This window comes from Elephas maximus, chromosome 15 (genome assembly GCF_024166365.1).
Source record: "Elephas maximus indicus isolate mEleMax1 chromosome 15, mEleMax1 primary haplotype, whole genome shotgun sequence".
Classification (NCBI taxonomy): Eukaryota; Metazoa; Chordata; class Mammalia; order Proboscidea; family Elephantidae; genus Elephas; species Elephas maximus.
Window position 1 is genome coordinate 55,796,129 of NC_064833.1, and position 144,179 is coordinate 55,940,307.

Consider the following 144,179-nt stretch of genomic DNA (forward strand, 5'->3'; position numbering starts at 1 on the left):
GTTCAAACTGACGACATTTTGGTTAGTGGCCAAATGCTTAACCGCTGCACCACCAGGGCTCCTCTTGGCCCGTAGTTGTTAAATAAACGCACGTGTTATTTTTTTTTTTAATTTCTGCTTTTTATGATTTTTAATTCACATAGTTCTTGCTTATTAAAAGCACACCATTCTGGGCCACAATAGATGGACCCCGATAGAATGGGAGAAAATGTGGAACAGAACGTTAAATTTCTAAAGAAAAAAAAAAAAAAAAACAGACTTACTGGACTAGTTGAGACTAGAGGACTCCCTAAGACTAGTGCTCTGAGACAGTCTTTAAATTTTCAACTGAAGCTAACCCCTGAGGTCACCTTGTATCTAAATAGCAGATTGGCTCATAAAATGACTGTCGCCTATAAGTACTGTGCTCCTTTAAAAAATCAGCTATATGAGACAAAACAGTCAACAATTACTTTAAAACAAAGATGAGAATATAAGACCGCAGGTAAACTAGATTAATGGAAATTGAACAACCAGAATGGAAATAATGAGAATGTTCACACACTTCGAAGAATGTAACCAATGTCACTGAATAATTTGTGTAGAAATTGTTGAATGGGAACCTAAACCGCTGTGTAAATCTTCACCAAATGCAAAATAAAGTATTATTTTTTTTAAAAAAAGCACCATTTTGCATAAATTATTTCTGGTCCTCTGAGAAGAAGATGCTAAGACAGAATTAGAAGTGTAAGAGGTTTAGTAGAGGAAAGACCTGTGAAAGATAAAATGGAGAGGTGGTGGAAGTAAGCTGAGAGAGCTTTCAAGCAACAATGCAGGCCTGACCTACGGAAGGAGAGGGAAAAGGGTGGAAGATAGGATAGGAAGAGTCTCAGAGTGCAGTGCAGCTCGGAGAAAGTCTCCACCATGGCAAAGGGGGAGCTTTAGAACAAAGATTGCCCCCTAGAGGAGTCCTACGTTGGAGCAGAAATGGCCCAGCCCCAGTACTCCTACCAGCTTGGTTGTTGGCCAAGAGCAGCCTAGGGAAACTGTAGCCTTGGCATGGATGCTTCTGCGGATCTGGAGGTGTCAGCCAACTACACACTTTGTAGCAGGCTCTTTTGAAGGGGCATCTGAGCAACTTCCCCAGTGGGAAAGACCCCACCGACTAGAAAGGGAAACAGGTAAACTGGAATCTTTTGGTTCCAGTCATTTTGCCTCCTAGTAATTATCATCATCATCCCCTTCAATGTAAAAAAGTATGGTACAATTTACAGTGTTCTCATGGAATTTATCTAACTTTATCATCCTCATTTCACAAGTGAAAGAAGCTCCAAGAGATTAAGTGACATAACCCAAATTAATTTTTTATCAGAGCCAACACTTTCTTTGCTAAGCCACAGCTGCCTCATTTTCATACAGATATAGTCTCGGATATTATTATTATTTTTGTAATATGATACTGAATTCTATTGGCTAGAATTTTGTTGAGAATTTTTGCATCTATATTTGAAATTGGCCTGTAATTTTCTTTTTTTGTGCTGTCTTTGCCTGGTTTGGGTATCAGGGTATTGCTGGATTCATAGAATTGAATTGGGAAGTATTGCTTCCTTTTCTATGTTCTGAAAGAGTTTGAGTAGTACTGGTATAAGCTCTGCTTTGAAAGTTTGGTAGAATTCTCCAGTGAAGCCATCTGGGCCAGGGCTTTTTTTTGCTGGGAGTTTTTTTTTTTTTTTTTTTTTTTAATTGCCTTTTCAATCTCTTCTCTTGTTATGGGTTGATTCAGATTTTCACAACATCATTTTGTGTTAGTTTGGATAGGTAGTGTGTCTCTAAAAATTTGTCCATTTCCTCTAAGTGTTCAAATTTGTTGGAGTATAGTTTTTCATAATACTCTTTTGTAACCCTTTTTATTTCACTTAGGTCTGTTGTAATGTCCCCCATTTCATTTCTTATTTGGGTTATTTGCATCCCGTCCTGTTTTTCTTTTGTCAGTTTTGCCAGTGGTTTGTCGTTTTCTTTGATCCTTTCAAAGAACCAGCTTTTGGTTTTGTTGATTCTATTGTTTTTCTATTCACTGTTTCATTTATTTCTGCTCTGATCTTTGTTATTTCCTTTCTTCTGGTGGCTGTGGGCTTCTTTTGTTGTTCTCTTTCTGTATGTTTGAGTTGTGTAGCTAATGTTTTGATTTTGTCCCTTTCTTCTTCTTTGATGTGTGCATCTATTGCTATAAATTGACCTCTGAACACTGCTTTTGCTGTATCCCAAAGGTTTTGGTATGATGTGTTTTCATTATCATTTGGTTCTAGGAATTTTTTTATGCCACCTTTGATTTCTTCTATTACCCAGTGGTTTTTAATCAGTGTTATTCAGTTTCCATGTAATCGATTTTTTTTTTCCTTACTCTTCCGGTTAATTTCTACTTTGATGGTGTTGTGATCAGAAAAGATACTTTGTATTATCTCAATATTTTGGATTTTGTTGAGGGTTGCTTTGTGGCTTAAGATGTGGTCTATTCTGTAGAATGTTTCATGTGCATTGGAAAAGAATGTGTACTTTGCAGCTGTTGGATGGAATATTCTAGATATATAAATATGTCTACGAGTTCAAGTTGGCTGATTGAGTCCTTTAGATCTTCTGTATCTTTGTTGAGTTTCTTTCTAGATGTTCTGTCCTTTACAAAGAGTGGTGTGTTGAAGTTTCCTACTATTATTGTGGAACTGTCAATTTCTCTTTTCAGTGCGTTTAGAGTTTGTTTTATGTATTTTAGAGCTCTGGCATTGGGTGCATAGATTTTAATTATGATTATGTCTTCATGATGGATAATCCCGTTAGCCATTATATAATGCCCTTCTTTGTCTGTTATGGTGGATTTTCTTCTAAAGTCTATTTTACTTGAGATTAATATTGGCACTCCTACCTTTTTTGGTAGCTATTTGCTTGATGTGTTTTTCCATCCTTTGATTTTTAATAAATTTATGACTTGGTTTCTAAGGTATGTCTCTTGTAGACAGTATATTAATGGATCTTTTTTTTTTTTTTTTAATCCATTTTGTCACTCTCCATCTCTTTATGGATGCATTTAGGCCATTTATGTTCAGCGTAATTATTGATAGGTGTGAGTTTATTGCTGTCATTTTGTAGTGCTTTTTTTTTGTGGTACTGACATTTTCTTTGTTCCTCTTATTCTCCTGTTCAATGCACTAAAATTTAAGAATGTCCTTCTTAGTAAAGCTTGACATCTATTTCTGGGAGAAGAAGAATATTTAATCCATTGTTTAATGGGGGGAGAAACAATAAATAATGCAAATCATCAATTTCAAATGATCCACGTTTTAAGATCTTCCTGCTATTTTTGACCTGATATGTTAAAAAAAATTCTTTCTAAGAATATTAAGAGTCAGAATATTAGATGTATTTCACAGCCACATTTACTGACATTTGTAGCTCTCCTAAAACATAAAGTCAATATGTCACAGGAAATATGTAACATGAGGCCTGTAGGATGATAACAAATCTGTGTGTCTTCCAAACTTCAGCCTTTATTAAAAACCAAAAAATCCAAACCCAGTGCCGTCGAGTCGATTCAGACTCATAGCGACCCTGTATTAGTATTCACCAAATTAGTCTTTGGGAGATGCTTCTGAAGAGCCCGTTTTTGTTGTTTCTGTTGATTTGTGGGTTTGGAGATGCCATTTGTTACAGAGTAAAACTGCCCAGTAGGGTTTCCAAGATTGTAATCTTTATGGAGCAGACTGCCACATCTTTCTCTCGCAGAGCAGCTGATGGGTTTGAACAGCTGACCTTTTGGTTAGCAGCTGAGCAGTAACCACTGCACCTCCAGAGCTCCATTCTATAGGGTTTACTTGGGTTTAGTCTTTAAGGAAGCAGATCTCCAGGCCTATTTCTTTCATGGTGCCACTGGGTGCATTCAAACAGCCAGCCTTTTGCTTACCAGCTGAGAGCAAACCATTTGTGCCATCCACAGACATTTGAAGAGCCCGTTATATGTCAAAGTTCTAGCTTTAAAGCATTAACTCATTACAACGTTAGAAGATGTGGAGTGATTTTCACACACATAAATTCCCTGGTGTCTCTCTAGAAGAATGACAAGTCTGAAGAGTTGGCGCTAATATATTTCTATTGCAGTAGCCTTTTGTATGTTGATCAGTGAAAAGCTTGGGAATATACAGTTGGCCCTTCATATCCACAGGTTCCATATCTGAGGATTCAACCAATTGGATTGAAAATATAAAAAGAAAAAAAATTTCCAAAAAGCAAAACTTTTATTTGCTGTGTGCTGACCACCATGCCGAATCCCCACGAATGAAGTGATGTGTCGGCATCCCCTGCTGTGATTTCCCACCATTTCACAGATCCTCAGTCTCTCTCCAGCACTCACTGTCTCAGCATTGTTTGCCTCCAGTTTGCTCACTACATATGTTGTGTGCACCCTTTGTTTCTGTGAAAAAATGGATCCTAAAAGCAATTACGTGGTCAAAGCAACCCTCAACAGCTAAGAGGGAGCGTAAAGTGCTATCTCTCAACAGTACAGTATAACAACTATTTACATAGTGTTTATAATGTATTGGCACAGTGGTTAAGAGCTCAGCTGCTAACCAAAATGTTGGCAGTTTGAATCCACCAGCTGCTCCTTGGAAACCCTATGGGGCAGTTCTACTGTGTCCTATATGGTCGCTATGAGCTGGAATTGACTTGATGGCAACAGGTTGGGGCTACATTGTAACAGGTTTTATAAATAATCTAGAGATGATTTGCAGCATATGAGAGGAGGGGCGTAGGTTATTTGCAAATACTACGCCATGTTGTATAACGGACTTCAGCATCTTCAAATTTTGGTATTCTTAGGGGTCCTGAATCCAATCCCCCATGAATACTGAGGGACAACTGTGTTTAATTTTATTAGACCTTAATTCTTTTCACAGAGATCATAATATAATAGGTCATACCATGATGACTCCTTACTCAGGATCTTTTAAATTTGCCCGTAGGTTTCATGTGCTGTGTTAAAGTGATATATTGGCTATTATTTATTGTTATCAATCAGAAATTCTTTTTTACTGAACAATTGAGTAGAAGCAGGTTTCTTTTATATATCCATCAAAGAATGATAAAGATGGTTAAGGCATCAGGTAATAAATATGTCACAGAGAAATGAGAGGGAGAGGGGCTCCTGCCCTGGGCACTGGCTGCATTTACTGGATAGAGGACAAAGGGGCTAAAGATTTATTGTCTTGAATCTCAAGAATATCTGGTCATTGTTATGCTCAGACTTTTATTAAGTGCCCTGTAGCTGTGTGTCTAAAAATAGATTTAAATTCTCATCAGCATGTGCTACTTTACTTCTCTTATATTTTCTTTCTTTTTTTCTTTTCATTTGCCCCCTTTCCTGATGAATTGATGTGAATAAGTATAGATTCTTCAACTGCCAGCCAACCCTACTCTCCTGACCCACAGGTGAACCCACAATTGCAGTATCAGGTGCTATTGCAGACAGAGAAGGCTGAAGTCTTCAAAGGAATCTTTTCTAACAGTCTCTCATCACAAATTTTACCAGACTGCCTCAACTACTGCCCACTCGGTTACCCTGGTGACAGCCCACACACTCCCTCTCCTCACACTCATGGAGGTTCATCAATAAAACAAAGTTCATTATTACCAAGAGAAAAAAAATGTTTTACTTCTCCTTGGAAGGGAACAAATTATCCTTGCATTGGACTGGCTGCCTACTCAAGCCCAGTCTCCCTCTGTGCCCTCCCCCTCCAACCCACGCTCCTCATTATCTCTCTGTGTTCCTGAACTTAACTGATTTCCACCTGTGCAACAGGTAAAATGAGGCCAAGCGGCAATGCAACAGATCTGCTTTGAGAGGGAGAGAGAAGGACATCTGGCTCCCCTTCTAGATCTGGGCACTTCGCTCATTTTATAATCTCCACAAACTCAGAGCCCGTATGCTTTCAGAGTCATGCATATTTTAAAAGGTTATTGATGTAACAGTGTAAGGCCATACTAAGGAACATTTCTTCTAAGAGAAATTTGTGATGCTAAGGGCAAAATATCAGTTATTTCAGGGGTTATTGCCAGTGAGTGAAGCTGAGTGGATATGAGACCACAAAAGAATGGAGAGAATTGTGAGGTACTGGATCCCTAAAACAGAAAACAAACGAACTAGTTGCTTTTGAGTCAGTTCAACTCCTGGTGACCCCATATGCTTCAGAGTAGAACTATGCTCCATAGGCTTTTCATGGCTGTGATCTTTTGGAAGCAGAATGCCAGGCCTTTCTTCCAAGGTGCCTCTGGGTGGATTCAAACATCTAACCTCTCAGTATCTGAGTGCTTCACTCTTTGCACCACCTAGGGACTCACCCCCCCCCCCCAAAAAAACAAACCAAACCTATTGCTGTCAAGTTGATTCCAGCTCATGGTGACCCTATAGGACACAGTAGAGCTGCCCCGTACAGTTTCCAAGGAGCAGGTAGTGAATTCACACTTCCAACCTTTCAGTTAGCACCTGAGTTCTTAATTACTCAGCCGCCTGGGCTCCAGGTGCTTCCTAGTGCCATCTAAAAGGAGTCAAAGTCAATTTTAAAAAGATGAAGAAAACATATTCATGGACCAGATTCTCCCTGTGAGGCTATCAATTTGTAAAACATTTGAATATTTTTGTGAAATGTGCACAAAACTAAACTTTAGTAACTTATGCTAAGTATTTAAGTGTATCTGTAATGCCATGATCACTCGCCCAGGAAATACATTGTCTATGCTCATTCGTGTCAGGTCTACAATGTCGACACCGAAATTAACTCTGTGTAAGGAGGTGAATTTCTACTCCAGCTTCCCACCACTGAGCAAATGAGCTGACTGCCTTTATGTCCAGTAGGCTTGTGGTCTACCAGCAGGAGCTGCTGCCCGGCTCCTGTGGGAGCGCTCTCCCTCGTGCCTCATCTTTTATACGTCTGGGGTAGGCGCACCCTGAGTGCTCTTGCGAGAGAGAACTTGATGATTCAGAAATGTTGCTGGAGTGCAAGGAGAGAAAGGCTTCTTTTTTGTTTCACTTGCCTCAGAAAGTACTTAACTGTGCTTAGTCACGGGGTAAAGAAATAAGCTTAGATTTTAAATATATAAATCAGGAGAAAAAATGCCATTGCTCCGGGCTTATCTTTTAGATTCTAGACAAAAGGACCTCACACAAGGATAACGTTACAGGAGTGGGATGCCACATCTCCCAGCCCAGAAATAGCTGACTCAGGCAATGGGTATGGGTTCAACACCCCTATAAGGCCCACAGGCAGGGCCAGATTACCCAATGAGCAGAGTATGCACAGGCTTACTTGTGTGTACTTACTAGTTTGTAGGGAAAAATTTCACCTGTTTTTCATCACATCCACCGTGTGAAACTGTTCAGTACAGGCGAGTAAGTAAACATAAATAAGCTGGCGCATACCTTGCTTAATGTAAACGGAGTCGGGGTGGGGGGCTACCTTGCTTACTGGCTAATCCGTCCCTGCCTATAGAAACATTCTGGACCACTCCGTCTTTGTTCTAAAAGACACAGGCCAAATAAACAAGGGCCCTTGGAAACAGGAAAGCAAACAAACAATAACAACAACAAAGATCTTCAAAAACTCTTTTTGGAAAACAAACCCCTAACCTCAGCTTTCCTGATTTCCATTTTTTCCATCCCTTTCAAAGAACTTGACTGTAAATCAGGGGAAGTTTACACTCAGAGGAGAGCTCGCACCAAGCTTGCCAGTGTCTTGTCTTCTCCATTTTGAGCTAGACAATGGCTATGGAGTGGGGCAGTTTGTCCTTTTTGAACTGTCCTGGCCTGATTCTGTGATGGCCCTGTAATTCAGGCTTCTAGCTCAGTGGGAGCTCTGTGTAATCCACCCTGCCCAAGCCAACCTGACTGAACCAGAGGGAAGGACAGCTGCTGCTTTTTCCTCAACTCTTGCTCAGTTTTGAGGAAAAGCTGTTTGCTAGCCTCAAAAGACTTCTGGAATACTGAAGGTCAAAAAAAAAAAAGTAGGATAATCTTCTTGTCTCTGATGTTTAAAAAAAAGAAAAAGGAAGAAAGCATTAACACATACAAAGTAGTTTAAAAATAGCATTTGTTGTGGCCAGTTCTGAGTAATAGAATCATGTCCTTATTAATTCCAAATTCAGATTACATAATGTCCATTCGCTGATACTCCTGACTTTAAAATAATTGTTACTATTTATGTGAGCAGAAGCCCTGGTGGTGCAGTGGTTAAGCACTCGGCTACTAACCAAAAGGTCAGCGGTTTCAACCCACCAGCCTCTCTGAGGGAGAAAGTTGTGGCAGTCGGCTTCTGTAAAGATTATAGCCTTGGAAACCCTATGGGGCAGTTCTACTCTGACCTATAGAGTTCCTATGAGTCAGAATTGACTCCATGGTATTGGGTTTTTATTTTTTTCAGCAGGGGAAGCATTTATTAAGCACCTACTGTGTGAGGGCACAAATATGTATTAACCCATTAAGCCCAACAACAACTCAGTGAGGCAGGTATTATTATTATCTTCATTTTATGGATGGGAAATTAAAGTATAAAGAGACTAAGTCAATTGCCAAAGGTCAAACTAGGAATTAAACCCAAATCTTTGTTCTTTCCACTCTGACATTCCATAATCTCAAATGGCTGAGGGTCTTTATCCTCCCAAGAGGCCCAGAACATGTTCCAGTAAACACAAACCATGGGTCTTGGCCTTAGCACTTGTTACCTGACCTCGCTTAATTCAATGCCATAGTTTCTCAGTTTTCCTTGAGGGAGGAGGAAATACGTCTAGTGTGTAACAAAGCACAGGGAGATCTCCCAAACTGAACAATATCAGGTCTCTATCTTCTCTCACAAAAGAAACAGATGATTGATATCTACATAGGGCTTTCTCAGGCTTCAGAGAAAAGGGCAAGGGAGAGAAAACGGTGAGAATTTACTTCTCACAAAACAGCTATCCTAGCTGTGTATTAGCATAGCCGTCTTTAAGAGATAATGCAAAGTGTTTGGCTCAGTGCCTGATAATTGGTGAAACACTACCACGAGTATGGAGTGTTTCTGTTCTGCAAAAGGACTTTGAGTGGGGTTCAGGATACGGGCAGTGTTGTGCAAATGCATGGATTATTAGCTTTTTCTTACCCATTTCTCTAGGAACATGGCAGTGAGAGCTTTGCTTACAATTTTTATTTCTCTCCACCTCCCTTAAACTATACTCCATGAAGCCAAGGCAACGTAACTTGAACATTCTCTCGTTCAGCCTCCATCTCTTGTTCAGCCCAACCTACATGTTCTGCATAGGAATAGCCTCCTGAGAATGGTTTTAATTATTATCATGTCAATCCAGAAAAGTTGGAAAATCCAGCAAAAGGCACTCTTCAAGAAAGGAGCACTCTGCTCATTAACAGGATTACTCAGTGAGGGGAAGCTATTAATTCTAAGACTGTAACTGGGAGAACAAAAGTTGCTGAACAGATGGGTAGGTTCAGGATGAAAAGATATAATATGTGAAAAGCTTTGCACAATTCCTGACACAGAAAATAGGCTGAACAAACGTTAGCTGTTGTTTTCTTTACAAAATCCTACCTCACAGTGTTTATGAAAATATTAAAATTGGTAATGTATATCCAAGTATTTTCTAAAGTGTAAAGCAAGACATAAACCAAAAAAACCAAACCCATTTCTGTACAGTCCATTCCGCTGACTCATAGTGACCCTATAGGACAGGGTAGAACTGCCTCATAGGGTTTCCAAGGAGCACCTGGTGGATTCGATCTGCCAACCTTTTGGTTAGCAGCCATAGCTCTTGACCACTACACCACCAGGATTTCCAAAGCAAGATATAAAGACACTATTATTACTATAGTTTAATGTTTACTTTATAGCTCACTGGTTGCAGTTACTCATGAACCCTCTCAGGCCACTTGTCCTCAATCCTCAAGGCTCCCAGCCACTCTGTCCTATGTCATTGTTGTTGTTGTTAGCTGCCATCTGGCCAGTCCCAACTCAGGGTTTTCATTAGCTTATTTTTAGAAGTGGGTTACCAAGGCTTTCTTCCTAGTCCTCCACTAACAGACAGGGGGTGGTTGTATATGAGGTGCACTGGCCAGGAATCGAACCCATGTATCTCAAATGGAAGGTGAGAATTCTACCACTGAATCACTGTTGCACTTTTTCTATCCTATCTTACCCCTATCATAATTACTGGAGCCTCAATATCCACATAAATGACTTTTCCAGGACCTTGGCCTCTCGGTTCCTTGACTTTCTCCCTTCCAATAGTCTTGCCCTCAACCCTTCCTCAGCCACTCACTTCACTATCTCAGTTTTAAGTACCGTACTCTTCACTAACACATCCTCTGTTTCCAGGTTGCTTCCTTTAGTGTTATTAGTCCAACAATCCCTTGACTCACTACAGTCCAAAGTCCTTCAGCTCTGTATAGCCTACCTCACTGTCTTAGTCACCTAGTGCTGCTATAACAGAAATACCATAAGCGGATGGCTTTAACAAAAAGAAACTTATTCTCTCACAGTCTAGCAAGTTACAAGTCCAAATTCAGGGCGTCAGGTCTAGGGGAAGGCTTTCTTTCTCTGTCAGCTTTGAAGGAATATTTCTTGTCGTCAATCTTACCCTGGTTGAGGAGCTTCTCAGGCACAGGGACCCCAGGTCCAAAGGATGAGCTCTGCTCTTAGCATTGCTTTCTTGATGGTATGGGGTCCCCCAACTCTCTGCTTGCTTCCCTTTCCTTTTTATCTCTTGAGAGATAAAAGGTGATACAGGCCACACCCCAGGGAAACTCCCTTTACATTGGATCAGGAATGTGACTTGGGTAAGGGTGTTACAATCCCACTCTTATCCTCTTTAACATAAAATTACAATCACAAAATGGAGGACAACCACAGAATACTGGGAATCATGGCTTAACCAAGTTAATGCACACATTTTAGGAAGGACATAATTCAATCTATGACACTCACCCAGATTAATTTATATGGCAAAGCTTTTTAATCAGCCCCTGGCATATGCATTCAACCTCTTTGTCCCTCGCTTGCTTTGTGGAGTGCTTGGTACCTTCCAGTCCTGGTTAATCTGATGCTCTCCCTCCTCTGTGCTCACAGCATGCCCAGGGTCTTAACCACTGCACTCTGCTGCCCTGTCAGTTTTCAGTAAAAGTGCTGGTTCTTCTTTATATCAGTTATGCCCAGGAATGCTGTGAAAGAAGAAAGAGGAACATGGGACTCAGTAATATTTAATGAGGTAACTAAAGGGTCAGCTTCGTAACAAAAGGCCCTGCAAGAGTGCTAAAGTAATGACCTTGGCTACAGCCTTTTTGTGGGAGAGGAAGGGATTACCCAAGTGGGCTGCTGGAGGTGAATCCTAGCCAGGTTGACTGCAGAATGTTAGCTCCCAATGCCCTTTCTTCGAAGGGTTGTGGTGGGGTGAGAGAAGATCATCCTAGGCAGAAGAAACACATTTGAAGTCCCCGAAGGGAAAAAGAGCCTTTTGTGTTGTGTTCCAGGAAATGAAAGGAAGGGAAGAAGGATTAGAGAGACATAGCTATGCAGACATGAATCACCTGTGCAGGCATCATGGGGCATGGTAAGGAATTTAGACTATTTTCTACGCGCAATGGGAAATCAATGGATGATTTGACCCATAGAACTGGTGAGTCCGCCTGCTGCATGAGGCAATCATTTATGAGGTCAAAAGAAGACACTGGAGAGCAGTAAGGAGGCTATTGGAATAAACCAAGTGAGAAATGATGGTGTCTTAGACTGGAGTGATGAGAAATGGAATGGAGAAAAATAGAACTGTCAAACATTGTAGAGGCGGAAATGACAGGACTTTGTGAGATACTGGGTATTGGGAAGGAGAGGAAGGATTCTAAAATAATTTCCAGGGATTTTGGTTTGTGCAGCTGGGTAGAGTCATTTATAACAATGTCAAGACTGAGAGACAAGCAAATGTGGGGAGAAGAGGCCAGAATCAAGATTTGTTTTGGGATATGTTAAATTTGAGAAGGCTGAAGGATCTACACAGTTACCTGGGTGGTGTAAACGGTTTGCACTCGACTACTGGCATAAAGGTTGGCAGTTTGAACCTGCTCAGCAGCATCATGAAAGAAAGTCCTGGCAACCTACTTCTGTAACAGCCAAGAAAATCCTATGGAGTAGTTCTATTCTGTAACATGTGGGGTTGCCGTGAGTCAGATTCTACTCCACAGCAGTGGGTTTGGTTTTGCTTTTGGAAGGACATGCAAGTGGTGATGCCAATTGGCAGTGGGATTTATGAGACGGAGACACAAAGGGGATAGTTTCACCCAGAAATAAAGTTGGGCATTGTCAGGATATAGAAGGAGCTTAAAGCTGCAGAAATGGGTGAGATAATCTAGGAAGACAGTATGCAGAAAGAAAAGCTCGGAGCCCGGAGCCAAACAACAGGGATCACAACTTTGCAAGTTGAAATGAAGGTTGAGAAACTAACAACGGATATAGAGAAAGAACAACTAGAGAAGATAAGCTACAGAATCTGAGTTACCAGAAAGAATATGTCATAGCATTCAGGTTTCTGTTTGTGAAAAACAGAAAGACACATGCTTACTAAGGTCTTTGCCTTCTTCTCATACTTTTTCCCCACCTCCCTTCACATCCCCTAGGCTTGACTCCAAATTAAACAGAGAAACACACTTTTAGGTATTAGCCTAGGAAAGAGGAGGCTGAGTCAGTAGGACAATAGGAGTAGAGAACAACAATCTAATAAATTGTCAAAAAGATTAAAAGATATTATGGATATATTCTATTATCTCTCAATACCCTTGTTTCCTATTTTTATTTTCAGCCAAATAGGATTTATAAGTCTTTTCTTATAGTTATGAAACAAAACAAAGAAAGAGAGAAAGGAGAATGGTATAGAGAAGCTAAGCTAATGATGGTAGTTTATTAATTAAAAAAAAAACTTATTGCTGTTGAGTCGATTCCAACTCATAACGACCCTATAGGACAGAGTAGAACTGCCCAGTAGGGTTTCCAAGAAGCAGCTGGTAGATTTGAACTGCCGATCTCTTGGTTAGCAGCCGAGCTCTTAACCACTGCACACCAGGGTATAATTTATGATCAAATCAAGGAGATTATCTTTTCTGCTGTTATTAATTTACCAAATATTGTTAATATAAACATTGTACTGGGAATTCTTTATGGACACACGGAATTCTTAAATAAAATTACAGAAGAATTAATAGCCTCTGGGAACCATTTCAAAGTGGTGGAAGAAGACGTCCTCTGACCTGCTACGAAGCAGTATAAACGGAAAACACACTGAGGTAGACTGATAATCTCAATAAGTAAGCAAGTATTCCCTGTCCTTCAATGACTTTCTTTCTCTATTTTCTCTACACCTTCCTAGAGTGATGTTTGATTAAATAATGAGCAACTGGGGATTTCTCTGGGCCTGGGAATGGCATCAGTAGTTTCCTATCCAAGACTGTAATTGAGAGAATTTGGCCTCTGAGAACCAAGAAGATAAGAGTAAGAGCAAGAAAGTGGTGAATCAGTAGGCTGGAATCTCCTGGGAATTGACTAAGTGCTAAACACATAATTATATAATAAGTGCTACTGTTCTTAATTTCCTTATATGCTGGATAAGTGTAGTATTTCAGCACAGTAGTCAAATATAAAGGGTTAGGGCAGTTATATTATTATTAATTAAGCTTTTGATTCCACTTAGGCTTTGTGGTGGCCCCCAGTAATCCCCACCAGGTTTTTATTCCTTTGGGTACTCTTCTACTACAGTGTATCAGGGTTGTTCTGTGTGACCAGCAGAATATGGCAAGTGTTAGTATGTAAATTCCAAGGTTAGGTCATAAAAGACATTGGACTTCTTCCTTGCTCTCTCTTTTGGATTGATCACCCTGAGGGAAAGCAGATACCATGTTGTGAAGACACGCAAGCAGCTCAATGGAAAGGTCTTCATGGTGAGAGGCTGACAGCTCCAGCCAGCAGCTATGTGAATCGACCATATTGGTAGCGAATGCTCTAGCCCCTTCAGAAGATTGCATCCAAGGACAACACATTCACAGCAAAGTCAAGGAGAGATCCTGAGTCTGAACCACCCGGCTACGCTGCTACAAGATTCCTGACTGTGAGAAAATATGTAAGATAATAATTTGTTATTCTATTTAGGCTGTTAGGTTTTAGGGTAACTTGCTAAACATCATTGTTGTTTATAAGGCTCCGACTCATAGTGACCTTATGGACAACAGAACAAAACACTGCCCCGTCCTGCACCATCCTCACAATTGTTGTTATGCTTGAGCCTATTGTTGAAGCCACTGTGTCAACCCATCCCACTGAGGGTCTTCGTCTTTTTCGCTGACCTTCTGCTTCACCAAGCATGATGTCCTTCTCCAGGAACTGGTCCCTCCTAATAACATGTCCAAAATACGTGAGATCTAGTCTTGCCGTCCTTGCTTCAAAGAAGCATTGAAGTTGCACTTCTTTCAAGACAGATTTGTTCTTTCTTTTGGCAGTCCATGGTATATTCAATATTCTTTGCCAACACCACAATTCAAAGGCATCAATTCTTCTTCATTCTTCCTTATTCATCTTCCAGCTTTCTCATGCATATGAGGCAATTGAAAATACCATGGCTTGGGCCAGGCGCATCTTTATCTTCAAGGTGACATCTTTGCTTTTTAACACTTGAAAGACGTGTTTTGCAGCAGATTTGCCCAGTGCAATGCATCTTTTTATTTCTTAACTGCTGCTTAGTTTTCTTTATGTTGAGGAGTAATCCATACTGAAGGCTGCCGTCTTTGATCTTCTCCAGTAAGTGTTTCAAGACCTCTTCACTTTCAGCAAGCAAAGTTGTGTCATCTGCATAACACAGGTTGTTAATTAGTCTTCCTTCAATCCTGATGCCCCATTCTTCTTCGTATAGTCCAGCTTCTTGTATTATTTGCTCAGCATAAAGATTGAATAAAGAAAAAAAATTTTTTTTTTTTATACAGATTGAATAGGCATGGTGAAAGGATACAACCCTAACACACGCCTTTCCTGACTTTTAACCATGCAGTATCCCCTTGTTCTGTTTGAACTGCCTCTTGATCTATGTACAGGTCCCTCATGAGCACAATTAAGTGTTCTAGAATTTTCATTCTTTGCAATATTATTCATAATTTATTATGATCCACAGTTGAATGTCTTTGCACAGTCAATAAAACACAGGTAAACATCTTTCTGGTATTCGCTGGTAATCTCTTTCAAGATTCATGTGACATCAGCAATGATATCCTTGGTTTCACATTCTCTTCTGAATCTGGCTTGAATTTCTGGTAGTTCCCTATTGATATACTGCTGCAGCTGCTTTTGAAAGATATTCAGCAAAATTTTATTTGTGTGTGCTATTAATGATATTGTTCAATAATTTCCTCATTCAGTTGTATCACCTTTCTTGGGAATAGGCATAAATATGGATCTCTTCCAGTCAGTAGGCCAGGTAGCTGTCTTCCAAATTTCTTGACATCAATAAACAACTAATACAGGCATTTTTTTTGCTCAAGGCTGGGAATAGAACTTGGCATCTTTTGAGCTGTGTTGGCATGGTCCTGAAGAAACATGCAGCAAATGAAGAAAGACTACAGTTCCTGGAGTTAGATAGGCATGTATAGATCAATCAACTTCAGGTACTAAGTGAAATTTATTCCAAGAAAACAGAATTGAAGAATGAAGAGCATGGCAACAGGTAAAGATGGCAGCCCAGGCAGCAGCCAGCATCAGAAGGATAGCCAGGGAATTCTGAGGTCAGGTAACCCTTACAAACAGACTGGGTGACAACTGGGAGCCTAACAGCAGGCAGTACTCTCACATCTAGACAGGCAGCACCAGGGAAAACTCTTAGACAGCAGGCTGGATTTAAGGAGAAGATGCCACTCCTTAAGAGAAGACGGACACAAAGAAAGAGGAGCCGAGGCTAAGGTGCCACAGAGGTTTTCAAAATGAGGCTCAAGTGCAGGGAACAATACAGGTAGTCCCTGACTTATGATGGGGTTTCGTTGCAACTACTCCATTGAAAATCGGTTCTGACTTAAGTCAAATACCTCATTTTTTTTGTTTTATTATTATTACTTTTATTACTAGTATCTTTATAAATCTGATTTTTACTTGTCTTTGGGGATTAAAAACATTACATGTAAACTTACAGTTATATTTTAATACACATATACATAAAAAATACACAAATCATAAAAATTTACTCTGACGATGAAGAAGAGTTGGATGACATTGGCATTTCATCAGTTGTGGTAATAACTCCACTTGTGGGAGGTTCCGGATCATCTGGATTATCTCTGGGAATGAGAATGGCTTTTCTAGTCAGAAAATTAATGCAAGTTATCTGCATGGTTCTTTTTTTTCTTCATATATATTGTGGTAACATCTCACTATGTCCTGAATCTGCCCATGGTCTTTAGCAAAGCAATCAGCGGTTGGGTCCATGTTTTCAAGCAACTGAAGCCTCTGATTTAGCTTAGAAAAAAACTCCAGCCAATCCTTTCACTGTAAAAATTTTTTGACAACTTCTCTTTTTCCTCTTCCTCATTATTTCTTTCTTCTTCAGCATTTTTTTGCCTCTTCAAAATCCATTAAGTCCTGATCTGTCAGTTCCCCTTCTTCATGATCTGTGAGCTATCCCACATTGGTGATATCGACTTCTCAATTCAGTGTTCTTGTCATATGGATGATTTTTCCACCTATCTCTTCCATCATATTATCCTGATCAAATCTTCCTCCCAGGAAGACGCAGATACACTGATGGTATTAAGTACAGTTCGTCGAAACTTGAATACATAGTAATATGGAAACTACCTGGATAAACAAGACAAGCACCCAGGGGTCTAACTGTTCTACAAAGTAGGGTCAGAACTTGAGAATAAACCCAGTTGCTAGAAAAAGCCTATGAGGTCATAGCTCAATTAGTGGAAAGGTTGATTTGGTGCTGAATGGCTCAACAGTCAACTAGAGTTCTTTCCATTCCACCTGACTATCATCAATGGCGTAGTGGTTAAGAACTATGGCTGCTAACCAAAAGGTTGGCAGTTCAAATCCACCAGCTGTTCCTTGGAAACTCTATGGGGCAGTTCTACTCTGTCCTATAGGGTGGCTATGAGTCGAAATTGACTTGATGGTAACAGGTTTTTTTTTTTTAATCATCAATAGTGGCCATAGAGATTTTCCTGCAGACAGAATCCAAGTCTGAATGGAGACAGAGATGCAGCAATAGAATATCAGGCATGCCCTATGAGCCTGGATAGTCTCTTTGATCCACACATATTGCTGACAATGACTGGGTCTTCTTTTCCTATTTTATCCATAAAGATGTAAAAATAGCATCTCAAATTTCTTGCTTTACTCATGAAGCAGAATTGCTTCCACTTTAATATTTGCTAGTTTTGAACATTTATTGATTGATTGATTATTTAGTGGTTCATTCTCCATGGGAACTACAGAGCGATAATAATACTACACATTTGTTGGAGCACTTTATAATTTTCAAAGTACTTATATCTAATTTATCCCACTCAATTACTCTGGAGGGAGACAGGACAAAGATTATTATTAATCTTAGACTCCAGTAACATTTAGATGTGTTAGGTAACTTCTATACAAGTGGGAAAAGTAGAACAAAAATGCAAGTACTTAGATTTCCAGTCTAGTGTTTGATGTCTTATGCTCTTTAAATGTATTCAAAATGTAAATCAATCATTAAAAAGACTTAAGATGAGCATTTGGGAATAGAATTTATTCTGCTTTTCCTGCCTATTATCTTAACCTCGTCCAGAAATCAAAAATGAAGCTGAATTATTAATTGCACAACACAACGCTCATTTTCATCCCTAAAGAGACTCAAAAACCCTCAGCGTACAACGGTGATTCAAGAAAGACTCGATTCATTATCCTTATTATGTATAGAAGTAGATAGTGTATAGAAGTAGATAATTGTGATGAAATCATTGAAGAATTTCTAAGAGCAAAAAATAGAAAGAAATGTTTTTTGTTTATAACATGTTAGAGATGAAAGATCTATCTAAAAACAAAATACAGTAATTTGTTGTGATTGTTTATTTTCTGATCATTAAATTTTCTTTTATGACAAAGGGGAAAAAAAAAAAGAAGTTGATATACCTTTAGATACTGAGTTTCATGACTCTATGGGTTCTGGTCTCTGATTCCTACAGGACATGGTCCAGAACCTTTAAATTACGAATAACAGATCCTGGCCCCTCATTTTAAACCTGAGGCTCTATGTGACAATGACATAAAACAAACAGGGGAGCACCAAGTAGGAAGTAAGGCTCTTGAACCTAGTAGGTCCATTGCATTTTTAAAAGTTAAATATCTGCTTCTCTAAGTCTCCCTCCATCTCTCCATCTGTCACTCTATTCATCTCTTGGTATTTCTTTATACATATATTTGGTTCTATATAGATATTTGGAGCCCTGGTGGCACAGTGGTTAAGAGCTCCGGCTGCTAAGCAAAAGGTCGGCAGTTCAAATCCACCAGCAGCTCCTTGGAAACCCTACAAAGGTCACTATAAGGAGATAGACTCCACGGCAACTTTTTTTTTTTTTTAAGTAGATATTTATGCATTTATCAAAATATTGCCTGTCCCTGTTGTTCCCTTTTGATGATTTTCAAGTGAATTTTTGTGAGAAAATCTTGTAATTATTTGCCCTAAGTAGGTATTTATAGTTTTGTTCTACGTATATGGGGAAAATGGAATGGGATAGGAAGAACCATTCAAATAAGAGGGGTTAAAAATAAAATTTATACAAAATTACATTTGTGTATGAACTCATAAACTTTGTTTTTCAATTCTTGAATTGGGGAATGTCCGGTCTGGAAGTCAAACAAGAGTTCCGAAGTGTGATACAAAGCAGAAGGGTTTTTGTAAGCACAGACACACAGGAGGGAGAAAGCTATACATGGGCAAATTTCCGATGGACTGACAGGAATTTTCATTTCTTATTTGGGATTAGGAGCCTTGGTGGTGGAGTGGCTAAGAGCCCGGCTGCTAACCAAAAGGTCAGCAGTTGGAATCCACCCGCCGCTCCTTGGAAACCCTATGGGGCAGTTCTACTCTGTCCTATAGGGTCCAACTATGAGTCAGAATCTACTTGACAGCAGCAGGTTTTTATTTCGGGTATTTGGGAATACGGAGAAATTTTGACCTGGGTTAAAGTGAACAGGCAAGTCCTGACTGGCTAGTTTAGGTTTCCGCTTCCGAGAGAGTTAATTGATTGACTTGGGTTTCAGCTCCTGGGAAGGTGAGGCATTTACAAGAAATAGAAACTTAGGTTTCAGTTTGCTGAAGTGGGGCTCAGAATGAGCGACCCCTTCTTGGGCCTGGTGTAGTCAGGTTAACGGAAGTATCCTCAGGGGATATGAATCTAACCGAGGCAGAGTGTGTAGATTGCACAGGATACTGTTGTGCGTATGAGCGTCTAGTTACGTGCTGACACATTTTCTCTATTTCCCAGAGGAAACTGAGGAAGACGCCATAACTTTTACAGAGCAATCTTGAAGTGATACCTGTCCCAGAGTCCATAGCAGGATTTATTACCTATTTCACAGTTTATGTAATAAAATTATATTTCAATTTTCTGGAGAAATGAGAAATTGGTTCCCAGACTCTAGATAATTCTTATATAACAATCATAACACTAACAAGCATTTACTGGGTATTTACTATGTGCTGGAAACTCTCCTAAGGACTTTACATGAATTATCTAACTTAATTTTCATGACATTCTCTGGTAGGAAATATTACCCGCCCCACTTCCCTGATAAGAAAGCAAGGCTTGGTGAGGTAAGAGACTTCTGAGGTCTCACTCTTGGTGAGTGTTGGCTGTGCCAGCATGGGACCGGGTAGCCTGGTGCCTAAATGACCTACTGCAGATCCCTCTGTTTGCTCATGAAGGCACTGGGGTTAGAATCCAGGTCATCTGCATAGACGCAGACAGCAATTGCAGAATTGTTAACTTGACCTCTTCAGTGCCTGCCTGGTTCCCGGCCACAGCAGTCACCTTCTCCTTGTAGCAGAGCACCTGATACCCATCAGCAGGCCCAGCATCACCCCCGGGAGGAGGGCTGTGAAGACCTGGCTTGGCGCTCCCTCGGGTCACACATAGGCCCCAGTCCATGGGAGCCCGCTCCTGAGCCCCCAGGCAGATTTAGACTCACCTTCCCTCTGCTCCAACAGACCTTGTATGCCTCTGATGTGATCTGTCATGTTCTAATCTTTTGTCAAAAGTCTCTTTGCCCTAATAGATTCTGAGCACATTGAGAGCAATACCATTTCTTTTTCACCTCAATTCTGCCTCCAGAATTACACACAGTGCCTGGGCTATGATAAGCTCTCTCTCCTTTCCTCAGCTACAATTCCATTACTCTGGAGGAAGAAGAGGGTGGTTTTAGTGGTCAGCTATCATTCTCTGCTGTACTTCGTTCCCAAGACAGCTTCCCTCTTGCATTCTACTTCTGATGACTAGTATTTCTTTCAATTCCTGTGCAGGAGACCTATTTTGGGGGTAGAACCTGCTGCCCTCCTCTGACTAGTTCTGAGTCCCAGTGTTCTTGCCACACTACCTCGTGGGGGCAGAATCCAGTGCTTGGGCTCCGCTGACAGCTATTAGTAAACTCTCCTGATGCTGTCTTTTGGCCAGAATGTCACATAAACACCAGCTCCTGGTTTCTTTGTCACCATATCCTCTGGGTTGCTAGATACCTTATACTTTATTTGGCACTCTCTGGTTATCATCTGTAGTTTCAAACCTGTAATCTGTATGCCACCTTCCACTGCCAGGCTGGATCTCCTCTCACACCTGGTCTGTCCTTCCAGTGCCCATGTAAACATGTCCTGAGCTCCCTGTGGTTGCCTGCCTTGCAATGGAAACCAGCAAGTGCAGTGGCTCTAAAAATCTGGGGGATCGTTGTCTCAGTTTCCTAGTGCTGCTGTAACAGAAATACCGCAACTGGGGACCAGAAACTAATTTTCTCACAGTTTAGGAAGCTAGAAGACCAAATTCAGGAGATCAGCTATAGGGATCTCTGTCAGCTCTGGGGGAAGGTCCTGTTTCTTTCATTTTCTGTAGCCCCAGCGCTCCTCAGTTCCTTGGCAATCTTCACGTGGCATCTGTCTTTCCAGTTTGTGCTTGCTGGTCTCTGAGTCTATGCTCCTCTTCTCATAACTCAGAAGTGATTACGTTTAGGACCTGCTCTGCATCGATATGGCCTCCTTAATGTAACAAAGAAAACCCTATTCCCAAATGGGATTACATCCATAGGTACAGGGGTTAGGATTCCAACACATATTTTGAGGGATTCCAATACAATTCAGTTCCTAACGGTCAGGAATCGACTTTGAGCAGCTGATGAGAACTATAAACCCTCTCTGCAGAAAAAAATGAAGGCAAACATACACAAAATCTGGCATACAATTTCAAGCAGTTAATAAACCTCAAGCTAAGAACTAAAGATTTAGTGGTTTGGCAGATCAGTAGTGGGTAGGCTCAAGGGAAGCAGGGCAGCCACTGAAGCCACCAGAGTGGTGGGCACCAATTGCCTCTTCAGTTGTCATTCCTACCAGGTGAGAAGGAGATTAAAGACTTTGGTTTGTGATGGAGGGCTGCTCGCTTCGGGGCGGCAATCATTCAGGACAGGACTCCTTTTATAAATGATTTGGTTTTATGCGTATAAAAGGAATTTTCAAAAATCACAGCTGCTAAAGTGGTTTCATGAATAGCCTACTGCAATGCTGTGATTACTGAACAAGAAAAAGGAGTGTGTTCTTTCTGTCAGCAGGGAATGACTACCACCTTCCTCTTAACGACTTCACTGTTGAAGGGAAGCGTGGGCCAAGTGAAAAGGCCACAATCTCAGCTTTAACCATCTATCAATAATCATGAATTAACGGGGAGTGCAAGGGAGAGGACCTGAATGGTCTTAGGCAGAGTGCTTCAGATTTTGTTTTCCACATCAGTTTTCTAAGTGGCTCTGAAGATTGAGCCAGCAGCGAAAGCAAAATCAAGAGAAATGTCTGGGCTTTATTGCTGTTCAAGAAAAAAAAGGAAGGACCTTGTGGAGGTTTGAACTGAAGTTTTTACCCAGAGGCAAATCAGTTCTGGATAAACAATTCGGAGGTGAATTTGGTGAAGGCTTTTCAATATTTTATAGATTAGTAATGAAGACTAAGTATACAGAGGCTATGTGTATGTCAGTGTCATATATTTAGATTTTTCTCAATCTGCAAACTATTGTGCATAATATATACGTATGTATATATAAACAACAGTCATTGAGTCAATTCCAACTCATGGTTACCCATGTGGGTCAGAGTAGAACTGTGTCCCATAGCCTTAGCTCCATAGTAGTTCCACAGTTGTGTGATACGAGTAAGACTCCAGGAATAGATTAGCTATTCTTGTGAATCTGAGTAAGGGCCACAGGCCACCAGGGCTTCAGTGTGAATGAAGAGTTAATTTTCTAAACGGTTTCGGATAATAGAAGAGAATTCAGTTCATCCACGTTAAGAAGTTTAATCTTGAAGAAAAGAATTGGTAATATAAAATGGGAATTAATAGAGAATTTAAATTTTCTGTTGATAACGAAGGCAAAGGCTATGTCTTGAATAAATTTGTTGAGTAATTATTCCCGTTTATTGTACATATGATCAACTTCCAAGATGACTGCAAAATATTTTCTTTATCAACTTTTATATCAGACATAAGAAAGGCCAATTACAGTTATTTCTTCCGTTTCTAGTGATGTAAAAACAAATTAACAAATGACTTTTTCTTGCATATTCTGTCTTCCTTGCTTAAGACTTTCATCCTCCAGTTTTGAGAAGGAAATAATCCTCTTTGTTGTTGTGGTATCTGCTGTTGAGTTGGCTCTGACTCATGGCGACCTTACGTATAACAGAAACATTGCCTGGTCTTGCACCATCGTCATGATTGTTGGTGTATTTGAGTGCACTGTTGTGGTTATTGTGTCAATCCATCCCACTGAGGGTTTCCCTTGCTTTTGTTGGCCCTCTGCTTTACTAAACATGATGTCCTTTTCTAGTGATTGATCTTTCCTGATGACATGTCCAAAGTAAGGAAGTCTGTCAGTTTGTTATAGTGTGGTGGCTTGTGTGTTGTTATGACGCTCAAAGCTACACCACTGATATTTCAAATAACAGCAGAATCACCCATGATAGACAGGTTTCAGCAGAGCTTTCAGATGAAGACAGACTAGGAAGAAAGGCGTGGCAATCTGCTTCCAAAAATTAGCCCCTATAAACCCTATCATTTACAACAGAATCTTCTTCGCCTTTCCCCAAATAATTATCTGTTTTGCTTGCATGGGCATAAGCAAGGAAAGCTCTTGATGAAAGCAGATGAAGAAGATGGTAGACTCTACTATTCACCAACATCTGATTTCCCCTCTACGTTAGGCATGTGGGAGTACTATGCTTTCCAGTCCCCTCTCTGGAGTTTGGGCAAGGCTATGTGACTGGTTCTTGCCAATCAGTCATGGGTCAATTACAGAGCTAGGCATTTAATTGCCAGGGTCAGACACTCCCAGAGAATTTTTCTGCTACCAGAGTAATCATGGAAGCATGTGTCAAGGTGGCTCTGCCATCAGTTTGGGTCCTTGAAGGACTATGATGAACAGAGAAATGAGCAGAGCCCTGCCAACCCACACTGGACATTTGGCATGAAGGAGAAAAAAAACTTTGTTGCTTTAAGCCACTAAAATTTTGGGGTTGTTAGTGCAACACAACCTAGGCTATCCTTACTAATGCAAAGAGACCAACTAAAAATAATAATTAATAATAATTCTAATAAAACTAATAATAAAAAAGCTAACATTGATTTGATGGATACTGTGTGCCAGACACCAAAACTAACTTAGGAGTAGTTATTAATGTAATTCCCATTTTATAGGTGATGAAATTGAGACACTGAGAGATTAAATAACTTGCCCACAGTTACTCGGTTAAGAGGATTAGAATGAAGATTTGCATTCAAAGAGACTTATTCTAGCACTTGACTATTAACCACAGTGATCTGATAATTACTCTCCAACTGTCCCTTCCAAGATTTTGTCAATGTGCCCTGGGGAAAATATTCTTGGCTATAGCTCTGAAAGTTCCATTTTTTAGATTCACCCAGGCAATAGTTGTACTTAAGAGACATTTAACTGCAAGCCAATTTTCTACTGTTCTTGTAATGCCACATGTATTAGCTTCCAAGGTTGAGCAAACATTTGGGGAATATCTACTATGAACTAGGCATTCTACTAGAAGCATTCTATATATGTTAGTTTACTTATTCTGCCCCTCCCCGCCCCCGCAGTCTTATCTTTTCAATTATGACATTATTACTCCCAGTTTATAACACGGAAATATGTCCTAAATCACCCAGCTTGTAGGTAGCAGAGCAGGAGTTCAAATCCTCTTTTTTATCTGACTCAAAATTCCATGTTTTTTCTATTAGGAAAGAATCATGCACAGCACGTGGTAAATGAAGCAATATTCTGTTAAGTAGATTTCTTTCAGGATGGAATGGGCCTTGAACAAAGTTAGCTTAACGGACTGGGAGAATCTCTGCCAGCCCGAATTCTTGGCAGTTGGAGCCTCTCTCATCCTTCTGGTTCAAACCCTGTGCTGTGTTCAGGCTAGTAACCCAACATCACTGAACTGTGAAATGACTCTCCCTGCAGCGCTTGAAGTGAAAGTTCAGAATGGCTTTCCAAATACGCCTGAAATAGCACTACAAAGGCATAAACACACCATCTGTTACAGCCTTGGGTTAGTCCACATGTTTCGTCCTGAAGCCCCTTTAAAATTTCTCCTTTTAGAAGAGGACTTCCACCAGATGCCAGGGATTTCATCAACTACAACATCCTAGCCTCCATAGCAGTCTGATTAAAGGTTCAGCACATGACCTGACTTCTATCATCCATTGGGTCATTCAGTGTAGACCTGCTGCCTTTGCATTTTCAAATTCTAATGTAAAAGAAGCATTAAATGAACATTTTCATACTTTGTACCTTAACAATATTACTGACTTTTCTGAAAATCTGGCATCACAACCTAACTGTCCACTAAAATTCAAATTTAAATTTAACACAAGATCATCACAAGAGCAGCAGTAAAACAAGGAGAACTTGATTCCTGTTATGCCCAATCTTAAATATATTTGATTTGTCAGTAAAATTCCCCAGCTAGCTGGCACTTCCTTGTTCTAAAAATGATAACAGTATATTTTATCGGAATACAAATAAGTGTAAAGCCTTGCCCTTTTCTTACTCTGAATTTAAAAGTCATTTTCTGGAAAGTTCTGAGTTCCCAACACCCTCTCTTCATGTGAAAAGCTTACTTCAGCTTCTTTTCACAGGCCTTGTCAAAGGTTAAGACTAATTATAGCTTTGACTTTGCTTTTTGAAACTAAACCAAAAGCGTGAACGTCTTTAAAAATTCTTGCCATGAGTGGCACTTTCAGAGTTTTCTTGGGTGTTTGCAGTTTACAGAGCTGAATTGTCCTAGTTAGACAGCCTGAGACTTGTTGACAAGAGAGACAAAAGCCCAGTGTCCGTAGATTCTCACTGATCCAAAAGCCAGATGCGTGATCGCTGGACGGCAACTTTTCCTGTCAGATATCCAGCATGTCCTATTTTAGCTGGTATAACAGGTTCACCATTAGTCCTTTTTTTTACTTTCTAGTCTTCTTTCCCACACATACCCTAACTGGTTACCGTGACTGTGAACCGTTGTAGAAAAATTGTCAGATTTTGTTCGGTGAAATTCATGAGTTGTTTTATCCATGATGATACATATAGTCCAACTGTGATTATATAAACTCTATTGAACATTTACAGGAAAAATTTACCAAGAAGATAATACAGGTCTTTTAACGCTGCTAATATATTTTAAATTTGTAAGAGACTCTTTCTTTGAGGTGTGCAAAGTAAATTCAGTAATCCCTAACACACTCTCATGATTGTAGGAAGCCTTCTGTCTATTTAGCAGATGAAATTGAGAACAGGATTGCAGGATTCAAAACATAACTCTAACACCCAAATACTATTTCAGTGTTTTCTCAATCTTTAAAATTAAGTGATTCAGTTTCAGATGTGCTACAATATAGTGGGAAGGCCGGGGGCTTTGGAGTCAGGGAGATCAGAGTTTAAACACCAAATCTCCCTTTTTGTGATGTTAGGCAATTTACTTGTACGTAGTAACCCTGGATGAGATGATTGACACAGTGACTGCAACAATAGGCTCAAACATAGTAACAATTTTGAGGAAGGTGCAGGACAGGGCAGTGTTTCGTTCTGTTGTACATAGGGTGGCTATGAGTGGGAGTTGACTCTATGGCACCGAGCAACAACAACAGCAGTAAGCCTAATTTTTACATCTACAATGATGGAAGCTTAATGAAGAATAAGCTTCAGGGGCTCTTAATTATATGGGACCTTGTGACTATTGGGAGTTGTCAGAAGCTGCAGAATGTTCTAGGTGGGGAGGGTAGCCAGATGGCAGTCAGGAAGGCTTCTATGTAAAGGTTGATGGTAAATTGCTTAAAGAGTTATTTGAAGAAAGGGACATGAATCTTTTAAGACTACAGCATTCTGTTACAGCTTTTTTCATTCTAAATAAATATTTACTTTCTTACTTAATTTTGTATTTATAATTTTGCATTATTTTTCTCAAAAAGCATCTCCCAGATGCTATTTATTTTAAGCACCACAACACTTGGATCCATCCCTGAGGGTGTGGATTAAATGTGTAGGTGGTACTCATTAGTTTTCTTCCCCCTTCCAGGGATAAATTATCCTCCTAGGTTTCATTTCCAATTTCCTATATCAAAAGCATGGAAATATCTAGAAACTTATTTTGATGTACTTTAGAAAAAAAAAATTATATTGAATGAAGGTTAGAACAAATACATTATTTTCACTGGCCTTGAGGTTAAAAAATGGAATCAGTTGTTATTTTAAAATCATCCAGTCTATTACATAAATTTAATTATCTAAATTTTGATTATAAATGGAAGAATGAAACAGTCTCTACCAAGAGGTTTTTCAGTAGCCTATCATGGAGGGCGTTGTCTTAGTTATCTAATGCTGCTATGTCTTAGTCACCTAGTGCAGCTGTAACAGAAATACCACAAGTGGATGGCTTTAACAAACAGAAATTTATTTTCTCACAGTCTACTAGGCTAGAAGTCCAAATTCAGGGCGTCAGCTCCAGGAGAAGGCCTTCTCTGTCGGCTCTGGAGGAAGGTCCTTGTCATCAATCTTCCCCTGGACTAGGAGCTTCTCTTCACAGGAACCCAAGATCCAAAAGATATGCTCTATTCCTGGCACTGCTTTCTTGGTGGTATGGGGTACCCCCTCTCTGTTTGCTTCCCTTTCCTTTTATCTCTTGTAAGATAAAAGGTGGTGTAGGCCACACTCCAGGGAAATTCCCTTTACGTTGCATCAGGGATGTGACCTTAGTAAGGGTGTTACCATCCCTCTCTAATCCTCTTTAACGTAAAATTATCATCACAAAATGGAGGATAACCACACAATATTGGGAATCATAGCCTAACCAAGTTGACACGTATTTTGGGGGGACACAATTCAATCCATAACAGGCACCATTTATCGGCAGGATATGGGTGAATGTTGTTTCCTCAGTCTGTGCAATGCATAACAAACCCAAACATGCAAGATGGTACTGGATATTTGTATTTGTCTGTTTTGGTTTCCTAGTGCTACTGTAACAGTAATACCAAAAATGGGTGGCTTTAAAGAATATCAACTTATTTTGCACAGTTCTGGAGGCTAAAAGTCCAAATCCGGGTCTCAGTCTTGTTGACTTCTTCCTTGCAGGCAGCCTAAGTTATTCCTTGGCTTATGGAGGATCCTCCCATGGGATCTGTCTTCCCCTGTGTATGCACACTCTTGTCTCTTTGTCTGTGACACTCTTTATATAAGTCAGAAGTCATTAGGTTTTGGATCTCCCTATACCGTTATGACCTCAACTGATTAATTGCATTACAGTAGATTGCATTATAGAAGGCTATTGCATTACATTAGATTACATCCACAAGTATAGGGCTTAGGGTTCCAAAACATACTTTGGTCGGGAGAAGGGGGGACACGATTGAACCTATAACATTTGAACTGTATAATGCATAACAAATCCAAACATAAAAGGTGGCCCTGTATATCCTGTATTTGCTCTAAGACTTAAAAATCCACTATGAATATGAAACTTCCCAATATTCTAGTGAGCTTTCAAAAGTGTTGAATGCCTTGCCTATAATTTTAAAGTCCAAGGGAAAGATAAACCTCAAGTCCTTTCTTTAGGTAGTGCTTATTGACAACCCTATAAAAAAGAATATGCTTTTCTTTTTACTGTGTTTATGGTAAAAAGAAATTGACATTCACATTTGAGGTGATTCCAAAATGCTTGGAATTACACAATATAAACAATCATTAGAAATTCATTTTTTTGACACTGAATAGACAATAGATAAGGGGTAACTTTGGTGAAGGGTAAGAGAGTACACAACACTGAGGAAGCCAGCACAACCTGTACAAGGCAAGGTCATGGAAGCTCCATAGACACATCCAAGCTCCCTGAGGGACCAAATTGCTGGGCTGAGGGCTCTGGGGACCATGGTCTCGGGGACAACATTTTATAAATAATATGTTCTACATTTTACTTTGGTGAGTAGGGTCTGGGGTCTTAAAATCATGTGAGCGGCCATCTAAGATACTCCACTGCTCTCACCCCTTCAGGAGCAAGGGAGAATGAAGAAAACAGAAGATACAAGGGAAAGAGTAGTCCAAAGGACCAATGGACCACATCTATCACAGCCTCCACCAGACAGAGTCCAGTACAACTAGATGGTGCCTGGCTACCACCACTGGCTGCTCTGACAAGGATCACAATAGAGGGTCCTGGATAGAGCTGGAGAAAAATGTAGAATAAAATTCTAACTCACAAAAAAAGACCAGACTCGCTGGCCAGACAGAGACTGGAGAAACCCTGAGAGTACAGACCCCGGACACCCTCTTAGCTCAGTAATGAAGTCGCTCCCAAGGTTCACCCTGCAGACAAGGATTAGACAGTCCCGTAAAACAAAATGAAACTAAAGGGGGCACACCAGCCCAGGGTCAAGGACTAGAAGGCCGGAGGGGCAGGGAAGCTGGTAATAGGGAACCTAAGGTCTAGAAGGGAGAGTGTTGACATGTCGTGGGGTTGTTGTCATAAAACAATATGTGTACTGTTTAATGAGGAACTAGTTTGCTCTGCAAACCTTCGTCTAAAGTACAATAAAAAAAAAATTCCTTTTTTGTAGTTATAATTGTAACTGATTGTAAATAACTTCTGTTTTCTAAGCAAATCGAATCTTGATACTGTGTTTAAGCTTTCATCCATGTTTTCTCATTTTTGTTTTACTCTACAAATTAGGCATTATTGTTATTGTTCTGTAGTGAGGGTTGGTTTAGTTTTACATATATTTACCCTTTATTTGAATCTTGGATTTTCCCTTTGGAATCATTTTCTTTATTCCTGAAATACATCTTTACATCTTTGTAAGTTACTTTAGTGAGAGTCTTGTTTTTTCTCTTTCTGAAAACATTTTTATTTTACCTTAATCCTTTAACTGTAGTGAAGCTGAATATACAGTTCTGGGTTCACAATTATTTTCCCTCGGTGCTCTGACGACAAAATTCCAACATTTGTAATATTTCCATTATTACCGATGAGAAGTCTGATGTTAGCTAATTTCCATTCCTTTGTAGGTGATCTGTTTTTTTCTGACTGCTTTTAAGATCTTCTCTTGTTGTTTACTCCATCTAAGAGTGTGGATATCTTTTATATTATTCTGCTCCTGCATCTTTGGGCTTCCTGAACTGAAATAGTCGTATTATTTATTAATTCTGGAAAATTTTCAGCTATTAACTTTTTGTTTCTCTCAATTAGCTAAGATGTACATTAGGCGTTCTCATTCTATCCTTCATTCCTCTTGTATCTTAAGGCTGCGTTTTGGATGACTCTTTTAGATCTTTTTTCAAGTTTACTAGTTTTCTTTTTAGCCAGACTGTGATGCAAATGGTTCAGCACTGGGCTGCTAACCCAGAGGCTGACAGGTTGAGTCTTCTCAGAGGCACCTGGAAAGAAAAATCTGGCAATGTACTTCTGAAAAGTCAGCCGTTGAAAACCATGTGGAGCACAGCTCTACTCTGACACACACGGGGTCGCCATGAGTCAGAATTGACTTGATGCCAACTGTTTTTTTTTTCCTTTTAATTCATCCATTAACATAACATAGAATCTTTAATTTTAATAGTATTTTACATTCCTAGATGTCTGTTGGTTTTTTTTTTTTTTAATGTTTATGGTATGATAGTTTCTTATTCTCAATCATGTTTTACATTATTGCTTTAAATATGCAAAACATTTGTTTTTATACTTTAATAATTCTAGAATAGTCTTTTAGCGACTGTCATTTATGTTCGTTAACTCCTGCTCCTTGTAGCTTTTTTCTTGGATGTTTTTAGTTTATTTGTACTCTTTCTCCAGAGAAGATTTATTTGCTTCTGTTCCTTCTAGGTGCCCTGTGACACTACCAGCCTGGAATCATCTTAATTCCAGAATTTCTGGTGCACTCGTAGAGACAGGCAGTGTAAAAGTGAACCGCAAATCCTCATGAGGGCATGCCTGTGGATCAGAGGAGAGTTTTTTTTTACTATTCAGAATCCAGGCTGAGCCGACAAGTTTCTTTGTCATTTTTCTTCCCTTAGGAGTGAAGTTTTCTCTAGCTCATACTTCTTCAGAGAGTGCAGTATTTGCATGATCTCAGCTTTATGTTAGAGTCTCAGTCTGCAGCTGACATATCTAAACAATACCTTGTCACTCACGTGACCCCAGAAAACCCTCAAACTGAAGCCTTTCGGTCAGGGAGGTTAGCAAATATTCTAAAGGGTAAGTACAGTTTCAGCTTACTTCTCTGATATTGGAATTCATCTTGCTTCCCCTCTCCTTTTTTTTTTTTTTGGTGCCTGGGTATTCTCTTTTTCTATCTCAGCTATGCTTCAAAATAATTTTAATATATGTCACACAGAAATTCTGGGTGTTTTGAGGCAAGAACATTTTTAGGTGGCCGTAGTCAATGTCTTTTGAAATTTTTTTATATCCCTTATTTATTGGTGTTTTTACAAGTAGAAATAATAAAACATAATAGGGAACATCATTAAATAAAAAAGAAAATTGTGTTAGAATTTGCCATCTTGTTAGCTCCAGAGATATCAAGACTATCTGAGAGAAATAACTGACTTTTCTTGGGGTAAAATTTCTGGCATTTCGGCAGTTCACATTTGAAACTATTTTTATTTTTTCTTTCTTTCATGGCCTCCTCCTCCCCCCACCCCACCACCACCATTATCAGTCCTGGAGCCTGAGGTACTCAACAGCTAGGTTCACATATCCACAGCCCCACCCGACCGGGGCAAGCACGTGCCTTCACTACCTGCAGGGTAACCGGCTCCGCCACCGCCACCGCCACCGCCTTCCCCTCCACATACAAAGAGCTTTGTGGTAAATAAGTTTGGGAAATTCTGCCTACTCTCTTCTTTTATCGATTCATCATATTGATTCTTAAACAGACTCTCTGACGTTGTTTACCTGAGCATCCTCCTCTCAGAAAAATTGTTTGATTTTTTGGTCATCACATTTTCAGAAACGCTGGGACACAGGTATAAGTAAGAATTAAACCCCAAACTTGCAACAATGTGAGCCCCAGCCAAACGTGGAACCCTGTGTGGGTTGCTCATAATTGTGGCGAAGAGGGTAGAGCCACTTGGTCAGGGGTGTGGGCTGGGCAGTCAGAAAGTCTTCAGTTTGAGTCCAGCTCAAATGACTAGTATTGTGTGATCATAAACAGATTACGCCACTTATCTCATTAGTAAAAAACTGGAGGTGATAAAATAACCTCATAGTGTTGCTGGGGGACAAGTGTATAGTAAGTCCTCAAAATAGAAATCATTCATGAATATTATTCGTAATCTAGAAACCCATTTAAAAAAGTTCTCTCTCAAGATTTAGCAAATGGCTCTAGAAACTTCAACCAAACCAATTCCCTCCTTATTTATTGGTAATGACAGGTTCGAGAGAGTATTTTTTTCCTTTTGGATCAAAGCAGGTATCCCCCACAAGCAATGCTGGCATGATTTCCTGGCTCCAAGCAAGTGGAAAGAAAGAGTGAGTGAGCTTTTCTTAGCCCAGGGAGGAGGCTTAGTGACAAATACAGCTCTGAAGGCATGGGGGAAGAAGGTATATCTCTTTATCATCAATGTATCTTGCTGCTTTTCATGTTAATATTGACTCTTATAATTACTAGCTTTCTCTTTTCACTCCCCCATGCCTCCCAAATACACAGCACATATTAATAATAAGAAAGTATAAATGAATCATTTTTTTTCTTTGCAGATATAAAAATGCTGATGCATAGAAATGTACCATAAAGGGAGGTTGAGAAGGGAAGGGGAACCCTGGGGAAAACATTAAAAACAAAATCCGTAAAGGGTCTTGAGTATAATGTGTGCCTTGCCCCTTCAGCTGGGTGACAGGGATGGCTAGAACAGTGTGGATGAGGCAGAGTACCAGAACATTAGATTCAAGAGGTAACCGAGAACCAAAACCAAACCCATTGCCGGCGAGCCGATTATGACTCATAGCTACCCTGTAGGACAGAGTAGAATGCCCCATAGTGTTTCCAAGGAGCACCTGGTGGATTTGAACTGCCGACCTTTTGGTTAGCAGCCGAGCTCTTAACCACTACGCCACCAAGGTTTCCAACTGAGAACCAGGGCATGCAAATCTTTGCTGTTCTGCTCAAGACTCAGGCTTTCACTCTGAGTGAGATAGAAAGTCATTAGAGGGCTTTTTGTTTGTTTACCTTTAGTTTTCTTATTATTCATTTATTTATTTTATAGATGAGAGACATGATGTAATGCCTATTTAACAGCATCACTTTAGCTGCTGTGTAAGGACTAGACAGAAGTAAGAAGAAGGTGGTTACAAAGAGATCACTTAGGAGGCCATTGCAATAATCCAGGTGAGAGATGATGGTGCCTTGGAATAGAGTAGGAGTAGGAAAATATTTTAAGTATTAAAAAATGCCGTGTATATTTTGAGTATATCCAGGAGGACTTTCTGGTGGATTAAATGTGTCCAAGAGAAAATGCCCACATTTCTTCTAGAGTTTGCAATCTGAGCAACTGAAAGGATGAAATGAAGTAGATTGAGGGACTAGCAGTTTTGGATGGGGCAGTAAAGATTAGTTCTAATAGGCATCTCATAAGCTTTAGATGCCTCTTAGACAGCCAAGTGATGAGGTCAAGTAGGCAGCTGGATATAGGAATCTGGAATTGAGAGATCCAGATTGGAGATATGAATTTGGAAGTTTATTTAAAGCAATAAAATTGGCCAGAATTATGTAGGGAACAAGTTTTGATACAAACGAGAGAAGCTCCAAAGGACAAGCCCTGGGTCTCTTGCAAACTTAGATGTCTAAAGAAAAGTGGAGACATCAGCAAAGGTGAGTGAGAAGTGATTTGTGAGGTAGTAGGAAAACCAAGACAGAGTTGAAGCCCAGAGGAGAAATTGTTACAAGAAGGAGAGTGGTCAACCATGTATGTCAAAAGCCACATATAGGTCAAGGAGATGAGGACTCAGAATTGGCCACTGCACTTGGCAACATGGAGGTCATTAAGGACCTTGAGAAGAACACACAGAAAACAGATAAAAATGAAGCAGTGCTCAAGTGCCCAATATGTGCACATCAACTTGACCTTAATGACTTCCAAATAGCACAGATCCCTGGACTCCATCCCCATAGAATCAGACCCCGTGTGTCTTGAATGTTGTCTGGGAAACTTTCTTTTTAAAATTTCCCATTTGACTCGACGATCGGCCAGGTCTGGAATTCTCCAGTGTAGATGACCCACAGTCAGGAGAAATAGTAATCACCGTGGTCAGCAGAATGTTGCTTGGAACAAAAAAGTTAACTTTGAATTGGCGAAGAGAAGCCGGGAAACCTTCTTGCTACCTCATGAGCAAAACAGCCAGTTGACAATAACGAAAACAGAAAAGGAGCCCAACTTGCTTGGGTCAGTAGGAGATGAATTTGGAAAAGGAGGTTAAAGTTGGAATGCTGTGAATCTTGTTTAAGTCCAGCTGTGTAGTGTTAAGGCTGTGTAGTTAACGGGGTCATTGCACAGTTCTGAACGTGAATAGGACGTAATGAAGTTAATGTTCTGTGAATGTTTTATATGATGGCATTTTGTAAAGAAAGGAATTTGAAAAAATAATCCATTGCAATGATTATCCATTTCAGCTTTGTTTGTTAATACATGTATTCTGTTTCTTGTTTATTTCTGAGGCTCACTTTTAGGGTTTGATAATCTTTCAGGACACTGCCATGTCTTAGAAATGACAATCATCACTCTCTTTGTTTCCTCTCTGTACATTTATCTTGAACAGTGATTCTCAGTAAATAAGCCCTAACATTCTGGGAAGCCGACACATTTTGATCAATGTGTAATATAATTTTGTTATCACTGTGACAATGATATTTGTCTGACAACACTGAGCTGAGTGGATCTTGTAATGGACTAAGAGGTAAGAAGTAAGGTGGCCATACAGTTTATCACCCAAAGTAGGACACTTTGAGAAAAAAGGGGGTTCCTTTAATAATTACATCAAGACAAAAGGCATAAACTAGCAAATAGAGACATATTGTCATGTAGGTAAGAGGCATATTTTAATGCTAAGTCTGATCAAGAAAAGAATGTTTGACTTGTAGAATTTACAAGAAGTTGTGGCACAATGGTTAAGTGCTCAGCTGCTAACAGTAGTCAGCAGTTCGAACCCACCAGCCGCTTTCAGGGAGAAAGATGTGGCAGTCTGTTTCATAAAGATTTACAGTCTTGGAAACCCGATGGGGCAGTTCTACTCTGTCTTGTAGGATCTCTGTGAGTTGGAATTGACTCAATGGCAACAGTTTTTGTTTGTGCCTTGTGAGTATATATTAGAATATGTCCAGAGCAACAAACAGCATTACTGAAACAGCAAGTAAATAGTACAGGAAATGTAGATACTTCATAAAAAAAAAAAATAGACACTATGAAATATGGTGGTTCTTCAATAGTAATTGTGCATTGTGATTATTTGGACTCTTTACATCTGTTTTGAGTCTTGTTCTTTACATGCTTGGGCTGTACTATAATAAAGGTTATAATCCTTTTGAGTGTACTGCTGAAAATTCTAGTATTTGGAAATATGTAGTGAAAACAAAGGGAATAAGTACAACTACATAGAAGGTTCCCCAGTAATGAGTAAGAGCAGTGCCATTGAAGATTTATTAAGAATAAAGATATACGAGCTGTGGCTAGACACTTCCACTTACTTCTAGAAAAATTCCCCTTAGGCTGCATTCCCTTGGTCTTCAAATCTCCTGGCATCTCACTGGGAATAAGAAAAGGCAGTATGACCTGACATTTCCACGTACACAGCCTTTTCAACAATTACCACATAATTCTTGAACCTAATGATATATTTTCAGTCCATTCTTTCTGTCGATCTCACAGTATTTTACACTTTTGATCTCTTCTTCTGGAAACTTTTTCTTTCAAATATGAATTGCTCCTATTTAAATCTTTGAGAACAGCTTCACTAATAGCTTTTCCTTCTCCTTTTCTAAAACCGATTATTACTTGTGGATAATTCTGCAGCTATTCTTCATGTTCTCCATTTCTAAATTACTTTTGTTCCTCCCTAGAGGTTCCAATATCACCTGGGCAGGTAACCCCAAATCTTACTCTGACCTCTCTTTGTCTCTCTCTCTGTTATTGGATTTCTCATCATACTTCAATTGCAACCTACCCCAAGCCAAACTCATATCTTTCTCATGACCAATCCTCATGTCTGACTTCCTTATATAGTTCTCTAAAAAGATTAACTGATAGATACTTTGTGACAGAATAACAAAGCTTTTCACACATTCATAGTGCTCTTCGAATGCTTAACGGCAACTGTCTCAGGACATTTTTCATCTTGTAATTCTGCTTCAGGGATCTCAGGAGCACTAGTCAATTCATACCATCTTAACCCCAAGGCCTGGGCAGTGCAGAACGGGGGCAGTCATCCCAAAGATTGCTTCTGTAAAACTTTTAGTACAGAGTTTCTGAGTAGAATCATGATTCGTGTGGGCAGTTTGTATCCAGGACAAAGAGAGGAGGAGAGGGTTGGACTTCATTTATCTAGTTTCTATTCTAAAATTCACCCATCAGGACAAATCAGAGAGAGGCCAGGAGTGTTATAAAAATGGTACTATATTCAGGTAAAAATAAATAAATAAATAAATAAAAGCAGGAATAGAAATTGTCTCTCCCCCCATGATAATCCCAGTTTTTTTTGTTTTTTTTTTTTAACCTACTGGGCAAATAACTGGTAATAGTCATCAAATCTACCATATAGGCTAAAAATATAATGATAGTGGTCAGGTGCCCCACATTTGAATATAAGACCCATCTTGTTACCAGATGCCAGGGGGAATTACAGTTCAAAAGTTAAAATTCTAAAATCCAAAGTTCAAAATCAAATCTCCTTGCCCTTGTGGGGTAATTTCACAGAAATTAAAGTCCAAAATTCATCAATCACCCCAACTTCCTGTTCTGCTCATTCTCAACCGGAGTGTTCTTTTCTTTATCTATCTATTTATTTATTTGTATTGTACTTTAGATGAAGGGGAAACCCTGGTGGCATAGTGGTTAAGTGCTACGGCTGCTAACCAAAGGGTCAGCAGTTCGAATCCACCATGTGCTCCTTGGAAACTCTATGGAGCAGTTCTACCCTGTCCTATAGGGTCACTATGAGTCAGAATCGACTCGACGGCACTGGGTTTGGTTTCTGGGTTTTTTAGATGAAAGTTACAGAACAGACTAGTTTCTCATTAAACACTTAGTACACATATTGTTTTATGACATTGGTTAACACCCCCACGACATGTCAACACCCTCCGTTTTCGACCTTAGGTTCCCTATTACCAGCTTTCCTGTTCCCTCCTGCTCTCTAGTCCTTGACCCTGGGGTGGTGTGCCCCTTTTGTCTCATTTTGTTTTATGGGCCTGTCCACTCTTTGGCTGAGGGGTAAACCTCAGGAGTGACTTCATTACTGAGCTGAAAGGGTGTCCAGGGGCCATATTCTCAGGGTTTTTCCAGTCTCTGTCAGGCCAGCAAGTCTGGTGTTTCTTTTTTATTTAGAATTTTGTTCTACATTTTTCTCCAGCTCTGTCCAGGACCTTCTATTATGATCCCTGTCAGAGCAGTTAGTGGTGGTAGCTGGGCACCATCTAGTTGTACTGGACTCAATCTGGTGGAGGCTGTGGTAGATGTGGTCCATTAGTCCTTTAGACTAATCTTTCCATTGTACCTTTAGTTTTCTTCATTATTCCTTGCTCCTGAAGGAGTGAGACCAGTGGAGAATCCTAGCCTGAGGCACATGGCTGTCTCACAGGCTTTTAAGACCCCAGACGCTACTCACCAAAGTAGAATGTAGAACATTTTCTTTATAAACTATGTTATGCCAATTGAGCTAGATGTTCCCTGAGACCATGGTCTCCATAGCCCTCAGCCCAGCAATTCAGTCCCTCAGGGTCAACCAGTGTATTCTTGATGCCTGGGGAGTGTTGCGATTCCTTTAGCAGTGACGGCTAGGTCTGCCTCAAGCCAAGTCTCTCATGCCTCACTTGAGTCCCCCCAAATTATCAGAAAACTGACCCACCCCACCCAGCAAATTTAGAAAACAAGCCAGTGTCCAGGCCCTTGGGCAAATGATTTCAGGCAAGTTGTGTTCCCAGAACCTACTGGAAACCAATAGTGTTCAGTGTTGCCAAAGACCTAACAGATACTCATGATATCAGAGCGATGGAGGATAGATGACAAAAATTGTGGGTTTTGTCCTTTCGTTGTGCTAGTCTCTAGGCGAGTGGCCCAAAAGCTATGCCTGTGAGTTTAAATTCATACAGGAGATGATGTTTAAAAAAAAATGTTAATTTTTTTTACTCTGTATTCCTTCCATTATCTTTTTTTAATAATTTTTATTGTGCTTTAAGTGAAAGTTTACAAATCAAGTCAGTCTCTCACACAAAAACCCATATACACCTTGCTACACACTCCCAATTACTCTCCCCCTAATGAGACAGCCCGCTCTCTCCCGCCACTCTCTTTTCGTGTCCATTTCGCCAGCTTCTAACCCCCTCCACCCTCTCATCTCCCCAGAAAATGTTAAGTGTGACTCTATATACTTATCGCATCTTGGGTGTAAATCTAACTATACAGTTATTATTCTCTTCTGTAAAATACAAGATATTGCTGCTTTTCTGCAAATTTAGAATTTTCCAATGATGGCAGCATCAGTCACCAGGCCTTATATGAAGAGTGTTTCTTTCCCACCCAGTCTATTCAAAACCTCTTCATTTCTATTTCCTCTTTGAACCCATAGCGCTGACACCATTCCCCTGAATTAAGGCTGGTATCTGTCTAACAACTTATTATCACACCCCCTAGCAAGCAGGTGTTTCCAGGCCTGAGGCACATGGTTATCTCCATATCGCCCCTTGTTAGGAAGTTAATTCAGTCTTCAAAACCTGCTTCTAAGCATGTGTTTCTCCTTCATATGTAATCAACCAACCAGAGCCAAGTGGAAACCTCATGTGCATGAGGGGTTAACTCTGAAGTATAAGCAAGCCATATCAACTCAGGAATTACCCGTTTTGGCCATGAAAGCAAAGTGAAATCTGTAGCAACCAACACAGTGCTGCTCATTTAGTCCTATTTAGACGAGAAGTCAGCAAATCATGACCTACTTTTTTTTATATAAAATTTTCCTGAAACACAGCCAAGCTTATTTCTTTATCTGTTTTCTATGGCACTACATCTGCAGAGTTGAGTAGTTACAGCAAACATTGGGTGGCCCACAAAGCCTAAAATATTTACTATCCAGTGCTTTACAGAAAAAAATCGCCAATTGCTGAGCTAAAATATCCTTAGTGCTGTAGCACAGAAGAAACCCCATTGTCTTGCAGTTAGAAACAGTGCATAGAATTCTTCCCCCAAATCTTACTCTTCTAGATGGCATTATCAGGCCAAGAGGCACTGATAGAGTTCAAGGCTAAGGGGCAACAGCATGCATCCTGAGTCCCACACCCTTTCACCAGGCAGCTAATGTCTGCTGAGGCCTCCTCCATGGTTAGCACTTGGTTAAGAGCCCCAAGGCCTGAAGGCTTGGTGTAGCCCAAACTCAAAAAACCAAACTTGCTGCCATCAAGTCGATTCTGACTCATAGTGACCATATAGGACAGAGTAGAACTGCCCCATAGGGTTTCCAAGGAGCAGCTGGTAGATTCAAACTGCTGACCTTTTTATTAGGAGCAGAACGCTTAACCACTGTGCCGCCAGGGCTGGGGGCGGCCCAGTATCTATAAATACAGTCTCTTACCTGTGTCAAAGAGCAAAGATTTCACCCTGAAGACTAAGGTGTACCTGATCCAAGCCATGGTATTTTCAATCACATCATATGCATATGAAACCTGGACAATGAATAAGGGAGACCGAAGAAGAGTTGACGCCTTTGAATTGTGGTGTTGGCGAAGAATATCGAATATACCATGGACTGCCAAAAGAACGAACAAATCTGTCTTGGAAGAAGTGCGGCCAGAATGCTCCTTAGAGGCAAGGATGGCAAGACTGTTTCCTACATACTTTGGACATGCTGTCAGGAGGGATCAGTCCCTAGAGAAGGACATCATGCTTGGCAGAGTACAGGGTCAGTGGAAAAGAGGAAGACCCTCAACGAAATGGATTGGCAAAGTGGCTGCAACAATGAGCTCAAGCATAACAACAATTGTAAGGATGGCACAGGACGGGGCAGTGTTTCGTTCTGTTGTGCATAGGGTTGCTATGAGTTGGAACCGACTCGATGGCACCTGACAACAACGACAACACCTGTGGACAAAGCTGCTAAAAGCTGAAGTGACCAACCATGTTCAAAGTCCACATGGTCTGCTTCTAAGAGCTAATGCAGTCCACACAGGTTACTATGGTTGAAAGTCAACAGCACAGCTACATAAATCAGTGTCTTGTCCCAAATATAAGCCTCTATAAACTACTTAGGTCAACATGCCCTGCCTTCACATTCAAGTCCAAGATCCCAGACTGTATGCTCTGGCCTGTCAAAAGCATCGACCCATGTTATTTGGTTTCTCAAGGCTTCCAGCCAGTGCCTACCATGTTGGGGTATTTGGGGGAGCCAGTAAATAACACCAATATTCATGACTTGAGTTTTTAATAAATTGGGACATAAATAAGGAGTAACACTCATGGAGATAAATTGTAACCTTTATTCCCAATAAATCTGCTATTGGTGACTATGGGTTGTATCTGTGGGTAAGTGAGTGTCCTAATACTGGACCCCGGAATTAAACACCTTTATCCAACAACCAGTGCAAAACCAGGAAGCCTATCTCTAAAGCTTATAGTATGGAAGAACAGAGCAGTAGGTGGGAGGACAGCGAGAAAAGAGAGAAGGAGGGGGCTGAGCTCCTGCCTTAGTTTTCCTTCAAAAAACTCACTAATATGATTAAGTCCCTCTTCTCCCAAGGGAGGAGTGAGGGAAAAAAAAAAAAAAAAAATGATGCGTCCGGGGCATTATCCTAGTGGAGTTGCATCCACGTGGAAAGAAACCTCAGCAGTGGGGAAGAAATGTCCCCCTCACCAACATAAAATAAAGCTCCATGTATCATTTTACTTCATGCAGACCTTTTGTGTGATTATTTTTCTGTCCCTTCACGTATCATTCTATTTCAAGCAATGGAGTATTTTCTTGAGTAAGCTATAAATTTTGTCTTCATAGCTGTCAGCTATAACCCATTTATACACATTTGATAGTTAACATCTTTACTTCTAGATTCTGTTTCAAATAAGAAGTGGTGAGGAGATCATGAGACAACTGAACACAAGGGAAATGCTTGTCTTTTCAAAACTATAAAAAGATTCATATTGGATACGATATTTATTTAATCATTAATATTTATTTAATAAATATTGATTTAATCATTTAACCTCTTCCTAGGTTATTTGCTTCTTGATGCGATGTTCTAAGTCAACAAATAGCTTCTGAAGAGAAACTATTGCTTGTTGAGCTTTTGAGTTGAACCTTGATTCCCTCATCTGAAAAGAGATAGCCAGAAATATTCTGGAACACGATCAGCAATGTTTCCTTGTAAAGGGCTAGACAGTAAATATTTCTGGCCTTGGAGGCCATGTGACCTCCATTGTAGCTACAGGTAGTCCCCTACTTAGGATGGAGTTCCATTCCAACAACTCCATCCATCATAAGTTGGTTCTGACATAAGTTGAATATCTCTTTTTTTTTAATTTTCATATTGCCTCCTATACAGCAGTGTTTTGAATAGTACGTCATAACACTGAACATCTGTGAGTGAACATATGAGAGTGATAACATCAGCAGATTACATGCCGTAACATTGCATGTAGTACGTATACTAACAATAATATGTATTAAAAAAAAAAAAAAGGACAGTTGTAAGCATTTGTCTTACTCCAGTATGTCCTAAATTGAGGACTACCTGTACTCAGTGCTATTCCTGTAGCGAAAAAGCAGTCACAGACAGTAGATAAACAAAGGGGTGTGACTTTGTGCCAATGAAACTATTTACAAAACGTGCAACTTGACCCATGGGCCGTATTTTGTCAATCCCTGTTTTACAGGATTATCCAAGGATTCAGTGAGATAGTGTGCCTGGAACGTGATAGATATTCACTAGATGCTAGTTTCCTATCTTTCTCTTTCTTAAAAATCACTAAGAATCCCTCCAGAGCCTTGTAAACATTTTAGCCAACTACATACATTTTTCCCAGCTCATAGGCCAGCACAGCTTAAAGGAAACAATTACCATTAGCTCCAGGGGATTTGGATTCTTATTAAAGTTTATTACTTAATTATTGTTGCCAGAGGTCAACATAATGTCCAGGGACACAGACTACTAAATTTGAAATATCAGTATACAGAACAATCCATTTGCTTTTATGAAGCAGACACTGAATGCAAGAGTCAGATGGCTGTTTAATAAAGATTATATTTATGATATAAAAACTAGCACAATATCTAGTTTTCCTTGAATGAAACATTTTTATTTTTATGATGATAAGCTGGCCTTTTGAAACTATTTTTGACTAAAATTAATTTTGCCTTCTTTGTTTCCTAAACCAATGATCTCATTTTCTACTTTCAAAAATAATTGAATAGGAACCGATACAAAATTTGTTATGAGAATTTGACTAAGCCCTTGAAGTATTAAAAAAACAAACAAACAAACATAAATAAATAAATGGTGCTTTCCACCTATGTGCAAAATCAATAGCAGCATCTCTCTTTTCTTAAGGCATTGCAGTATGTTATTTTGCATGTGTAGATAAAATGACTACTTTCAATTCTGACTGCCCATTTGAATCGCCTGGGAAACTTTTAAAAACACCAGTGTCAGAGCCCTACATCCAAAGATTCCGATTTCATTTGTCTAGGGTGGAGCCCTGGCCCTTTTTTTTTTTTTTTTTTTGTGAAGCTCCCTAGCCACCTCTCTGTATTGGTAGCCTTAGTTGCCAAATCTGAATTACTGCACTGAAGAAAGCAGACGCTGGTTATATGAGAGGCAGCTCCTCTCTGCACCAGACATTGTATTACTGATTTCCCAGATTCATCACCCAGTGATTACAAGCAATTTTAAATATAATTGCAAAAGTATGTTTAATAAAAACATGGAAATTTAAAGAATGTTTCTAAGGCACACGTACCCCAGCTGTTTCATCTTCGTTTGACATCCTCCACTGCTGATGTCAGCAGCCAGGTTTTTGGTAAGTGTCATAGCTACAGGAATATTCTTTTAGTCCTGACGGCTTGCTGTGGTTTTAGTGGCTTCGTGTCAGCTGCTTAAACAAACAAACAAACAAACAAATTCTTCAAGTGTGGAAACAGTGGTAATTCATTTATACTTTAATTTCTAAAAGCAATTAGTTTTATTTGCCTAGAAATTTTTCTTGCCTAGCAAACAGGATAGGTTTTCTGTCATGGAATGAATGTAAATATTTACTGGCATTGCATCGTAATACTGCTTTTAATTACTGTTAAATACATGGAGTTTTAAACGATGTGGACTAAGAACTTGAACCAAATTGGAGGAGAGAAGGCAGAGAGAGTACAAAGAAATGGCAATGCCTAGAATGGTTTTAGGCGTGATTCAGTTTGCTGGCACTAGGTCCACTCTTGTTTGGTCTCTCCCCAGACAACATCTGTTATAGCTCCTAAACCCTGGCAGCATGGCACCCAGATATCCCACCCCAGGAAAGGAAGGTGATTTAGCTTCACACAATACCCACCAGCTGTGGCTGCCCACATAGCAATTGGAACTTTCTCCATGGGTTTTCAGGTGGATCTTTTGATAATATTCCTTTCATCACATCCCAACCTATGATGTCAACTTAAATTTGCCTTTCAGTTTTCAGCTGCATTTCAGTGTAAGCTTGAGGTTTTGGAAAAACAAAATCTTTACCCTGGGTCCACAAGGTAATGCATGAAAGCAATGTGCTTTTGCTGCCCCCCCAGCACAGGCTGGGGGAGTGGTCAGTGTGGTGGGCATTGTTTTTAAAACTAAGCACCCAGCTAGTTTCTTACCCTATGTTACATTTGAGGCAGATTAAAGGATTTTTATGCAACTCTTCCTGATAATTCTCTCCCTGCACTGGACAATGGACTTGCCCACCTCCCTCCCCTGGTGGATTTTGGGCTTTAGAAGAGTTATTCTGACAATCTTGCAGTTGGCAAGGTTTAAAACTGCATCTATACAGCACCAAAAACATGAGCAACAAAATCAAAAAAGGAAAAGAAAAAATAAATATATTGAGCTTCATCAAAATTAAAAACTTTTTTGTGTGTCAAAGGATATTATCAGGAAGGTGAAAATATTTAAAAATCATGTATCTGATAGAGGTTTAATGTCCAGAATATATAAAGAACTCCTATACCTCAACAACCAAAAGACAAAAAACCCAATCAACAAATGGACAAAAGATTTGAATAGATATTTCTCCAAAGAAGAGGTACAAATGACCAATAAACTGGGTCTTTGGTTTGTCCAGTTTGAACCCCTTCTGAGAATTTGCATTTTCCACCCCAGATATGTTGATTAGACTCAACATTTTAACAAGATTCCTGGTGATTCTTAAGTATGATAAATTTTGAGACCCACTGATCTACTAGGGGTTCTCAGAATTGTTCCCTAAACAGCAGCATTAACATCACCCAGGAACTTGTTAGAAACGCAAATTCTCAGCAGGTATTCTAACCAGAATGAACCTGGTACAAACCTACAACAAACACACTAAAATAGATGCCTAGCATCATTAGTCATCAGGGAAATGCATATCAAAATTGAAGTGAGATATACTACTTCACACCCGTTAGGATTGGCTGTTATTGAAGACAGAAAATAGTAAGTGTCGGAGAGAATGTGGAAAAAATTGGAACCCTTGTACATTGCTGGTGGGAATGTAAAATGACGTTGTTGTTGTGGAAAACAGCTTGGTAGTTGCCCAAAATGTTTAACATAGAATTAACATAAGACCCAGCAATTCTACTCCTAGATACATACTCAGAAGAATTAAAATTGGGGACTTAAACAGATAACTTGCATCCTAATATTCACAGCAGCACTATTCACAATAGCTAAAAGGTGAAAACAGTTCAAGCATCCATCAATGGATAAATGGTTCAGCAAAATGTGGTATATACATATGTAGGGTAATGCTACTCATCTATATGCGTCTCCTCCTAATGGAGTCAGTTTTGCTCTTCCTGGAAGCACACTGGTGATGAATTTGGGAAGGACTCAGGCTAAGGTACAAGGCCGAGAGTGGTGTGTCTGGGCCGGTGGCCAAGGCCGAGGAATGCCTTAGCAACACGAAGGAAAACATCTGTGCCTGGACATGAAGTCCCTGGGAATGCTGACTGCCCAAGGACGTGGGAGAAAAACAATGAGCCTTGGTCCCAGCTGGAACAGTATATAAGCTTGTGTCCTTTGCTAGGTGGTTGCAAAGCACCCTGGGCCAGAGTCCTGAAAGTAAGTGTCCCAGTAAACCATATGTCATGATCGCTGGTTCTGGAGTCTTTCTTCGGTCTCTTGGAAATGAGGCCAACCTTGGGTTCAGGTGCCGCTGGGTTGTTACACAACAACATACAATGGAATATAATTCAGCCATAAAGAGAAATGAAGCCCTAATACATGCTAAGACATGAAATGAACCTTGACAACATTATGCTGTGTGAAATAAGCCAGACACAAAAAGACAAATATTGTATGATCCCATTTATATAGGCAAATGCATAGAGACAGGAAGTAGATTAGTGGTTTCCAGGGGTTAGGGGTAGGCAGAAATGGGTAGTTAATAGAGTTAATGTTAAGGGTTACAGAGTTTCTGTTGGGGGTGATGAAAAACTTTTGTTAAATAACTAGTAGTTACGGTGCACAAAGTTGTGAATATAATTAATGCCAGTGAATTTTACACTTAAAAATGGTTAAAAATGACAAATTTTTACCACAACAAGAAGAAAAAAATTCTCCATCCATCTAGGATACATTTTTGATGTAGAGTCCTGGCTCTGTGTTCTCTCATGTGACTAGAACATGGTGCCAACATCTATTTATTAAACTATTAAATTGAAAAGAACAAAAACAAGTGTGCACCTGAATATTGGGGATTTGAAGACTTGCTGCCATTTCTATACAGAAGGAATTGTAGTAGTTCAAGATCAAAAATCAAATGAAGAGCACATTAGTTAAGTTCTCCTGGATCACTCCTTTGAGCCTTTATTTCTTATCCAATAAATAGTGTAGAAAACCGAATTAGGCTGGATTTGAACCCTCCTCTTATAGTCACCACTTGTGATTTTTTGGTCTTATTTTCCTCTCACCACTTGTGATTTTTTGGTCTTATTTTCCTCTCTGAACTTCAGTTTCCTTATCCAAAAATGGAAATAACTGTACCTTCCACATTGGATTAGTAGGAAGATTAACTGAGAAAATGTTTGTAAAACTCTTCACACCGTGTGTGATTGCTAAGAGGATGACAGAAGAGTAGCTATCACTATGTTACCTGACATACAACCACTGCTTGCTTTGTTCTTTATTGTTCATGTGTTCACTTTCTCTCCCCAAAACAAATGATAAATTTCCATCAAGGGCAAAGACAAAGGTTTTGGTTTTTATTTCTTCTTTTAATTTTCTTCAAGTGTTTAATGCCAGAAGCATGAGTAAGGGCTGTGTAAAGAGGAAGAGGAGTTTGCTTTAAAATTCAACAAGCTAAGGTTCACCAGTCTTGTAGAAAAACGGCTTTTTTTTCCTTTATTTTGATCGTTGGCCCTGCTTTGTATGGAGATATTATTATTGATTCATGGACAGAGCATTAAATAATCTTGAATCATAAAATGAGAAAGTTATTCCTTCTCAATTATTTTCATTCTGATTATGTCAAAGAAAAGTGTCTCAGTTTCAGTTAACAGGACTTTATCATCTTAGTAATTTTTATTAACAGAGAGAGAACAAGGGTCAAGATTCAGTGAGCAACGATACTTAAAAGACCAGTTGTTGACAAGTCAATTCCAACCCATGGCGACCCCACGTGTGTCGGAGTAGAATATGCTCCATAGAATTTTCAATGGTTGATTTTTTAGAAGTATCATCAGGCCTTTCTTCCAATGAATGTCTGGGGGGACTAGAACCTCCAACCTTTCAGTGAGGAGCCAAGCATGTTAACCATTTGAAATACTGAGGGACTCTTTAAACCCGTTGCTGTCGGGTCTATTCTGACTCATAGCAACCCTATAGGACAGAGGAGAACCGCACCATAGAGTTTCCAAGGAGTGCCTGGTGGATTTGAACTGCTGACCTTTTGGTTAGCAGCCATAGCATTTAACCACTACACCACGAAGGATTCCTGTAGAGGGAATTAAATAATACCGTATTGTTTTCTTTGTACATATTTTTACGTTTAGCTTCTGTTTTTGATAAATAAAACTGGTTAGTAAAATTCCATTTGTTTTTAAAATCAATTTAGTTTAATAAAAAGCCATTTAGAGAAAAATATTCAGTAAATAGTAGTGTAATTAATACCCAAAATAGTAGTGCAATTAATACCCAGATATGGCAAACATTTTAAGGGTAGCAATCCAATAGCTCCAAATTGGAAAAAGACTATAGTAGATAACCTGTTACTTTTCTTTCAGGCTTTGTGGACTCTGTCCGAATGACAAAGTGAGAATCTGACTCATTCCTTTAGTGCTAGAGGGGCTGATCTGCAGGGTGGTGACTCAAGAAGCCATATTGACATGAATACTTTTCGCTTTCCTCCTACTCTGTCGGCCATATCCTTATGGGCTGCAAAGAACAGGAAAGGAGCTAGAAAAGAAAATGAGACTGGTGTAGGAATAGGAATATTCACTCCAAGATTGTATGGTCATGGCATATGTTTTCTCAAAAAAAAAGTACTCTTGTGAAAAAGGAAAGACAAACTATATTCTGAACACAAATCTTAAATGATTTTTAACTCAGCAACCAAAATATCTTAGTTGTCAAAGCTATTGACTATTGGGCTTGCCTTTTTCTTTCTCCTTGATGTAAGTAGACCTTTCCTCAGATATATATATATATCTGAAATGACCACCTGAAATGTTTTCCCATTACCTCAATGGTATTTGCCTAAAGAATAGGAAATGATTTCTTTGCTGATAAAAGGCAAAAGTCTATGTAGGTCATTTCAGTCTGATGAAAATTATTCTTAGACAATCTACAATTATGTAGCATTTATACAAATATCAGAAGTTGACTGGAATATAATGCTTTGTGCCTTTTACATGCTGAGCTCCAACAATACCAACTGAATGAACAGTTCTATGATTTAATTCTTACTGCTCAGCTCTTATTATGCTTTACTTCTATTGGGCTAAGATTTGCTAGAGTGTGGTTCAATGGTACCATGGTGTCGCCCCTGTCCCCCTATAGACCTTCTCCTGCACCAGACCATACAGAACCCTTAGTAATGCTTTTTGGACTGATGTAACTGGTAAATCATAATTCCCATATATCACTCTTTCTTTTCCTTTAACTACTACTTCATTCTCAAAAAAGTTATTGATGTAGGTTCACAAATACTAATTACCACAATGTGGTAGCTAAAACACCAGAAAATTTGACGAAATTATTGACTATGAAAACACGACCAGCAGCAAAAACAACAGCGTGTGCTTGTAGTGCGTGCAGCTGACCGCATAATTTGAAGAGTCATTTTAATTGGGTAATAATGACAGCTCCAACTGGAACACATTGTTGTTGTTGTTGCTGTTAGGTGCTGTCGAGTTGGTTCCTACTCATAGCGACCCTATGCACAACAGAAGGAAACACTGCCCAGTCTTGCACCATCGTCACAATCGTTGTTATGCTTGAACCCATTGTTGCAGCCACTGTGTCAGTCTATCTAGTTGAGGGCCTTCCTCTTTTCACTGACCCTCTACTTTACCAAGCATGATGTCCTTCTCCAAGGACTGGCCCCTCCTGATAACATGTCCAAAGTATGTGAGATGTAGTCTCACCATCCTTGTTTCTAAGGAACATTCTGGTTGTGCTTCTTCCAAGACAGATTTGTTTGTTCTTTTGGCAGTCCATGGTATATTCAACATTCTTCACTAACGCCACAGTGCAAAAGCATCAATTCTTCTCCTGTCTCCCTTATTCATTGTCCAGCTTTTGCATGTATATGAGGAGATAGAAAACACCATGGCTTGGGTCAGGCACACCTTAGCCCTCAAGGTGACATCCTTGGTTTTCAATACTTGAAAGACATCTTTTGCAGCCAATTTGCTCAATGTAATGCATCTTTTGATTTCTTGACTGCTGCTTCCATGGGTGGTGTTTGTGGATCCAAGTAAAATGAAATCCTTGACAACTCAATCTCCTGTCCATTTATAGTGACGTTGCTTATTGGTCCAGCTGTGAGGATTTTTATTTACTTTATGTTGAGGGGTAATCCATACTGAAGGCTGTGGTCTTTGATCTTCATCAGTAAGTGTTCAAATCCTCTTCACTTTCAGCAAGCAAGGTTGTGTCATCTGCATAATGCAGGTTGTAATGAGTCTTCCTCCAATCCTGATGCCCCGTTCTTCTTCATATAGTCCAGTTTCTTGGATTATTTGTTCGGCATACAGATTGAATAGGTATGGTGAAAGGGTACAATCCTGATGCACACCTTTCCTGACTTTAAACCATGCAGTATCCCCTTGTTCTGCTCGAAAGACTGCCTCTTCATCCATGTACAGATTCCTTATGACCACAATTAAGTGTTCTGGAATTCCCATTTTTTGCAATGTTATCCGTAATTTATTATGATCCACACAGTCAAATGCCTTTGCATAGTCAATAAAACACAGGCAAACATCTTTCTGGTATTCTCTGCTTTCAGCCAGGCTCCATCCAACGTCAACAACGATATCCCTGGTTCCATGTCCTCTTCTGAATCCAGCCTGAGTTTCTGGCAGTTCCTTGTGGATATACCACTGCAGCTGCTTTTGAACGATCTTCAGCAAAATTTTGCTTGCATGTGATATTAATGATTAAAAAAAAAATTTTTTTTACTGTCCGATAATTTCCTCATTCAGTTGGATCACCTTTCTTGGGAATAGGCATAAATATGGATCTCTTTCCGTCAGTTGGCCAGGTAGCTGTATTCCAAATTTCTTGGCCTAGATGAGTGAGCACTTCCAGCACTGCATCCATTTGTTGAAACATCTCAATTGGTATTCCATCAATTCTCAGAGCCTTGTTTTTCACCAATGCCTTCACAGCAGCTTGGACTTCTTCCTTAAGTACCATCAGTTCCTGATCATATGTTACCTCCTGAAATGGTTGAACATTGGTCAATTTTTTTTTTTTTTGGTACAGTGACTCTGTATATTCCTTTCATCTTCTCTTGATGCTTCCTGTGTCATTTAGTATTTTCCCCATAGAATCCTTCAGTATTGCAACTCAAGGCTTGAATTTTTTCTTCAGTTCTTTCAGCTTGAGAAATGCTGAGCGCATTCTTCCCTTTTGGTTTTCTATCTTCAGGTCTTTGCACAAGTCATCATAATACTTTACTTTGTCTTCTCAAGCTGCCCTTTCAAATCTTCTGTTTGGCTCTTGGAACACATTAGAAAGCTCAAAAAGTAAATTAGCATACAGTTTAACTTGTGGGTGTATTGATAGATGTAAACTGGGCTTACAAAAAATATTTTTGTTGTTATATCTAACTACAGGGATGTAATAAAAAGTAATAAATTTCTGCTGAAACATCACACAAAAATTTTATAGATGATCATTTTGGTGTCACACCCTCTGCTAGTATCACTTGGTGCAGTCCACACCTCCCCCCATGCCCCTCTAGTGACCACACTGGTGTTATTACTGATTAGTTAACAGGAAATAACGAGCAGATCATCGTAGACAGAAAAAATCTCATATATTATTTAGTTCATCCCATTCATTTTATGAGTAGACAAGCTGAGGCCCAGAGAGATTAAATGGATTTTCCCAAGATTATACCACTACTGGTTGCACAAATCAGACCCCAGTTTCCCAGGTGAGGGTTTCACCATATTGTTCAGCCACCAAGGCATATAGAGCTAGAAACCTTTTTTTTCCTTTTTCTTTCTCTCTCTCTCTTTTTAAATTTCCTGAGACATGCAATAACATGATCCACACAGCTGCCTAAAAAAGCTAAGATAATTCTTTCAAGTGAATAGTACAAAGCCATCCATTACTTTTTACTTAACTTTTTATTAAAAAGACAAAAAAAACCAACAAACCAAAAAAAAAAACCCAACAACCCAGAGTATATCCCCTAGAATCTTTTGAATCTTGGTTTATTACAAGATCTAAACATGTACTTCCCACTCATAACTTCCTGTAGTTGAGATGAAAGCTGGCGTTAAGGCTTTGTAGAGTGTCTAGTTTTTTTTTCTGCATTTTCTTTTTCAGGACTTTGAAATTTAAAAAATTGCACCTTAAACTGTAGTTTACCAGGGACTCTATCAATCTTCTCTTCAAATCAATGTCATTTTTTTCACATTTGTTTCTTCGATAAACAGTGTTGCAACATTTATTGCTGAAGGGAAGACAGAAAAGAAATGCTTTCATCTGAGCATAAAATGATTCTCCATCAGAGAGATATTTTGAGACATATTAAATAGTGTGTTAATCTGGTTAATTGTTTGGTGTGTGGCTATGAACATTATTTCCAAGATGACTTATGTCTGCAAATGTTTGAGTGAACTCACTCATAGATTCTGGATACAAATACATACATACAATGGTCTAAGTCATAGCTAAATAGTCCCTCCTGTAAGTAATACATTCAAGTAGTTTCATTAATATAGGGTTACATGTGTTTCATACAAAAAAGTAGACAATCATGATGTAGCTTGTAAATGGAGTAAGCATCAAGGTACCATCTCAATTCCTGATACCAAACCAAAACCAAACCCACTGCTGTCAAGTCAATTCCAACTCATAGCGACCCCATCAGGTTTCCAAGGCTATAAATCTGTATGGAAGCAAATTGCTACATCTTTCTCCCATGGAGCCACTGGTGGTTTCGAATCACCGACGTTTTGATTAGCAGTCAATCACTGTAACCATTGAGCCACCAGGGCTCCTTCAATTACTGATAGTTGTTTTGTTTTGTTTTTAAGTGAAAAAAGTCTGAATGAGAGAAAAAATGGTACAAAAATTCAGAATATTAGAATTCCAAAATTAATTCTAGGCTAAACGCTATGTTAAAAGCAAAGCGAGAATAACATCCCCCTCTAAACACACACACACACACACACACACACAAACCAAGTATAGAAAGAAAAAAAAAAGACCTTTCTACTGAGGAGTGGAAGAAAGCTGATTCCATTGTGTTAAACCCTCCCTAGAAAGAAAGAGAAAAGCTTATCTACTGTGCAATGTTAATCCCTCTAGTCAACACCCAGAATGTGAATGCACTGCTCCGTGGGGCTTTGGGCTACTCCTGCCTTTCCAGCTCTGACTGCAGTAAATGGAGATTCTCGGCCTGATCGTGTCTTTCACAGGTATAAAAGCTTGTAGGTAAAGCAAATTCCTGTGAATTCTCTGAAATTACATGCAAGATTTTGTGTCAGTGTACATTAGGAAAAAAAAAATTTTTTTCTGGGAAGATGGCTCACATATTTCACCAACTTTTGAAAAGGATTTGTGGCAGAACCAAGGGTAAGAACCACTGTGAGGGGATAATGATAAGGTAGAGTTTCAAGCCTCAGCCAGCAGCTGGGAAAAGATTCAGTAAAAGAGAAGTGATACGTATTTTCTATTATATTATTTAAATTTTTTCTATGTACTTATTTTCTTTTTGATGTATAATTTGATACATAATAAACTGTGCGTATTTTAACTGTACAAGCCAATGACGTTTGACATGCATATATTCCTGAAACCATCACCACTCTTGAGTTAATATATCCATCACCCCCAAATGTTTCCTCATGCTCCTTTTTAAATATAAAATGAACAATTAATAGATTGGAATTTATCAGAGTTAAAAAGTTTGCATTTCAAAGTACACTATTACAAAAATGAAAAGGTAAGTCACAAACTGGAAGAAAATAACATGTATCCACTCAACAAACGGTTCTCAAGTAATTGGATATCCGTTGGCAAAAAAGATGAACTTCAACATAAATCTTGCACATTATACAAAAATTAACTCAAAATGGATCATGGACTTAATGCAAAACTAAAACTTTTAGGAAAAAAAGGGGAAGAAATATTTGGGATCTAGAGCTGGACAAAGAACACGAGGTTTTTCTCAGAGCCTGACCCATAAAAAGAAAAAAAAAAAGATAAACCAGACCTTATCAAATTAAAAATATTTGCTTTGAGAAAGACCTCATGTTCATTGCTGCACTATTCGCAATAGCCAAAAGGTGAAAACAAGTAAATGTCCATCAATGGATGAATGGATGAACAAAATATGGTATACACGTACACAGCCACAAAGAGAAATGAAGTCCTACTGCATGCTACAACAGGGATGAACTTTGAAAACACTATTCTGAGTGGAATGAGTCAATCAGAAAATGACAAATATTGTATGATCTCATTTATACCAAATGACAATGACAGGCAAATATATAGAGACCAAAGTTTATTAGTGGTTATCAGTGGTGGTAGGGAAGGAAAAGGGGAACCATTCTTTGGGAAGCAGTGAGTTTCTGTTTATGGTGTGATGATTAATTTGGCATCAATTAAGGGTAATGATTGCACAATATGATTAATGCAATTGATATCACTAAGTTCTATGTCTGAAAAATGTTGAATTGGTAAAGGTGTTATATATTTTTTTACAACAGTAAAAATTTTCTTGAAAAAAGAGGAGGAAAATATTTGCAAACCACATATCTGACAAAGAGCTAGTATCTAGAATACATAAAACCAAAACCAAAAACCAAACCCACTCCCCCTGAGTTGATTCAGACTCATAGTGACCCTATAGGACAAAGTAGAACCGCCCCATAGAGTTGCCAAGGCTTAAATTGTTACGGAAGCAGACTGTCACGTCTTTCTCCCGTGGAGTAGCTGGAGGGTTCAAACTGCTGACCATTTGGTGAGCACCTGAGTGCTTTAACCACTGCTCCACCAGGGTTCCTAGAATATATAAAGAACTCTTAAAACTCAACAGCTAAAAAAAAAGAAAAAGATTAGAAACTGGATCACTCATACATTGCTGACGGGACTCTAAAATGGTACAGCCACTTCTGAAAACATGTTGGCAGTTTCTTATAACACTAAACTTTACTTATTGTACAACTCAGAAATTGTTCTCTTGGGTATTTATCCCAGAGAAATGAAAACATATATTCACATAAAAACCTGTACATGAATGTTCATATCAGCTTTATTTGCAGTAATTCAAACTGAAAACAATCCAGATGTCTTTCAATGGGTGAGGAAGGAGGTTGTGGTTATAAAAGGGCAACATGAGGGATACCTGTGGTGATGGAATTGTTCTGTATCTTGACTATATTAAAGTTGATATCCTGTTTGTAATATCGTATTATAGTTTTGCAAGACTTTACCATAGGGGGCAACTGGGTAAAGGTACATAGATCTCTGTATTATTTCTTACAACTGAATGTGAATCTAAAATTTTCTCAAAGTAAAATTTTAATTTAAAACATATAATGAGCAAAGAACTTGTATGTATCATGTATGAAAAACATTTATAACTCAAGAAGAAGACAAACAATCCAACGACAAAATGGGCAAATGGTTTGAACAGACACGCCACCAAACAAAATATATATGAGTGGCAAATATGCACATGAAAAGATGCTCAACATCATTAGTCAGTAGGGAAATTCAAATTTAATCCACAGTGAGATACCACTACCCATTTATTAGAATGGCTAAAATTTTTAAATCTGGCAATATCAAGTGCTGACAACATTGTGGAGCAACTGGAATTCTTACATACTGCAAGAAGGAATGTACAATGGTATATCTTCTTTGGAAGACACTTTTGCAGTTTCTTTGAAAAGAAACTACCATACCATGTATATTGTAATACTTAGTTTTGACAGTCTGTTCTGACCAACAGTTTTAGTTGTCATTCTCTCTCTCAAGCATTACGTTCACCTCAGCTATCTCGCTCTGTTTCTGGGCAACTTGGGAAAGAGAATTATCCTTTTATTTATTATTTGCTGTTGCAAACTAATTGGCTTCTCATACAAAGATAACTGTGAATGCTGGGTAGAGTTGTTAAAAAAGCTAGCTTTCAGTTACTGGTGAGAATTATAAAAAAGCATATCATAAGGAGCGTTGGAAGATAACAGTGAGGGAAACACCTTCCATTCGTTGTGCTTCTATCATGTGCCATTGATTGTGTTTGAAAAATATCTACATTCTCACAATTCTAGAATAGGTATTATTATTTATATTGTACAGATGAAAAAGCAAGATACTTAGCAAAATTAAGCAAATTGCCCAAAGTTACATAATTATGTAAATGGAGAATTTGGAACAAGATCTGACCCCAGAGGTTACTCAACATTACTATTTATTGTCTTAGTCTTACACCAAGTTATTACAGCTTAGGTTGAAAACAGGTTGCCTTGAATTTCATCTTACATTCCTTCCCTTGGGAGAATCAAGTTGCCAAGAGTATGAAGGAGGATAAGGAAAGCTGGGATAGTTCACCATCCCAAATGGCATTGTTATTGTTAGTTACCACGGAGTTGGCTCCAATCATGGCAACTTTACGTATAACATGGTCCTGTGCCATCTTCTGCTAATAATCACCTAGATACAAATTAAAAAAACGATACTTCAAGGACATAATAAATATATTTTTCTGCTAAGAGCAATCATCATCCAAAATCAATTTTAAATTTATTATGTACGTGCCATTTTCACACCTACCTTGCCCATACATGTTTTTCAAGAAAAAGTGCTAACTGGGCTATTGGGTGGGGAGCAAATTTAATGAAAACTGTAAACCATATTTCTCATCTCAGTTCATTGTTTGAATCACATAATCCTGTGGTAGACTATCATTCTTTCATTTTTTACATGTGCAAGAATTAAATAGCTTGATACTATTTTATTACACAACAATTTGTGCTGTCAACCAGCTTTATAGGCTAAAAATATTGCTATTAGACTTTGCATTGTATGAAGTTTATCGTCTTGAACTATGGCTATTTAAAGAGGGCCCACCTTTTACAAAGCACAGCCCTAAATTTGCCAAAATGCCAGTGTGCGTGCCACTCACTGATGGCCATTAAGTACTGCCATTGCTGATAAAAAAAAAAAAAAAAAGCGGTATTATTTAGCATCCACTGAGCTGCTCACAGCATATATGTGCCCTCACGTAGAGTTTGACAGGGCATAGCCTTGAAAGTCTCTGCAAACTGTTCAGAAAAAAAGTATACATTTTCATGTGCTTTTTAAAAATATATTTCAAAATCACATACTGAATATTATTTTTATTTTTTACTTGTGCTTATATTGTGTGATCATGTGTGTATAGTGTGTGTGTGTGTGTGTGTGCACATAAAATCAAAAGCAAGTCCCTGCCCACCCCCCGGCACTCATTCCTTTTCCTTTTTATTTTTGTCTCCTGCTGAGTCCTAAACTTTAAACAACAGACTTATTAACTGTTTACATGTATATTCCTCCTTGGTTACACTGGGATATCCGGTGTTTGGCTTAAGACGTTCAAAAATTCAAAAAGGCAGACAGCATTGGGGATGACATTTCTTGCTAATCTAGGATCTTTTCCTGTTAGAATGACACTTAATTTATACTTTCCCTTTTTGGTCTATTCTTCCTGAGTTGATCTAAAAGAAGTTGTGGGAATTAATTCAGAAAGAAGGCAGTCTAAAAATTTAACTAATCTCTTCAACAGAAAGTCATTGAAGGTAACAAATTAAGTTTCCGTAGTTGGAGAAGAATTTTTGTTTGCACAGTTGTAAAAAAAATATCTGGAGGTAGGGATTATGTATACCAAAACCCAAACCCTTTGCCATCAAGTCAATTCCGACTCATAGCGACCATATAAGACGGAGTAAAACTGTCCCATTGGATTTTTCAAGGAGTGCCTGGTGGATTCGAACTGTCAGTCATCTGGTTAGTGGCCAAGATTTTACTGACTGCGCCAGAAGGGCTCCTTTAAAAAAAAAAAAATCCCTTTGTTTAGCAGCTGTAGCACTTAACCACTACACCACCAGGGTTTCTGCAGGGCTCCTTACTTACCATAAAATTTTTAATCAAAGGACTGTTTGAAAACAGAGATTTTAAAAATAAAATCATTGTTTAGGTGGCTAATTCCTGATTTGGTTCATTTTCTTTACCTAATATAAGCACCTAAGACAATATATTTTGGGTGATGGATGGACTTAAATAAACTTCATACTGATTCTAAAATGATACTTGTGTTTGCTTAACATTTTCTTAATCTTATTTTATTATCTAGCTGGACATCTTTGGAGTTCAAATTTCACAGGTCTTCTTTTTCTAAGTTCTGTGCTAAATTTATTTGACTGAATATTCTTATGGATAATATTCATTTGATTTGATTTCGACACCAGGAAATTCCGGTGAAAAGATCGTTTGAACAATTAGCTCTCACTCCAAGACTACTTCCTAGTCAAACACTTCCAAAGACAAATATGTGTTTCCTCAGAAACTCTCTGTGCTGTTGTCAGGACTGGCTGTCTGAAAGGTCTTTGAGTTGTAACCAGCCTGAGTGGTCTGAGGCCTGCACCCAGAGATAGCAGTTAGATCTTGCCCAGCAAGGGTGAGGCTGTGTCGCGGACTCACGTCGTCTCCATGTCTGATAACATACGTCCTCCTCCTGCGTCCCTGTGATGGCACAAAGTGGAGAGCAGATTGTGCCTCTTCTAACCTGTTTCTCAGAGTTGCAAAGTGAGTTCTTTTTCTTGGAATCTCGATGCTCAGAACATGTGTCTGCTACTAAACTGTAAAAACTTGGTTTTTGATTCAAACAGATATCTACTATTTAGTATATTTTTTTCTGGCACTAGTTTCTTTAAAGGCATCTATGCTGTTTTTAGGCTTCTGAGATCCAGGTGAGATAAAGGAGATGAAATACTGTTTTCTTTAATGTCTCCTCCATCAAAGCCTCAGTGTAAACATTTATGCTTTAAACAAGCTTCCAGAATCATTACTCTCAAACAACCGTAACTTGCTCAGGAGTAGATGGGGTCCTCTGTCTTATATATCTATACTAAACAGCAAGTGCCTTGAAGGTAGTTTATTTTTTGCAACTTTACGGAGCTTGGGAGTGTGTCCGTATGTAGTCACTGCTTAACAGTTGTTTACAGAATGAACCTCTATCTCATCCAGGAAAGAGTTAAACCCAATGCTTTATTATGGCAGGCTAGACACCTGGTACGTTAAAGAGAGATGCAGCTCAGTGCAATTTTGAAAATTCATTTTGAGTTCTTAGATTTGTTTGATATATACTTAAGTGGTGATTTTAAAAGACGAGCCACTATTGCCCAGACCTTTGAAAAATGAATGTTTAATGCCATCTCTGCATTGTGGTCTGATTGTGGGTTTTATTTGGTTGGGGGAGGGGTACTTCAGACAGTTCTATAAACTCAGTGCACATCAGTATTTCTATGGCCAAATGGAAGGCACCTTGAAATTTTCGCTGTGATAAGAAATGCTTCCAGAATGTGAACTACAGAGAAGATTTTTCTTTTTTTTCAACTATGTTCCCCAACTCCCCCTCCCCCGTAGGATTTGGACATGTTATCAAGAGGGACCAGTCCCTGGAGAAGAACATCATGCTTGGTAAAGTAGAGGGTCAGCGAAAAAAGAGGAAGACCCTCACGAGATGGATTGACACAGCGGCTGCAACAATGGGTTCAAGCATAACAACGATTGTGAGGACTGCAGAGGACCTGGCGGCGTTTCGTTCCATTGTACATAGGGCTGCTGTGAGTCAGAACCGAATGGATGGCAACTAACAGCAACAGGATTCTAGGTAAAAGTCCTGTGTAGAAAATGGAATAACTAAAACACCTTTAGAAATTCCTACCATCCTTATGATTCTGGGAAAATTTAGAAATAATGAGAAAAAGAAAGGCATCTCGTCGTACCTTAGTAATACAGAGTAAGTGAATTCTTTGAATTTAATCCTTGCTGAAAATCTTTTAAAATATTTCGGTCTATATCTCTACCTCAATAAATAAGCTAAATGTTAATACTTCAATTCATTACGCAATTGAACCTTTCTTAAGAAATCCAGAATTCTTTGCTTCCTTGGGTCATGGTGTTTTCATAATTGTTAATCAATTTTTTGATGAACTCATAAAACATGGTGAATAATTAAAGCGTAATTATTTTTGTAGTGGTTATAGGGTACAAAATATTGACATATGATCCCATACATAAGCTGGGGAAGTAAGATGTGCACACATGATTTGGCTAGTGAATACGATGCATTTCAAATATCAGTAAGACTAATTTTCATTGAATGCATGATGCCCCCTAGTTATGATATGCACTGTTAGTTTTTATGCCACCAAGAAAGAAAAATATAGCCCATTATAATTGCAATTGGTCACTGATTGTTAAGAAGCATTCTGATTTAAAAGATATTAAAATATGAAAAATGGTGAATATTTTAGAATCAATGAGGCACAATGTATCTGACATATCAGAAAGAATAAACTGTAATCAGTACTAATTTATCAGTACTACTAGCGACAGAGATAACTAACTACACAGTAACCACATGAAGGCTGGTAGGTAGGACACCATTAGAAAAAAACCAGTAAGGTATGAACAAAATAGGGGGAGCGTGAAAGAGGGACTATTCCAGGAGGAGCAAGAGAACGTCATAAATAAGGCATGGCTGATTAGGTGCAGAAACAGAAACGGAGATTAGATTATACAAGCGATGTATTGGGTGGCTATGAGTCGAAATCGACTCGATGGCAATGGGTTTTAGGTATATCCAGGACATATCCCCAAGGGTTTTTTTTTTTTTTTATAAGACTCTATTATGTATTATCTGATTTTTACAGAAAAAAAATCACAAACCTTAGGACCATAACAGACCTTATCAGAGCCTAATTGTCTGTTGTTAGGGATATTGTTAGTTCACATTGTTCCTGAGACAGCAGAGGTCCACTGACAAGACACGATCAAGGTGGCACAGCTAGAAAGTGGTTCAGGGAAGATGAAGGCTCAGGCTTTCCCCCTCCAAGAGCAGCGTGCCTGGTCCTGCACCAAGGTTTTGAATGGAAATCTTAGTGTATCCTTCCATGTATCACATCCTGAGATAGGCAGCAGGAATCTTCATTTCTAGAAATGTTTACCAGAGTCTTCTGATTCATTTCTACTTAATCACAGAACTGTTGTCCACCTAAACTGTTCCAAGAAATGTAATTGCCAGATGCTAGTGGTTAAGTGCTATGGGTGCAAACCAAAAGGTCAGCAGTTCAAATCCACCAGGTGCTCCTTGAAAACTCTATGGGGCAGCTCTACTCTGTCCTATAGGGCCTCTATGCCTCAGAATCAACTCTGCAGCAATAGGTTTTTGGTTTACCAGTTAGTAAGGTGTGCCTGACCCAAGCCACAGTATTTTCAATCACCCCATATGTTTTTGAAAGCTGAACAATGAATAAGGAAGACTGAAGAATTGATGCCTTTGGACTATGCTGGTGGCAAAGAATATTTACACCATGAACTGCCAGAAGAACGAACAAATCTGTCGTGGAAGAAGTGCAGTCAGAATGCTCCTTAGAAGAAGACTTTGTCTCACATACTTTAGACATGTTATCAGGAAGGATCAGTCTCTGGAGAAGGACATCATACTTGGTCAGCGAAAAAAAGGAAGACCCTCAACGTGATGGATGGCCATAGTAGTTGCAACAATAAGCTCAAACATAGCAACAATTCTAAAAACGGTGCAGGATTGAGCAATGTTTTGTTCTGTTGTACACAGGGTAGCTATGAGTTGGAACCGACTTGATGGCACCTAACAATAACCACTCGCTAAAATATTTCTAATGGAAAATGCTAGAGGCAACAATTGTTAAAGGACCTGGACACCATGAGACCAGAAATGCCATTTATTAAAGAAAAGATTACAGGTTGTTGTGACTTTCATTGGAGTGTATAATGTGTGAAGACATGCAAAGTGTTTTCCAACAGCACTGGGCGTAATACATGTTAGGTATTAACAGCTCCCCAATCAAAGAGGGATGATTTGTATGCCCGAGAATTTTATTAAAAATAAACTTTGTAGGAAAGCCCTGGTGGCATAGTGGTTAAGTGCTACGGCTGCTAACCAAAGGGTAGGCAGTTCAAATCCACCAGGCGCTCCTTGGAAACTCTATGGGGCAGTTCTACTCTGTCCTATAGGGTCGCTATGAGCCAGAATCGACTCGACGGCACTGGGTTCTGGGTATAATTCTGGATGATGTAGGAAATCAGTCTTATTCATGTCAATAAATGCTACCACAACAAAGAAATCAGTGGAGAGATACATGAACTGCTGTGTTCCACTTCCATCAATGTGATTTTAACCTTCACTATCTGTTTATATAATACAAATCAGTTTATGGAACCTGTTGTTGTTGTTAGGTGCCATTGACTTGGTTTCTACTCATACCGACTGTCTTAGTTAACTAGTGCTTCTGTAAAGAAATACCACAAGTGGATAGCTTCAACAAACAGAAGTTTATACCCTTACAGTCTAGTAGGCTAGAAGTCCAAATTCAGGGCATCGGCTCCAGGGGAAGGCTTTCTCTGTCTGTCGGCTCTGGAGGAAGGTCCTTGTCATCAATTTTCCCCTGGTCAAGGAGCTTCTCAGCTATGCTCTGGTGCTTCTTTCTTTCTGGTATGAGATCTCCCAGTCTCTCTGCTTGCTTCTTTCTTAATATTTCAAAAGATATTAGCTTAAATTGTTTACATAGCTGCCACTAATCCCATCTCATCAACATCATTAAAAAAAAAAAAAATCCACTGCCATCGAGTTGATTCCTACTCATTGTGACCCTATAGGACACAGTAGAACTGCTCCATAGAGTTTCCAAGGAGCACCTGGTGGATTTGAACTGCCTATCTTTTGGTTAGCAGCCATAGCTATTAACCACTATGCCACCAGGGTTTCTATCAACATCATAGAGATAGGATTTACAACACATAGGGAAATCATACCAGATGACAAAATGGTGGACAATCATACAAAACCGGGAATCATGAGCTAGCCAAGTTGACCAATATTTTTGGGGAACACAACTCAATCCATGACACTGGCCCTATGTACAACAGAACAAAACACTGCCCGGTTCTGCACCATCCTCACAATTGTTGCTATGTTTGAGGCCATTGTTGCAGCTACAGTATCAAGCCACCTCACTGAGGGTCTTCCTCTTTTTTTTGCTGACCCTCTACTTTACCAAGTATGATGTTATTCTCCAGGGACTGGTCTCTTCTGATAACATGTTCAAAGTATATGAGACATGGTCTTGCCATCCTCACCTCTAAGGAGCAGTCTGGCTGTACTTCTTCCAAAACAGACTGGTTCATTCTTCTGACAGTCCATAGTATATTCAATATTTTTCACCAATATCGTAATTCAAAGGCATCAATTCTTCTTCGGTCTTCCTTATTCATTGTCCAGCTTTCGCATGCACATGAGGTAATTGAAAATACCGTGACTTGGATCAGGTGCACCTTAGTTCTCAAAGTGACATCTTTGCTTTTCAACACCTTAAAGAGGTCTTTTGCAGCAGATCTGCCCGATACAATACGTTGTTTGGTTTCTTGACTGCTGTTTCCATGGGTTTTGATTGTGGATCCAAGTAAAATGAAATCCTCAACAACTTCAGTCTTTTCTCCATTTATCATGATGTTGCTTTTTGGTGCAGTTGTGAGGATTTTTGCTTTCTTTATGTTCAGGTGTAAGCCATACTGAAGGCTGTGGTCTTTGATCTTGATCAGTAAGTGCTCAAAAAAAAAATAAGTGCTCAAGTCCTCTTTAATTTCAGCAATCAAGGTTGTGTCATCTGCATATCAGAGGTTGTTAATGAGTATTCTGCCAATCTTGATGCCACATTCTTCTTCACATAGTCCAGTTTCTCGGATTATTTACTCAGCATACAGATTGAATAAGTATGTTGAAAGAACACAACCTTCATCTTTCCTGATTTTAAACCACACAGTTTCCCCTTGTTCTGTTTGAACAACTGCCTCTTGGCCTATGTACAGGTTCCTCATAAGCACAATTAAGTGTTCTGGAATTTCCATTCTTTGAAATGCTATTCAAAATTTGTTATGATCCACACAGTCGAATGCCATTTCATAGTCAATAAAACACAAGTAAACATCTTTCCGGTATTCCCTGCTTTCAGCCAAAATCCATCTGATATGAGCAATGATATCCCTTGTACCACGTCCTCTTCTGAATCCAGGTTGAATTTCTGACAGTTCCCTATCAATGCACTATTGCAACAGTTTTTGAATTGTCTTCAGCAAAATTTTACTTACATGTGATATTAATGATATTGTTTGACAAGGTCAGCATTCTGTTGAATCAGCTTTCTTGGGCATGGGCACAAATATGGATCTCTTCCAGTCAGTTGGCCAGGTAACTGTCTTCCAAATTTCTTGGCATAGATGAGTGTGCACCTCCAGTGCTCCATCTATTTGGAACCTGTTGGAAGGTTGGAAATAAAGTTCCTGAAATGGCATATTTTTCCAGGAGCCTGAATAAATCTAAAACATGAAATATTTCACAATATGATTAAAATCCTATTTATGATGTTTATGATTAAACTCCTATTCAAGGCAAATAGTTAACATAGCTACATTTTAATCCCTTTGAGGGGACTGGGGAGGGCCTAGCTCATCTAGAAGAATTACTGGGAATGAACAATACAATCATAATTCAAACATTTGGGCTATTTAGTGATAATGTATATTCTGTAGATGTGTGCATTGAAGCACTCACCCTGCCTACCACTACCTACTTCACCAAAATACTTCGCCTTTTTTTTAAAGAAAGGAACTATAAGTATTTAGAATATTCTCAGCATGTCACTTAATCACCATAGTTGCAAGGAAGTATATTCCCCTAACAGGGCTTAGCTAGACCTAGGTGCATGCATTTTGGATTGTGCATGATTTTCAGAGACAAGAACCTAGGAAGGAATCTTACATCCAGGTTACACTGGAAAAGAGAAAACCCATTCAGATATCCTGGAAATAATAAACCAAAAAACTAAATGTATTTGTGTGATGAAGAGTGTGTTAAAAAGCTCAATTCTTGCCCTCATGGAGTTTTAATAAGCCTTATGTAGATGTTTAAAAATATAATCACCACAATAACAATGGTTATAAGTAATAATTATTATAGCTTTTTTATTGAATTTTTACTATGGCCAGGAGCTGTGTTCATGCTTTACTTACATAATTTTATTTAATTGTTACAGCAACTCTCTTTGGTAGCTATGTTTATTCTCATCTCACAGATGAAGACATTTAAGTACAGGGAATAGAGTGAATTGAATAAGGTCACACAGCAATCTGAGTGACCCACTTTGAAGTAGGTCTTGGACTTTGGAGCCTGTGCCCCACCGTGACCTAAAAGTGTGCTTAGTACTGTAATAGGGACATGAGCAAAATGCTGCAGGAACAAGGATCATAAATAATCTCCCTGTGGGAGTGAGGATCGGAGGTCATGGCAAAGTTACGGAGAAGAAGACATTTGAACTGGGCATGAAAGATTAATAGGAGTTCACCTATTATGGGGGAGAGAATAGCCTATGTAAAAACCCTGAGAGGGACGATGGAGGAGCTCTGTGAAATTCCTCTTGCATAGGCTGTAGCATAGCATTGGTGAACAGTGAGGTTAGATGATAGCGGAATGATGCCAGACTGCAAAGAGTCCTACAGACCAGGCAAAGGAGTTGGGTTTTTGTCTGTAGTTAAATAAGACACTATACTTAAAAAAAAAAAAAAATTTTTTTTTTTAATACTTACCAGGTGTTTATTTGAGTGGTAATCTCTGCAGCCTTGTGAACAGTATAGGGAGAGATCACTTAGAAGAGTGAATTAAAGTACTGACAGAAGGGATGATGACAAGGGACCTTATTTAACAGTGTTTCCAAAGTAGAATTAGTAGTCTTGGTGACCAAATGGATGTGATGATTGAGGAAGAGTTAAAAATATCATAAAGGCAAATAATAATTTGTAACATGTGATCACGGAGCCCTGGCGGCACAGTGGTTAAGAGCTCGGCTGCTAACCAAAAGGTTGGCAGTTGAAATCCACCAGCTGCTCCTTGGAAACTCTATGGGACAGCTCTGTTCTGTCCTATGGGGTCACTATGAGTCAGAACCGACTCAAGGGCAATGGGTTTTGGTTTGGTTTGATTTAATCGTGAAATATTAAGCCGTGAATATATACAAGTGACATAGGCCTACTTAGATTCCAGCCAAGTAATGGAGATAGGTTTGTCTTTAAATCAACCAATTTCCCCTACAAATAATTGTGGCAACTCATGGCGACCTTATGTATAACACAACAAAATGTAGCCCAGTCCCGCACTGTCTTTGTGATCATTGGTATGTTTGAGTCCATTGTTTCGGCTATTTTATCAATCTGTCTTAATGAGCATTTCTCTAATTTTAGTTGGCCCTCTACCAAACAGAATATCTTGTTTCAATCTGATGGCTAGAGTTCATTTTTCTAAACCTACATGTCAATTTTAAGTCTGCACTCCTAATTCAGAGTCGTTTAAATGACCAAGGGAATGTTACTCTTTAAGACTTTTTCATAATTTTGTTAATAAGCAGCCATTTTCTATGGCTTAATTTTTACTTCATTGTGGGAAAATAGTGGCCAAAAATACAGTTTCTCATCAGAATCTGGCTTCATTCTGACAGTCCCTGACGTTCTCTGGGGCAGGATACCTATGGCATCACCCTTGGCTGCTCACTCAGTTTGCTGCATTTTAGCTTTCTCTCATTCTCACACTTACACCCACCCTCTCCCCCTGCCCAGTCATGGTCCCTCCAGTAAAAATAATGTCGTTGCTCTCCTCAGCTCCCAATCTGGAGTAGGTGTTGGGGCAACAGAAGCTTGATTTGGGATAAGCAGAGAGATAAGATCAAAGTCCCAACGAAAACAGAGTAGGAAAATAGCGTGCTCTTTGAGACCTTGGCTGACTACACACCAACCCTGTGTTTATAAGGCCTTTGACACATTACAAAGGAGACGAGAGCACTGAGAAATTGGAGGGGATGTTTTAGGAGAAGGAGCCCTAGTGGCGCTTAGGTTAAAGTGCTTGGTTGCTAACTGAAAGTTCAGTGGTTTGCACCCACCAGCCTCTGTGAGGGAGAAAGACGGGCAGCCTGCTTCCATAAAGATTTACAGCTTTAGAAACCCTAAGGGACAGTTCTCTGTCCTAAAGTGTCACTGTGAATTGGAATCGACTCATCGGTTGTGGATTTGTCTTTTTCGGTTGGGTTTTAGAAGTCAGTCATGCTTCTTAGAATCCTTTCCTCTCTGTTCTTAGAGTATCTCCCTAAATGCGATCTTACTGAAACTAGGCTAAAATTTTCCTTTTGCTTTGTAAGAATATGCTCAACTAATCTTTTTAAAAAGTGTAATGAATAGCTTAAAAGTTAATGATTTAAAGTGTTTACTTTAAAAAGGAGGAATAATCAGATCCATACACAGGTTTAAGGTTTTATAGATCTGTTACCCTATTTTGGGAGCCCTGGTGGTGCAGTAATGTGGTGCAGTAATTAAGAGCTATAGCTGCTAACCAAAAGGTTGGCAGTTCGAATCCACCAGCCGCTCCTTGGAAACTCTATGGGGCAGTTCTACTCTGTTCTATTGGGTCGCTATGAGTTGGAATCGACTCAATGGCCATGGGTTTTTGTTTTTAATATAATTTTGAGGTCAAGGACCAAATTTTTAAAAATAATTCTCCATTATTAGTATTCCTCTCAGCTGAATTTTTAGTTCTGCTAACTCTTTTGCTGGATTTTGCACCCTGAGCATTTTCTTCTTTCTTTCTTTTTGAGGAAAATAGAGTCGTATATGACTGTTTTGGAGCCCTGGTAGGGCAGTGGTTAAGAGCTCAGCTGTAGTTTGAATCCACTAGGTGCTCCTTGGAAACCTTATGGGGCAGTTCTACCCTGTCCTATAGGGTCACTATGAGTTGAAATCAACTTGATGACAATGAATTTTTTTACGCTTTTCATGACTTATTAATTTAAAGAATGGTTTCTTAAAGCAGAATTATTCAAATAAATCTTTTTGTTAGTCCAGGTTTAGTAAAACAAATAATATACATTGGTTCAAATATATTAGTTATGTGAGCTTTCTTTGTTGACTATGTGTCTTAGTTACCTAGTTCAGCCATAACAAAAATATTACAAGTGATGGCTTTAAAGAATAAGATAACGTATTGTTTCTCAGTTTTGGAGGCTAGGAGTCTGAATTCAGGGTATCATCAGGGATATGCTCTCTCTCACTCTCTCTCTGTTGGCTTTAGGGGAAGATTTTTGTTTCTTTCAGCTTCTGTAGCCTCGGGTATCCCTCTGGCTTGTAGACAGCTCCTCACTTGCCTCTTTCCCCTGTGTCTGTTTTTCCTTTTTATAAGACACCACTCAGAAAGGATTAAGTTTAAAACCCACTCTGCTCCAGTGTGATCTTATTAACATAACAAAAGAAAAAACCACTATTTCCCAAGAGGTTCCCATTCGTAAGTAAGGGGTTTTTTTGAGGGACAAAACTGAGTCCATAACACCATGTAATTAGGAATCTGTATGCTTTTATATCGATTCCTACCTATATAGAGAGTAGATCTACTTTTAGTAAATATCAAAACCTGATTTATGCATTCTTCATTTCACTAGGGATAAAAAGGTATCATGGAATTCATAAAATATGTAATTTAAGGTGTCCTGTTTATTTATCTTAAATTAAAAAATCTTTGCTAATACTCCCAATAAGCTTGTGTTTGTGGGCTATAATATCTCTGCTTCAAAATGCTGTTAGAGACCTTTCATGGATATTCAGAGTTCAACGAAGTTGTCCAGTGTCCCAAGACTGCTTTTGAAAAAGCACCACAGAAACAAATAATAAATTACACATAAAATCATGAAACCATAGGGAAGAGAGGAGGCTTGATATCCCAGGGGGCTTGTGGGTAAGATCATGCATGTAGGCTTTCCCATGTGTGTAACAACACATCCTTCAAAGGTTTCATAGTTTCTCAAAAGAGTCCTTGGCAGAGAAATGGTTAAAAACTCCTGGTCTAGGCCCTTCTACCAGTGTTTTAAAGGTCATCATTCTTAGTCTTACCATTAGCTTAGCACTCTTTCAGCCACCATGTATCATATTAGTTCCTAAAGTGACCGAGATTATTTTTACATACAGGAAGTTTATAAATTGTGACCACAAATTCAGCACCTCCTTCCTGGCTGAGCCCTATTGCAACATCCTTGACTCCCAGTCTGTGAGATTTCTTTGGTTCTTACATACTCAAGGTAGCGAAGTAGTCTACTTGACCACGAACTCCACGGTGCTGACTCATCACTCCCTTCCTGGATGAATCTGGTTCCCTCTGGTTCCCATGAGGCGCTCTGTCACACCCACCATGAATCAGAAAAGCTAAATATGATTTAGGAAAAATATATATATATACTAATGGTCATACTTTATTCTTAAAATATGTTATTTAGTTTGATCTAGTTAAATATTAATGGAGCAGACATATTTAACCTTTAAAGCACTATTTGTATTTATTTCAGTTATTTTTGTATCTCACAGGAGTTGCATTCTCTGAACATCACTTTGGAAAATGTTGCTGAAAGAAGATATAAAGAATTGCAACTTCACTCTTAGCTATATAAGAAAAAGTTTTGAAAACAGGGACTCAAACAGATATTTGTACACCAGTGTTCGTTGCAATATCAAAAACTCAAGTGTTCATCAACAGGTAATATATAAACAAAATGTGTTATATACATAAAAAAATTTTTTTTTTTTTTACATACCCACTAAAAAAAAAAAAACCAAACCCGTTGCCGTTGGGTCAATTCCGACTTGTAGCAACCCTGTAGGACAGAGTAGAACCACGCAATAAGGTTTTCAAGGAGCGGCTGGTGGATCTGAATTGCCAACCTTCTGGTTTGCAGCCGTAGCTTAACTACTATGTCACCAGAATTTCCATTATATACATACAATGGTATATTATTCAGCCATACAGAGAAATGATGTTCTGATAAATGCTACTACATGGACGAACTTTGAAAACGTTATGCTAAGTGAAATATGAATAAGTCTATCTTAGAAGAAGTACACCCAGAATGTTCCTTCAAAGCAAGGATGGTGAGACTATGTCTCACATACTTTGGATATGTTATAAGGAGAGATCAGTCCCTGCAGAAGGACATCATGCTTGGCTAAAGTAGAGGGTCAGCAAAGAAGAGGAAGACCCTCAATGAAATAGGTTGACACAGTGGCTGCAACAATGGGCTCAAGCCTAACTGTGACCGTGAGGATGGAGCAGGACTGGGCAGTATTTCCGTTCTGTTGTACGTAAGGTTGCTATGAGTTGAAACTGACTTGACAGCACTTAACAACAACAAGTGAAATTAGCTGACACAAAAGGACAAATACTGTCTAATTCTACTTAAATGAAATATCTAGGTTAGGCAAATGCATAGAGACAAAAGTTTAATAGAGGTTACAGGGGCTGGGTGCAGAAAAAAGCAGAAGGGAGTGGGAAATTATTGCTTAAGAGGTACTGAGTTTCTGTTTGGGGTGATGAAAATGTTTGGGAATTAAATAGTGATGAAAAGCTGCACAACATAGTAAATAATAATTAAACAGTACACTTAAAAATGGTTAAAATGACATTTTTCTTATATATTTTTTACAACAAAATTTTTTAAAAATTATAATTTTATGATGATTATCATCTTTAATAACAGTTTATATACATAAGATGCCCGTGGACTGGTTTTACTCTTCATCTTAATTAAATAAATCATTGCCTTCACAATTTCATTAGAAAACAGGCTCTTTTAAAGGGTGTGTTGTTGTTGTGTGCCCTCAAGTTGATTCCAATTAATAGGGACCCCATGTGACAGAGTAAAACTACCCCATGCTGCTTCCTAGGTTGTGATCTCTTCAGGAGCAGATAGCCACGTCTTTTTCCTAAAGAGCTGCTGGTAGGTTGAAACTGCCAACCTTTCGGTTAACAGGCAAGTGCTAACCATTGCTCCACCAGGGCTCCTTTTTTGAGGGGTATAACTTCTCTAAAGAAACAAAATTTGATAAATTTTATTGAGCCCTTACCATGTGCAAGGTGCTAGAAATGCAACAAAGATAAAAAATAAGACCATTGCGGTCCTCACGGAGTTCACAGACCCGTGTAATTTTTGTACATAATATAATTTACATAAATTAGCAGGTGAGCTGTATAGCCTACTGTGATCAGGTCATACTCTGATACAGGTGAAAAATAAGCTGTAATGGGAGTAAGAGTTCACAGAAAAGGTGACTTTGGGTCAAGATCTTAAAGACTAGGTAGCACTTTTGATGCTTGTTTTCTTCCTGTATAGACAAACAGAAGAAACAGCAATAGCAAAGACAAGCAGGTATGAAAATGCATGACTTGTTCAGAGAACAGTGAGCCATCCCAAGTGACAGAAATGTACAAGGTATGAGGAAAGTCATGAGAAGGAGAGCTAGGAAGGTAAACTGGGGACAGAACGTGACTGTCCTCAAATGACCAATAAAGGAATTTGACCTATTTATTCAAAGCATTGGTCTCCAAATAGAGTGGACAAGGAGATCCACTGTGTACAGAATAAAAAAATTTTGAAAAAGGATTCTATTTATAATTTATTTTTTGTCTCTTCCTTTTTATATGTCTATTTTTACTTTTTTTTTTTTAATTTACCTGTTAGTAGAATGGAGCCCTGGTGGTGCAGTGGTTAAGAGCTATGGCTTCTAACCAAAGGTCGGCTGTTTGAATCCACCAGCCGCTCCTTGGAAACCCTGTGGGCCAGTTTTATTTTGTCCCATATAAAGTTGGAATTGACTCAACAGCAACAAGTTTATTAGTAGAATAAATAGCACATGTATATGCTATGTTAATTAATAGACATATATTGGGGATTCCTGCTCCTTTCCTCATGGAAGGTACGGTCAAAAAGTATGGAGACCACTGGTATAAATGACTAGATCTTTCTCAGTCTCAAGTAGAGAATGAAAGCAGATTCACCTCTGAATTAGACAATGATTACTGGAAGGATCTTGGCGGTGATAAAATTTTAGTCAGCTTTTCTATAGATGAACAAAGAAGGGTCTAGTGAATATAAATAATTTCTAAGACCCACAGGAGGTGGTGATGAAGGAACTGGGTCTAGATAATCTGTTCGCTTTCTATCCTGAAACCCACATGTTTTCTCTTAATCAAGGACAGCATTCCACCCTTTTTTTTTTTTTTTTTAAGGCTGCTAGTAAATGAGCACACATCCTGCGCTCACGGCACTGACAGATAAACCCAAAAAACGTTAGCCGAAGCATGATGGAAAGAAGATATGTGAACATATGCCCTGATGACAGAAAATATTTTAGAAAAAAAATCTTAATTTTTAAAAGAGCATTTAAGGTGAAACCTGTTTTCTGGAAAATTGTCATATGGTGCTTGTAACTCCCTACTCTCCAAACCGTCAGATAAAACCATTCCTGTTCTGTGATAAGAGGAAAGAAGCTGGACACTCGGATTATCTATTAGTTTCCAAATTTCAAGCCTTTGACTCTAAGTTAAAATTCTTACAACACATTATTGCCTTGTTATGAAACTGACCCCCTGCATTTTTTTTAAAAAAATGAATTTTTAGGAAGAAATTCCACCCTGGCACTAGAACATAGAATCAGCTTCAAGGTGTGAAGGCTTAAAAACTTTCATTTTCACAGATCCCAGTTTTCCAATTTCAGCACAAGCAGATTTTTTTATTTGTTTGTTTGTGGCTATTTCACTAAGGAAAATGACATTTCAAATCAGAGGCCACAAACTAGAAAGCTGTAATTAGAATTTGACTTACAAATTGTTTTTGTCTTTATTCCGCACCGCACACCACCCCTCCCCGCAACCCAGGCACATATATACAGTGTCTTTATTGATTTTGACATAATTCTGAATTTATAAACAATTTGAAACAATAGAAGAAAGAACACTTACACACATTTTACCAGACAAACCAAATTTTACACATTTTGTCACATTTGCTTTATCATTCTTTCCAACCCTCTCTCTTTACACACACACACGCTTTATAAAAACTTAACAGTAGGGTGCATGTATCATTCGCTTTACTTTTTAATATTTCAGTATATATTTTCTAACAAGAATATTCTCTTCCATAACTCCAGCACAATAACCAAATTTAAGAAATTTAACATTGATACATTTATCTTATCTACTTTCCACATTCCAATTTCATCAATTGTCCCAATAGAATTCTTTCAAACAACTTCTCGCCAAGACAGAATCCAGTTCAGGAATATGTCTTGCATTCCTTGTTATGTCTCTTTAGTTTCTTTCATCAGGAACGGTTCCTCAACCTTTCCTTGTTATAGCCTTGGCATTTTTGAAGACTAGAGGCCAGTTATGTTATAGAATGTTTGAGTTTTTCAAATGTTTCCTCAGATTAGATTTAGGCTATACATTTTTTGGCTGGAACACTACATAACTGATGTGGGTCTTTCTCATGGAATCACGTCTTGTGGCACACAGTACCCAGGTGACCCTTCTGGGTGGCGTTAATTTTGATCACTTGATCAAGGTTTTGTCCATTGTCTCCACTGTATTGCTACTCTATTTTTCCTTTTGTAATTAATAAGTAATTTGTGGGGAGGCATTTTGAGACTCTGTAAACATCCTGTTTCTTATTCATCTCCTGTCCCACCTTAATTTAGCATCCATTAACGATTCTTGCCTAAATCATTTTTTCTTATGACGGTTGTAAAATGGTGATTTCCCAACTTCAACATGGTTCTGTGTATTAGTCAGCATTACACTGTAAGGAAACTGACTTTGTCCCTCTCTGTGCTCCTCCCTCTCTCCCTCCCTTCTTTCCTTTCTTCCTTCCTTCATTTCTTATGGGTATGAAATCATGGATTATTTTTTATTCAGTGAGTTTTCATGCATTATTGTCTTCATTTACTTTTATTCTCAAATTGTCCTAGACCTGCCACCTTTAAACTACCTGCTGTGTCCTTTGGACCTGTTTCTTTTTTGGCACTCTCTTATTTTCCGCAGCAAGATGTTCTAGATTGATTTTTTACCATCCTTACCTCAGCCCTAGACAGAATAAGCCATTTCTCAAAAATAATTGCTAGTTCCTTTTCGTGGGAAATGATATTTAGAAACCAAGGATTTGACACTGAGATCATCGTTTCTGAGGTGCTATTGCTTTGAGTCTCTTTTGCCAGTTTCTGGTTATCAGTTTTTGCACAACAAAGCACTCCAAAATGTGGTGACTTAAAACGACAATATATTATCTCTTAAAATACTGTGTGTTGACTGGGCTTAGATGGGTAGTTCTCGCCTGGGGTCTTTCATGCAGTTTTAGTCAAATTGTGGCTAGGACTAATTGTGGCTGGGACTGGAATTAGCTAAAGGCCTAACTGGAATGGACACTCAACATGGTTTCCTCACATGGCTGGCAGTTGGTGCTGGCTGTCAGCTGAGAGCTCAGCTAGGGCTGTTGACTGGAGCACCTCTATGTGGCCTCTCCACCCTGCCTGGGCTTTTCCCAGCATGGCAGCTGGGTCCTGAGAGGTTGTGTCCCAAGAATGATCATCCCAAGAAGCAGGAAAAAGGAACTAACTGCCAATCTTCTCAAAGGCAACTGGTAGAGTGCGCCTTCCTTCTTATTCTATTGGTCAAAGGAGACAAAGGTAAGCCAAGGCTCAAGCAGGTGGAGAAATAGATACTTCTCTGTGGCAGACTGGAGTGCACATAAATGGTGGGAAGAATTTGACAGCAGCCATCTTTGGAGAAACGCTCCTATGTATATTAGAAATAATGACTTTATACTGATACCTCCAATTTCATTCCAACACCACAGTGGTCGTCTTTCCTTTCCTCTATTCTTTACCTATATCTCCCTTCTCAGTTGCTCAGCCTTATAATGCACACAAAATGGTTTCAGGATTGCTGTATGGTTACCATTACAAAAATCAAACCTGTGTGTTGACTGGGCTCAGATAGATGGGCAGTTCTCACTTATGGTCTCTTGTGTGGTTGTAGCCAAATAGTGGCTGAGGAGCTCAAGATTTGTTTGCAGTTCGTGTTTTTGTACATTCAGAGTTTATAATGAAAACACTGTGCTCAAAAGTTGCTTGTAGCAGCCCCATTTTCCCCTTCCTGTTATTCATTTGGGTTATTCATTTGAAATAGTTATTTGTTTCTGTCTGCATTCATGTTGTTTTCTTTTTTTCCTCTCCTAGCTGATTTATTTTTTTTTAAATGTATAGGACATTTACATAATACCAAAAGTCAAACTGTACAAAAAAGATGTACTGACAGAATTATCACACTCTCACATGTCCCTTCCACTCCATTCTTCCTCACTCCTTGTAGGAAAGTATTTCTTTGGATTTCAATTTATCCTGCCTGTGTTTGTTTTTGCAAAATAAACAAATACATAAATGTTTTCTTGTTTTCCCTTCTTTCTTATACAAGAAGTAGCATACTATACATATTCTTTCATACGTTGCTTTTTCATTCAACAAATTCTGGAAACCTCGTAGAGATTATTCTTTTTTAGAGCTGCATAGTGCTCCATTGGGTAGGTATGCCATAGTATATTCAACCAGCCTTCCACGCTTGGCATTTCTAATATTTTATAATTGTAAACAATGTTGTAGTGAATTACCCTGTGTATTTTTTTTTTTTTTATGTGTATTTTTGTATTGGTGGAGGCGATCTTCAGCAGAAATTTCTTGAAGTGGGATTGCTGGGCCAAGAGGTAAATACATATGTAGTTTTGTTAGATATCTTGAGATTGAGATAGCTAACCATTTAGATATCTACCTCCACCACCTATACTAACAACACCACCTATACTACCCACACCACCTATCCTGCCACCACAACTTATACTGCCACTACTACCTATACAAGCCCTGGTGGTGCAGAGATCAGCTGCTAACCAAAAGTTCAGCAGTTTAAATTCACCAGCCACTCCTTGAAAACCCTATGGGGCAGTTCTACTCTGTCCTATAGGGTCGCTATGAGTTGAATTGACTCAGTGGCAGTGGGTTAACCACCTATACTACCACCATCACCTGTACAGCCACCGCTACCTGTATCTCTTCATAAAGACTGTATCATTTTACATTTTACTCCTATTTTTCATTTTCATTAGTACTTCATGAAAAGGCCTGTTTCTTCACAGCCTTACCAACAGAGTATGTTGTCAATCTTTTTAATTTTTGCCAATCTAACAGTGAGAAATGGTACAAGTAGGTTTAATTTGCTTTTTTCTTAGTATCAGTGATGGTTGAACTTTTTTTTTTTTTCATGTGTTTAAGGGCTATTTTTGTGTCTTTTCAATAAGTTTTTCTTTTGTGACTCTTCTAGGGGATTTAAAATCTTTCAATTTTGAAAAATTTTATTGACATTAAGGATATTAATCCTTTATCTGTATTATATGTTGCAAATATTTTCTTCTAGTTAGTCACTTGACTTTCACTTTGCTTAGGTGTTTGTTTTTGCCATGTAAATTTTAAAGTTTTTTCTATGGTCAAATTTATCGATATTCTCTCTTATTGCATTTTGTGCCATAATAAGAAAGTCAAGTTACAGTTGACCTGTCTTTTCTTTGGATCCTTGCGTAGTTTAGTTTTTTACATTAGGTCCCTGATTCATTTGGAGTTTGTTCTAATGTGTGGTGTGAAGAATGTGTCTAATTATATCTTCTCCCCTATGACTATCCAGTTGTCCACAAATCATTTATTAAAAAATTGACCTTTGTCCCAATAATTTGAGATACCATCCTCAATAATTAAAACAGAGCCCGTGTAGTGTGCTTTAATATCTTTTAAAATCTTTATTGTTTTTACTCTCATAGCTCCTCCTTTCCAGTGTTTTTCTAGCTATTCTCCTGTGTTTATTTTTCTATATGAACTCCAGTATCAACTTGTCTAGCATTAGAGGTGCCTTTCCATTTGTTCAAGTTTATTTTTGTGTCTTCCTGGAGTGCCATATTGTTTTCTTCATATAGCTTTACTACTTTCTTATTAAGTTTATTCTTAATTTTATTCCTGAATTGGCTCTTAGTTATCTTTTTTGTTGCTATTGTAAATAAGTTTCTCTTCCATAATATTGTCGAACTAGTGTTTATATGCCCACTCAGTATATTTTAATAGTTTGACTAAGAATGCTTTTAGTTGGCTATGTACTTTTTCAGTCTTCACTACTACGCATTATCTTATATCAAGCCTGTTACTTGCCTAGCCTCTAACAGCATTTGAGGTTTTTTAACCATTGGAAAAAATATTTGAAATTATTATACAAGAAGTCTGGTGTAAATCATTTTGGAATGTGAAGAAATTATCCATAATGCAAGTATCAGTATAGGTGTTTTATAAATTTTATTTTTATGTGTATGTTTTTATAAAAATGGTGTGGCTGAAGCATCTGACCTCCTCTAACTTCAGAAATGGGAGGAGAACCTAGATCAACGGCCCAAGGCTGATTACTATGAGGTGGAGGTCAGACATACCTCCTCTCTCTACCCTTTTTACCAATTCTGACACCAGCCATCCTTCCCACGGCACTCTCTGCTTCTCTGCTGGATTTGATAATTTATTGCAATAGTCACACGGAACTCAAAGATAATACTCATGATTTTGGGGTTTATTGGGGAAGTAACAGTTTATAATTCAGAATCAGGAAAGACTCAGACTACAGTCCTTCCATCAGGACAGCCTCTTCTCAGCCCACAGGGAGGCCTCTCTCTCTGTCCCTTGGCCTCTCGGCTCCTCAGCCCATCAGGCCCTCAGCCTGGCCTCTGCCCTGCTCAGGGGAAGCTCTTTAGCCCCTCCAGTAAGTACCTGAAGGCACCTCACTCCGCCAGTGAGCCTCTTCCCTCAAGGCACTCAGCTTTTTCATTCCGTGGGCAGGGAAGCCCAACACACCATCTCCTGCTGGTCTCCTGGTTCTGCAGCCTCTGCTGCTGCCGTTTCTTACAGACTCTCACTGTCTCTAGTGTTATAGTTCTCTCTCTCTGTCTCCTGGGTCTAGGAGGCTCTCAGCACAGAGATCCCAGGTCCTAGCTCTTCTTTCTTGGTGATAATGGGGTTCCCCCCTTTCCATCTCTGGGATGGCTTATTTTAAGCCTAGCAGGATGGCAAAACTGGCCAATTCCCTTGTTAGGGTTACATGCACCTCATTTGTATAGTCTTTCTCAGTCATTTGGTCGCAGTAATAAGACCATAGCAAGAAAGGTCATATAAAAGCAACCCATCACAGCACAGTTCTATATATATATATATATATTTTCTTTTTTTAAGACAAGCATACTGACCTCATAATTTATTCATTTTCATCCAAGACATACATTTTGGCACTTGATGCTCTCCCCAAGTAAAATGGTGAGCTTCTATTTCTAATCTGAGAGAATTCTCTTAGCTAGGGCAAAAATAATTAAATATTGCATATGTATAAAATAATGACTATGATAATAAACTTGCCATAAAATGTTTTCATACTGCTTAGCATTTACAAATCCAGTGGCCTTTAAGAAAGAAAGTTACATCAGAATTCTCCACCTGCCACACTTTCAAGTCATTTAAAATGGGAGCAAAAGTCAGCCCTTGAATACAAGATGCAATTATATGAAATAACCTTTGAAAGTTTTATTAATAAGCAAGGACATAATTATCACAGGTAGTATCTAATCAGCCATTAATTTTGAAACATCTGTAGAAATTTTAGATATAAGCTATGGCTTTTTTGTTTGTTTGTTTGGCTTTTCTATAAGGAAAAGTGGAGAGAAAAAGCAATGTGAAAGATAAAAAAGGGTGAATAAATCAAAAGGGAGAAAACAAGAGAAGAAAGGACATAGAGAAAAACAGCAAAGTGGTGACAAGCACTCATGTAGTTTAGGCACCTGTTTTAACTTCTTTCAACATCCCACAAAGTTTCATAGAGTTAATACAAAGTTGGAATTGGTATTAATTCTGAATTTTAATTATAATAAAAGTCCTGATCATTTCTAATTACTTCTCTTTTAAAATGATGATGACGAAGATAAATCATACTGCTAAAAGATATCTTTTGAAGTTTGTTTATTGTCCAAATGTATATTAAACTTACTGTAAGCTTCGATGATTAAGTATTTTCATAAATAATGTAGTTTGTTCTCTTAACTACAGAAAAAATCACCGGTAGTCTTGGATGCTACAAGAAAACATGACCAAATAATTTTCCTTGAGACTTAATGACTCAGGAACCACTTTAATAAAAGACAGTTTTACAGGGAAGTGACATCATTGTAATCATTCATTAACCAATTGTAGAATGGTTCCATTATGTTTTCTATCGGAAGTACGCAGCCATCAGAGTCACGTTACCAGGTTATATGAAGAAACATGGCAAATTTCCTTGTACTGGCTTGTTGAGTATTTAGTTCAATAAAGAAACATTGGTTTAAAATGACTACAATGGCTCCCAGAGGTAAATTCAGGAATACAGGAATAATGAAAATAAAAAATGCTCTTGTCATGCGGAAGAAAACTGGTTAATTGCTTCTTCTCAGCTAGAGTCTCTAATGGACAAATGAATAAGGGGGAGTGTCTCTTGGGTGAAATATCATTAGGAATAGTTCTGTGATTACCATAGTAGCAATAATAAGTTTTATTCTTATTGGCTTTCTAAATAATTTCATTCATCTTCTTTATCGTCATACAATTCTAAAAAGAGATATTTAACAATTAGTTGAAGAAGCTTACATTTGTATTGAGTTGGTTCTCAGATCAGTAGGTGAGTTATTAAGAAGAGTCTAAGAAATAATACCTCAAAGAATAACCACAACAACAAAAATAAGTTTTATTTTTATGTTTTGCTGACATATTTGCTTATACATATATAATCTCAGAAATGTTTACTATATTAAATTTTATCTTGTTAGAATCTGCTTATCATAATCTTAAAATCAATTTCTCTAACCTATTTCCTTTTTGTCTGCCTTTGGGTCATTACAATGATTACTTGTTAGATAAATTTGTCAATTTGCCCGGCAGAGTATTTATGTCCTCATTGAAGTCACCGACCGTTACATTTCATACATACATATACACAAAGACACACAGAACCTTGGATGGAACACTGGGACTATGCCATTATAAAGCCCCACTCTAGAGTTCTTCATTTTGTTTGTATTATCATGTGTATAACAGAATGCTTTGTCAGATACCTTGCTAGAACTCTCATAAAAAATAGGGGGTTAAAAAAATAAAAAACCAACTCTTTGTCAGTTAAGCCCTTGCTAACAACAATGATCTCTGACTCTCTAAAAACTCCAAAAATCATACTTGTTCAAGAGTTCTGTGTGAGTTGCTGATGTCAAGGTCACCCATCTGTAGATTACAGCATTTACGTCTCCCCCCTCCCCCCCCGGCCCATATTTGGAACAATAGTAACCTTTCACCAGCTCGCGGTACTCCTTTATGAGATAAGCATTTCATTAAAGATCACAGACAATGGTTCAATGATTATACACAATTTCTCACGGTATCCAAACCAAAACCAAACCCAGTGCCCTCCAGTCGACTCCAACTCATAGCGACCCTATAGGACAGAGTAGAACTGCCCCGTAGAGTTTCCAAGGAGCGCCTGGTGGATTCGAACTGCTGACCCTTTGGTTAGCAACCGTAGCACTTAACCACTGGGCCACCAGGGTTTCCCACGGTATCCTGGGAGAGAATTTATCCAGGAGATGTAAGTATATTTAGAACCAAGAAATGCATTCACTTACTACTTCCTACGCTAGCTTCAGCTACAATTTCATTGCCTCTTTTTTTTTCTCTCTGAATATGATCATCATCTGGACAGAGCAGACAGAACAGGAGCTGGAATGTTTTCACGTTGTCATTTATTAACATGATGCCTATTCATCAAACCTATTCTTTCTTTTCTTTGGGCTGCACTTACCCTCAAAAATATTTTTTGGTGTGTATGTATTGTTTGTATGTAATATTTTTACAAGTTTTGGTTCATTCCCAGTTTTAACGTTTGTTAGAGTGTTTTAATAGGAAGTCAGCTCCACATTTTGCATTCATCCTTACTTATGTGCCATGATTTTAGCTAATATTTATTGAGCATTTTATATATATATATATATATATAATTTTATATGACATCATGTTGGTAAGGTAGAGAGTCAGCGAAAAAGAGGAAGACCCTCAACAAAATGGATTGACACAGTGGCTGCAACAATGGGCTCAAGCATAACAACTACTGTAAGGATGGTGCAGGACCGGGCAGTGTTTCGTTCTGTTGTGCATAGGGTCGCTATGAGTAGGAACCGACTCCACAGCACCTAACGACAAAAACATTTTATATGATACTCACAATTCCCATGAGGTAGGTATTTTAACCTCATTTTACAGATAAGAAGATACAGGTAAAAGGAAAGTGCCATGAACTTTCACGCTTTCACACCAAACAAGATTATTATACAATAAGAAGAAATATAGTAAGGACAGAGCCGTTGTGGTGCAGTGGTTAAAAGTGGTTAAAAGCTAATAATCAAAAATTCGGCAGTTTGAATCCACGAGCCGCTCCTTGGAAACCCTATGGGGTACTTCTACCCTGTCCTATAGGGTTGCTATGAGTCAGAATTGACTCAGCCACAGTGGGTTTTTGGTTTTATAGTAAGGGCCAGTTTGGAGCACTAAAGGGGCAAAGTTCTGATGATCCGGTGGAGGTATGAAATGACTCTAGCCACGAGAGGAAAAGTTATAGAAATAGGAAGGGAAGGGAGATAGTAATACTCTTCAAAAGCTTATGGAAATTACAAATGCATTTGTCAGAATAAACATTTCCAAGAAGAATTGAGAAAATAGGGAGTGGAACAAAAATAAAAAGTTAAAATAACAGCAGAAGAAAATGATTACTGAAAGATTGAATTGGGGTTTGCTTATTGATGACATTTCAATGATACAGCTAAATTATAAGATTTAGCCTCCGGAGACACTCTTTTATCCTAGAAAGAAAATCATGAACTTTTCACCACTCAATCTCTAGCACTCAAGTGCTAAACAATAAACTCAAGAAATTAACGAGAGGGATAAAAGACCTCTTCGAAATAGATTCCACCCATGCACCTAAAAATATTCTTCTAGAGTTAACTTAATATCTAAACCCTAGCAATGGAAAGACATGTAATCCCCAAAGCTTAATGAAAAGAAGTACTAGGTAAGTTCAGACGAGGTCAGTAGGTGAAACCTGAATGTTATACCTCTGTGGAAAACTACCGAGAGAGCCAAACAGTGCTCTTGGCAATACTACACATTTATAACTCCTGAGTCACATTACCTGGGCTTTCTTTCCTCAAATGCTACTGTTCTTTATCATACACTGACTTTTCTATTGATTTGTATAAGCAATTTTGTTGGCAGGGGCTATTGAATTCTCTGCTCTCTCTAGATTTCAAAGGCACACCCGTAAGTAACTGCATTTTACAACAAAAATGAACCAACCATTCCTTTGGCCCCATTCTTTCGTCTGTGGATCGGTTCTGTGGGCACAGAGCTCTGGGTCTGCAATCTTCTATTGATTTTCAAATGTGGGGAAATGGCTTTTTTCCCTTTTGAAGGAAGGAACAGCAGAGCAGAGGCATCTAGAAGTGTTGATATTCAGCTCCACTGCAGTGAGAGTACTAATTAAAACCAATATTCCAAACAATGAAGGATGAAGAACACTTGGGAATATAGGAAACTTGCCAAATGTAGTACTTTACTGACAGTCAGGAAGCAGCCAAAGCTCATCTTAAAAAAAAAAAAAGGAAAGAACAACAGCCTCGAATTTAGTGAAGAACAGCAAACTTTCCTAATTGAAAAATTATCCCACAAATTCAATTATGACTGGAAGTAGAATTAAACTGATCTTATTGTCTTTATTCTTTAATATGCATAATCGGTTTGAGAAACAAGACAAATGATGAACCATCTCAGAAATCCCATAGAATCCCCATTGTAGCTCTACATCACTTAGAAGCATGCTTAGAGTTCATTTTATTTTGAAAATAAATTTCAGAGCAATTCAACCACTTGTCATGCTTCACAGAGTAAATCACCTACTAGATAAGCTTGGAATTTAAATTTCGATGTGCATAGTTTGAACTGCACAACCTATTCTAAAACCCCTGGACGCATACCCTAGAATTTGTAAGATAGTCTTTCTGCCAAATTCCGTTATCCAATGAGGTCTCACTAATGTGGGTTTAAGTTACTCACCCAGCTGGGGGCTCCTATCAGCTTGTCACCACCTTCCATCTCAGGGTGAAAAAATCCTTTAACAACTTCTGGCAGTCTCCTTAATAGAAACAAGAGTATGAATGAAGTTTCCGGTATTTTCCAGGACAAATATCCTTTTTAGCATATGACCTCTGATAACTGCTCTGTGAACATTTAAACATTATGATTACAGTTTTTAAAACGACCAGAAGCCATTACTCAAAAGCTTTCTTACCACACAATTACTGGATCATGTGCTTCTCTTGTGCTTTGGTGATACTCCAGCATGACTCAATTTTTGTTTGGGGGGAAAAAGTAGACTTTATGTCAGCAACAAAAAAAATTATTGTCTTCTATGGTAATCTAAAAAGCTGAAACTTGTATTCTTTGCATGAATTCAAGCACTTGGAAAATATGTATTAGGAGTACTGTACTTCTATTATGTTATGAAATGTTTATTGATTAAATACCAGGTTTAACACTTTTACAGGAATTACCACATATAAATTATTCTGGGCCTTACTCTTCTGAGGTTGATGCTAAAATTAACTCCATTTTAAAGTGTAGGAAACTGTTTCCTAGCAATTCACATGTCACTCAAAGTCACACAATAAATAAGTGAAAATATTAAAATAATTATTGGCAGTTGTAGTGAGAATGGAGAGGAGGAGGCTTGTTATGTGAAAAGTAGAAGGAACTGAAGGGAGAATTGGGAAACCCTTGTGGCTGATGTTCCTGGAAAGGTGTGAAAATGGCAAGGGGCAGTGTCTGACCTCCTCTAACTTCACGAGGAGGAAGGAGAATCAAGATCAACAGCCCAAGGCTGCTTCCTATGAGGTAGAGGTCAGACATACCTCCTCTCTCCACCATCTTTACCAATTCTGACATGGACCGCTCTGTCCCATGGCATTCTCTACTTCTCTTCTGGGTTCAACAACTCATTGCAATGGCTAGACAGAACTCACAGACAATACTCACAATTATGAGGTTTATTAGGTAATAACAGGTTACAGTTCAGGTTTAGGATGCTCAGGATATGGTTCTTGTGCAGGCATGCTTCTCTCTGGCCCCTCAGCCTCTGCACCTGCTTGGGCAAGTGTTACAAAGCTCTTGGTCCCACCCAATCATTTGGTGGGAGTTACAAGACCTTGGCCAAAAAGACCACAAAAGTGATCTATTCCCAAATCATTTCTAAACTTGGATGAAGCCAGTCATTGCTCATTAAAAGCTATGATTGACCTCAGGTTTTTGGAAATGACCTTAAACTTCTCTTTGGGGTTCAGACTCAGGGCAATAGCTTTGGGGCTGATACCTTCTGCAAACCTCTTCTCTCCCCATTTCCAATTATCTGGAGCATGATTACACGAGGCTTCCATTTCTCATCTCTTCTGCCAAAAGGGCATCCAAATGGAGGAGGTTACCCTAGAAAAGAACTTTTAATTCCCAATGGAAGGTTCAGAGTTGGATGCAAGGGAGCAGAAAAGGGCAGAAGTAGACTGAGAATTACCAAATTGGAGATCAGTTGCCTACAACTTGTTCCACGTCACCACTACAGACTCCTTTCCAAAGTCGAGGCTCTTTGCCTGACAAAGGAGGAAATCAATGCCTGTAATCCACAAGCAGAGTTTTTGTATTTTTTCCCCCCTTTAAATTCCAACTTGGTGAGGACCAGATTTAGTAAGCTACCATTTCATGTTGTGTTCTCTAAACTAAAAATCACAGTCGTCGTGTTATCTCTTGTTCTTTGTCAGTGTTGTCAGACTTCAGCCTGTACACTACTGTTAATCTTCGTGATCACTACATTTTCTATATCTGGTTATAAAAGCTCCAGGCCGTGTATGTACAAACCAAACAATAGCCAGGGAAGGACAAAAGTTCATTCATGAGACACTGTCAGGATGTCGACTGAATATAGAAACTGTTTTTTTTTTTTTCTCCCTTTTAAATGGGACGAAGCACTCACCACACAGATCACTCTCATTGGCAGTCCGTGACATTTGCAGCTCATCGTTCTTTCCTTCATTCCTGCTGATAAACTGTCTCTCTGACCATTTAGGGAGAAGAGATGGAGAAGATTTTGCTTCAACATGTACATTTATAAAAAGCATCAACAGATTCCCACTTTATTTTGGAGAACTAAACCAAAACACCAAACCCGTTGCAGTCGAGTCAATTCTGACTTATAGAGACCCTATAGGACAAAATATAACTGCCCCATAGGGTTTCCAAGGCTGGAATCTTTACAGAAGCAGGCTGCTACATCTTTCTCCCATGGAGCAGCTGGTAGGTTCAAACGGCTGACCTTTTGGTTAACAGCCGTGCGCTTAACCATTGCACCACCGGGGCTCCAATTTTGAACTAGTTCCATTTAAAACGTCCTTTCTAAGGTGACTTTTAATAATATCCAAGAGTGACATTTTATATAGGACTTCTAGACATGAGATGAGAAGAAGCATCAGGTCCACTTTGCTATCATGGGTGCATAGTACGCCCTTCCTTGTTCTTTTAGGTCAGGCACTGGATTCTTAGGTGCTTAAGTGAATCAAAGAAAGTATCTCATAGAAACCTTTAGTATTCTGCTATAAGACCATATTTGCTTGCCTCAAAATCCAATTGATCTATTTTGCTACTCCATTTTACCACCATTTTTCAAATATAAACCATACCCTGGGCCACTCCTGCAAACCAAATAACCAAAATAAATATATAAATAACCTTTATTCATACATTTATAACACATTTATTAAACATCTACCATATGCCAATCACCAGACCAGGGACTGGAGAGACAGAGGTAAGTAAGTTATTCTCTCTAACCTCAAGGAGCTCACAAATAGTCCAGTGTGATTAGCAATGGAGATAATCATAGCAGTAACTAACATCTATTGAGTGCTTACTATGTGTCAGGCAGTTTTGTAAGAACTTCATATGTATAAACTGTTTTATTATGTAACAATAACTTTTTTGAGATTAAAGGAAAAAAAAAAGTTGCCATCGAGTTGATTATAACTTACAGAGACCCCTCGTGTGTCAAAGCAGATCACACAGGGTTTTCCTTAAGTAGATCTCCATATCTTTCTTCTGAGGGGCCTTTGGGCAGACACGAACCACCAACCCTTCAGTTAGCAGCTGAGTGTGTTAACTGTTTGCAATACGTTCCCATTTTGAGGCAGACACATTATTAATCCTATTTTACAGATACAGATACAGAAACTGAGGCACAGAGTGATTGAGGGACCCAAGATCACACAGAGTAAGGAGTAGAGGTAGGATACAAATGCGGGCAAGCTGACCCATGCTTTTATAAACACTATCCAGCACTGCAAGGCAGTGAGCCAAGGAAACCGCAGAGAGGTAACCCCAACTCCCCGGGGGCTGATGATGCAGGCAGGTCAGGGTAGACTTCTGGAAGGAAACAGGAAATGGAGCTTGGGCTGAGCCTTGGAGAGTGAGTAGGGTTAGCCAGCCAAGGGATAAAGTAGAAAAGGTGAATAGCATGAGTTAAGCCAAGACAAGAGACTGTTATATAGCATCCTGAGGGAGCATATGTGCTGCTGGCAGTGAAGGGTGGGGGGAGAAAGGAATTCTGCATAAAGAAGGAGGAGATAGTAGCTAACAGTGAGGAGGCTAGAGACAGTAGGTGGAGACCCCATCAGGGTGGGCCTTGAGGACCTTCTTATGAAACTTGGAGCTTATCTTATGCCTGAAACTTAACTACATTTTGTGTTTTCCATTTGTTTACATTGCTTTGAGTTACAATTTACAAGCTGAGTATATGTCAAGTCACTTTTCTGGGGGCTTCAGTTTCCTCCTGTATAATTTTAGGAGTTTGGTTTAGATGCCCTCTTAGATCCCTTCCAGTGCTGAGATTTATATCTGTGCCTATCTTTCCCTTTAGTCACTTGTTTGTGTGATTAAGTTCTTTCTAAAGCTAAATGTTACCAAGTTTATATATCTTTGCCTCAACTCAATATAGATGCAAAGTCCAGTGAAAATCTAGGTAATTACAGTTTAAAGGAGTAATGCTCCCCTTTACTCATCTCAATGTAGGAGATGATTGTGATGTTAAGGGAATGACACAGCAGTAGGAGAATTACAAGCTAGGCATATTTGAAAATTATATACTATGGAGGCATGATTCTCATAAAACATTATTACTGTAGAGAGTCTAATCCTTTGTTCTTTGGCTTTCATGACTACAATAAACTCTGATTCCCAGATGCAGCTTTGTCCTGTCATCTCTTTTCTCAATTGCCTCATCCACATTTCTCGTTTTGCCAAAATTATGTTGTCTTGCAACCCAGTCAGCTCTCTCCTCTTGGTCTCTTTTGTTCTCATCTGTGACCTTTCTCTGTTTGAGGACCTTGCTACAAAATTTATGTCTTTGACCCACCCTATGTACAACTTGGAAATCCTGGTGACATAGTAGTTAAGAGCTATGCTGCTAACCAAAAGTTCAGGAGTTGGAATCTACCAGTCGCTCCTTGGAAACACTGTGGAGCAGTTCTGCTCTGTCCTATAGGGTCACTATGAGTTGGAATTGACTTTACATCAATGGGTTTTATGAATCAGAATTAACTCGATGGCAATAGGTTTGTTTGGGTTTGGTTTTGGTGAAAGGAGCAGTGGTTAAGTGCTGGGCTGCTAACCTAAGGGTTGGCGGTTCCAAGCCACCAGCAGTTCCTCAGGAAAAAGGTATGGCTTGGAAACCCCATGGGGGCAGTTCTATTCTGTCTTATAAGGTCACTATGCGTCAGAATCGACTTGATGGCAATGATTTTTTTTGTGTAAATGTGTTTTTTTTTCATAACAGTCAGTGAGCTTTCTTCTCACTTCACTTTAACTTAGCCACTTTCACACTCCTTGGTTCACTTGGAACAAATCTTCATTTTGCCAGAAGCTTCTTATAAACTGCTTTTTTGCAAAAACTTGTTGGTCATTTTTACTTCAAGATTTTGGTTATACATAAGAAGAGGGAACAGGCAAGACTCAAAAGGGAAGATTTTTTCCTTCCTTCCCTTTCTTTCCTGCTGCTTCTCCCATTCTTCCTTCTTTTCTCCTTTCTTCCTTACCCAGAAATGTAAAACAGCTTAAAAAATAAAATACAACATACTTGCTGCTGTCAAGTTGATTCTGACTCATAGCGACCCTAAAGGACAGAGCTGAACTGCCTCATAGGGTTTCCAACGAGCGACTGGTGGATTCAAACTGCGAACTTTTTGGTTAGCAGCTGAACTCTTCACATTGTGCCACCGGGGCTCCAAATACAACATTCTCATACCTACATAAAATCAAAGTAAAATTTCATGGTTGGGGAAATCAAGTCAGAGAGAAAATAGAGAGAGAGACAAAGCCAGGGGTGAGGTTAATTTCACAACAAGTGTTAAGAGGTCCTTCCTCCACTTTTGTAATAGGCAAGTCATGAATTTGATTCTAACCAGTACCGCAGCTACTACTTAGAAAGCAACCTGATTCATTGCATCCATAAAACAGAAACAGCGGGGAAGCGCAACATTTCTGGAGGCTGAGACTTGAGAGAAGTTTCTTCCATAAATCCTCTTAAAGAAGACTCATTAGGTAGAGCCTTCTCAGTGACGTCCTTACAATAAACAGCAACACACAATACGATGCTTTTTAAGGTCTATATTCAAGGGCTGGTAGCTTGTCAAAGCCAATTCAATGAAATTAATTTCAGAGCTCCCTGGTGCGCAGCAGTATGCTGGCCTAGTTAACCCAGGGATAGACCTAGCAGAGCAGCTCAGGAGCACCGGTTTGTAGTGTGCATTCATTCTTTGGTTCATTAGTCACAAGAGATGACCTAGGGGAAAAGAAAAGCTTCGCAAGGCCAAATTAATTTGGAAATGCAAATATATGGAGATTCAAAAGGCACGTTAACACATTAAGGACTCTGAAAAGTACAGCAGCAAAGACACATTCTTACCTTTGTTTAACCCTGTATTTCCCAAACACTTTAAAACACGGAACTGATTGCAGTGACTGTGGTGGTGGTGTCTCCCAGTTTATTACCTGGGCCACTTCACCATGGTCAGGATACGGAAAATACCCGTTCCTCACTTAACGATATGGTTAGGTTCCAAAGACCAGGTTGTTTCGTGTGAAAATCAGCTTGATGCCAGAGTTGGTGCCGTGCCTCACCTTCTGCAACAGTATGGTTCTCCCCTCACCTCCAGGCACCCCTGGCACATCTGGGAATGCAAGTCATACAGCAGGTGCCCCTTCCCCACCACACCTTTCCCACCACCAGGGAGTCCGTGGGGGTTGAGGGTGGTAGTCAGGGGTTGCCTGCCACCTCTGGAGCAGCAGGGGCCCACTATCACCTGGCCAGCTCCAGGCCTCCTCATGTACCCCCACGCCTCAGCCCCCTACCTTTTCATTCTGCCAGTCCCCTGAGATGGCCCTGGGTGGCAGGCGGCTCCTGGGCATATGGGCAGGTGAAGCCAGGCCACCTTGGCCCTGCAGAGGCTGCAGGAGTGGCAGAGAGGCCTCTGCGAGACTTCCAAGCCCTCTTCTCTTTCCCCACCTCCTCACAGCCTGGCCATCCAGCCTCCTGCTCACCCCAGCCCTCCCTGGGCTCACTGTGGGTCTGCCCTGGCCTGGCTCCTCTGCAGACCCAAGTAAAACAAACCACCTGCTACACAGGGGCATCACTCCCTCTCACAAACCTTACCCTCATCCTCCTTCTCCCTCTTTGGCCTCAGCTCCTCTTTAATGCTCAAAATAGATTTTTTACTACTGTTGTAAACATGGCAGGTCATATAACAAGACAGTTGATAAGTGAGGAGTAGGTTTTTTTAGGTGTAGTTCATAAAATTTATTTGGATTAATCAAACACAAAAGCTCATTTTTAGAAATTATACCTGCTTCTAGATTGTTATAAAATCATGGTGGAAATTAGATGACATGGAATTAGATCTGGCTAAAGATTTCAAAGACATTTTACTTTGGGCCAAACAAACCTTTTCCCTGTGGAACAGAAGAGAATGTTAATTGAAGTTAATTACTGCCTACTACAGACATCAATTAAAGAAAAAAAAAATTAGCTACAATTATTTACAGTATTTCAAATTTACCGAACATTATTAGAAAAAAAAGTTCAACTGCTAGGTGGTTGAGGTTTTGAACAAAGAGTGTTTTCTGTTTTAACTGAACCCTTTAATCATTTTTACATATCACAGGGCTACGCCATGATCAAACTTAGAAAACAAACATTTCTTAGATATGCACCAAAAAAACTCTTTCAGTGAGCATTGTGTATTTAATCTCTAAGTAGAAATGAACAATTAATAACAAAGTCTAATGGTTTAAGGGGACTTCTAACTCAATTGGCAAAATAATTCTATAATGAAAACATTCTGCATCTCACTTTGAAATGTGGCATCTGGGGTCTTAAATGCTAACAAGCGGCCATCTAAAAAAAAAGATGCATCAATTGGTCTCAACCCACCTGAATCAAAGGAGAAAGAAGAACACCAAGGTCACACGACAACTTTGAGCCCAAGAGACAGAAAGGGCCACATGAACCAGAGACTTACATCATCCTGAGACCAGAAGAACTAGTTGGTGCCCGGCCACAATCGATGTCTGCCCTGACAGGGAGCACAACAGAGGACCCCTGAGGGAGCAGGAGATCAGTGGGATACAGACCCCAAATTCTCATAAAAAGACCAAACTTAATGGTCTGACTGAGACTAGAGGAATCCCAGCGGTCATGCTCCCCAAACCTTCTATTGGCCCAGGACAGGAACCATTCCCGAAGACAACTCATCAGACATGGAAGGGACTGGACAGTGGATAGGAGAGAGATGCTGATGAAGAGTGAGCTATTTGTATCAGGTGGACACTTGAGACTGTGTTGGCATCTCCTGTCTGGATGGGGGGATGGGAGGGTAGAGAGGGTTGGAAGCTGGCAAAATTGTCACGAAAGGAGAGACTGGAAGGGTTGACTCATTAGGGGGAGAGCAAGTGGGAACATGGAGTAAGGTGTATACAAACTTATATGTAACAGACTGACTTGATTTGTAAATGTTCACTTGAAGCTCAATAAAAATTAAAAAAAAAAAAAAGAAAGAAAGGTTACACCAAAAAATAAATAAATAAATAACAAAGTCTATCTTAAACTACTTTTTCAGATGAAGAGACAAGAAATTAATGAAAGATATTTAAAGAAAAACTGTCACAACCTTCAGGTTCTATTATTAAAAAAAATTAGATGGGTAAAATTCTTACCAAAGCTATTTTTATCCAAACAAACAAATATACAAACATCAGTGAATGAATTGGTATGAGTCAGAAGTTCTTCTTTCCCCAAATATTTTCCAAGTAGCACCTTTGCAGTAGTTAGTTCTTTTCCATCCTCAGTCCATTCTCTCCCTTTGAGTTACACAAACATGCTATTTCGGGATCACTATTTGTCTTGAGCTATAACGCAGATTCTAGCCTATCTTCGCTTTTAGTACCCACACAACAATTACATCCTCTTGCTGAGAAAATTACTAGGTAGACAGAAGAAATTCTTCTTTACTATGTTAGACTTTTGGGGGTTAGGAGATATTTTGCACTTTAGACACTTTTTTTCTTCTTTTCTTTTTATTGTACTATAGATTAAGACTTACAGAACAAACTAGTTTCTAATCCAACAGTACACACATTGTTCTATGACATTGGTTAACAACCCCACGACATGTCAGCACTCTCCCTTCTCTGGGTTCCCTATTACCAGTTTTCCTGTTCCCTCCTGCCTTCCAGTCCCTGCCCCAGGGCTGGTGTGCCCGTTTAGTCTTGTTTTGTTTCATGGGCCTGTTCAATATTTGGCTGAAGGGTGAACATTAGGAGTGACCTCATTACTGAGCTAAAAGGGTGTCAGGGGGCCATACACTGTCAGGGTTTCTCCAGTCTCTGTCAGGTCAGCAAGTTTGGTCTTTCTTTCTGAGTTAGAGTTTTGTTCTACATTTTTTTCCAGCTCTGTCTGGGACCTTCTATTGTGATCCCTGGCAGGGCAATCAGTGGTGGTAGCCAGGCACCATCTAGTTGTACCGGACTTAGTCTGGTGGAGGCTGTGGTAGGTGTGGTCCATTAGTCCTTTGGACTACTCTTTCCCTTGTATCTTTAGTTTTCTTCATTCTTTCTTTCTCCCGAAGGGGTGAGACCAGTGGAGTATCCTAGATGGCCACTCACAGGCTTTTAAGACCCCAGACGCTACTCACCAAAGTAGAATGTAGAACATTTTCTTTATAAAGTATGATATGCCAATTGAGCTAAATGTTCCCTGAGACCATGGTCCCCACAGCCCTCAGCCCAGCAATTTGGTCCCTCTGGGAGTTTGGATTGTCTATGGAGCTACCATGATCTTGCCTTGTACAGGTTGTACTGGCTTTCCCAGTATTGTGTACTGTCTTAGCCTTCAAGAAATTTACCACTTATCTATTGTCTATTTAGTGATTTTCCATCCCCACCGCTCCCTTCCCTCATAACCATCAAAGATTGTTTCTTTTTGTAACACACTGGACATTTTTAAAGGGTTATAAATCACAGGTTGAAACCTCCAATAGGAAATATTCTTCCTTTTGAAAGTTAGAAGCAGTACAAAATATTACAGCTGGAAGGGACCACTTTTAGTCCTAATTCACAATTTTACAGGTACAAAGACTGAAGACTGGGGATGGAAAGAGGTTTGCCCATGATCACATATAAGTTAACGGCAAAAATGAGAATCAAAACTAATGTCCTTATTCCTAGACCCACTGTGGTTTCCCCCATGAAAAGACCAAAAAAAAAAAAAGCTCAAACCTGTTGCCATCAAGTCAATTTTGACTCATAGCGACCCTATAAGACAAAGTAGAACTACCCTATAGAGTTTCCAAAGAGTGGCTAGTAGATTTAAACTGCTGACCTTTTGGTTAGCAACCATAGCTCTTAGCCACTGTACCGCCAGGGCTAATTCATAGAAATCTACATAGATAAATCAATTTTTTTTTCTGTTGATTAAATGGGTTTGTAAAAGCATGAAATCATGGGGTTTGTAAGTATTTATTAATCACTTACCTGTATTTCTACATAACACAGTAACAACACACTAAATCAGAATATCCCAGAATCTGAAGTAATTTGGTGTTTTGGGGAAGCTCATCCCCAATCAGGCCACTAATTGGACTAAGAAAACACACAACACATGTGACTATCAAATTGTTCTTTCCGGACTCTCTTATCCTTCTCTAAAATTAAACCCTTGTTTCCAGTCACCATTGGTGACATTGAAATGCACATCTGTAGCCCAGATTTCTGTCCTGAGCATTACAAATTCAGTCGCCTACGGGGCCTCTCTGAGGAGAGCTAAGTTCCTCAGGCACTTAAGCCTAGCTTGATGAAATTTGAACTTATCATTTTGACTCCTCAATCCTGTCCTTGCCCTTAATTCTTATCTCAGGAATGCCCTCATCATTATTACAGCTTCCAAAGCTGAAGGTCTGGCCATCACCGCGGACTCCTTCCTCTTCCCCAGCTCCCACACTCAAATCCTTACCAAATCCTACAGCTGTTACTTCCTTGTTATCGCTTGCATCCATTACCTTCTTTCTGTCTTCCCTGCCACAGCTTTAGTTTAAGCTTTTACCATTTCTGCTGTTTTGCAATAGCCTCCTCGTTTTCTGCATCTGCTATCTTTCTCTTTCAGATTACTAACCAATCTTTTTTGTTGCTTGGGGCAACAGAAAAATATATTTAGTCATCAGAATTCTTTCAAATTCTACATAAACTCATACCAAAAATCCTTGCTCAGGGAACTGGCTGATGCTGAAGGCTTCATTACTTGGTAAAACTATTGCTTGAGCTCTCTACTATTAACACAATAATTACATATTCTATGCTTCTCCTTTGTTTTATTGACTATTACAGAGATAGGAAAGGGAGAATACAGCAGGTGTGTCTTGGCCTCTTGGGACACAAAATTAAATCGTTTTTAGTAAGTTTCATGAAATATATTAGTAATCTCAACACTTACTTGGAAAAAACATTGTATAGATAAACAGATACAGATATGGAAATATATAAATGGAAGTTCTTTCTGATTTCTTTTTTTAAAAAATGTGTATTTAGACCTAATAAATGAGTGAAGCTAGCCATGTACATAAATGTTAAGCAAATAAAAATTCCCAAACAAAGAGTGATCAAAACAAATCAAGTTTACAATCACTGGGAAAAAAATTCTATAATGTATGAGTATGTATACGTGTGTGTGAGGGGGGTGTGTGAATAATTATCTCATTTTTTCTCTTTCAAGGTAAAATACAGTTCTGAGCTATTGCTTCATAAATATCAAAGCCATAGCTGACAGCTGGCTTTTGAGATATGGCACATGTACTTTCTGAGCCAAAGTATAACTTTGAGACTATCCCACCAGAATTTAGAGACCATCTACAGAATACGTCTGATTCACTGAACACTAAAGACTATAGATCAGACAAGTTGTGGGATGACATCAAAGAGATCATATATGAAGAAAGTAAAAGGTCATGAAAAAGACAAAAAGGAACATTGTGTCATAGACAGACGCATCATGCTGACCCTCTGTATTAGAGACCCAAAACACGAAGTAAAACAGATACAAACATCAATCCTAGAACCCTGAGCATCAAATGAAGGGATACAGATCAAACACCAAATGGAAGAAGAAACTGACAGAAAACATAGAGGAAGGAGAGATATGGAGTGAAGGTTGCCTGCTAACTAATACAACACAACGTCGCTATCTTGGAACACATCCAGCAAGGAATGAGGACAGGGAGTGTAGGAAGACAACTAACAGAGCCTCTAACAGGAGACAGAGCACCTGGTAACCACAGAAACGCATTTTCCCTCCCCTTACCTCCCTGTCCTGTACACCACCTCCACCGGTCCCTGAATGGCCATGGCACTGCGCTCAGCTAGACAGCCACCAACCTGCTGTCACCATGGGTCTGTCCCCCACTCCACCAGCTCCTGCAGTGCCATTTTTTTTTTCCTTTTCTTCCTCTCTCCCACCTAGCCCTGTACACCACATCCACATATTCCTGCCAGGCCATGCTGAACCACCTCAGCTAGAGAGCTACTGGTCCACCGCCCCTATAGGTTCCACCTGCCCCACCTGCTGGTTTGCACCATGCCATTTTTTAAATTTTATTATTTTTTCTTTTTTTCCTTGTTCCTTTTCTTTCTCCCTTCCACCTAGCCTTATACGCCACATCCATACCTTCCTGCCAGACCATGCCGAGACAACTTGGCTACAGAGCCACCAGGCCACCATCACCTTGGGCCCACCCCACCCCCATCCGTTGGCTCCTACCATGTCATTTCCCCCCCTTTAGTCTTTTTCTTTCTCCCTCCCACCTAGTCCTATATGCCACACTTCTGGCCAGGCCATGCTGCACTGCCACCATTTTTTTTTTTTTTTGCTTTTTTTTCCTTCTCTTCTTTCTTTTCTTTCTTTCTCCCACATAACTCTGTAAGTCATGTTGCCTCCCTTCCAATGGGCCCCCGGGTCTGCCCTGTCCCCACTCACCAGCCCCCATTGGGCCTCCAGTTTAATTAATTAATTAATTTTTATTAAAATTTTTTCTTTTCTCTTTCTTCCTTTTCTTTCTCTGTCCCACTTAACCCCATACACCATCTCCCTCCATACTGGTAGACCTTGCTGCACTGTCACAGCTAGAGAACCGCTGGCTCGCTGCTGCTTTAGGTCTGCCCCTGTCCCACCCACTGACTCCTAGAGCTCTGCCAAAATCAACCATAAAAGACAAGGAAGGATATTATATAACAATTTAACAGAAAAAGCACCAATAACCTTAATAAATATCTCCATACCCAATGACAGGGCTTCAAAATACTTAAAACCAACTCTAACAGCACTGAAAAGGGAAATAGATAGTTCCACAATAATAGTGGCTAATAGACCCATGAGGAAATGCTCGTGATCATTAGCCATTAGAGAAATGCAAACGAAATCTACAATAAGATACCATCTCACCCTGACATTACTGGCACGAATCAAAAAAAAAAAAAAAAACAGAAAATAACAAATGTTGGAGAGGTTGCAGGGAGATTGCAACTCTTATGCACTGCTGGTAAGAATGTAAAATGGTATAACCCTAGGAGAACCAATATGGTGCTTCCTTAAAAAGCTAAAAACAGAAATATCATGCAATCCCACTCCTAGGAATATATCCTAGAAAAATAAGAGCCATCACATGAATAAACATGTGCACAACCATTTCATTGCAGCATCGTTCACAACAGCAAAAAAGAAGGAAACAACCAAAGTGGCCACCAACGTATGAATGGGTAAACAAATTATGGTACATACACACAACGGAATGCCATACAACAATAAAGAATAGTGATGAATCCGTGAAACATCTCACAACATAGATGAATGTGAAGGGCATTATGCTGAGTGAAATAAGTCAATTACAAAAGGAAAATTATTGTAAGTGATCTTTTTTATAAAAACCCAAGAAAGGGTTCACACACAGAAAAAAAAAGTCTTTGATGGTTACCAGGGACGGGAGTGGTGGGAAGGGGAAATCACTAACTAGATAGTAGACAAGTGTTAACAAGTGAGAAGAAAGACAACACACAATTTAGGGGAAGCCAACACAACTTGATCAAGGCAAAGACGTAGACGCTTCCTAAATACATCCAAACACCTTGAGGGACAGAGTTAATGGGGCTGAAGGCTAGGGACCGTGGTCTCAGGCAACATCTAGATCAATTGGTATAACAAAGTCCATAAAGAAAACATTCCACATCCTACTTTGATGAGTAGTGTCTGGCATCTTAAAAGCCTTTGAGTGGGCATCTAAAACACATCTATTGGTCCCATCACATTTGGAGCAAAGGAGAATGAAGAAAACCAAAGACACAAGGAAAATATTAGTTCAAAGAACTAATGGGCCACTTAAAACACAGCCTCCACCAGCCTGAGCCCAGAATTAGATGGTGCCCTGCTACCACCACCTATAACTTTCTCTTTCAAGGACCCCAAAAGAGGGGTCTGGACACAGTGGGAGAAAAAATGTAGAACAAAATTCAAATTCACACACACACAAAAAAAGGTCAGACTTACTGGTCTGACAGAGACAGGAAAAATCACCAGGAATATGGCCCTGAACACCCTGCTATCTCAGAACTGAAGCCATTCCTGAAGTTCACCTTTCAGCTAAAGATTAGACAAGCCTACAAAACAAACAATAACATATGTAAGGAACGCCCTTCTTAGTTCAATCAAGTATACGAGACCAAATGGGCAACACCTTTACCCAAAGCAAAGATGAGAAGGCAGGAAAGGACAGGAAACTTGGAAAAATTGACACGGGGAACCTGGGGTGTAATGGGAAAGGGGGCAAATGCTGACACATTACAAGGATTGCAACCAATGTCACAAAACAATCTGTGTTTAAATTTTTGAATGAGAGTCTAATTTGCTCTTTAAACTTTCATCTAAAAAGCAAAAAAAAAAAAAAAGAAAGGACCAAAGTGCATGCGAGAAGAGACTCTGAAACTTGCTCTTGAACATTGTTGCTGTTGTTAGGTGTCGTCGATTTGGTTCCAGCTTACAGCAATCCTGTTTACTACAGAACGAAACACAGCCCGGTCCTTCACTAGGGTCATAATCGTTGTTATGCTTAAGCCCATTGTTGCAGCCACTTTGTCAGTCCATCTTGTTGAGGGTCTTCCTCTTTTTCGCTGACCCTGTACTCTACCAAGCAGGATGCCCTTCTCCAAGAACGGAGCCCTCCTGATAACAAGTCCAAAGTATATAAGACACAGTCTCGCCATCCTTGCTTCTAAGGAGCATTCTGGTTGTACTTCTTCCAAGACAGATTTGTTTGTTCTTTTGGCAGTATATTTAATTTTCTTTACCAACACCACAATTCAGAGGCATCAATTCTTCTTCAGTCTTCCTTATTCATTGTCCAGCTTTCATATGTATAAGATGCAATTGACAATATCATGGCTTCGGTCAGGGGCACCTGGGTCTTCAAGATGTCATCTTTTCTTTTCAACACTTTAAAGACATCTTTTGCAGCAGATTTGCCCAACGCAATACATCTCTTGGTTTCTTGACTGTTGCTTCTATGGGCGTTGATTGCGGATCCAAGTAAAATGAAATCCTTGACAACTTCAATCTTTCCTCCATTTATCATGATGTTGCTTATTGGTCCGGTTGTGAGGATTTTTGTTTTCTTTACATTGAGGTATGATCCATACTGAGGGCTGTGGTCTTTGATCTTCATCATTAAGTGCTTCAAGTCCTCTTCACTTTCAACAAGCAAGGTTGTGTCATCTGAATAAAGCAGGTTGTTAATTAGTCTTCCTCCAATCCTGATACCCTGTTCTTCATACAGCCCAGCCTCTTGTATTATCTGCTCAGCATACAGATTAAACAGGTATGGAGAAAGGATACAACCCTGATGCACATCTTTTCTGATTTTAAATCACTCAATATCCCCTTGTTCTGTTCAAACAACTGCCTCTTGAACTATGTACAGATCCCTCAGGAGCACAATAAAGTGGTTTGGAATTCCCATTCTTCACAATGTTATCCATAATTTGTTATGAGCCACACAGTTGAATGCATTTGTATAGTCAACAAAACATAGGTAAACATCTTTCTGGTATTCTCTGCTTTCAGCCAGGATCCATCTGACATCAGCAACGATATACCCGGTTCCATCCCCTTCTGAATCTGGTCTGAATTTCTGGCAGTTTCCTGTTGATATATTGCTGCAGTCATTTTTGAATGATCTTCAGCTCTTGAACATAGAGTAGCTGAAGTGAATAGAAGAAATGATGAAGTAAAAGAACCGAACAGAAGAGTTCAAAAGGCAGCTTGAGGAGACAAAGTAACATATTATAATGAAATGTGCAAAGACCTGGAGTTAGAAAACCGAAAGGGAAGAACATGCTCAGCATTTCTCAAGTTGAAAGAGCTAAAGAAAAAAAATGCATATAAGTGAGCTCATGCAATATTTGTCCTTTGTGATTGACTTATTTTACTCAGTACAATGTCTTCAAGCTCCATCCGTACAGTAGCATGTATCAAGACTTCATTTCTCTTATTGGTTCAGTAGTATTCCACTGTATGTCTGTACCACATTTTATTTACCCATCCATCTGTTGATGGACATTTAGGTTGTTTCCACTTTTGGCTATTGTGAATTGTGCTGCAGTGAACACTGGTAAACAAGAACCTGTTTGAGCCTCTGCTTTCAAGTCTTTCAGGTATATACCTAAGAGTGGAATTTCTGGATCATATGGTAGTTCTATTTTTACTTTTTGATGAATGGGCACACTGTGTTTCACAACGGCTGTACCATTTTTCAGTCCCACCAGTAATAGTCAAGGGTTCCAATTTCCCCACATCCTAGCTAACATTTGTTACTTTCTGTTTTTGTTTTTTTTAATCTTAGCCAGCCTAGTGAGAGTGAAATGGTATCTCATTGTAGTTTTGCTTTGCATTTTTTTGATGGCTAATAAAGGGAATAGCATGGGCAAGCATAAGGGCTAGTAATAAAGTATTTATGCTTAATAATTCTAACTGGTTTGTCCTTCATGCTTTTAATAACAAGTGTATAAAAAGCAAGGATAAAATTATGTTATGGGGCCCATGAAATATAAGGACAATAATTAGTGATAATTACTGGTGATTGGATTGTGAAAGTTGGTAACAAAGAAGAAGGATTAGAAGTTGGAAAGTATGACCCTGGTAACAGAAACAACTCTGGAGATCGCATGATAGAATTTTAAAAAGGCCAACAACTTATTCATAGAAAATGCCTTTTTCAACATCATAAATGATGACTATACACGTGGATTTCACTGGAGAGAATACCTAGGAATCAAATCGACCACGTCTGTGGAAAGAGATGATGGAGAAACTCAATATCATCAGTCAGAATAAGGCCAAGGGCCAATTGCAGAGCAGACCATCAATTGCTCATATGCAAGTTCAAATTGAAGCTGAAGAAAATTAAAACAAGTCCACGAGAGCCAAAGCACAACTTTGAGTATATCCCACCTGAATTTGGAGACCATCTCAAGAATAGATTTGACACACTGAGCACTAATGACCAAAGACCAGAAAAGTTGTAGAATGATAGCAAGGACATCATACATGAAGAAAGCAAAATGTCATTAAATAAAAAGACAGGAAAGACAGAAAAAGACCAAAATGGATGTCAGAACAGACTCAGAAACTTGTTATTGAATGTAGAGTAGCTAAAGTGAATGAAGAATGATGAAGTAAAAGAGCTGAACAGAAGATTTCAAAGGGTAGCTACAGAAGACAGAGTATTATAATGAAATGTGCAAAGACGTGTTAGAAAATGAAAAGGGAAGAACATCCTCAACATTTCTCAAGCTAAAAGAATTGAAGGAAAAATTCAAGCCTCGAGTTGCAATATTGAAGAATTCTATGGGCAAAAAAATTGTACAACTCAGGAAGCATTGAAAGAAGATGGAAGGGACACACAGAGCCACTGTATCAAAAAGAATTGGTCTACGTACAACCATTTCAGGAGGCAGCATATGATCAAGAACTGATAGTACTGAAGGAAGAAATCCAAGCTGCACTGAAGTCATTGGCAAAAAACAAGGCTTCAGGAATTGACAGAGTACCAATTGAGTGTTTCAACAAATGAAATGCAACACTGGGAGTGCTCCCTTGTCTCTGTCAAGTGAGACAATTGGAAGACAGTGCGTGGGCAACTGAGTGAAAGTGATCCATATTCGTGCTCATTACAAAGAAAGATGATCCAACGGAATGTGGAAGTTATCAAGTAATATCATTAACATCATATGCCAGTAAAATTATGCTGAAGAAAATTCAAAAGTGGTTGCAGGAGTACATTGACAAAGAACTACCAGAAACTCAAGCCAGATTCAGAGGAGGACATGGAATGAAGGATATCGTTATAGGTATCAGATGGATCTTGGCTGAAAGCAGAATATACCAGAAAGATGTTTACCGGTTTTATTGACTACAGAAAGGCATTTGATTATGTGAATCATAACAAATTGTGGATAAAATTCTGGAACAGGAATTCCAAAATATTTAATTGTGCTCATGCAGAACCTGTGGATAAACTAAGAGACAGTCATTCGAACAGAACAAGGGGATAGCACATGGTTTAAAATCAGAAAAGGTATGAATAAGGGCTGTATCTTTTCACCAAATTTATTCAATCCGTATGCTGAGCAAATAATCTGGGAGCTGGACTATATCAAGAAGAATGCTTCAGCAGGATTGGAGGAAGACTCATGAACAGTCTGCAATATACAGATGATACAATCTTGCTTGTTGAAAGTGAAGAGGGCTTGAAGCACTTACTGATGAAGATCAGATTGCAGCCTTTAGTACGGCTTACACCTCAACATAAAGAAAACAAAAATCCTTGCAACTGGACCAATAAGCAGCATCATGATAAACAGAGAAAATATTGACGTTGTCAAGGATTTCATTTTACTTGGATCCACAATCAACATCCATGGAAACAGCCATCAAGAAATCAAAAAATGTATTGCCTTGGGCAAATCTGCTGCAAAAGACTTCTTTAAAGTATAAAAAAGCAAAGATGTCACTTTGAGGACTAAGGTGCACCTGTCCTAAGCCATTGTACTTTCAATTGCTTCACATGCATGTTAAAGTTGGACAATGAATAAAGAAGGCCAAAGAAGAATTGATGCCTTTAAATTATGGTGCTGGCGAAGATTATTGAATATACCATGGACTAACAAAAGAATGGACAAATCTGCCTTGGAAGAATTAGAGCCAGAATACTCCTTAGAAGAGAAAATGATGAGACTTTATCTCATTTTCTCTGGACACACTATCAGGAGGGACCAGTCCCAAGAGAAGGACATCATGCTTCGTAAAGCAGAAGGTCAGGAAAAAGTGGAAACCCTCAACAAAGTGAATTGACACAGGGCTGCAGCAATGGGCTCAAACATAACAATGATTGTGAGGATGGTGCAGAACTGGACAATGTTTCATTCTGCTATAGGTAGGGTCTCTATGAGTTGGAACCAGCTTGACAAGCCCTAATAACGACAACAATTAGTGGTAACGACAACAAGGAGGGGATGGCAAAAGGAGGAATGATATACAGAATTTCTTGTATGTTACTAAAGTGAAGTTGGCACCAACTTACCCTAGGAGGTTATAAATACAAGCTGTTAAATGCAATATTCATGGTAATCACTAAGAAGATATCTAAAAACTATACACAAAAAGGAAGGAGAAGGGAACCAAAATTTCTCACTAAGATAAACCAACAAAACACAAAAACAAACAGTAATGAAGGACAAAGACAAAGAAGATTTAAGATACACAAAAAACAAATAATTAAATGTCAGAAGTAAGTCACTTTTTATTGGTAATTACAGTAAGTGTAAATGGACTAAATACTCCAATCAAAAGGCAGAGAGTGGCAGAATGGATTAAAGAAATCATACAAATATATGTTGTTTTGATGCCTTTGAATTACAGTATTGGCTAGGAATATTGAATATACTATGGACTGCCAGAAGAACAAAGAAATCTGTCTTGGAAGAAGTACAGCCAGAATGCTCCTTAGAAGCAAGGATACTTTAGACATGTTATCAAGAGGGACCAGTCCCTGGAGAAGGATATCATGCTTGGTAAAACAGTTAGTCAGTAACAAAGAGGAAGACATTCAACTAGATGGATTGACACAGTGGCTGCAACAATGGGCTCAAGCATAACAACAACTGTGAGGATGGTTCAGGACCCAGTGGTGTTTCATTCCATTGTACATAGGGTAGCTATGGATCAGAAGTGACTTGACAGCATCTAACAATAACAACAACAAGAGACACAGCTTATATGCACAGACTCAAATAGATTGAAAGTTAGGGTCTAGTATAATAACAATAAAACACAAACAACAAAAGATAAAATACAGAAGTGGGACCTCATAAAAAAAGTTTTTGTTCATCCAAAGACTTTACCAAAAAAGTGAAAAGACAAGCTACCGACTGGGAGAAGGTCTTTGGAAACCATATATCCAATAAGAATCCAATAACCAAAATATATATATAAAACTTTGACAACAACAAAAAGACAAATAACCCTACCATAAAATGGACAAAGGACTTGAATAGACATTTCACCAAAGACGACATTCACTTGGCCACAAACACATAAAAAGATGCTCAACACCATTAGCCATTAGAAGCGTGCTTTTTAACCAGTGGTTTTGGAGGTCATAAGTTTCACCTTGATGACAAGGTCGCTGGTGTGACCATGGGGGGAGATCGCTGTGGTAGAAGTGGAGAAGGCAAATATCTTGACGATGGGGTGGAAAGGAAGTGTTTCTCAGACACGGAGTCCTCAATAATTGAAGGGGACGTGACTGCAGTCAGTGGATGACTACAGCAAGGAGGGGAGAAGGCGGCTTCACTCAATGGCAGGAATCACAGAGCAGATGTTCTGGTTTTGTTTTTAAAACCAGGCCACATTCTGGAGCAACGACCTAAATGTGGTATGGGGGAGCAAAGAAGACCCTCGCCCCATTTCTCATCCCTGAGTTTCATGGAATGTAAAAGAAGACATGTCTCTGCTGTGAGATTGATGTGGGAAATGCAGATCCCTCTGAGAATAGCCAGGTTGCAAGTGAGTCAGGGTGGTAGATATAGTTTGAAGAGGTTAAGAACATAAGTCCATACATTTATTATGTTCCAAAAGGTCACCCAAAGTGGTTGAGAGGCAACAAGGAGTAGGCATTTGAGTCTGAGCAATCTGGAGAAGACAGTTTGGGATATGATGGTTCAACAAATGAGTAAGGTATTGGGTAATAACTTAGAAAATCAGGAGTAAGTTGAAAGGTGGACTGACTCACTTTTGGAGGAGGGTCAGTGTCATAGCTTGGTTGCAATGCCCAGTGGATATAGTGTGGAACCAGGTGCTATGTTCCTAGTAGTCCTTTCTTCTTGCTGTAATCTGTGTGGCAAGTGTAGTTGGGGAAGCACCAAGAATGGTCCTGAATGTAGCACGTTGGTAAATTGCATGACTCCAGGGTGGAGAAGAAGATGACCTCTTCACACTGCCATGCACCTTCTGGACTTCTTATGAAGAGTGTTAAGTGCACTTCTATTTGAAAGGGCCTGTGAAAAAAATTCTAAATATCCTAATCGTCCGTTAGTATTTACAGTGCCCTGCCCACCCCTTTGAAGTTACTGGCCTAAATATTAAAATAATTTGTAAATGATCCATGATTCTAGAATCTTTCATTTTTAGAGAGCTGAGGGAAAACCCTTTTGAAATCTATGTCATCTTCTTTGGTTCTCATGGAGTTAATCTGGGCCCTCCAACATCCTGGCTTCCAATTGGCCCTCAGGTTAACTCTTCATGACAGTACTCCTATTTAAATATACTTTGATCTTTGGTTGTCTATCTCGAGCGTAACATTCAATGACTGCTTTGTCCCAATGGCTGTGGCTTTACAAATTATGTTTTGCCAGATGATAATAACCATTACCATATATTCATTTACCAGTGTTTTATCTGTCTATTTCATTCAGTATCAGCCTCAGTATTTAGAAATGCTGGTTTCCTCAGCTGAGTTTCTTGGGTCCTGGATGATAAAACTTGGTCCAGTAATTTAGCTGGCACTCGAGATTTTCTCCACGTAAGTGGCTCTAAAAACTTCACTGCAGTATCAAAGCTCACCTTTATGGAGTTTCCCATGCAGGACCTAGGAAAGAACAAATGAACACTGGCATGCCAAGAGTCAAAGACTACTTTTGATATTTCCTTAAGATATTTCCTTCCCCCTGAAAAAATGGCCAGTTCACACGTTGTTGATGTCGTTTGATAATTACGGGATCTGGAAGCCTTGAGAGCATGTCAGATTTTAGTTAAAACAGAAGTAAAAGTTAAAAAATAAAAGACTACGGATTTGAAGTTTCCAGCGCTCTGGAACCTCTGGGTACTGCACACACTCCGCACACTGTTTACCCCTAAGGGTGACATGGTTCAGCCTGACCAGCCAGCACAGGGGTGGCAGAGCCCAAACCCCTCCCAGTTTTTATTTATGTAATGCTGTCTCCTTGGCCTAACAGGATAGGCTAGCAGGCTGCAGTCCTGATCTGGTAATCGCAACTAAGGGTTTCTGTCTTCGTTGTTTTCACCATTTACTTTGAGCTCTTTAAAGAAGCAAGACAGGCTTCTATTTATAATCACTTTTTTTTTTAGGGCTAGTCTAACCTTCCTCATCCCTGTGCTTATAGTATAATCCTGCAAAAGGAAACACCTTGGCGAAGTATACTAGTTGAATAATGCAACACTAATTCCTTGTTCTGGATTGGGTCTGGATTTGTTCAATTATAAATTTCACTTGTTAGTGGGTCGTTAAACCGCAGGGTCCATGCTCAATTGCCTGTTTTGTGAAATAAGCAATTACAATTAGTACTATGTATTTATGCCTAGGGATTACCACCATCTGTCAGTTTGTTGCCCCATGCTGGTTTGTGTGTTGCTATGATGCTGGAAGCTATGGCACTGGTATTTCAAATACCAGCAGAGTCACCCATGGTGGACATGTTTCAGCAGAACTTCCAGACTAAGACTGGGAAAAAAGGCCTCGTGATCTACTTCTGAAATTAGCCATGAAAACCCTATGGATCACAACAAAATATTGTCCGATACGGTGCTGAAAGACGAGGCCCCTAGGTTGGAAGACACTTGGAATACACAGTGGCTGCAACAACGACCTGGAACATACCAACAATTGGGAGAATGGCATAGGATCGGGCAAAGTTAAGTTCTGATGTGCACGAGGTCATCTAAATTGGAGCTAATTTAACAGCAACTAATAAAAACATGCCTCAGGAGGGATTCAGTCTGAATCACTGGGACAAGATTCCTGGAACTCTTTTGATCCACTTTCCATCCTGCCAGGGGTGCTTGCTTCTCCAAAACAGTCCTATAGAAATGCTTATGTGCTTCAGGTAGAGCTGCTGACATTGTTCACAAACATTTGGAGCTCGTTTCCTGGAATTGTCTTCAGAGACACTTCATGAGCCACCCAAGGAAACGTGATTTATTGCTTGATAGTCAATGTCTCAATTGTAAAATTAAATAATCCTAAATCCTTGTTATTATCCAACTTGGTTTTCCACCTTATTTACAATAGCTAACTCTAACCGATTTTGAATTTTCAAAGTATCAAAAATACCAAAATACCAAATCCTCCCCCATGGGTAATGGCTTCTCACTGTTGAAGATATTGGTGTACTGAAGGAAATAAACAAGTGAAGTTGAATTTGGAGTCAGAAGAGTCTGGGTTCTTACACTTACAATTCATATTGACTTTGTCAGTCATTTATTTCTTCAAGCCTCCATTTCTTCATCTGTCAAACATGGTTAATAATCACCCCTTTAAGTAGATACTGAGCTGCTGTTAGGCGGGTTCCCTGTACACATAGCATGATGGCTCCCTGATTGTTACAAGGATTGAATAGTCAGTGTTTGTACATTGGCTCCATGAATGAAAAGTGTTGTATAATTAACATACTTCAGGCCCTGAAAACAAATGAAAAAGAAGTTCTGATGAAAAGCAGCTTCACCAGAGTAAATATTTGGCTTACCAAGGTGCCTGGAACTCAGTGAATGTTTATCAAGTGGATAAATTTACTGAGCACTGAGCTGCAAGAGAAAATAGCCCTACTCTCGTAGTCTGGTAGAAAACACGAATAAATGAATGATAATAGTTACTGGTAAAATATACATTCGTGTGTGTTACGAGAGGTATTTGACATTTAACACATACACTTGGTACTTGAAGAAAGCTTACACTTGAGGCTTGATTACCTAGAGATGGAAATTCTGATTAATATTCTTGTAAACAGATCAAAAAAGAAACTTTTCTGTGATGGCCTTTCTCAGCCTGATCATTGACGCTTGGCTCCATTTGAGGATAAAAAGTCATTCACTCATTTATTACTTTATCAATCATTTTATCAAGCACCTTTGTGAGCATGAATGAAACATGCTCCCAGACTTTACGAGACTCACATTTGGACTTTGCAACGTTCCCAAATCCAAAAGGCTCTGGTGGGGAGATAATCACAGCCAACTAGTGCTGGCAGAGGTGTAGTGAAGGGGGAAGAGGCAGAGGGAGGAACTTGGCCCTGGCGCAAGCCCAAGTGGGCACCAGACAAGGCAAGGAATGACATCTCAAGGCACCTCAAACATGAAAGAAGCCGGACTGAGGCAGCCGGACAAGAGGGGGGATGCTATTTCTGCTTATGGGTCACTGCTATCCACATCTATGCGTCTGGAAATTGGGGGAGTGCAACTTAGAGATTGCCCATGGGTGCTGTTACCCTCACAATGCCTCTGAGCACTGGGTACCACAAGCACCAATTTTTTTTGCAATAATAGTATCATCTTATTATTAATATTGCCATGAGAGGGTTCTACAGTTAAACAGAAAGGGGATGAATCCCTTATTTGGACAATCGAGGCTAGGTCAAAACAGCTTCCTACAGAGAATTTATGGCTACCAGAATCTAGGATAAGTGCCAACTGTCATTTCTCAACTTTAATAGTTGTAACAGTAATTTAAAATTTTGTATAGTGCTTGAGATATTATTTTCCCTTAACATATAAAGGTTGAGCCTCAGAGATACCACTAAGGATGGTTTGGGGCTGATATAGCCAAAAAGATAGGAAGTTTCCTAAATCCCAGCTCAGGGCACATTTGAACATACTACATGATGTTTTTCTTCTAACCACTTCTTTTTCCTTTTTTTCCGTATTGAAAAATTCACAAAGTTTACTTTAGGATATGCTAGAAAAGAAAAGTCACGATTCTCTGCAGAATCCCTGAGAGTATGGCTCCCAGACACCCTTTTAACTCAGTACTGAAGATACTTCTGAGGTTCACCCTTCAGCCGAAGATTAGACAGGTCCATAAAACAAAACGAGATTAAACGGGCGCACCAGCCCAGGAGCAAGAACAAGAAGGCGGGAGGGGACAGGAAAGTTGGTAACAGGGAATCCAAGGTCAAGAAGCGGAGAGTGTTGACATGTTGTGGGGTTGGCAACCAATGTCACAAAACGCTATGTGTATTAATTGTTTAATGAGAAACTAAATTGCTATGTAAACCTTCATCTAAAGTACAATTTTAAAAAAGGCACTACTTTACCATAGCCTAAATATAATACATCATTTAACAAGATTTTCCCTAGAAAAGAAGGAAGAGACTAGACTTTAGTCTGGGCGTTGCTTAATTGGTATGTTCATGGACATGGTGACTAAGAACATCATGAAACAGTCTTTGTCACTGACTAAATTATGGTAGCATCCAGAAATGCTTTCTCTGTGTAGGATGTCTTGGTAATAATGACAATCCTATACATATGCATAACATAAGCATTTTATTTATCAGAAAACACAAGAAGCCTATAGATGACATTACAAAGAATTGGTATTATCTATTTTTTTTTTATTTGTTGTAAACAAACTTAATCATGATTATGAATGGATTCAAGTAAAGATTTTTTATTTCAGGATTTTTATTTAATTAGTCTGAAGTCATTGAGATCACACGTAACCCAGGATCAATGAGCAAAGTGGTTTTATATTGGTGATATAACCAGGTGTGTAGCTATGTGATAGCACAGCAGGCTAATGTAGAAGTTGCCTGAACACTGACTTCGTGAGCGACCCTGAGGCTTCCTTGAACCATATTGTAGCTTGGTGCCACAAGGGTGAGTCTAAACTTCTAGGGTTAGTTACTCTGAAGATAAGCAAAGTAGCAGGCTTTTTATTTTGAGGGGCTTAGAAGTTGGAGAGACCCTTGCTGGAATCCTAGCTCCCTTTCTTGTTTAACTGTGTGCCTCGAACAGGTTCTTCCTTCATAATTCTACACCTCTGTTGCCACACCTACAGTATGGGGATAATACACATGGTAGAATCATTGGGAGGATGAAATGAGGTATTATTTGCAAAGGAGTTAGCATAATATATGACACAAAGTTGTCATTCAATGAATAAAACCTTTTAGAGATATAGAAAGAAAAGCTCTTACATACTGACCAACGAATTTTTAATATTTGTATTAGTGGGGAAAAAGAAACACAAGTATCCTGATGATGTATACACCCTGCCATAGGAGTGAGTTCAGAGTAATGCTTCCTATTATCTGAATATCAGAACAGGTTTCAAAATGCAGACTAAGCATGGGCGTTGGGTCGTGTCTTAAAATAGTACCACCCACTTGTTATACATTCCTGACAAAGAGAACTATAAATCTGTATACTAGACATCAAGTCCCACCTAAGCCCAAGTGAGCCAATTCTGGGAAACATGATGTAAACCTATCCAAAGTTTTTCCCTAAAGCGTTGAGCAGCCCACTGGGAAAATTCTTCAGAAGGAAGGAGACAACTGAGTCACTACGTTTGGCCTAATTACAAAGCCTCAGTCATGAGTGGGATTGATTATTCTGAGTAAAATTTGGTGTTTGTCATCCCATCTAGAGTGAGTCCATTGGGTGTGGGGATTTAAAGTACAGGTGAAATTGCTGTTGACCTGCATCTCTGGGGATCAAATCTTGGCTTTATTGATTACTATCTGGTTCACTTTGGACAAGTTACGTGTATTAGTTTTCTACTGTTGCACAACAAATTACCACACATTTTGTAGTTTAACATAATACTTATTACTTCACAGTTCTGTAGGTCAGAAGTCTAGCGTGATGTGGCTCTGCTAAGTGCCTCATAAGGCCAAAGTAAGGCTGGACTGGGCTCTTATCTGGGGGCCCTGTGGAGGAATCCGTTTCAAGTTCATTCATACTGTTGGCAGACTCCTATTTCTTTCAACTGTAGGTCTGAGGTCCACAATTCATTGTTATCAGCCATGGGCTGTTGTCTGTCCCTCCTTGTCATGTGTCCCTTGAATGGTAATATTGGCATTAAGGTCTCATAAAGTACTTTTAATATTTATCTTTTAAGTACTTTCCTGAAAAGTATATTTCTTAACAAATTATACCTCCCTGCTAATTTTGGGTCTCCTGTCTGGCCAAGATACTGGTGGGAGGAGTTGTGTGAATGCAGGACCTTGGGCACTTTTCATTTCTCATCACGGTGAACCTGAAACCCAAGGCAATCAGTTAATGCTCTTCCCCATCTTTAAATTGGCTTTCTCATTGTGCCAGTTTGACATGGGGTCCTGTCCTAGACCTCAATGCAGAAGTGAGTTATTAAAGACCGAACTAGGAGACCGAGGAAGCGGAAAAATAGATTACAGGCTGTAGAGACCTTTTAGACCAGAAGCTAATGTGAGGGGAACCTTGGGGAGGAGGCCTAGAAGGTCTAAATAAATCCTTTAAATGGAAGACAGAATCTGGCACCCTTGCTTTCTAGACACAAGATTCCAAACAAAACAGCCATTTTTTTCCTTCCAAATAGTCCCAAAACAAAGCAGAAAGAAATATATTAAGTCATTCCAACAGCTCAAATTCAAATTGGTCCCCTGGTTATAAAACATAGATGTCTTCTAAAGTATCTGGAAAAGTAATTCGTCAGAATTGGGTTTTTAAGGTATTAAGCTATTCCGATATACTTTATGAAGGTCCCTGGGTGGCACACCTTTCTACTGGCATCTCTAGTTTTGACATACAACCTATCGGTTTTGTGGAGAATAAATGGTAATTTGAAAGGTTGGCTATCTAATTTAATAAAGCGATTCCAGACATTTTCATTTAAAAATGCAAAACTGCGTGAGAAATGTTGAAGTCCCAGCAAGAAAAGGCCAGTGCTATTTTGGGCTGTCTCTGAAGAATATCATAGAGAAGGGAGGGAGGAAAATGAAGGTAGGCACATCTGGGATGCTATTTTCAATCTCCTGGATTCCAGAAAGATTCTGAAAACCTGGAAAGAGACCAGGAGTGTGAAAGGAAGTGATTTATGAGTGAAATCAGGGCACAGGAGCTATTAGAATGACTGACAATTCGGCGTCTAGCTGCAAACTTGAAAACTAGGGAGAACACAGGAAAGGCAGGAGAGAAATCTTCACCTATATCAGTCCAAGGGAGACAGCGAGTTCCCCACTTTAAAAGAACCAGAGCTACAATTACGTACACAGGACTCTTCTCACATTGGGTCTGAATCCCTCCAGGACCTTAAGGTCTGTGGATCAGAAGTTATTCTGGAGAGAGCAGTGGCTATCAGTCCTGGTGACAGGTTTCTTTGGAGAGCTTTATAAATGTGCCCATCCAACCAGTTGCTTATGAGTCAATTCCAATTCATGTCAACCCCGTGTGTTGCAGATTAGAACTGATCCATAGAGTTTTCAAGGCTATGACATTTTGGAAGCAGATCCCAGGCTTTTCTCCCAAGGTGCCTGTGGGTGTATTCCAACTGCCATCTTTTCCATTAGTAATCAAATGTTTAACAATTTGTGCCACTCAGGGGCTCCAAGAGTACCCATGCTAGGGAGTTTATTCTCAGAGCTATTGTACTAATGACAACTTTTCACATTAAGAATACCTGTGTAGGTTACAATGATACTTGTAGGTTATAGGAAAACACATTTTGAAAAGTAGTATTCAGGTCACAAGATATTTTTAAATAGTAGCATGTTATTGCATATAAGGGAAATCTTAAAGTCAGGTAAACTGTTATAAATGGGGCCCTGGTTATATTGTTATAAATAGAAACTTTTTTTTTTTTAAATTTTAGGAATGGTAATAGTAATGAAACAATTTGGTGTGATGTCTTTTAGCAATGTTTACTTAACTAAAATTATGGAGATCTTTGTACTACATAGATCAGCACTTCTCAAACTTTAATGAGCAGAAGAATCATGTAGCAGGTCTTGTCAACACGCAGATTCTAACCTGCTAGGTTTGGGTAGGATTGGGATGCTACTTTTCTACTACCTTTCAGGTAAGGCTGAAGATGCTGGTCTAGGAACATACCTGAAGTAGCGAGGCTGTAATATTTTAAGAGGCCTCCTTTCCCATATTATCAGACCTGGAAAACCTCCAGATTCTATGTGAGATTTGGCACATTCACTTCCAACCCAGGAGGGTGGAGTTGGGGTAAGGAAAAAAAAAAATCTTGAGTGACTCAGCATTTACCTTAAAAATGTATAGGCCATGGAGAAAAATCCTTCTCAGTTAAAAAGATTTCATCCCTACCATTTCCAAAAAGAGTCAATTCATGCACCCAAAATTATGCCTTGACTTGAAGTAAAATGTTAAATGACATAAATAAACTATGAGCACAAAAAAGCAGTGTTTTCTTTTGTGCCAGGAAAATAACTTGCACCTGATAAGCCTGGTTATTTTTTGTCTTAACTGCAGTACCAGGTTGGCCATGTCTGCTAACACAAGATGGCAGGTATATGGTAAAGAAGTGAAGAACACACTGGGAGGCCAGGGAGCACAATATATTTGGAGTTAACACCTTCAAAAACATTTTTTAACAGGCACTATCCTAAAGATATTGCACATGTTCTCTGGGAAATGTTTTTTTTTTCCTCAACAAAAAGTGAAATAAGTGAATTCAGCAAACATAAATTCTCATCTTCTCCAAAAGAAACATACTACCACAGGCCCACTATTTCTTCTTAGGAATTTGAATCTAAAAGTAAGACTTTCTTTAAAATAATACTTCCTTGCCAACTTTCAGTTTCTTTTTTTTCCACTTTGGATTTGTGCTTTTGGGGTCTTCCAAACCTCAGTAAAATGTCTGGATGCTATACGTTCAAATGTTCATCAATTTTAGTTTGCGCCGCCGCCAAGTCAATTACATCTCATGGTGACTCCATGTGTGCAGAGCAGAACAGTGTTCCATAGGGCTTTCAATGGCTGTGGTCTTTCAGCAGTAGATTGACAGGGCTTTCTTCTGAGATAACCTGGGGTAGTTTCAAAATATCAACCTTTTTTGGCTAACCCTCCATGGACTAAAGGTTGGAGGTTGGAACCCACCCAATGATGCTATGGAAGATAAGCCTGGTGAATTCCTCCTATAAAAATTATAGCCACGATAACCCTATGGAGCAGTTCTACTCTGTAGTAACACATGAGGTCAACTCTAGGACAATGAATTTTTTTTTTTAATTTCTGTATAATGTCTGAGTGTCATCATGCTCTCAGATGGTCATCAGTTTTTGACCTATGGAACAGACTAATTTAAAACACGTAGTATTTCAAATCCGTGGCTACTGTGCTGGTAGGTAACATGAGACGTCCTTAGAATCCAAGGGAAAAAGAATAAAAGAATGGGATGGAGGCCATGCAGAAACAGTGTTTGATAAATAATACTCATCATAATGGGTATTTTTTCTAATTGTGTTCCCAAATAATCATAACCTTTCATATTTCAAAGACCACAGGAGAGTTATTAAAAGGATAGTGGAAACTTCTGTGGATTTGGAGGTTGTGTCCTTTCTAAAGTTCCTCTACTAACAGTGTTAGAAAATGCCTTCCTTCTTCCATATTCCTGTCCCAACTGTTCCATCCTTCAGTGATCTTTCTCAGAACTTCTATCTCTATGCCATCCAGTATGCTAACCACTAGCCACATGTGGCTACTGAGCCCTTAAAGTGTAGCTAGTCAGGACTGAGATATGTTGTAATTATAAAATACATACCCAATTTAGTATTTTTAAAAAAATCAGAATATCTTATTAATAATTTTTATATTGATCGTGTGTTGAAATGATAATATTTTGGAGATATTGAGCTAAATAACATGATTAAAATTAACTTCACCTTTTCTGTTTCACTCTTTTTAAAGTGGCCACTAGAAAATTTAAAATCAACATGCATAGTTCACATTATACTTCTATTGGACAGTGTTACTGCATAGTAATTGTCTAGATTACTCATTTTTATTTGGAAATAATACTCTATTTATTGAACATTTACTCCTGCTAAATGAGCTCATTTAATTTAATTCTTGTCTCTATTTTACAAATGGGAATATAGAGTTTACAGAGATCAAGTAATTTGCTCAAGCCACACCTCCAGTAAGTGGGAGACATGGATTAAAACTTCCACCTGTCTGAGTCCAATGACTTTTCAGATATACTGTAAGCTCTCGAAGGATTGGGTCTGAATCTCACATTTCATAACTGCTCCTGATAGTGCCCGGGCCTATTGAAATACTAAGCACATTGCAGGTACTAATAAACATATGAACAGTAAAAAGATTAAAAGGGATTATACTAAAACATTTAGAGAGGTTTTCTCTGTGTGGTGCGACCAGGATGGTTTCCCTATCAAACATGTAACACACATACACACCCACACACACGCACACACACACAAACCATTGCTGAAGAGTCAATTCCAACTCATAGCAACCCTATAGGACAGAGTAAAACTGTCCCATAGGGTTTCCAAGGAGTGGCTGCTGGATTCAAACTGCTGACCTTCTGGTTAGCACCCTTAGCACTTTAACGCTGGGCTACCAGGCCGTTTCCAAACACCAGTTGTATAATATGGGCCTGTATTCAGGGTTAAAGGAACCTGATCATTCCTCTACATTAGAGGTTCTCAACCAGAAATTCCAATGGCAATTTCCTATGGAACATTTAAAATTCTCACCCACCTCCCAGCCCAATTCTCATAATCTTCCCTTTCTTTACATTCACTTTCCCAGCTAAGCTGCTTGAAAAAGAGTCAACCCCATGACTCCACTTCTCCACATGCTTTCCCTGTCCAACTCACTCCCATCTGATACCCTCTTATCTCTCCACCGAAACTACTTTTGTTATAGTTCCCATTGTCCTTCTTGTGGTCACATCCAATGGGTAGTTTACAGCCTACATCCCTTTTGACCTCTTAGCTGCTTTTGACACAGTCAATCGTTGTCTCCTTGAAACACTTTTCCCTTGGTTTCCTTGATTCCATACTCTCCTGCTTTTCCTCCGTATTCTTGGGTACCCCCAAGCCTCCTTCAAAGTATATTCCCTAATGGAAACACCCCTGCTCTCCCTGTTTCCCCTGCTATACCATTCCCCATATCTCCACCATCCCCCCTAACTTTCACCGTGAAAATCTCCATCCACCTTTTAAAATCTTAATCCCTTCCATGAGTTTGGTCTTGCGCTTCCCTTTCCTGCAATTCAAATCCTTCAATCAAGAGTAGCATCAGTAGAACTATCAGGTTGGGGGAAGTTTAATAGCCATTACAGACTATTCTATTAAAATCATATTGTTTCTTCGTCCGTTCTCCCAACTAGACCTTGTCCATCTCACATTCCCCATTGTATCCCCAGGGTTTAGAGGAGAGCCTGACACATATCAGCCTATATCAGTATGATTTTGGCTGGAAGTAATAGAAACACCAAGACAAAACTTCTTCAACAATAAAAGGTAGAGCTTATAACACAATTGGAGTCCAGCGTAGAGTCCACTAGAGGTTCAATATTGACAGCAAGAACTCAGGTTCTTTCAGTCTCACCACTTAGCTATTCTCTATGTCAACTTCAACCTAAGGCAGAGCCCATTCATAAATATGGATGCCAGCAGGATGCAAGAGAAACTACACATTCCCTTGTTCAAGAAGGAATTCTTGCCCTTTTTTGCTGCTGAGCCTCTAATTAACAGTGGATAATCACCAACAATAACTGGGACAGTCTTTTTCTTTGCAGGGAGTGGGAGGCAGGAATAACCATTTGGAGTATTTTACCCAGATGTGAAAATTCTTGAATTGAAAATATTTACAGCCAATCGGATTTCACAAATCTAATTACAGAGAAAAGGATTACCCAAGTTAAATACGTCTTTGCAATTGCCTTGGGTTTGAGTCTCTCTCCATTCCTTAAATCAAGCGTTTTCAAGAACAGGTCTTCAACCTTTGCTCTGAGAAATGTGCTTTAACTTACAAACTCTTCTACATTTACACTCCCCACTTTCTGGGGCTACCCACCTCCTAATCCATGAGGAATCAAGTTCCTTTCTATGTAGTTCTTTAAATTTTGACCTCAACCTTAGGGAAAATAACAATTTCAGAAGCACCCTGAAATTCTGTGTTGAATGAATGACTCTCCTAAACACTTCCCATTCCTCCTGACTGATTCTTCTTGGGATCTCTCTTCCTTTGTTTTGTTCCTGATCCACAAACTATACCTTTAAAATTGTCCAAATTCCAAACGCTAACTTAAAAGCCATTAAAAGCAAGAGATTTCTGTCTCTTCATGGTGCAACTCTCTAGATGTTTCCTAGCTTTGCTGTTACGCTTCCTCTTGCACTGTTTCAAATCTGTTTCCTTCCCCTTGGCTTAATCTCCTATTTTTAGCCCAATGCCTGTCACATTTATCCCAGATTAAACCTTCAGCATTCTTTTGAAGCTTCCCTTGAGCTCTGCCCCAGACCCTTCTGCCCTTGGCTGCCTCAGGCTCTCAGGTTTCAAATACCAAGTCCCTTCCATTGCCCTCCTTGCCTGTGGACACTTCCTCTCTTTCCTTGTGCCACTCTCTTCCTTTTATGTTTAACTTCTTTCTTTTTATACATATTCATCAGTACCAGGGAGTTTGAACACTCATTTTCCCTATTCCTCACCCATTACAGGGTAGCGTATTTAAGGAGGCATTCATATTTACATGGTACAAAACACTGATGGCTCTCCCAGTCAGGTGGGACAGGCTCTGCTCAGACTCTATTCTGTAAAGCTGGTTCACTTCAGCAGGCCCAGGTCCTGTTTGGTCTGAGAGGACTTGACGGCAATGGGATTTTTTTTTTAAGTTCTGTTTGGCTCCAATTTTGTTAAGGAGTCTAACTAACTGACGATCTGGTTCACCCCACAGAAATCAATAGCTAAGCCGATAAACAGCTGGATCTAATTAATTCAGATTTGCCTAGTTTATAAAATCTGAAGGGATTCTTTACATAAAAGGTGGGAAAATAATAACAGCAGTTATTAAGAAGAAGCAAAACTGTAATTTAAACCAGGGATCAGCAGACTTGTTTCTGTAAAGAGCCAGGCAGTAAACATTTTTGGCTTTGTGGACCATACGCTGCCTGTTGCAACTACTCACTCTGCAAGCAGCCTTAGGTAATGAACGAGTGTGGCTGTGTTCCAATAAAACTTTGTCATGTGCAAGCAGCCTTAGGTAATGAACGAGTGTGGCTGTGTTCCAATAAAACTTTCGTTTACAAAATAGGCCAAGGGCCAGATTTGGCCCATGGGCTGTTGTTTGTTAACCCCTGATTTAGATGACCAGTATACAGGCTGGTCAAAACTCCTATTTAAAGTTGTGTTATTTAAAGGTGTTTTAAAGGTGCCCCTCATCCTCACCCCGCCTTTCATGATGTGTGTTAGGAAGATGAAAAGCCATGAGTGCTGGAAGGTTACTTTATCTAAATAATAAATAATATGAACCATTTTTATATTAAACTCATGTATTTTAAGAAATGGAATGCAATGTTTATATGACTTTAAAAGTGAAAATGAGTGACTTCAGAGGAAAACAGATCTTGTTAAGGCAGGCTCCTGGGAGTACATTTTTGACTCTCCTTTGCCCTTAGGGGAATTTGGTGGGAAATTTTGAGAAACACTGACTCAGACTTAAATTACTACATGGTAACACCAATGTGATCTCATTTTATCACCGATCAACCCGACCCGTTGCCATCAAATTGATTCCAAATCATAGCAACCCTACAGGACAGAGTAAACTGCCCCATAGGTTTTCCAAGGAGCACCTAGTGGACCTGAACTGCCAACCTTTTGGTTAACAGCTGTAGCTCTTAACCAAAGGCCACCAGGGTTTCCCATTTTATCACAGAGCCTTCGTTTCTCCTCAGGAGTCTGAAGTGTGGGTAGTGCTGGTCCCATTGGGATTGTCTTACAGGCTAATATGCTTTGCATTTCTCAGTGGTCCCTGCCTGCCGGCCACTGGGTCTCTCAGACCCTCTGCAGTTTCTCAGGTCAGAACTCAACGTAAGAAGTTAACTTTTTTTTTAAATATTTTTTTTACAGACTCACAAGTTAATTCTCCTTCCTATATTAAACTACTTTTTATTGACTATGCAAAGGCATTCGACTGTGTGGATCATAACAAATTATGGATAACGTTGGGAAGAATGGGAATTCCAGAACACTTAATTGTGCTCATGAGGAACCTTTACAGAGATCAAGAGGCAGTTGTTTGGACAGAACAAGGGGATACTGAGTGGTTTAAAGTCAGGAAAGGTGTGCGTCAGGGTTGTATCCTTTCACCATATCTATTCAATCTGTATGATGAGCAAATAATCCAAGAAGCACTGTACGAAGAAGAACAGGGCATCAGGGTTGGAGGAAGACTCATTAACAACCTTTGTTATGCAGATGATGCAATCGCTTGCTGAAAGTGAAAAGGACTTGAAGCACTTACTGATGAAGATCGAAGACCACAGCCTTCAGTATGGATTACACCTCAACATAAAGAAAACAAAAATCTTCACAACTGGACCAATAAACAACATCATAATAAAAGGAGAAAAGATTGAAGTTGTCAAGAATTTCATTTTACTTGGATCCACAATCAACAGCCGTGGAAGCAGCAGTCAAGAAATCAAAAGATTTGGGCAAATCTGCTGCAAAGGACCTCTTCAAAGGGTTGAAGAGCAAAGATGTCACCGAAGACTAAGGTGCACCTGACCCAAGCCATGGTATTTTCAATCACATCATATGCATGTGAAAGCTGGACAATGAATGAGGAAGACCAAGAAGAACTGACTCTTTTGAATTGTGGTGTTGGCGAGGAATATTGAATATACCATGGACTGCCAAAAGAACGAACAAATCTGTCTTGGAAGAAGTACAACCAGAATGCTCCCTAGAAGTAAGGATGGCGAGACTGCGTCTTACATACTTTGGACATGTTATCAGGAGGGATCAATCCCTGGAGAAGGACATCATCCTTGGTAAAGTACAGGGTCAGGGGAAAACAGGAAGACCCTCAATGAGGTGGACTGACACAGTGGCTGCAACAATGAGCATGAGCATAATGACTATAAGCGTGCCACAGGACCGGGCAGTGTTTCGTTTTTTTGTGCACAGGGTCACTATGAGTTGGAACTTACTTGACAACATCTAGCAACAGCAACAACAATATGTTAAACTCTGAGATTATAAAACAAAAAATATATTTAAAAAACCCCAGTGCCGTATGAAATATTAAATCCAATGTGCTATTGACTTGTTAGACTGAGCAGTCTTTTAGACCTTTGAGAACAGCCTTGTCTAAAGTTAAAATTTAGCTTGCTATCATTTTTCTCTGCTTGTCACAAAAATGCCTCCAAGCTGGTCTATATTAGCCACCACCAGTTACAAATGAGAAACCCGAGGCACTGGAAGGTAGTGATTTTTTTTTTTTTTTTTTCTTTTTTAATGGGTCAGCAGATCTCTGGAACTCCATGAGGAAATATGAGCTGAAGACAATTTGGGGTAAGATGGTCAGCGAGTGATCTTATGAAGAAGTGAATTTAAAATTAAAAGGTATAATTAACACTCTCAGCTCGATCCATGTTCTATCGTATTTATTACTGAGCAAGTAAAACATTCTCTTACAATTTAAAGAAATAAGGAAGGCTGATCTGTGAGCCATGTACGTGTAATGCAGCCATTCTAGTGACACTATTACTATTGTGACAAGTGATGGATGCTTTAACACAGTAGGAGTCAACGTTGTAGAGCATATGATGACTAACATACACACGTAGATTAAGGTACTCCCGGTAAAAAGACTCTGAGTCACCCAGAGGAGTATAACATATGTACAAGCTCCTCACAATTCACTTCTATAGTTGGTAGGAAGCTGGCATATTATTACTTAAGTGATAGATTTTTAAGTGTAGATGAAAAATAACCTAGGGTGGCAGTTTGAGCAAGTATAGAGGTTTGGGAACCTAAAGAACCTAGGAGATGGGGGAGTAAGAATGTAGGCTAAGCTGTGCCTCTAATTCGCTCTGTCTTCCTGGGCAAGTCCTTTTCTGCCTGTTTCTTCATCCGCAATGAGGGAAGGGAGCAGGATTAGATGGTCTCCAGGGTCTCATGCAGCTCTTGGTTCTCTTCTCTTTGTGTATTTACATGCTCTGCTCCACTGCTGGGGGTCACCAGAGTCCCAAGAGAAACCTACTCTGCAGCCACCGCCCATAGACCTGCCACCAGGCAAGCATGTCAGCCAAGGGCTGAGGGTACATGCGATGGAAAGAGCAAGTAATACGAAGTCTGACAGAACAGAGTTTAAATCCTGTTTTCCCAGAGTATTGACTGTGTGCTGGTGGCAATGCTATGCTTACTAAGCCTCAGTTTCTTCAGCCATAAAATAGGTATGAAATACATACTTCACAACTTTCTTGTATTAATTAAACAAATATGGTAACACTAAGTAATTATGTCTCAAAGAACATCCACCACATAAGAGATTTCAAAACTGTTCGCTTCTTTCCTATTCTTCTTATACTCTGCAGTTTATTAGTGCTTAGAGCTAAAGGGATTGTATTCCAAAAGTCAAATTTCAGACAACATCCAGTGACTAGGAACAGATTTGTTGTCTTGCCCCTAAAGCCCCACTAGGTAGGCTGTTATATATTCTGCTTATGGCAGATTCAGACCTTAAGTACGCTACTGTTTCTCCTTTCCAAAACCACTGTTTCTCCTTTAACCGATGAAAAACTTGGGACCTAAGCAAGCTTACCACTAAAGACTAAAAGAGGAAATAGTAGTACACGGGTGCTCTGCTCTAGTCTGCCATTCCATATTTATGCCCTACCTCTTGGGCTGAAGAGCTAAAATAGAACATACAGATCCTTCTAATGCAGAGAGTATGGGCAACTATAATGGATGCTGACGTAATGCTTAGATAAACCTAAACAAGCTGGGGCAGCCAAATTGCCCCAGAGAAATGAGAGGAAACAGGCAGGATCATGGTCGTCCAGGAGGGAGAATTAAGGTATCATGCTGATGCAAACACTCTGATTTTTTTTTTTTTTTTTTTTGTATATTTAGAGCTAATTACAGCAAGGAAGAGGTACAAAATTTATCCTTTGAACTCAGGTTTTCTATAAAAACGTTGTTTCCTATTAAGATTTTAGTCTTCTACAAAAATAAACATTTCTCTTTGAGGGACATTAGTAAGCTGCTTGCTTGGTTAGAGAAATAAAAACAGAATAATGTGAAAGATCCTAGATAGCCATTAAATCTGAAGACTGCACAGCAAACACTTATTACAAGCTGTAGATCTGGGCAGTGCATCTTTGGTTTCTTTGCTGGAAGAAATCTCTGGTTGAATGGAATAGTCCTTAGGTCCTTTGCCCCCACCTCCACTATTTTTGCTCTTAGCCTAAATTCTAAGAACATCAATCATGGTAATAGCAGGGCTGGGGAAGTTTAAAATGCTTTATACAGCACTGACAGAGTCTGCTTCCTTATTTTAGAGAGAAGAAATCTGAGACAGAGACTGTGAGCTGCCTGAAGCCACACACTAGTGACTGGGCAGCAAAGAGAAAGTAAGTTACCAGTCATAGAGTCAAAGGCCATTCTAAATACATTGCCAGTTTATTTTGTGCCAAGTACAAAGCAGGTCTTGGAGGATACAAAAATTAAGACAGAGTGGTCTCTGCCATTAAGGGGTTCACAGGTTAGTAGGCAACAGACCATTTGTCCTTTACTCTTGTTAGCAAACTCAGAACTCAGCATTGTTAGTTTCCATCGGCAAAGGGAGATGCCCAAGGTGAAAGGTAGCCAAGGTGACTCAGACAGTATAAACTGAGGACAGAACAATGCTAACCTCGTCATCACACCCACAGCATGCCTGTCCTTGCCCTTAGCCTCTTCTGAGCCTCAGGTTTTGCAGACTAACAGTTGAGAATAGGAAGTGTTCCCAGAATCCCTGGGCAAGTTTTGCATTGCAGAGTAATCTCCAGATATCCTGTTCCCAAAGGTTTCTAACTTGCACAACCTAGATTTACACTGGAGATGTATCTGTCTACATGCTGCTTCCATGATTTCCCCACCACTTAGTGTTCAGTGGTAGAATTCTCACCTTCCATGTGCGAGACCCAAGTTAGATTCTTGACCAACGTTCCTCAAGTGCATCCACCACCTGTGTGTCAGTAGAGGCTTGTATGTTGCTACGATGCTGAACAAGTTTCAGCAGTGTTTCCAGACTAAGGCTAGGAAGAAAGGCCTGGCGATCTACTTCTGAAAAATTAACCAATGAAAACCTTATGGCTCATAATGGTCAGATCCTGTTGTATATGGGATTTCTCTATGAATCGAAGACAGCTATCAACAAAGTATTCCTCTGATGAAAAGGTTTGAAATAAAGCTAATGTGTTATCATCAAAACAAAAGAGATTGATGTGTTCTTCTACTTTTTCTGGCTGTTCTAACATCTCAAAAAATTTAACATATATAGGACCAATTCCTACTCTTCTTAGGCAGGCCATATTTTCACAGTTTCTAAACTGTAGTGATTATCACCCAAATTTTTTAGATTTAAATTCAAACAAAGTATCATTTGTTTGAATCTAGGCAAGCGTAGGCTTTCAAGGTGTGTATCACGTCTTACGAATCTTTGACTTTAATCCTAGAAAATAAAGAGCAAGATTATCATTGCAAATAGTGCATAAGAAATACAGGATGAGTCTGGAACTGTATAGTTACATGATGCTACCTGAGTGAGTCATTAGAATCAAACATTAGTGTATCTTAATTATTCTCTCACATTAGTAATTGTGAGCTCGTGCTTTGGAACCAAGGTATGTGGATGCTATCATAGGTCAGCTAGAATTCCACCCTTATTTCATACATATTTCACAAACTAGGCCTAAAAGAGTGATAGACACATCTGTGGTCAGGCTTCGACATGCACACATTGAGCCTAACCAGCTCCACCAGATGGGACTGAGCAAGGAAAAGGTAAGATCTTTTATAGGAAACAGTGAATACAGGCGACTTAAACACAGGATCTTAACCTATTTTCACCACTCCATCAAAATAGGTATTAGGTTATAAGCATTCCTAAGAACAGCAAGGAGCCCTGGTAGCACAGTGGTTAAGAACTTGGCTGCTAACTAGAAGGTCAGCAGTTTGAATCCACCAGCCGATCCTTGTAAACCCTATGGGGCAGTTCTACTCTGTCCAATAGGGTCGTTATGAGTTGGAATTGACTTGACAGCAATGGGTTTAGTTTTTGGGTTTGAAAAGCAGCAAGGATCTAAAAGAACCACCCATCCTCATCATATTCTTCCTTCTACTCAAGCAAGACAGGCTAATATAGGGGAAAACAAGAGTCAGGTGCAGTGACAGAGAAAAGAGTACTTTTACTTAAAGGTAAACATCTGAAAGTCTAACTCCTGAGATATTCAGGCCAAATTTATTGATTGAAGAACGAGCCTACTAACTCCTAATCATTTAATCTATTTGTCACTCTTTTCAAATTGACCAGTTTTTTGTAAAATTAGAGAGCAGAGTTTTCCTACTCTACATGCTCTTTCACCCCATATGCTCTCACAAATCCTGCAAGCAAAGGAAAATAAGTGAACTTGAAGTAGTTTGGAGGAGGTAGAGATGCAGATGCTGCTTCAGACAATGGCTCACAGTCCTGAACTCTACCCCAGACTCCCTCTCCTGGGGACACTGCTCAGGTAGTGACAAATGGAGAATAGCTTTATATCAGTGTGTTCTCTTACATATAACAGAACAAAACATTGCCTGATCCTGCATCATCCTCACAACTGTTGGTATGTTTGAGCCCATTGTTGCTTCTATTATGTTAATCCATCTCACTGAGGGTTTCCCTTGTTTTTTTGATGGCCCTCCACTTATCAACCGTAATGTATTTTCTAGGAATTGATCCTTCCTGGTAATGTGTCCTAAGTAAATGACTCAAAGTCTCACCATCCTCACTTCTCAGGAACCTTCTGGCTCTATTTCTTCTAAGACTGATTCATTTGATTCACCAAAGTGATAAGATTACCATTAGTTGGGACCGACTCAACGACAACTAACAACAAAAACAGAAGTGTGTTTCCTTAAAAAAATGGACGCTCTGAAAAAATAAACAAGATAGCCAGTGAGTTCTGCCAAAAAAGAGCAATGACTAAACACTCGCGCAACTCAATATAAAAATATCTTTATACATGTTAGTGATGTGTGTGTGTATGTGTGTATGAAGGGCTGAGGCACTGCACGAATAGACAGAAAAGAATAGAATAGAAAGTCCAGACATACACATACATAAAGATTTAGATAAGGAAATTTAGTATCTGATAACAATGTTATCTCAAATTAGTGGAGTAAAGAGAAATTATTTAACAAATGGTGTTGGAACAACTGTGTCACCATGTGGAAAAAGCAAAATTGAAGGTATAACTCATACTGAAACACCAGGATAAATTTCCAGTGAATAAAAAATATAGATGTTGAACAAAGGGAAACCCTAAAAATATTAGAAATAAAACACAGGAGAATTTCTTTATAATTCAAAACCAACAGCAGTTAAGGAAAAGTTGTTAATTAGACTAAATAAAGATTTATTTTAAAAATCTGTTTAAGCAAAAAATAAAAAGAAAGAAAAAGTGTTAAAAAAAAAAAGAAGAAGAAGAAGTAATTGACACACTGGAAAAAAATATTTAGAATTCATACCACAAAGAGCTAGCCTCCCTAATAATACAGACAGCTTCAAGAAAACCAACAACCCAAATGAAAAATGGACAAGGAATGAACAGATGCTTCACAGAAAATAGTAACAATGACTCTTAAACATATTTTAAAAAATAAGATAAATGCTAATTAAAACTACAACATATTTACAACAATGACAAAAAAAAAAAGAGTAGATGATGAGACTATTTATATATAACCGAACACCTCATGAAATTTAGTTCCTTGGCTGGGAGGTTTAGGGTCACGGTTTCAGGGGCTATCCCAGTTAATTATCCAAATAATGTGTTTAGTTATTCTGTTCTCTTAGTTTCATAGTGCTTGAAGTCCTAAAAGCTTGAAATTGGTTACCCAAGGCACAACGATTGGTCTCTATTCACCTGGAGCAACAGAGGAAAATCAGGAATAGGAGAAGGAAATGGAATGTGTGGCTAATTGCCTCCATAAACAACTGCCTCCTTTGAGATAAGACCAGTACTGGATGGTGCCCAGCTAACATTAATGAACATTTTGATCAAAGATGCTACAAAAGAATCCTGATCAAAGAGGGGGAAATGTAGAACAGAATTTCAAATTCTTAGGGACTCCAGACTTTCTGGAGCCATGGAGACTGGATGAACCCCTGAAACTATGGCCTTAAGAGAATCTTTAAACCTTAAAAGATAAATACTTAGCAAAGCCTTCTTAAAACCAAACAATAGTTTAGCTTAACTAGTAAAAAAAAAAAGTCTGCCTTAAGCATTATGCTCTTTTAAGGTCTATCTATATGGGATCAAAGTGACATCGGCAACTCGAAAGATTAGATAGGAACTTTAGGGGGCAATGAGCTTATGTTAATCATGGAGGAACAGCTCAGAAAAGGAGGGTAAGGATGGTTGCACAACTCAAAGAATGTGATCAGTGTCACTGAATTGTACATGTAGAAACAGTTGAATTGGTGTATGTTTTGCTGTGCACAGTCTCAACAACAACAAAAAAATGAAAATTAAAAAAAATTTTTAAGCTACACTGAAACACAATTTTCCATAACTAGAGCAGTAAAAATACAAAAGTAGTAACACTGTTACCTTTTTCTTTTTTTTCTAAATATGTGGGGAATAAAAATTTATACTTACATTGGTTGATACATTCAAAAAGAAACTCTGGAGGAATACTAAGATATTTCTAACAATAGCTGCCCCGGTGGTGTAGTGATAGGGGTTGAGTTCAGTAAGAAGAATGGCTGGTCCTCCAACAGAATGTGCTACCAAATTTAGAGGCACAATCAGGGGTCACAGAATTCATAAGGCCTTAATGGCCCACTCATGTGTCTCATGTGACATGGCTTTGGTCTAGTTGTTTCAGAGCTCTTGCCAGTGGAGCTTGCTAGCTTTCAGGCTCTGAGTAGAGTGCATTCCAAAACCAAAGATTAGAGTTAGAAGACAGGTTAAGATACGTCAGAATCTAAGGCTTGGACTCAAGCCTTCTGATTCCTTCTTCTTTACTTGTTTTCTTTTCCACTAGGCCAGTGGTTTTCAAATGGGGGCAATTTGCCCCACAGAGAATATCCGGCAATGTCTGGAGACCTTTCTGGTTGTTACAACTAGGAGTTGCTATTGGTATCTAGTGAATAGGGGGTCAAGGATACTGCTCAGCACTCTGCAATGCACAGGACAGTCCCCCACAACAAAGAATTATCCATTTCCAACTATCAATATGTCAGGGTTGAAAACCCTGCACTAGAGTAAAATACCATGGAAAAGATGAAACCTACGAGGCAGAGTAAAGAAAACTGAAGAATCTTCCTTTATGAAAAAAAACTTTAAAACCACCCATATGTCTTAAATAATTTAATAGTCCTGTGTAGAGGCATGAGATGAACATGCATCATGTTTTCTAGGCCTTGATACTATGAACACTTTGTAAAACTTAATCTGGGTAAAAAAATAAAACAGATTTAAAGCTCAGTGCTGTAGTTAAAGAATGACAATTCTTTAAATTCCTACATGTATTGGAAGGCTTTTTCAGTGCTGGCATCTCCCTTTATTGCTAGGTTCCTCTCGCAGTCACAAGGTCTGATTTACCCGAGACACCCTGTTTAGAAACCCTGTAGAGACTAAGGTGAAATCAGTACTCCCACCGCAGAAAGGCTGTTGTCTCTGGAAGATATTTCAGCAGCTGTTAACAAGTCTCCCTTTGCTGCTGAGCAGCTAAGAGCAAGGAGAATGACGTGTGGACTTGCTAATTGCCAGACATGTGGGGCGGGGGTGCAGGGAAGGAAGGAGATGGAAGGCTGGGGGAAAGAAGAAAATCACTTGGTGGTAGCGGCTGACTCTGGAATGAGGCCAGCATTCCAAACCTCATAAACTGAGGTTCTAAAGAGAAGGGAATCATGTCAAATGGCAGAAACAATAGAAACAAAACTGAATTCTGATACCAGTGAAAATATAATCAGAAAGAATGATGGCAAGTAATAAAGAACAGATAATCAGCAGAATGCAACACAGAGCAGTGGGGCATTGTCTTTGTTTCCTAGCACTGCCGTACCAAAATAACACAAACTGGGTGGCTTATAAGAACAGAAATGTATTGTCTCACAGTTATGGAGGCTGGGAGTCCAAATCAGGATATCGGCCATGTTGATTCCTTCTGAAGGCTCTGTGAGAGACACTGTTCCATGCTTCTCTCCAGGTGTTCCTCGGTTTGCAGCTGCAGTATCACATGGCATCCTTCCTCTGTCTCCCAGTCTCTGTGTATTTTCTTCTCTTTTATAAAGACACGACTCAGATTGGATTAGAACCCACCCTTCTTTAGTATGACACCCTGTTACCTAACTGATAACATCTTCAAAGACTCTAATTCCATATAGGGTCACATTTACAGATACAGAGGTTAGGACTTCAACATAACTTTGCGGAGGGGGGTGGAGATACAATTCAGTTCATAACAGACACAGAACAGGCTTCTTCTTCAAATGAGTACCACTGTTCCCGGTCCCTTTACAGTCTTCCCAGTCGTGCTGGCAGAGGTTCTCAATGGGAGCTCGTAGTCAGGACTCGTCAGCATAACACAGCCTTTGGCATTCTGGGAGTGGGCACACAGCATCCCACAGGACATGTGATATTTATCCAGTGCCTATGGGAAACTTACTCACCTTCCCACTTTTCCAGGAATTAAAACCGAGCTATAGTGGCACTCTGCCCTATGGAGCACTGCCTGGAGACTTGGCATCATGGAGTTTTTCCTGGTTTCCTTATGGAACTAGTCCAGCACTCTCAACGAATTAAAACAGTGGCCTTCCCCACTTTTCCCACTTTGCTCTCCTTCAATTGATTGTCACAGAATTATGAAGTCAGAGTCTCCTTTACTCTTTCTGCTGCTGGTCTCACTTATTCCTCAAGGCCTAGACTCTGAAATTCTGCTTGGCATTGAACAAGGAAGTAGAACTCACACACTGAGAGATACAAGTATATTCAGGGGAAGATGGAAAAGTCAGACTCACAGGGTAAAGTAACTCAGACAATACTTACCAATTATTTTTGGCTACTATTTTCTGCCCTGATGAGGAAATACCTACAACAAAAACCTTTGAGAAATGAGACAAAATAATGTGCTCCTTCTCAAACAATGAAGGGAGTTAAGAATCCACTTCCAAACTTTCTCTTCCCTTGAAGGCTCACTGGGAAACCTTTATTCCAGGCAGTGATAGAGATTCAGGATTACCTATGAATGTTTAGTTAATGGACTAGACTTGCCATTTCCTGCAAATGATATACATTTCAGAACAACAGCTTTCATCTACATGGCTCTTCATATTTTAGAGATTATTGCCACATATCTTGTTTAATCCTTACAACACCCTGTGAGATGGCTGATACAAGGATTACACTAAACATCAAATCAAAATTCCCAATTTATTCACTTCTCTGTTCAGTTCTGACACCAGCCACCCATGTGACACTTCTTTCTCTGACTCTGGTCACCCAGAGCTAGGTCAGATCTCACAAGATAAAGGGACACCATCCTTCAGACTGCCAAATAGGTTAATACCAGTCTCAATTTTGAGGGGTCCCAGTAGCTCCCCTCACTTCTGACTTGTGGGCTACAAGTTTGGGGGTTCCCTCTAGTCCCTCAGGATATCAGCCACAAGCTCAGGGGTCCCCAATTTCCTTATTTCCTACTAGTTACAATACAGGCTCCTCCTCTGTCCAGAGAAACTTCCATTCTGAGGATCAGATGTCCTTTCTTACCAGGGGACCTCAGTCACTGCCACTCTATCTGAGTACCCATACTCACTTCTGTTGAGTCAATAGGACAGAGTAGAACTACCCCGTACAGTTTCCAAGGAGCACTGGTGGGTTTGAACTGCTGACTTTTTGGTTAGCAGCCATAGCTCTTAACCACTACGCCACCAGGGTTTCCAAGTAGGAAGGTTTATCTAACACTAAAACTAGAAAGAAAAGGGTTATAATCCTTTCTTTCTAGGCAGTTCCTTGGTCCCTCAGGAAATTTTCCTACCTTCTCCATAGAACCAAGTCTCATTCCAAGTGGTACTGGGAGAGCTGCCTTCAGTAGGCCACAAGTGGTGCTATTACTCATTCCTTCAAGACGGTAGATAGGTATCGGTCTTACATTTTCATAATTAATGTAGGCCCTTCAAGTAACTTCCCCATAATAACACAAAACTTGCCTCAAGGTGACCCTTCCTCTAGGCAGAGGAGACATTGGCACAGTTCTCAGAGTTCCACCTCACCAGATGCTCCGATACATTAATGCTTGAACTTGGCACGATTTTCAGAGTTCCACCTCACCAGACGCTCCTATATATTAATGCTTGACTTCTTATGTGAATCCATCAATTGCAGGACACTGCTATTCATACCAGTGTTCTCTGTTTCCCCCAAATATACCCAGTGAAACAGTTTATATTATAATCTAAGCCATATATTTTCTCAAAACTCTCAGCATAAAACAGAAGTAAAACATCTAAATAATTCCAGAACATCTTAATAACTAACTTATCACTGTGGAAGTCATACCTCATAAATATCTTGGTTCTATCAACATATGGTCATGTGGATATTAGATTTGATGCTACAGATAGTATGTTTCCTTATGACGCATTATAAGCAAGATAAAAATGTACAAATACCTCTAAAACAACAATAACAAAAGGCAAAAAATTCCAAACTACAAGAAACAAAGTCAAATCTTAGTTTATCAAACTGTGGGCCAATTCACACATCATTTAAGAGTAACTTAAACTACTCTGGGAGAAAAGTCGAATACTTATCAAAGAAAAAGTTACCTCATGAGATAGGCTGGATTGAACACATACGTTGTCTTCTTTTGTTTGCTCCCAAACTCCTCATTAAAACAAAATAGATTTTGTTTTATAGATATGAACCTCATAGGGACCAAGAGATGGGAGAGGACATGACAGTAATAAAATTTGAAAACTGGAAAGATAGAAAATGCAGCAGACCTGATAAGCTGAATCCAAAATGGTAGACAATGTTGAAAATCGATCTGATTGACTCCATGAAACCCCAAAGGCTCTGGAGGTAACAGCACTGGGTACCACTGGAAGGGGCGATGAAGAGGGATGAGTTGGCTAAAATAGGGAGAACTGGTTGAAAATCTAACTAAGAAGATGTTGTGTCCCTGGTATGCTTTCCCTCACTCCACAAGCTAGGTGGCCACTCCTCTCCTCTCTAGAAGAAGACTGGAAGTTTATTCTCTGTAGATGGTGAAACACAGAGTCTTCAAACCAGGAGACATTAAGCATAATTAAGGGGGAGATGAGTCGAAGGCACACAACAACAGCACTCCTTAGCAGTAGCCACTAAAGTGGAACCCATGCCTACTCTATAACCCGCCAGTTCCACTCCTAGGAATACACAACAGGCAGGTGTGCATAGTGCACCAAAAGACATGTTCAAGCGTGCTCATAGAAGCATTATGTGTGGTGGTCAAAACCTGGAAACAACTCCAATGTCTATCAACAATAGAATGGATAAAGTAACTGTGGCATAGCCTTACAATACAATAGCATAAAGAGATAAAAATGAACGAAATACTATAACACACAAAGTCGTAGACGAACCTCACAAATATACTGTTGAATGAAAGAAGTCAGGCACAAAAGGTTACATATTGTGAGTTTCTAAAAATTCATTTGTGACTTGTCTAAAAAAGTTAAAAAAAAAAAGAGGCAAAGTTAACTTTTGGTATTAGAAATCAGGCTAGTAGCTAATTTGGGGGAGATAGGTGGGTATAGAAAAAGGAGCCCTGATGGCTCAGTGGTTACAAACCCACCAAGTCTGAACCCACCAGCTCTTCAGGGAAGAAAGATGTGGGAGTCTGCTTCTGAAAAGACTACAGCCTTGGAAACCCTTATGGGGCAGTTCTACTCTGTCCTATAAGGTCGCTATGAGTTGGAATCAACTCGACAACATCGGGTTTGGTTTTCTTGGTTTAGGTGGGTATAGAGCCTGGGAGCAGACATTAGGGAGCTTTGGGGATGCTGGCAATTTTCCACTTCTTAGGCTAAGTGTGCTTATATGGGTATGCTCACTTTGTGATAACATTGGACTATACACTTATGATCTGGTCACTTTTCTGTGTGAATGTGGTACTTAAATAATATAGCTTTTTTTTTTTTAATGGGCTTACTAACATCTAAAAATTGCATATGAAATTCAGAAGTCTTGAAGAATTCCTATTTTTATTAGAGGTAGGGTTCCCCCCCCCCATAAAACTTTTCATTGGTGGAAAGGAAATATAAGGCAAGGCTGGTGGAGAGGAAGTTCTCTTAGCTCAGGAACATTTTCTGAGGAAACACCTGCTCCTAGGCTGTGACTTTATCGCTTGTATTCACTGGTAATAAGCAGTTCATTCACTGTACACTCTAGATCTCTAGGATAAATAGTATTTTTCTCCCTAGATCATTGTGGCAGGCAGAAATCTAAGATGTCCCCAAGTTCCCAACCCCTGGTGTACTCACACCTTCTCCCTCTTCTTCTACTCTGTCAAATGCTAATCTACCTACTGGTGTGAAGGAATTTTTCAGATTTAATTAAAGTCCCAAATCAGTTTCTCTTAAAATAGGGAGAGTATCCTGGGTAAGCCTGACCGAACGAGGTGAGTCATTGAAAAGCAGAGTTTTCTCTGGCTAGTTGCAGAAGTCAGAGAGACATGTTCCACCTGGCCTGGGAGAAATCAAACACCCACGTGGTGAACTGCTTATTGGGGCTACATGGCAAGGAGCAGTTAAATAGTTTGAAAACAGGACCTCCGTCCCACGCCCACAAAGAAATGAACTCTTCCAACAACCAGTGATCTTGGAAAAGAACTCTGAGCTCCAGGTGAAAACCACAGGCCTGGCCAACACCTTGATTTCAACCTGGTGAGACCCTGAGCAGAGAATTCAGCCACAACCATGCCTGGGTTTCTAACCTACAGAAGCTCTGAGATGATAAATCCGTGTTGTTTTAAGCCACTAAGTTTGTGGCAATTTGTTATGTCACAATAGAAAACTAATACAACCATCTTCTCCCAATATTCCTATCAGCCATTATCTTTTTCTATGCTGTATATAAATGTTACTAAATACTTGTAACAGTTGCCCTTTTCCAATTATCTAAAATTCTCTGCTACAACCCTTACCTTGCATTCTCTTGACAGCAGATCTATGAAGTCCATATTAATGCGTTACTACATTTAGAATTTGTCAGCCTGTGGCCTCCAAGGTTGAGAGAGGTCAAAAGTGAAATCTAGAAAATGAAGAATAGTGTGAATAAAGTGAACACAAATTCATTGACTGGCTTTTGAGACATTAACACAAATGAGCAATCTTTGAGAGATGAGTGAGTTATGCTAAGGCAAAAATAAACAAATAAATAAATAAAAATAAAATGTAAGAATATTGACACAGAGAATTTGTCTTACTAAGATTAAATTGAGATAATTTAAATAAATTAAAAAGGGGTTTTGACCCAATTTGTGTGCTACAAAGGCAACAAATAATGAAGAAGAGAAGGTGGCATTCCCTCATTATCCAGAACCGACATTAGGGAGGATGACTGTATCCTCCCATGGTTTTGGGGCTTTTTTGGCACCAAGCCATTGGTTTGGATGCACCTTGAATAGAGCTATGTGGAAAGTTCTTTGTCTCTGCTGATTATGTAACTTGTGTACTCAGCTCTTCATGTCTTGGCTGGCTCCTCACCCTTTACTACCACCTATAAAGCTGCTTTGTATTTCTGAAACAGGCTGCTCAGCCATATTGAAAACCCCAATCAACACCCCTTCTGCCCTCTCTTTGTCTTACTAACCACAAGCTTATTTTGAGCAATATTTTTCAGGAAGGCACAGCAGGTAGTGGCTCCAGCCACTGAACTAGCCCGAGTTACACCTTGAAGCACGCACAGATTGAAGAAATCACATCCTTCAACTGACACCCCCCACCCCGTGCCCCCAAATATGGGCATGAGAGGGGCTAAGGGCAGAAAGTTCCAGGTACCAAACCCAACCTCCGACACCATTGGAAACAAAAAGCTCCCCAGCCCCCTTCGTCAGGGAGCACGTGGCCTTATGGTCACTAGACCCCACACACTCCTTGTATGTGTAGACAATAAACTTCCCACTTTCTGTTTCCATTGCAGTGTCTGTGTTATTTCAATCGGCTAATAAAAAACAAGACAAGAACCCGAGTAGCATTCAGTTACATTTCTGCCTCACTGTAATAACTGACGTGATGCTATCTTTCGAATATATAATACATATGTTTTTTTATGTGTGTGTGTATATGTATGTATGTATTTATTTATATATAAATATATATATATATTTGGAAACCCTGGTGGTATAAAAAAAATATAGTAGTCAAGAATTCAGCTGCTAATGAAAACGTAGGTAGTTGGGATCCACGAGGCTCTCCTTGGAAACCCTATGGGGCAGTTCTACTCTGTCCTATAAGGCTGCTATGATTTACAATCAACTCAATGGCAATGGGTTTGGTTTTGGTTATATGTTTATATATACACACATATATAGTACTTGACAACAAACTTTCTAACAGTAATTAAAATTATTTCCAGGGTTTCAAATATACCTATCATCTATACCAAAGTGTGGTTTAGAATGAGAAAAGCTTTATTTTGTAAAGAGTGCCCACACACAGGTGCTAGATAATTGTGGATTTACAGAAGTGGAGAATTCCGTTGTCCTGTGTGGTCTGTGTTAATGTGGGGTCTGTGAATTCTGAGAAGTGGCCCAATGAAATTAGCACATAAAGGGAGAAAACAAAACCCCTTGAGGCCTAAATATACAAGGCAACTTTGATCAGGTGTAGATTTCCACTGCATCTAAAGAAAGAATGAGTGATCAGCAGGAAAGACAGGTTGTAGATAAAGATCATCCTAGCGTAAGCAGCATTGGTTAAGGGAGAGAGATGATACATTTGGTTAGTTGCAAAAGAAATCTTCTCACTAAAGAGAGAGACTCTTCCGTGGCAGAGTTATTTCATTAAGCGTCCCTAGACTTTAGACCAACTCTTTCACCAAACTAAAACTCTTTTCCTGACTTTCTAGTCAACAAGCAAAATTCTTGTTTAAAAAAAAAAAAATAGCATTTCAGATGCCATTTTATGAGGAAGGAGGTATTTTGGGTAAATAACTGGAATATTGTTGGTTTTATGTTTAATTGTGACTTTGGTTATCAAGAGTACCTAAAAGAGCTCACTTACAAATTTACAATATGGCAAGTCCACCACAACGGCTTCATGGTACATTTCCCTGAATGGTACATTCTCTTTCTGGCCCCATGAGGAAGGAGAGACACAGAGTTAATTCATCCATGTTTACCCAGCTAATCATTGGTACAACAGCTAGAGGAGAGACACAGCGAGACTCTGGTCTTGCTGAAATGGTCTGGGATCCATTAATGTTGAAAATTCCTGCTTTGGAGGCTAGAAAATGAAATTTCTCTCTCCTTCATCTTCTCTTCTTTTCTTTCTTTCTTTTTTTTGAATTATGTGTTTAGTTTGTTTTTAACTGCATGCAATTTAAAATGTCATTCTATAATGTTTTTACCAAAGTAGGCAGTCCCATGTTTTCACTCAAAGAAACCACTTTCAACACTTTTTGTTGATCCTTTTGGCCTTTACCTTCAAGTAACTAAATAACTTGCTTAATATGATTACTTATGATTTTTCAGATTTTGCATTTCCTATTGACCTCCCACTACAAAGATAGGATTTAATTTTCTTTCATTATCACCACCCCATTGCACCACTCATCTGATAGAATATTTATCTTAATTTAAAATAAGTAATTAGATCAATGGGACATTGACGGCTTAGTGGTAGAATTCTTGCCTTCCACGCAGGAGACCCACGTTCGATTCCTGGCCCGTTGCACCTCATACAAAGCCACCACCCATCTGTCAGCGGAGATTGTGTGTTGCTATGACCCTGAACAGGTTTTAGTGGAATTTCCAGACTAAGACCAACTAGAAAGAAAGGCCTGTCCGTCTACTTCCAAAAATCGGCAGATGAAAACTCAGTGGATCGGAATGTTGGCATCAGCAACCAATCATGGGGATGGGAGAGAACAGGGCAGGTTTTCCTTCTGTTGTGTGTGGGGTTGCCACGAGCTGGAGGTCGACTCAATGGCAGCTAACAACAGCATAAATGAATATTAGTATTTACTTTATTATGACTATTATGAATATATAAATGCTATTCACAAAAAAAAAAATTTTTTTTATTCACAGTTGAGCTACCTACCTACCATGTTAAGATTACTTTTTCTTTTCTTTGCAAGTTTTTTTTTCATAATCTTACACTTAGAATATAACATGGACAAGTGAAGATGCACAGATCACAGCTGTATTCTCAAAGAAGCTTGGTCAAACAACCTTTTAAGGATTGAAGTTTGTGTTTTCATAGGTGGAAGTCTTTCCATGGTTAATGAGCTTGCTCAGCTGCTAACCCAAAGGTTGAAGGTTTGAGTCCACCCAGAGGCACCCCTGAAGAAAGGCCTGACAACCTACCTCCAAAGAATCAGTCATTGAAAACCCTGTAGATCACAGGACTTCTCTGACAAACATGGGGTCACCATGGTTGGAATCGACTTGATGGCAATTGATTTAGATGAGTAATCTAGAAAAATTCCTCAAGTCCACAGTTCTTCCTCTCTCCTGAGTTACCAGAGTTTTCAAACTCCTTCACTGTCATGTGGAAGTATTTTTGTTTTTTTAATTGTACTTTAGATGAAGGTTTGCAGAGCAAATTAGTTTTTCATTAAAATATTAAGGCTCATATTGTTTGGTGACATTGGTTGCCAGCCCCACAACATGTCAACACTCTTCCCTTCCTGACCTTGGGTTCCCCATTACCAGCTTTCCTGTCTCCTCCTGCCTTCTTGTCCTTGTCCCTGGGCTGGTGTACCCATTTAGTCTCATTTTGTTTTATGGGCCTGACTAATCTTTAACTGAAGGGTGAACCTCAGGAGTGACTTCAGTACTTTTGTGTCGCTGGTTAGATTTATTCTTAAGTATTTTACTTTTTTAGGTGCTATCGACTATGTTTTACTGATTATGCAAAGGCATTCAACTGTGTGGATCATAACAAATTATGGATAACATTGCAAAGAATGGGAATTCCAGAACACTTAATTGTGCTCTTGAGGAACCTGTACAGAGATCAAGAGGCAGTTGTTCGGACAGAACAAGGGGATATTGAGAGGTTTAAAGTCAGGAAAGGTGTGCATCAGGGTTGTATCATTTCACCATATCTATTCAATCTGTATGCTGAGCAAATAATCTGAGAAGCTGGACTATATGAAGAAGAATGGGGCATCAGGATTGGAGGAAGACTCATTAACAACCTTTGTTATGCAGATGACACAACCTTGCTTGCTGAAAGTGAAAAGGACTTGAAGCACTTACTGATGAAGATCAAAGACCACAGCCTTCAGTATGGATTACACCTCAATATAAAGAAAACAAAAATCCTCACAAGTAGACCAGTAAGCAACATCTTGACAAACAGAGAAAAGATTAAAGTCATCAAGGATTTCATTTTACTTGGATTCACAATCAATACCCTTGAAAGCAACAGTCAAGAAATCAAAAGACGCATTGCATTGGGCGAATTTGCTGCAAAAGACCTCCTTCACATGTTAAAAAGCAAAGATGTCACCTTGAAGACTAAAGTATGCTTGATTCAAGCCATGATGTTTTCAATCTCCTCATATGCATGTGAAACCGGATGATGAATAAGGGAGACCAAAGAAGAATTGGTGCCTTCGAATCGTGGTGTTGGAGAATATTGAAAATACCATGGACTAACAAATGAACAAACACATCTATATTGGAAGAAGAAAAGCCCAAATGTTCCTCAGAAGCAAGGATGGCAAGACTACATCTCACATACTTTGGACATGTTATCAGGAGGGACCAGTCCCTGGAGAAGGACATCATGATTGGTAAAGTAGAGAATCAGCAAAAAAGAGGAAGACCCTCAGTGAGATGGATTGACACTGTGGCTGCAACAATGGGCTCAAGCATAACAACGATTTAAAGAATGGTGCAAGACCAGGCAGTGTTTCATTCTGTTGTACATAGGATTGCTATAAGTCAGAACTGACTCAACAGCACCTAAAAACAACAACTGGGGCTATTATAAATGGCATTGCTTTCCTGATTTCTTTTTTGTAGCTCTCTTTATTGGCGTATTGGAATCCACCTGATTTTTTTGTTTGTTTGTTTGTTTATCTCGTATTCTGCTACTCTGCTGAATTTTTCTATTAGTTCCAGTAGTTTTCAGGTGTAGTCTTTTGGGTTCTCTATGTATAGTAGAGATATCATCTGCAAACAGGGGTAGTTTAATTTCTTCATTACCGATTTGGATGCCCTTTATTTCTTTTTCTTGCCTTATTGCTGTAGCTAGGACCTCCAACACAATGTTAAACAGGAGTGTTAATAAAGGGCATCCTTGTCTTATTCCTGTTCTCAGGGGAAATGTTTTCAGCCTCTCTCTCCTTTAAGGATGATGTTAGCCTTTGGTTTTGTATAGACGCCCTTTATTATGTTGAGGAATTTTCCTTCTATACCTATTTTTTTGAGAGTTTTTATCAGGAATGAGTGTTGGACTTTATCGAATGCCTTATCTGTGTCAACCCAGATGATCTTGCGATTCTTTTGTTTTACTTATGTGCTAAATTATGTTGATTGATTTTCTAATGTTGAGCCATTCTTGCATCCTTGGTATGAATTCCACTTTGTCATGGTGTATTATTTTTGTGATATGATGCTGAATTCTATTGGTTAGAATTTTGTTAAGAATTTTTGCATCTATATTCATGAGAGATACTGGTCTGTAATTTTCTTTTTTTGTTCTGTTTTTGTCTGGTTTTGGTATCAGGGCTATGCTGGCTTCATAGAATGAATTTGGAAGTATCCCATCTTTTCTATGTTCAGAAATAGTTTGAGTAGTACTGGTGCAAGCTCTTCTCTGAATGTTTGGTAGACTTCTCCAGTGAGGTTATTTGCGCCAGGGCTTTTTTTGTTGTTCTTGTTGGGAGTTTTTTTGTATTAGCTTTTCAACCTCTCCTCTTGTTATGGGTCTGTTCAGATTTTTTACCTCAGTTTGTGCTAGTTTAGGTAGGTAATGTGTTTCTGGAAATTTGTCCATTTCCTCTAGGTTTTTTGATTTGTTGAAATACACTTTTTCATAGTACTCTGTATGATCGTTTTTATTTCAGTTAGGTCTGTTGTAATGTCCCCTATTTCATTTCTTATTTGGGTTATTTGCATCCTCTCTTGTTTTTCTTTTGTCATTTTGGCCAATGGTTTGTCAATTTTGTTGATCCTTTCAAAGAATCAACTTTGGTTTTGTTGATTCTTTCTATTGTTTTTCTATTCTCTATTTCATTTATTTTAGCTCTGATCTTTATTCTTTCTTCTTGTGGCTGTGGGCTTCTTTTACTGTTCTCTTTTTATTTGTTCAAGTTGTACAGCTAATGTGTTGATTTTGTCCTTTCTTTTTTGATATTGGCATCTATTGCTATAAATTGACCTCTGAGCACTGCTTTTGCTGTGTCCCAAAGGTTTTGGTATGATGTGTTTTCATCCCCATTTAATTCCAGGAATTTTTCAACTCCATCTTTGATTTTTTCTATCACCAAGTGGTTTTGAAGCAAAGTGTTTTTCAGTTTCCATATATTTGACTTTTTTCCTTGCTCTTCTTGTTATTGATTTCTGCTTTTATGGGGTTGTGTTTAGACAAGACACTTTGTATTATCTTAATGTTTTGAATTTTGTTAAGGGTTACTTTGTGGCCTAAGATGTAGTCTTTTCTGGAGAACAGTCCATGTACATTGCAAAAGAACATGTACTTTGCTGCTGTTGCATGGAGTGTTCTATATATGTCTATGAGGTCAAGTTGGTTGATTGTGGCCATTAGCTCTTCTGTATCTTCATTGAGTTTCTTTTTAGTTGTTCTATCCTTTATCGAGAGTGGTGTGTTAAAGCCTCCGACTATTATTGTAGAACTGCCAATTTCTCTTTTCAGTGCTGTTAGAGTTTGTTTTATGTATTTTGGAGCCCTGTCATTGGGTGCATAGATATTTACTATGGTTATTTCTTCATGGTGGATTGTCTCGTTAATCATTATGTAATGTCTTTCCTTGTCTTTTATAGTGAATTTTGTTTTAAAGTCTGTTTTATCTGAGATTAGTATTGCCACTCTTGTTTTTTTTTTTTTTGGTTGCTCTCCACAAGTTTTTGTTTTCACTAGAATTGCCTACTTTATTTTCTGTATGTTTTTTCCTGAATGATTATCACTAATTCAATCACAAACACTGCCATTTGTCTAAATCTCCTTTCGAGGTGATGCTCTACATCCTTGCCAGTGCTTGATATTGTTATTTTTATTATTTTAACCATTCTGGTGGGTATATTTAGGGATGTACCTCATTGTGGTTTTAATTTTAATTTCTTTGATGACTAACAATGTTACGAACAGTTCCATTTCCTTTTCAGAAATATAGGCATCTTTTTGTGATATGATTGGTTTTTCTTTCTTTTTTGGCTCAATTTTAGTTGGATTGGACTGGAAAAAAAAAACAAATCCCACTTTGCTGACACCAAATATATGTTGGTGAATCTAAATCAATTTAATTCATTATCAATTCTGTTCCCTTCTATTCTGACATCAGCTACACATGCAGTACTTCTCCCTCTAACCACTCAGAGCTAGGTCAGATCTCACAAATTACAAACACAGTCCTCCAGACTACCAAGTCTGCCCAAGACTTAAGACAACAGCTACAAGCTTGGCATCCCCCAACATAATCACTTCTGATGTGCTGGCTACAAATTTGGCATTTTTTTCTACCCCTCAGGATGCCAGCCGTAAACTCAGGAGTCCCCAGGTCCCCCTTCACTTTTGACCTGTTGGCTATAAATTTAGGGAGTTCCTCTATATACTCAGGATACTAATCAGAAGCTCAGAGGTCCTCAGCCCTTCTGATCTGCAGGCTTCCACTACTCTCTTAAGTTTAGTACTTGCTGATAGAATGACTCAGAACTCATGGAAAGTGCTATACTTATGATTACAATTTTATTGTAGCAAAAAGGATACAAATGAAAAGATATGTGCCAAATGTACTTTTCATTCTCATTCATTAATTTACTAAATATTTATTAAGTCTCTGTAGTACCAATCATCATACTAAGCATCAAAGATGTCTTGTTTAGTAAATGAAGTGGGCCCCTTTCCTCATGAAGTTTGATAAAGACACACATTAAACTAGAAATATAGTAAAGTGTTCTCCTTTTGCCTTATGAATGTTATTTTCCCTGCCTATAGGGACTTTCCATTTCCTCTACACTCCAAGTCTAACACTTCACACAAGCTTTGACTATCTTGCCCATGCCTATCTTTCCAAAAGAGGGCTTGAGGAGTCTCTTCAATGATTGTGTATGTGTGTGTTATTTCTTTTGCATTTTCATAGTGTTAAGGATATACTGAATTAAGTACATGTAGATGAATGAGTGAATTATTGGCTGACTTTATACATAGGATTCGATAGACTGTCATAGATAACACAAGCTAAGTAACAGCTTTATTATTCCACACTGCAGACAAACATCATGCAGTGTGAGGTTTCTTCAGTGGTTAATTGTTTGGCTGCTAGCCAAAAGGTTGGAAGTTCAAATCCACCAACCACTCCTTGGAAACCCTACGGGGCAGTTCTACTCTGTCGTATAGGGTTGCTATGAGTCAGAATCAACTCAATGGCAATGGGTTTTTTACGAATTTTAATATCTCTCTTAAGAATTTATTGTAGTAACTAGAAAGCATTCTACTCAGTCTGACCACTTAATAATGATAGGTAACATTTACTGAGTGCTTACTATGCACCAGGCAGTGTTTTATGTGCTTTAATGCGTTAACTTTCTTGATCCTCAAAGGGATCCTATGAGATATGTATTATTATTAGTCCCATTTTAGGAAACATAAAATTGAGGCTTGGAGGGATTAAATAGCATGCTCAGTGCCACAGAACTTGCCAGATGCAGAGCCAGGTTCCTGTGTCCAAACTTTTTACCCTCTGGCGATACCTCTGATCAAAGAGATGCTCAATAAATAGTACGACTCGATGGCACTAGTTTTTTTTTGTTTTTGTTTTTTGTAGTGTTAAGTTATGAAAGCTAGCCAGTGTAATAAATTTACCTTGTATCACCTACTCATTGACTTTTACCTGGTTGTTAATTGGTAACTCTTCCACATTTCATGGGCATGGTGTTTTGACTTCAAAACGAGAAACACCAGTAAAAAATGAGAGACAAAAAGACCAGAATCTATCTGTAGATTTAAAATGAATACTTACGGAGCTAAAAACCATTAAAGGCTATGCACAAAAAAAGTCATTAAAACATTAAGAGGAAAAAAAGACCAGAATTTAAAATACTCAAATAATTGGGTTTATCTTATGGCATTAGCACAATAAACAAAAAGAAAGCATCAATAGAAATGAGACTATTTTTTCAGATAAAAAGATTAAGAGAGAAAAACTTTTACCAAAGGACCCAGCAACTAACAACAACATTGATGCCCCATTGTATCTTTGTTATTTCCATTTTCTTTGCAAAAGATATTTGCACCAAAGCTGCCCTTCCCCTGAAACAGCACAAGTGTGAACAGCTGATTTCAGAAGTCATAAGGCTATGTGTCACTTCTGGAAAATTAGGGGCCTTGCTCACTTTTTGTACCATGATTAACTGCCATTCCATAATTTAGGAACTATTTGAAGTGAGAAAAGACAAGATCAGATTAATCATAAATCATTGGCTAAAAATAAAAATCTTAAAGTTAGATTATTAGAGGAAATGAATTTAGAGCAATCATTTTTCTAAGTTTTTCAGGTGTATCTATAAAAGAGAATGGGATTTGAAGACCCTTAAATTAAACTCAGCAGGTATTTTTAATGCCATTTTACAAATCAAGTTACAAAACAGATGCATGTTTTCGCACATTTCTTACAGATAACTTTGAAGACATAAAAACAAGAGAAAAGGAAGTTGTAAAAATTATTCATTTCATTGGCAACCATACCTGCTGGTATCCCTCCTGCCCTGGGCTCCCAGAAGAAGCAACAAGCATTTATAGCTCCTTTGGGGAGAAAAGAAAGGGTTTGTTCGATTCAGCAGTTTGTAGCCATTTCCCCGTCCCTCTTGTTCCCTTCATCACTTTGTCTGCAGAAGAACAGACGGTGGAGTAGGCAGAAGTTGTGCTTACCAAACTCCAGAACTGACATTATACACATTTTGAAGCAGGAAGTTCTCTGGCCTGTAAAATTACTAAGAATTTCCCTGAAATGGATGCACCTTGTGGTCGTTATCTACCTTTGAGTGGACTGACTCATGGCGACCTCACGTACAACAGAACAATCCTGCATCATCCTCACAATCACCAGCACTTTGTGGCTATTGTGCCAATTCATCTCACCGAGGATCTCCTATACCCTCATTGGCTCTCTACATTCCACCAAACATGATGCCCTCCTCCAGCGACCGATCCCTCCCGATGACATGTCCAAAATAAGCGTGTCAGACAATATTCTGGTGTGATTCATAGGGTTTTCACTGGCTTTGTTTTGGAAGTAGATCGCTAAAACCTGTCCACCATGGATATCCCTGCTGGTTTTTAAAACACTGCCAGCATAGCTTCCAGCATCACAGCAACATGTAAGCTACTGCAGTATGACGGACTGACAAATGGGTGGAGGAAATGAGTGCATAGGACAATGGAAAGCTTTTGAAGACTTACTAGCTGGATCCCTTGAACAAACAACTTAATCCCTGCTGAGTTCCTTTTCTCACCTATTAAAAAAAGAGGATAAAAATACTTGCCCTACCTACTTAATCTTCTTATTGTGAGACTAAGTATAGGCCTGTGTGTATTTTGAAAAAAGAGGAAGTGTTACACAAATTGTAGTAGTTGTAGCAATAAAAACAGACTTTTCAAAAAAAGTTTTATGCTATTATATGAAGAGAATCAAAGCCCACAAATTATTTGAAATGCCATCATGTGGCCATTTAGACAAGTTACTTTGCTCTTCTTTTTCTCATTTATGTAAAGTAATAATAATAATTATGGTTACTACTTAACAGGGCACTGGCAGTGGAAAGTATTTTACATGCATCATCTCATTTACCCCCCCACAACAGCTTTTCTTTGTTGGTTGTCATCAAGTCAATTCCAACTCATGGTGACCCCATGTGTACACAGTAGAACTGAGCTTTCGGAAGCAGATCACCAGGCCTGTGTTCCAAAGTGTCTCTGAGTTGATTTGAATCATCAATCTTTCGACTAATAGTTGAGTACTCAACCATTTGTACCACTCAGGGACTCCTAACTAGTTGTCATCAAGTCGATTCTGACTCATGGCGACCCCATGTGTATCAGAGTAGATCTGTGTTCCACAGGGTTTTCCAATAGCTGATTTTTTGGAAGCAGATTACCAGGACTGTCTTCCGAGGTCCCCCTGGATGGACTGGGACCACCAACTTTTTGGTTAGTAGCTGAGCACTCAGGGCAATTCAGGGCCAGGACTATGGTGAAACGAGTACGGCTCTAGAGTAAAACTTTCTGAGTGTGCATCTTGTGACTGGCTTTGGAACCTTGCACAAGCCACTTAAACTCCTTGAGTCTCAGTTTTCTCATGTTTAAAACTGAAAAATCTTTACCGTGATGGAAAATTTGGGAACAATTATTGTCAAGTGATGGTTGCACAACATGATTAATGTAATTGGTGTCACTAAACTGTACACGTGAAAAATGTTGAATAGGCAAATGATGGTTTATATATTTTTACAACAATAAAATAAAATTGAAAAATCTATATGATGATAATGTCAGATGATATTACCAACATCACCAAGCAATTAAAATATGCCAGCTACTGTTCTAATTTATGCACATTTACATGTGATAACTACCCTGTCTTTATTTAAAATGTTGATATTTTGTTCATCATGGATTTGTTTGCATTACTTTGGATTTTCAAAAATATTGCATTCAAATATTTATCTTTTTGATGCCATCTTAAATTTTGTACTTGAATTTTATTGCATGTAAGTTATACCTCAATAAAACTGGTTAAAGAAAAAAAAGTATTCTGTGTGTGTGTGTGTGTGTGTGTGTGTGTGTGTGCCCTCAATGATGAATCCTTGAGTTGTGCAGTGAGAAGTTTTAAAATCTCTCAAAATTCTATCAAATGTCAGTGTATTGACTGAGAACTTCACTAGACAGGTATTATTTGGTAAAAGGGCACTGCAAGAAAACTAGAAAAAATATCCTACAAGCAGACTGAAAGAGATGCCTAGAGAGATTAAGACAAATTATATAACCTTTTAGATATGTGTGCAATACATTTTTTGGGAGGGGCTATATCAATAGTTAGGATTCAGTATATGAATTTACCTTGTAGAATGTCTTCCTTTGAATTTAGCTATAACTTAAAAAATTAAAATGCCTGGAGGTATTTGTTAATGGGATAGGTGGGAAACAATACACCCTTGTGCATTTATACAACTGGATCTACCACATATAGTGCAAGGCGCGGAAACACAGCACTCTTTTATTTACAGAGCTTATGACTT